At 45.6% G+C, this 144,179-nt stretch overlaps 2 protein-coding genes and 1 long non-coding RNA gene across 5 annotated transcripts; 2 read left to right on the forward strand and 1 right to left on the reverse strand.

The window, feature by feature from the left end:
• Positions 1-3,925: 3,925 nt before the first annotated feature.
• Dnai3 (dynein axonemal intermediate chain 3) lies at positions 3,926-61,275 on the forward strand. The gene is made up of 23 exons (XM_021157846.2): positions 3,926-4,080; positions 8,745-8,831; positions 9,241-9,279; positions 14,441-14,622; positions 16,370-16,474; positions 18,216-18,365; positions 19,508-19,707; positions 22,391-22,507; positions 24,345-24,535; positions 25,252-25,376; positions 28,332-28,421; positions 30,229-30,315; positions 32,126-32,254; positions 33,934-34,007; positions 35,886-36,087; positions 37,021-37,108; positions 43,637-43,797; positions 44,771-44,834; positions 50,777-50,907; positions 54,950-55,154; positions 56,731-56,822; positions 58,979-59,101; positions 60,980-61,275. Exons 2-23 carry the CDS (start codon positions 8,759-8,761, stop codon positions 61,121-61,123), a joined length of 2,772 nt encoding a protein of 923 aa, XP_021013505.1. The 5' UTR covers positions 3,926-4,080; positions 8,745-8,758; the 3' UTR covers positions 61,124-61,275.
• An 18,951-nt stretch (positions 61,276-80,226) lies between these two features.
• On the reverse strand, positions 80,227-113,253 carry Syde2 (synapse defective Rho GTPase homolog 2). 3 transcript variants are annotated; one of them, XM_029475294.2, is made up of 8 exons: positions 112,080-113,221; positions 101,130-101,771; positions 97,874-98,964; positions 94,566-94,692; positions 87,376-87,557; positions 85,813-86,044; positions 82,389-82,443; positions 81,769-81,852 (listed from the first exon to the last, which is right to left on the reverse strand). In XM_029475294.2, exons 1-7 carry the CDS (start codon positions 113,113-113,115, stop codon positions 82,406-82,408), a joined length of 3,348 nt encoding a protein of 1,115 aa, XP_029331154.1. In that variant the 5' UTR covers positions 113,116-113,221; the 3' UTR covers positions 81,769-81,852; positions 82,389-82,405. The 3 variants fall into 3 exon arrangements, with proteins under 3 accessions (XP_021013779.1, XP_029331153.2, XP_029331154.1); XM_021158120.2 differs by lacking the exon at positions 82,389-82,443 and having other exon boundaries at positions 80,227-81,852; positions 101,130-101,768; positions 112,080-113,253; XM_029475293.2 differs by lacking the exon at positions 82,389-82,443 and having other exon boundaries at positions 80,227-81,852; positions 112,080-113,253.
• On the forward strand, positions 113,221-117,238 carry LOC147005430 (uncharacterized). Its single transcript, XR_015046657.1, has 3 exons — positions 113,221-113,856; positions 116,681-116,723; positions 117,074-117,238. It is a non-coding gene; the product is annotated as an uncharacterized LOC147005430 (long non-coding RNA).
• Positions 117,239-144,179: the final 26,941 nt, after the last annotated feature.

The following is a 144,179-nucleotide window of genomic DNA, read 5'->3' on the forward strand; positions in this document are numbered from 1 at the left end:
GATCTGGTGATGGTACACCACTGCTCAATGCCTGCAAACACCGTAGGTCTTTGCACACATCAGCATGCCGTGGCTCTCTTCCTCTCAGCTGTTTCCGAGAGTGTGATGACCTATACAGCACAGTGCGCTCCATTTCCAGATGAAGCTGTTCTTTGCTCCTGGGCTCCCGAGTGGGCCTCTCTGGATGGACACCTGCCATCCATACAGTATAGATCCTGCGCTCAGTGACAGACAGGGCATAAGTCATTCTGAGTCCCCACTGGGCTCAGCTACTCTGCAAAGGCAGTGAGAATGCCTCCGTTTTGGGTTTTTTAGTTTTACTTGTTATAATCACTACACCTAAAAAAAAAAAAAAAAAAAAAAAAAAAAAAGGTCAGGCATGTGGCATGCAAGCAGGCCTCCTCTCTCTCTCTCTCTCTCTCTCTCTCTCTCTCTCTCTCTCTCTCTCTCTCTCTCTGTGTGTGTGTGTGTGTGTGTGTGTGTGTGTGTGTGTGTGTGTGTGTGTGAGAGAGAGAGAGAGAGAGAGAGAGAGAATTGAGGAGGCAGAGATGAGCGGATTCCTGGAGTATTACAGCCAGCCTGTGTAGTCTATTTAGTGAGCTTCAGGCCAGGCTGTCTCAGAAGCCTCTATGATTGGCTTGTGAGGAACATGATCCAAGATTGCCCTCTGACTCTACGCATACACACAGGCATGCACACGTGTATGTGTATGCATGCACACACACATGCACCTCACACACAGGAACTTGCTTGCACACATGGGTGTTTATACATTAGAATCGGCTCTTCCCATCAATAGCTACAGCTTTGCCACAAAGTCGGGCCTCTCTGGCTGATTTCCTCATTGCTGAGAAATGAGGCTGAGAATTCACTGGGGGATGTTCCCCTGTTCCCTCTGGCACAGGCTAAGACAGTTTCCCAGGAACCTAGAAGTGATCTCAGAGCTCAAACAAGGCCCCTCCTCTCCTTCTCCCCTGCCCTCGCTCCTAAGCAAACCTATGGGAAAAATGGTACAGAGCCGTCTATTCACAGCCCTCCATCCCAAGCTCTTTAAAAAAAACAAAATTAGTAAAAATCAACCTTATCTCTGACTTACCAGATTTTCTGCTGTAAACTCAATTTGAAGTTTCTCTGTTATTTCCCATTGTTATTCTGTGACTCACTACCTTGTTCCTTAACTATCAAAACTAAAACTAAGCCTGAATACATTCAGGTTTAAGGCAGATTTAATCCATGAGAGTGCATAGGTGCTCACTAGTCATCCTGACCTGGCCACTACCACCAAAGGTGTCAATCATGAGCATGCAGCATGAAGAAATCACTCAACTTCCCGTTTCTTTCTTTCTTTCTTTTTTTTTTAACTTTCTTGGTATTGTGACTTATGACTCATTCCTTGGGGTGTGTATAAAGGAAAGATGACAGCAAACCCTGTGTCTCAGCCAAGTCACAAGATTATGGTCATCCTGAAATCTAACAGGATTGTGGGGGATTTTTTCAAAGGAAAATATATCATTTGAGGAATACAAAAAAGCCTTTGTTAATTTCTCTTGCTTTTTTATCCGAAATAAGCAATTATATATTTACACATAATGCATATAATATGTACACTGTCTATGATATGTAATATATTATATATTTGTATTTATGTATCTATTATGTATTTAACATACGTATATAATATATATAATGTGTGTGTGTGTGTGTGTGTGTGTGTGTGTGTGTGTGTGTGTGTGTGTGACTGTATCAGGAACAGTGTTGAATGGTATCAATTTAAGCTAATGAGGTATTACCCCAGCCTTAAAGCCGAGAGCAGAGATGCCCTGTAAAGTGACTTCAGAGACACAGTGGGATGGTCAAATGGAAAAGCAAGGGAGACAAATGCTGTGTGCTTGCTTCTGTGGCTTTGCAGAGGCTTATGTGGCTTTGCAGAAGGGATGGCACTTGAGCTGAGCCTGGAGAGATGAAGCCCTTAAGGTCCAGTGAAGGTGGAGAAAAGTACACAGACTGAGGCAGAAAAAGAAGCAATATCTTGGTTTCAAGAGGAAGAGGCATCCTTGGGGAGCCAGCAGGGGCCACTGGGGATAACCTATCTCCTGAGTCAGGATGTTAGGGCTGCAGAAAACCAATGGATGAGCCTGTCATGGCTGCCTATGTTTCATTTTCATTAAGTTTATGTCTATCTTAGTCAACAGTGACTTTTCACATTTTAAAAATCAACATAAACATGAATATATTGTGGAGCAGAAGTCAAACTCTCAAAAAAAAAAAATAACCCTTTGTGAGAATGGATCATAGACCAAGTGCTCATGTGCAGACCAGAGGACTTCAAGGCCTCTGTCTTCGCCTCTCATCTCGCTGTATGAGTAGGGGTTGTGGGAAACTGAGGAAGAAAAAGGTACCTGGCACCTGCCAGCTGCCAGTCTCTCAGGTTGTGTTCAAGGTTTTGCACAACTTTTTATACACAACCCTAACATGTGCAAAAAGAGTGATCTCAGACTTGAACCCCTGATTCAGAACGCTCCATGGTAACATAGAATTAGAGAGAAGAAGGTGGAGCATGCCCAGACACTGTTGTTACTAGCCAGGGGACAGATGAGGCCATCAGAAATAAGGAAAAGGCAGAAGGCAGCTTATAGATGCATTACCAGTGACATATTCAAGGAGGAAAATGGTAAAACTCAGTAATAGGTTGGCTCTGGGCAGGGCAACAGGAATCCGGGGTGGCTCTCAGACTTCTAGTTTTGCCAACAAAAGGACTGGGATGCTACCACCTAGGGGAGGAACCTGAAAGACATATGAAAGATGGGGCTGTGAGATGCCTTAGTGCCTTGCAAGAGTTAGGAACTGTGTTGCAATCCCCAGGACCCATGTAAAGCTGGGTGTGGTAGTGCATATCTGTAATCCCAGTGTTGCTACACATAAAAACAACAGCCAAGTGTAAGGCAAAAACCAATACCAGAGGCTTTCTTCTGACCTCCAAATATACATGGTGGCACTTGCCTAAATAACACACACAAACACACACACACTAACACAGATCCACACACAGAGAGGGGGGAGGAGGAGAAGAAAACAGAGTGGGAGAGAGAAATTTGAAAAGATATCTAAAGACAGTAAGTTAATCTTGGCTCTGTTAAGCTGTGGGACATCCATCCATCCATCCATCCATCCTACAGAGGGAGTTCTACAGCAGTAAGATCCTGTCTTAAACAAAACTCTTTAAATATTGTTGTGGTCAACTGCATTACTTTACTAAATTTTGCTAGATCACAAATTAGCAGTTTTAATTTGTACTTTTAAAGAAAAGACGGAAAGCTGGCGAGATGAGCTTCACTCTAATAATCCCAGAGGGCCCATAGTCGGATGAAAGGATCCTTACAACAAACAACAACCACCAGGCAGCTTTCCCTCGGAGACTTGTAGTTCCGGCTTGACTCAAACTATACAAAATTCTTTGACAAAAAACAAAAAGCAAAACAAAACAAAAAATGTGCCGCAGTAGTCAAGGACGTCCAAGGCAACCTGAATGCAACCTCCATTCCACGCTCCAATTTTACACAGGTCCCTAGATGCATCCTGCTCCCTACAAGAGAGGTCAGGTGGCTGGCCTAGGAGCTGCCCACCCGCACCCCACAAGAACTTCCCTTTGACTAAGGCTGCAGTGGACGCAAGGCAAGGCATGGACCTAAGTCAAGAGGGACCACTGCAAAGAACAGAGACCTAAATCAAACAGAGACCTAGCGCCTTCCTTGCTAGTGGGAAACTGGGCTTCTCTGGGATTACGTTGGGTGACGTCACAACACAACAGCCAATCACTAGCCTTCTATGAGAGACACTGTTGGGGAGCGAATAAGGTATTGGCGAAGGCGTTCTGTCAATCTCAACAGGAGACTGTTTTTTTTTTTTTATCTTAGCAACGGACGCGTCCTAGCAACAACTGCCAGCCCGCTGTTGCTGGAAATTTGAGATTTATTTTCCTGAGCAAGAAGAGTCAGACAGACTCCCACCTCCTACTCTCGAAGGAGCGTTTCTCCCGGGAACTGCCAAGAAGCTGCCTTCTTTTCCCTTTAGTGATTCCAGGTAAGGGTGGTTCAGAACGGGAAAGGAGTCGCGGGAAAACTAAATTTCTCATTACCGTATCAAGGGCGTTTAGAAACTTCCCAGAAAGTGCTAGAGGAGATGGAGTCTATGAAATAAAGAAACACTTTTTTCACTACTTTTGACAAGTTTGCAGCCCGAACCAGTGAGACAAAAACAGCTATGAGAGAGCAGTTAGTTAACGGGAGATCTAAGAATGTCGGGAACCGAGGGCGGGTACTTGGCGCGCAGCGGGAACTCAGTAAGTTACGCATAATTGAATTTAAGGACGACGAGTTTCTGGTTAGTCATCAGCACAGTAGAGAATTAATGTGGACTGAAGCCTATCACGGGGGGCTAGGGGAGGGCTAACCACGAAGATGAACAGAGAACCTAAACTCGTTGAAGGAGGGCTCACGTCTCGTTCGTTCCCCTAGTGATTAGCATATCTAGGACTTAATTTCTGCTCAGAGCGACCTCTCTTCCCCCTTGAAGTACTGTATGCTGAACGCTGAGTGAATCCACAGCAACCCTTCAGGCAGCCTTGTGTTTGAAGTCCTGTGTCATCTCCTCACAGCACCACTGGGGAACAAGACTGATTCAGGCAGACTGAGAAAGCAGACCAGCAGAGAGCAGCATTACCTTCTGATAAATGCTTCTAAAATTGCAAAATCCACTCCTGGGAAGGAAAGGGGTTTAGGGAATTGGCATTCCAAGTGACAGCGCTCTTGCACTGGAAGAGGATGTCTTTGTATAGAGAAAAAACTTGATTATTTTATGCATATATAAATAACAGTATTCATTGTATAAAATATGCAATGGACAGTAATGGTGGAAGCAGTAGTGGGGGGGGGCACACACATGAGCACGACCTCGGTAACTGGGTTACTGCAGCTGTATGAAGCTGGGTGATGTTTACAATGTTGTTGAGTACTTTTGGCCAAAGGAAACTGGGATAGAAAATGGAGAGGGATCAACTGACGAGAAATCATCCAAAAGAGAATCGGATGAGGTCCACCACCGGAATCTATGATTTTTGAAGAGTAGAGTGAAGAATACTCCATCTGAAAAGCTGAGACATCCTTTTATTGCATTATTTCTACTTAAAAAGTAGAAATTTGGACTGATGGGGTGGCTCAGTAGGTAAAGGTGCCTGCCACCAAGCCTAATGGTCTGGGGTTGATACCAAGACCTCACATGGTAGAAGGAGAAAACCAACTCCAGTATGTTGTCCCTTGACCTACACACACAGACACACATACATATATACACAAACATACATACATATACACATAAATAAATAAATAAATAAATAAATGTAACTTTAAAATATTTTAAGTAGAAACTTCAGGGTTGAGGAGATAACTCTGTTGCCTGCTTTGCAACTGTGAGCACCGTCTTAGTTAGGGTTTGACTGCTGCGAGCAGATACCATGACCAAAGCGAGTCTTATAAGGAGAACATTTAATGGAGGCTGGCTTATAGGTTCAGAGGCTCAGTCCATTATCTTCAAGGCAGGGAGGAGCATGGCAGCATTCAGGCAGGCATGGTGCAGGTGGAGCTGAGAGTTCTACACATCTTCTTTCTTTCTTTTTTTTTTTTTTTTTTTTTTTTTTGAGACAAGGTTTCTCTGTGTAGCCCTGGCTGTCCTGGAACTCACCCTGTAGACCAGGCTGGTCTTGAACTCAGAAATCCACCTGCCTCTGCCTCCCAAGTGCTGCAGTTACAGGCGTGCGCCACCACTGCCCCGCCGAGAGTTCTACATCTTTGAATCTGAAGGCTGCTAGTGGAAGACTGACTTCCAGGAAGCCAGGGTCTTAAGCCCACGCCCACAGTGACACACCTACTCCAACAAAGCCACACCTTCCAATATTGCCACTCCTTGTGCCAAGCATATTCAAACCATGACAGTGCCTGAGTTTGATGGCCAAAAGTCAAGTCAAAAAAGTTGTGCGTACACATAGGGCAGTGGTGGCAGGAGTGAGGGATAGAAAGACTGAATAGAAATTTCCCCCAAAAAATGTCAGAAGCATAAAATACTGATCAAAGCATCAATTGTATCTCTGTCGTCCAAGACCATTGTTTTAAGTGGTTCTATTTGCGTGCTGGATAGTTTTATGTCAACTTGGCACAAGCTAGAGACATCAGAGAGGAGGGAGCCTCAGCTGAGAGAATTCTTCCGTAAGATCCAGCTGAAGGGCATTTTCTTAATTAGTGGTTGACGTGGGAGGATTATGATGTAGAAGTGTAAGCCAAATAAGCCCTTTCCTTCCCAACTTGCCTTTGGTCAAGCACCGTGTTTCATCACAGCAATAGAAACCCTAGTTGTGATATCTTTCTAATGAGACAGCAATCTGAGGGACGCTGTGGTGTGGAGGTTGAGAGTATGTCCGCTGCTCCCCAAGCCCCCACATCAGTGACCCCACCTTATAAAGTGAGGGTGAAAAAAAGTGACCATAATAATAACGCGTGACCAAGGCTAAGTTCACAGAAAAGCTGAGGCAGAAATATCTTAAATTCAAAGCCAGTGTTGGTAGGCAAATAGGGAAATACTGCCTCAGGCCAAAAAATTTTTTTTAAAAATAATAAAAAAAATATTCACTGAACTTAAAATGTACATGAAATTCTTCACACTGCCTGGCATAATGAGCAGCTCAGTCAGTAAACAGGTTCTCCAGTGCAGGAGTGAGGATTAAGAAGAAAAAAGACAATTAGACAACATTGTAGCATGACCCCAGCCAGTTCTGAGACTGAGGCAGGTTTATTTTTTCCCAGTCTGCTTTTATGCCATTTTAATTACATGCAAGTATTAAGGGCAGGCAGTACAATGAGGAGCAAGCAAGGCAATTAGCAAAGTCCTGGGATTGCTCCCATGACAGTTGTTTCCAAGAGCTTGTCAGAATGACCAAAATACCTGAGCCCACTTCCTTGTCCAAGCCCAAAATCTGATTCTTGCCTGAAGCCTACTTCTTTTGTTCCACTCTAGGATTAAGATTTCTGCCTGAACTTACTTTCCTGTTCTAGCCTAAAGTTAGATTCTTGCCTGAACTTATCATGCCCTGATGTCAGATTCCTGCCTGAACTTAATTCTTTGTCATGGCCTAATGTCAGATTCCTGCCTACCGGTCCCCCAAAGGCTCTCCACAACATAAACACCTGTGTGATTTATAATTATTATTATTATTTAAACCACACATGTTGGACTTCCCCGGCTCAGCATGAGAAGTGCTTGCTCTGCAAGCCTGACATCCCCAGAGCCCACGTCACGGTGGAAGGATGGAAGGAAAGAAGTGACTCCGAATGTTGTCCTTTGAGATAGCACAGCCACACATACAGCACCCCTCCCCCACTTCATGCATGTACACACATATACAATGATGATAGTAATGTTCTCAATGCATGCAAGAAAGATGAAAAAGTGTAATTAAATGAAATGGAGAGAGAGAGAGAGAGTTATAGGCAAGCACACCCCATGCTTTGGTCAAGATTTTGCAATGAAGGGGACCTAACAATAACAATAACAGTAACAAGACCTGGTGATGTTTCAGTCTGTGTTGATGCTAATTCACTAAAATAAGACAAACACCATCTGTGGAAACTTAATGATGATGTGATTTTTTTATTATTAATATTTTTATTGAACCTTATAGCCAGCCACCTTGTGAGGTAGACTTTATTATCCCCAGAAAAAAAAAAAAAGAAGTAAACAGAAACTAAGGAGATCTGTGGTTTGCCCAGGACCATTCAGCTAAAAGCAGAGACTGTTTTCAAATCCTGGGGCATAGATTCATAAAACCACACATCTCGTACTGTAGCCCAGGCTGGCCTCGGGTGCATGACAATCCTCCTGCTTCAGCCCCCCAAGCGCTCTCATTGTAAGTCTGGCCATTCTACACGACTCTGAAATCACACCTTTGGCCATTTAACAGGGTGAGTCTATAGGGGCATCGTCAGGCAGATGTCCTTGTCCAGCGTTAACATCCTGTCAAAGCACCCTGGGGTTTCACAAATAAGATCTTAATGGTTACACGATCACACGCTAAGAGCTGTATGACTTAAATTATATTCATTTAAAAATTATGTCCAGACGTGCGTGTTGTTGACCCACATGTTAAGATTACATTCAGATGTGTGTGCTGTGGGCTGGTCTCATCCCAAGGACTTTAGGTGCACCTGTGCACACCTGTGAGGAGACAGACAAGGTAGCACCGAGCACCGTCAGAGATCTGGATCCCCGTGAAACAGAGGCGCTGATGATGCTACCCAGCCAACAGCTTTGTCGAAACAGAATCGTACCAATCACGCTGTTGTTCTGTTAAAACCTTTAGTCACGGTACACGAATTCCTGTTGAAAATGGATTGTTAGCCAGGCAGTGGTGGCACATGCCTTTAATCCCAGCACTCTGGAGACAGAGGCAGGTGGATTTCTGAGTTTGAGGCCAGCCTAGTCTACAGAGTGAGTTCCAGGACAGCCAGGGCTACACAGAGAAACCCTGTTTAAAAAAAAAAAGAAAGAAAAGAAAAGAAAAGAGGAAAAAAAAAAAAAAAAGAAAATGAATTGTTGATCTAGTCCAGGCCCAAACCTAGGAAACATTATGTTCACTTAATAGGAATGCTTCATACCTGATAGCAAAACCAAGGATTTACCAATGATTTCTCTTTGTGCAGCCTACATCAGAGCCATGGCACCCAAGCCACCAAAGAGCCCCAAGGGCCAGAAAAAGGGCAAAAAGAAGATGAAGCAACAGTTACTTGGTAGGATTGGTGGTGGCGGTGGTGGTGGTTGCTGTTGTGGCTGTTGCTGTTGTTTCTGCTGTTGTTGTATGTTATATACTGTGTACTGTGGCTTGACCTATCTATCAAGTAAAATGAAACACTTTTGCTTCTATGAAGTCAGCAGCCGCAGTATTAAATGTTCAGAGGCTAGCCTTTCCCCCACATGCTTCACTCCATAGACTAGTGAAATGCCACGGCACCGACATCACCGGAGGTGACTCTGTGAGAGAGACCCCGTTCCCTGCTTTGTAGGTAGCTGGTCACATGGTACTTGAGTTCTCCAGTCCACGTCTCTATTTGTATGCAGATGTTCTGATGTTTTGCAATTTTATAACCAAGTGAAACCACGTGATCCGAAAGGTGAAGCTGATGTTTCTTTGTGTTTTAGTTCCTGAGGAAGAGGAGCCCATGAACATGGAGAGCATGGGTAAGTGGGAACAACGAAGTTGTTTGTTACCTAGAGTCTCACTATGCAGCTCAGATAAACCCCCAAACTCTGGCTCTGCCTGCCTCCACCTCTCCCGAGGGCTTAGATCGCATCCCTACACTTGGCCTGGAATTTTTAAAGTAAAGAATAAAAAGAAAAACTGAAAGCAGAACTTACACTGAGAAATAGATTTAGACAACACAGTCCTTTAAATAAAATCTACTGAGAGCACTCATGGTTGGCAATATGGCTTGTAGATACAGCCCTTTCCAGACAACCTGGCAACCTGAGCTTGATCCCCAGAACCCACCAAAACGTGAAGGGGAGCCTGGAGAGATGACTCGGGGTTTAAGAGCACCAGCTGCTCGTCTAAAAGTCCTGGGTTTGATTCCCAGCATCCCCATGGTGGCTCACGACCATCTGTATTGCCAGTTGCAGAGGGATCTGATGCCCTCTTCTGGCCTCTGAGGGCACCACATGCCCGTGGTACAGTGTGCTGTACATGCAGTCAAGACACCTGAACACATACAATAAAAATAAATAATCTTTAAAAATATTAAAAGTTGTAAAATAACATGGACGGAAAGAACCAATTCACAGTTGTTCTCTGACCTCCAAAGCTTGCTGTGTACGCATACCTACATACATGCATCATACACTGCCGTGTACGCATACCTACACACATGCATCACACACTGCTGTGCACCCACACCCACACACACACATCACACACTGCTGTGCACCCACAGCCACACACATACATCACACATTGCTGTGTACCCCCCCCACACACACATATATCACACACTGCTATGTATACATACATACATACATCATACAATGCTGTGCATTCACACCCACACACATGCATCATACACTGCTGTGCATTTATACACACACATTCATCACACACTGCTGAGCATTCACAGCCACACACATACATCACACACTGCTGTGCATTCACACACAAACATCACACACATACCCAGTAATAATTTTTACCCTATCATGAGAGTATTGAAAGATCTTTTATTGGATGCCTGCAAATTATGACTTCCATCAGAATAGCATCTTTCAAGCTGTAGCTCAAAGGCAGTAGTCATCTGCTACCAGTTCCTTTTCATTGAGCTCATGGCCAACAGTCCTGTAGCTGACACCTGAGTGAAGCCCCAGCCTCCTCCTCTGTCCCTGGACCTTCCTCAATCTCTTGGAAGCAGACTACATGTCACTAAGCTCTAGGCTCAAGTGACTCTCATTGCTGATGTCCACAGCTCATGGCTTAAAAACTAAAGAGCAGCCCTTCTTACTCAGTTTTACCACAGACCCTATGGGTTGGCAGCATCCTTAGGCCTTGCCCCGTTCAATCTTTTATGCTGGACCACGAAGGCTCTGGACTAGAGAAGATGCTTATCCTGTCAGCTGCCTCTTGTTCACCGTGAGCACCACTTGCCTACCCCAGCTACAAAGAGCCTACAATGTTTACTCACTTCTACATAAGGGAATGTTAAGTCCTATTCTTAAATTGCATTTAAAAAATGTCCAATTAGTGAAAATGGACCATTGTTATGAAAAATACCAAGCCAGTAGAATCAGAAACGTGTGTCTGGTGGGAGCAGGAGACACGAAACACAACCTTGAGTCAGGGGATCACCTCAAATTCCAGGGCAACCTGGTTTACAGAGTGAATTCTAGGCCAGCCTGGAATTTCGCAGTTTGAGACCCTGCCTGTTCCAGATTGTATTTGTGTTGCCGTGTTGAAATAACCAGGCACAAAAGCAACACAGGGAGGTGGGGTTCATTTGGCTCACACTTTCAGACTAGTCCTTCAGTGAAGGGGAAGTAAGGGCAGGAACGTCAAACAGCTGCTTCCCCCACACCCACGGCTGCTGGCATTACAAGGGTGTCCCACCATGCCCACCTTTTGAATGGGCGCTGCAGATAGAACTCAGGCCTCAGGTTTGCAAGACCAGAGAGTGATTGACTGAGCCATCTTCGCAGCCCGTGGTTCAAATGTTATAACAAAGGTACCTACTTGAAACATAAGAACAAGAAATTTAGAGTCCCAGTTTTCTTTGACCAGCAAGGAAGTACCAGGTACCAGGTACCAGGGAGCCCCGTTGTGATGGAATTTGCCTAGAGAGGGCCAAGGAATGAAAGGTGGGCTAGCTGCCTGGGGAATCACCAGGTGGAGAAAGAAACGCTGACTTGCCAACATCTGTGCTGAGTGGCCGATGGCTCCCGGTTTTCTTGCTTGAAGTTTTAGAGAGACGTTCCTGTAGTGTAGGCATGGTGCCCTCCCTAGGCACTGGCATCAAGAGCCAACCCAGGGCATCTTCACAAAGCCTTCCAGATAAAAAGTTCGGAGAGAAGAAAGCAGAGAGACAGCAGGCAATGCAGAAAGGGCTGTCACTCTGAAGTGAGGTGTACCACGGCGGTTGGTGGTACCACGGCACAATCGTGGGGGTACTGAGAAACCAGCAGAGAGCCAATACCGCGGAGCTTTGATGGAGCCATGGGAGCAGAGGGAGAAAGGCCTCCTGGGACCGTCTTCTGAGAAGCCCCTGCGCTGTGGCTGGGAGGATGCTTGGGCTGTCTCTTCCTACAGAAGGAGACACGACTTCTAAGGCTTCTTAGATGTGGTAGTGCCATTTCCTTAACTCAAATCCTTCTAGAAAGTTCTCACAGGGTGCTGGGCAGGAAAAAACATCTCAAGGAATGAAACCACCTCAGCCCATCTTGAGAGCCCCAGATGGGGCTGGAGATGGAAGCTCCCCCACCCTTACTTGGCCTAGAGCAGCATCTCTAAAGGCTCCAAAGACAAGGGACTGAGGCCCCGAGCCATCCTGGCTCTCGGAGGAAGATGCCCTCCCAGCGCCTTGGGGTTACGATTCCTTCATTGAAGTCTTGCTTCTGGGGAATGTGCAACCCCGGCAGGGCCCTCCGGCACACGGGCGGCACAGCAGCCCCCATGCCCCCAAATTCTTAGTTGTCTTCAACAAGACCAAAAATCACCACAGAGCATGGTCTTTCATTGGTCAGAGAGGAAGGGGGGGGGGGGAAGAGGCGGAGAGGGAGGGGAGGGGAGATGGTGGGGGAGAGGGAGGGGGACGGAGGGTGTGGGAGTCGATGAGCAACAGAGATGGGAGACAGAAATGGGAGAGAGAGACAGGGGAGATGGGGGAGACAGAAGAGAGGGAGGGAGGAAGAGAGGAAGAGATGGGAGAGAGGGAGATGGAGAGGGAAACGAAGACCAAGGTGGTTATGTCTGCTAGTTATCCATCTATCCATCTATCTCTACCTATCTCTATCTATCCATCTATCTATCTATCCATCTATCTATCTATCTATCCATCTATCTATCTATCCATCTATCTATCTATCCATCTATCTATCTATCTATCATCTATCTATCTATGTACCTACCTATCCACCTACTTCCTTATTTTAGGAATGGAGTTTCGTTTTATTCGTGGTTTGAAGAGTACAGTACATCAGGATAAGAGAGGCGTATGGCAGGAAGATGGGTGGCAGGTCACATGGCATCTGTGGTCAACAAGCAAAGAGAGATGAAGCTAGGGTTTTTTGTTTTTGTTTTCCCTTTTTTTCCTTTATAATCAGTCCAGGACCATTCTATGTAACGGAGGGTGCCACCCACATTCTGGATGGATCTTTGTTCTTCAGTGAGATCTCTCCGAAGACACTCTCACAGACAGACATGCCCAAAGGCGTGTACGCTGGGTGATTCCAAACCCGGTCAAGTCAGCATTGAAGATTCATCACCCTCTGAGGCACGGAGCTGCCTGCCTCTCTTTGTACGCGTGGCAGTGTCGTGGAGGGTGGTCCTTCCTGAGATGCCTCTGCATCCGTGCTCAGGATCTTTCTCAATGGACCTTTTCTAAAACTTTTTTTATTATTATTTTGTGAGTTTTCACATCATGCACCCCGATCCCACTTATCTCCTTGTGCCTTCATACCCACCCTCTGCCCTTGCAACCTCCCCACAAAAGAAAACAAACATTAAAAATAAACAAGAAATAAAAACAGCAAGTCTGTCCGTGGGAGCAGCCGTGTGTCACACAGTATGCTCATTTGCCCAAATTGCTTTACTTGCAAATACTCATTGCAATGAGTCCTTGGTCTGGTTCAAGACCTCTGGCTTCCGTTATGCCGTCAGTCCCGGTTGGTTCCTCACCAGGACTCTTCTCTGACATCCTGTTGTTGCCCTGAGACATGGAGATCCTGCAGCTTTGGAGCTGCAGGACCAGGCCCTTCACATGTCCCTGCAGTTCACAGATGGATTAAATGTCCTGGTGAGCCAACTCAAAGCCCTGGATCGGGGTCTGAGTGGAAGCTGCCAGCTCTCCTGGGACCACACCACCAGGGCCAGTTCTCCCATGTTACCCAGGAGAGGTGTGGTACCAACTCTCCCAAGTGCTGCATCTAGCAGGGAGTGGGGCCAGGTCTCCCACTCTCACATCCTCAGGGCCAGCCCGACTGTCTGTTGCAGGGCACATCTCTCCCACACCTACACCACCCCATGGCTGTTGAGAGGCAGGGCAAGCTCTTTGGAGTGCCACAGCCAGAGGTGGGACAAGTCCTCCCACAACAGATACTGGGCAGGGCCAGCTCAGTGCAGCAACCATACACCAATACGAATACCGCCTCCTGCAGCAACCCAGACCCGGCACTTCCTTCTGACCTTGGGTGGTAACTCGGGGGCTCAGACATCAGAAAGGCCCTAGCTGTGATAGGAACAGGGACTCAGACATGGCCCCTGGTGGCAGCCCAGACTCAGACATCACCACGGCCTCACACAGGCTCCTCACCTCCATTGAGTGTCCAGTCCCACCTCTCTCCCTAGTACACAACCACTCAGCTTTCTTCTGAGGCTCAATTTCTTTGTTTTGTTTTGTTTTTGTTTTCTTGAGACAGGGTTTCTCTGTATAGTCCTGGCTGTTCTGGAACTCACTTTGTAGACTAGGCTGGCCTCGAACTCAGAAATCCACCTGCCTCTGCCTCCCAAGTGCTGGGATTAAAGGTGTGCGCCACCACCGCCCAGCTGAGTCTCAAATTTTTAACCAAGAAAATTATTTAAACAATCAAGCATTTCCTGCTGCTGTAGTTTTAAGTTGTATTTAACATCCAAATTCTACATTCACAGGCCATCCAGAAATTTATCCACTAGTATTAACTACCAAGACCCAGGAAATATTCAACTGTCGAGTAGATGAAGATATGACAGACGAACAAACGTATAAGCTCATCAAAAAGGAAGATATCTTGGCAGACTTGCAAAACCGAGCCGCAGTATCTGACTTCCACCCAGTCAAAAAAATTGTCCGGGTAAATACAAGTGTGCTGTTTGTTCTCAGCCCTAACTCAGGGACTTCCCAGAACACAACGCAAGTTAGGAAGATTTTGCATCAACGCTGTCACCCCTTACCTTCAGACCCTGGGAGTCCAGTGTGAGGACCACACATGAGAAGATCATTCTTACCCTGTTAGAATAGCTATTTAGCTGGGCATGGTGGTACATGGGAGGAAAATCACAAGTCTGAGGCCAAAGTGGGATATTTAACAATTTCAAGGCCGTCCTGAGCTACAATGAACCTGTCTCGAAATCTTTTTTTCATACTACTTTAAATTGCTTAGTTCATTGTGTGGTCCTGTTTTGCCTCCTACCATGTAGATTACACTACCAAACAATACTCACCCTTCCTTAGTGTGTGTGTGTGTGTGTGTGTGTGTGTGCATGTGTTGTGGAGCTCTGTATGTGTGTGTGTGTGTGTGTGTGTGTGTGTGTGTGTGCATGTGTTGTGGAGCTCTGTGTGTGTATGTGTGTGTGTGTGTGCATGCATGTGTTTCGGAGGTGGGTGTGTGTGAGTGCGGGTATCAACCTCAGGCATCTTCCTCAACAGCACTCCACTTTATTTTTCTACGCAAGGTCACTCACTGAACCTGGAATCTATCAATTAGGTCTGACCAGCTAAGAATCCTCCTGTCTTCCCCGACTGCAGCACTGAAATCACAGATCTAGGAATCTGAACTCAGGTCCACACACTTGCACAGTAGACACTGCACCAACCTGTAGTAGAACATGATTACAATCTCAGCCCAGGCGTCCTTGGGTTATTGAGTTCCTAGGAAAATCACCCTCACAGTCTTTATATTTTTAACAGGTCTTAAGCAGCACAATAGCTGGGCAGCTGTCTACCCTCCATGCTGTTAGAACCCACATTCTTATCGATAACCCCAAGTTATTACTTACTATTAACTATGTTCCATCAGGGATGCTCTCAACCCCAGTTGGGCAGCCCACATGGCAGCTCTCTTGGCCCTGATCCCATGGCCGCTTCTCCTTTCTCCTCTCTCCTCTCCTGCGTGTTCTTCCTTTATCTCACTGTGTCTTCCTTGCTCCTTCCTTTCCTCATGGTCCTCCCTCTAACCTAAGTCCACAAAACCTCAACCCCACCTATGTCTCCTCTGCCCAGCTATTGGCTGTTGACATCTTTATTTACCAGTCACAGTTAACTGGGGCCAAGGGGCACCGAGCATCTATATACAGATTCTCTCATGTCTGGGGCAACCAGTTTCGGGGGCTCAAATTAGCGTTAGAATACAAACAGCATCAGGCCAACCAGCTTACACCGATAGAACCATTTCCCTCAAACCTCATGTTTTCCTCTTTCTGTTAAAAATAAAACCATATGGTCATGGGATGGAGAGATGACTGACTGTTCTTCCTAAGGAGGTTCAGTTCCCATCATCCTCAAGGTGACTCACAACCAGCTAACTCCAGTTCCACGGGATCCAGCTTTCTCTTCTGACTGCCACGGAAACAAGACACGCACATGGTGCACACAAATACGTTCAAACAAAACACTTATACCTATAAAAGGAAAAATAATAAGTCTGGTCTTTTAATCATATGGTAAAATGTCCATGGCTCCCTTGTGTTTTTAATTTGGGAGCTGGGTCTAGAAGACGGACTATCGGTGTGTTTACATTGCGGACCGTGTTAATCTGACATTGGCACCTGCTGGAACTGAATGAGCCACTAATCCTCACCCTCTGCTGACGGCCCCTACAGGAGTACCCAGGGGAGGAACTTCTCCTCGTTTACGACAAAGACTTCAAGTATGGACTTAACTTTTACCTCATTGGAACAGAGGAAGGCAAGGAGAACTTTTTAAAGGTAAGTAAATCCGAAGGCCTTGCAGGCTGGTATCTGTGCTCTCCCTAGGCTCTTAGACATGACCCTGCTCTCCGCTCAGCGCAGCTTCTGGATGGTGTGCTCGTCCTGAATCTGTACAAATTATACCTCTGGGTTCTCCCAAATAGAATACACCCACTAACACGTGCATGCACACACGGACACAGACACACACAGACACACGTACATATATACGTGCATACATTGTTTTTCTTTTATCAAATAGCCCTTTATAAACTCAGGGAAAGCGAGCACCATACTTTAACCATTGAACGTGGCTTCTGTATTATTCGCAAAGGCATTCACTAACTGCTGCTTTCCTAACACATGGGGTTTTCTCCTCTGCCGCCTCCATCTTTGTCTTACCTTGTCATCTCCCTGTATCCTGATGTCTGTCTTTTCCATTTTTTTGTTTTGGTTTTGTTTTGTTTTTTGAGACAGGGTTTCTCTGTATAGCCCTGGCTGTCCTGGAACTCACTTTATAGACCAGGCTGGCCTCAAACTCAGAAATCTGCCTGCCTCTGCCTCCTAAGTGCTGGGATTAAAGGCGTGTGCCACCACCGCCCGGAACCTTTTCCATCCTTTCTTCTTCTTCTTCTTCTTCTTCTTCTTCTTCTTCTTCTTCTTCTTCTTCTTCTTCTTCTTCTTCTTCTTCTTCTTCTTCTTCTTCTTCTTCTTCTTCTTCTTCCTTCTTCTTCTTCCTTCTTCTTCTTCCTTCTTCTTCTTCCTTCTTCTTCTTCCTTCTTCTTCTTCCTTCTTCTTCTTCCTTCTTCTTCTTCCTTCTTCTTCTTCCTTCTTCTTCTTCCTTCTTCTTCTTCCTTCTTCTTCTTCCTTCTTCTTCTTCCTTCTTCTTCTTCCTTCTTCTTCTTCCTTCTTCTTCTTCCTTCTTCTTCTTCCTTCTTCTTCCTTCTTCTTCTTTCTTCTTCTTTCTTCTTCTTCTTTCTTCTTCTTCTTTCTTCTTCTTCTTTCTTCTTCTTTCTTCTTCCTCCTTCCTCCTTCCTCCTTCCTCCTTCCTCCTCCCTCCTCCCTCCTCCCTCCTCCCTCCTCCCTCCTCCCTCCTCCCTCCTCCCTCCTCCCTCCTCCCTCCTCCCTCCTCCCTCCTCCCTCCTCCCTCCTCCCTCCTCCCTCCTCCCTCCTCCCTCCTCCCTCCTCCCTCCTCCCTCCTCCCTCCTCCCTCCTCCCTCCTCCCTCCTCCCTCCTCCCTCCTCCCTCCTCCCTCCTCCCTCCTCCCTCCTCCCTCCTCCCTCCTCCCTCCTTCCTCCTTCCTCCTCCTCCTTCCTCCTTCCTCCTCCTCCTCCTCCTCCTCCTCCTCCTCCTCCTTCTTCTTCTTCTTCTTCTTCTTCTTCTTCTTCTTCTTCTTCTTCTTCTTTTCTTCTTCTTCTTCTTCTTCTTCTTCTTCTTCTCCTCCTCCTCCTCCTCCTCCTCCTCTCCTCCTCCTCCTCTCCTCCTCCTCCTCCTCCTCCTCCTCCTCCTCCTCCTCCTCCTCCTCCTCCTCCTCCTCTTCTTCTTCTTCTTCTTCTTCTTCTTCTTCTTCTTCTTCTTCTTCTTCTTCTTCTCCAGTCTCTCCCCCTTTTGGCTCAGTTCACTTCTGAAAGCTTAAGATGACAAGAATGTGAGGAGCACCCCGTGCACCCACATAAAAGCCAAGCTCATTGTGAGAGGCGCACACGGACCGTGTGAGAGAGGCGCCATGTGAGCTAGCCTGCCTTTTGTTCTGCTCTAGCCACCAGAAGTGCCAGAGGAACAAGAAGAACTCAAGGAGTACGTCCAAGAAGACGTGTACGTCTACAATCCTCCTGTCTCCAAGCCATGGGTGTCGCTGGGCAGCGAGAAAGAAATTGAGGAAGAATCTGTCCAAGAATCAGGAAAGCGGGTTAGCAAGTCTTCGTGGTGCTGTCCGATCTTTACCTCTCTCTAACTGGATATTGTTCTTTCCAGAGAGACCCTAGACTTTGCTGTATGGGTCACTGGGAAGTGGGAGGGGGGGTATTGTTGTTGTTTTCTAGTAGAAGAATGGTCTCTTTCTTTGGTAGGCACCATAGATTGAATCTGTTCCCCAAGAAAGAATATCTTAAAGTCTCTTGGCCCCTAGTACCCCAGAGTGTGACTCTCTGGTATGGGGATCATCTTTGCAAGTATAGTTAGCTATCATGAGGTCACAGACAGATTAAGCCCCTCATCTGCTTTTGTTGGTGTCCATGAGAGATTGATTACATGGAGACATAGACACGGACGCCATGAGAAAGGGACCGAGAACAGGACCATTAGCCCTCAAAGCCCTGGGTTCAATCCCCAGCGCCCTTGCTTGCTCAAAGACTGTAGAGACCTGAGACAGAGTTTATCTATGGTCAAGGAACAGCGAAGGTTGCTAGCTTCACCGGGTACTGGGGAGAAGCAAGGTCAAGTTCTCCACTGCCTCTCAGCAGGAATCCTCCAGACAACCTCAGATGTTTCTGCCTCCACAGCTGTAAAACTGGAATCCCTTGTTTTAAGCCACCCCGGGTGAGGTAGCTGGCTGTGGCAACAGTAGGAAATGAACACAGTGGGGTTCCCTCCCCCAAGCAACTCTTGAGGGGGGAGATCATGTGCAAGTGGCTGGGGACAGTGCAGGACAGGAAGGAGAGAAGTCCTCCAAGGGAGGTGCTGGTCAGAGTCTCTAGAAGGAAGGCTTTGTCCTGAGTCCCTCGAGGAGCTCAGAAACGCAGGTTACACTCAGGGTTGTCCCAAAGAGAAGGTGGGCTTCCACATACCTCCTACCTGTCTCCTCCTGGTCCAGATGTAACCCCCTGTCACCTCTTGTCCTTTTTGCCTCTGTCATGGTGAACATAGTGAGGAATAGTGGCTGCAGGCTGTGGGAACAAAGGTCACATGGAACTGGAAAGGGACAGCAAGGGTCCAAGGGGCTCTGAGAGGGCCCGTGCACACCGACACTGTGTGCACACCGACACTGTGTCGCATATTCACTTTTCTCCACTGACTTCATTAGGCTTCTTTTGCTGCTTATGTGCGTTGCAGGTGACCTACATGATTTCTAGAAAACGGAGTGAATTTGGTGCACCGGTGACTTTCAGTGACCAGAATGCCTCTAGCGTAAAAGATGCCTACATTGAGTGTACGTCTTACCCAGAGAAAAATTACACCCTCACACAATTTGAGAAAGATGTCGGCTTGCAAGTCATTGCTGAAGTCAAGGACACAAGCACGCAGACAAAATGGTATGACAGGCAGGCATGCGTCCGATTTGGGAAGACTTGGTTATACCCAGTAATGCTCTTTTTGAAGTCTTGGGGAATAAGACACTATTACCTGCTAAAAACCATGAAGTAGGAAAATGAAAACTGGTATTAATAGTCCTAGTGGTGGCTGACTCCCGCCTGGAATCTTGCTGTTGTCTTCTAGAAACTCTCCTCTTCCTGCTCAAAGATGTGTTTGTTTATGATGGGAGTCTCATTATTTAGCCCAGGCTGGCCTCGAACTTGCCATGTATTTCAAGTTGACCCCCCAGTTGGCAATGTTCCTGCCTCAGCTTCCCAAATGCAGGGACCACAGGCGTGCACCAGTGGTATGGCGGACAGCTTTACACCTCCCGTCAGAATGTCTGGCTTCACTGGCAAGATCTGTACCATCACCTATGAGAAAAACAAGAAACTTCCATCCAGAGACCTTAGAATAGCATCTGAAGTCTTGTTTTCTTTGCAGTGTAGTAGACAGAAAAAGCAGGGAGCCAGCAGGAGATGCAGGCAAATTCTGAAGCAAAGGGGACATGGCAGGATGATGTAAAGAAATAAAAAATAAATAAACCCACAGTGGTGTGTGCTGGAGGGCAGGGCAGAGTGAGCTGTACATGGGAGTGGCCAAGTAGGAAGCAGCTATAATTTTAAACCAGGCAAAATGTGCCCACCATTAATTTGGGTGGTGGTGGTAAATGGAAAAAGTAGGTGAGAAAGATATGTACATACAAGAACGCTGTCATCAAAACTACCGAAACCATAGCACGGCTGCCCTAGCGATCACCTGATGTGATCCAAGGCAATTAATTGTCCAAGTTCTCCTGGACGTAACCAACACTGTGCCACACATCTGACTCCTACTTGCCTTGCTACTTTCATAAAACCACGAACGTCTTTTTTATTTCTGCCTTGAGATCCAAACCCAAGTCTCTTGAGTTTCAGAATCAACATTCCTTCTCACCACTATCCCGTGTGCTACCAGCGATGCCAACATAGGTCGGCAATAAGAACAATGTGTTGTCTATTAAGCATACTCCAAACTCTCTCTACCTTGCTGCCTGATTGCTGTTTAATCCACTTGCAACTCACAGCAGCAATTTACTGATATTTTTCAGTAAATATGGATTAAATGTCCCAGACTCTATTGAGCACACTAAGCATGCTTGGTGCTCTCTTCAAGGCTCTGCACACACTCACACAACACACCCTGACAGTGACTCTGAGATGCTTTAAAGACTTCTATTCACAGACAAGAAAATAGGCTCAGAGAAGTTAAATAATTAGCCAAGGGTCACGTGGCGAGTGAGCCAGGCTTTCAAGCCAGATAACCTGTCCTCAGAGTCCACACTGATAATGATTGGGCCACCCAGCATTTCCTAGCTCAGTGACTTAGGATCCACAGCTCACCCAGTGTGTCAGACTGAGGGAGAAGCTCAGGACAGTGTGACATGCTCACAAAGGAGGCAAGCCAATGAGATAAAAACATGTCTTCATTGACGTGGGTGGCACCGCTGCCCTAATGGAGCAAACCCTAGCTTCCTGTTCTCAGAGCAGGGTCTCCCAATTGATGAGCACTGGTAGCCAAGTAAGTCTCTGCAGTGGGGAGGGTTTTATTGTGCTTTACAGGGAGTGTAACAGACTCTGGACTCTACCGCTAGACTTCAGTAGCATTTGCCAAACATCCCTTGGGGACGTGGAATGGATTGTGCTTGTTTAAATTCACAGACATAGGGCCAGAGATATAGGTGGCTCGGCCGGTGAGGACTCACTGTGGCAGTATGAGGACCTAGATTCCAAACCCCAATGCCCACATAAAAAGCCCTGCCCAGCAGCACCCATGCCGGAAACCCTAATACTCCAGAGGGCAGTGGTAGGAGTGTGACTGAAGCTTACTGGCCAGCCAGCCCAGCTGAAGAACAATGAGCTCCAAACGGAGGGGAAGACACTGTCTCGGGGGAGTACGACACACAAGGGTAGATAGAGCGGGTCACTCAGTATCCTCTCTGCACTCATGTGCACCTACACATACAAGCCTGTACCTGGACACATACTTATACCTCCACATACACCAGAGACAGGCAGACAGGCAGGCAGGCAGGCAGGCAGGCAGAGAAGTTGATTGGATGGAATAAAGGAGAGAGAAAAGAGGGAGAACGGGGTAAATATATGACTATAAATATCAACTTAAAAAGAAAAGCAGTTAAATAAGCTTGACAAATATTAGTTAGGGAGTCTGGGTAAAGAATGTATACAAATTTCTATGTAGTTATATCCTTCTTACAACTTTTCTATATTTTTAAATAATTTCTAAATCAGATTTTACAACCTAAGACCCTTTAAGGCCATTTTTAATGCAAGCGCACTGACCACAGTTCTGGGTTTTGTTAGGATATGATCATTTTGACCATGTTCTCGTCTTAGTTCTTATGATTTTCCACACTGCCTGTTAGCTCCGAGGGCTTTTTATATTATTATTATGTTGGAGAAATGTACATGCAGACTTTGGTAATCAATATTGATTTTATGATAAAGAAAAATACTAAGGTAAAATATTTTGATATTAATATTCCGACACCACTGCCATGGAAATAGACTTCTAAACCGGTGTAACCCATACTTGGTTTGCTCTGATTCAAATTTCGGTATTCAACTTTCTTTTATATATTAGGGCTTTTCCTAAAAATGCTACCACTCAGTATTATCCAAGAGAATTCTCAGAAGAGGAAAAAAGCCTCATCGGAGAATCAAAATCTTTGGTCGACTTTTTCAACAGTGTGTCCACAAGGTAAGGAAACACATGGGAAGAACTTTGAACGCAGTATGTGTAAGACCCCCGAAGCTGGGCCTCCGCTCAAGTCCCAGGATGAGCTGGCCAGCACCCCAGTGACCCGAGAGAAAAACCACACCTGATGCAAACTACAAGAGGTTTTATTATCAGCTAGCTGAGGACGAAGTCCCTCCGCAGTGCAGGGCAGGGGAGTTCGATCCGAGTGGTGACAGTAGGGGGCTTTTAACAGCTAGCTGAGGAATTGGGAGGAGTTGGGAGGAGAGTTGGGAGGAGTTGGGAAGAGTTGGGAGGAGTTGGGAAGAGATGGGAGGAGTTGGGAAGAGATGGGAGGAGTTGGGAAGAGATGGGAGGAGTTGGGAAGAGAGTTCTCTTCCGGGTGTCCTTGGTGGAATTTACACGGCAGGAGTGGGGATTGAGTTCTTTCTGAATTTTTATCTCCCTGTCCTCGGCACAGGAAAGCAAACATCTCTGGTTGTAAAGTATAGAAACAAAAAGGCTTTTTGCTGGCTATAGAGAACAAAGAGCTTCTTTCTGGCTGTAATTTTTAGAGATCAGGGAAAACAAGCTTGGGGAACATCCAGGGGCTTTACCTTCCAGGGAGAAACGCTCTAAGTCGGGGTCCCACATTTGCACGTGCTTATATTTAATACTGGGCTCTTAGGAGCAGATCCGTGTGCAAAGCTTAGTCATGTGACCACAGTCGTCAGTGGGGCTTGAGCATCTGAGTCTGAGATATTCCTCTGCTAAGCCATCACAGGCCTCTCATGGTAGGGCTGTACCAAACACAATGAGGACAACCCAGTGTGCCACGATGCTCTCCTAACTTCAAATTGGCAATTAAAAGCTGGACATTGCTTATCTGAATATTTGAGGGCAGAACACGACAGACTGTAGGTGGGACAAAAGTCTAAACACAATGCTTCACACACACCTCTACACATAGGCTGAGGTAACTTTACACACACGAGGGGCTGACTTTCTTTTTTTTTTTTTTTTTTTTTTTTTTTTTGGTTTTTTCGAGACAGGGTTTCTCTGTGTAGCCTTGGCTGTCCTGGAACTCACTCTGTAGACCAGGCTGGCCTCGAACTCAGAAATCCGCCTGCCTCTGCCTCCCGAGTGCTGGGATTAAAGGCGTGCGCCACCACGCCCGGCACTAGGGGGCTGACTTTCTATAACCTTTCAGGGATGAAGGGACATTTCACTCACGTGACTTAGTTCTGCCTAGAATGCCTAGTTCACCAAGGATAGTGAAGCAGTTGAGTGCTATGAATCAGAGCTGGCCAATCACAGCCTCTTTAACTGTTCTAAGAGAGAGACGCAGGCAAGCATGGCCTGATTGAGGCTTTGAGATCAGCAGGCGCAGGCCCGTGCTCTAACTAGAGGGGATTTCTGTAGTTTCTTCCCTGTTATAAAGGAAAGAGCACACAGACCCAGAAGAAAGAGGAAAATTTATATAGGAACTATAGCAGTATTGGTCAGAGTAAGTGAGAAACCTATAGTAACATTAGCTTTTCTTCCCACTTTAAAAGTCTTTAACATTGTTTGTGTTTTTAAGTCTGTGTAAATGGGATTTCAGACTGGAAGCAAGCACTTTTGAAAGAAGTGAGTTTCTTTTCTCTCAGAATTTTATCTAAAATAAACCAAGTGTGGGGCGTCACTTCCCAAAGAAGATTGTGAGAGAAATTTTTGAGGGATCCACACAGTCGCCAGTTTGGGGGTTATGAGCAGTAGCGGTCCTCGCGTACCCGCATCAACCCGTGGTGACAGCTGCAGTGTCTTTGGATACTAACATCCAGCGTGCCGGATGCTTCTTTTTTTTTTAAACATAAAACAGCGTTGAAGTAGCCCTGCAGCAGAATGAGATCATGAACACGTTCATCGACGACTGGAAGAACCTCGCAGAGGAGGAGAGCACCTTTGGGGACAAGACTGACACCCATCTGAAGGAGTACCAGTCCTTTACAGACCTTCACAACACCATGGAGAAAATGATTACCTGTGTCTCTTGGCACCCGACCATCTACGGTGAGGGGAGGGGCGGGCTCCCTTTCGTGCTTTAGTATCTAAAACTTAAGATGGGGTTGGTGTTAGCTGAACATGTAAGACTTGCTGAGTGCCAGGCCCCTCTCTCCAGCTCTCCACACCTGCTCTCCAGCCCAGGTCAATAAGCAGTGAACAAAGAACCTGCCTTTGCCTGCCGCTCTGGGGAGACGCCCAGAAAGAGCGCAACAGCTCAGGGGACAGCCATGTGTCCAGGCACAGCCAGGGAAAGAGAGGTCCCTACTCCTTCTCCCTTCCAACCCTCCTCACTGGCCTTTCTCTTATTAAAAATACTTCTCGCAGGCTGGAGAGATGGCTCAGTGGTTGAGAGCACATACTTAGACCAGAATTCATACCCAGCATCCACATCGGGTGGCTCACAATTACCTTCAACTCCGTCTCTGGTGGCTATGACATCTCCTACCACCCCCATGGTACCCATACTCATTCTGCAGTTGTGCACACAGCCACACGGACCAACACATGGACACACAATTAAAAATAAAATAAAATCCTGATCTTTTGTTACCAAACCTTCCAAGTACACTGTGCATGCTAACTCAGTAACACATCTCAGCGGGGACATTTTCAGGGCTGAGTGACATACATTTACACATTAGATCTGCGGCCATGACAAGCGCCAGCCGGAGGTCCCTCTGTGGACAGCAGCTGCTGACTGCTTTGCACCTGTGTTCACCCAGGGCTCATAGTCGTGTCTGTGGCCGTGCGCCTCTCCTATGAAGAGAGAGTCCAGAATTCCGGTAGACTGCTGCTGCAGCCATCACTGATCCTCTTCTGGAGTTTCTCTGACCCCATCCACCCTCAGGTAATTGATGGAAGTTGCACCGGATGCCTAACTTTTCCAAATTCCACATTATCATGTCTCTAGAAAAGTGTTAGTGGCAAATTACTACATGGTCCCCTAATGTTGTAAACTCTTAGAAAGCAGGAGTTCCCTGTCTAAAAAAAAAAAAAGAAGAAGAAGAAGAAAGGAAAAGAAAAGAAAGTAGGACTTCTCTTGTCACAGACTGCCATCATTTAATCTGAACGAAGTTAAAGTTTATGCTTGCTTTATGGAAAGTATAGTAGGCTTAATTTTTAAAAATGAAGCTGTTGTGGCAGGGGAGATGTCTCAGGCCATGAAAGCCTGAGGACTTGACTTGAGATCCTCCTCATAAGTCACGTAAAAAGCCGGGCTGGTGGTCACATCCATAACCACAGTGTTTGGGGCAGGAAGCAGGAACATCTCTGGGGCTCAGTGGCCAGTTAGTTCAGGCCAATGAGTGACCTTCAGGTTCATTGAGTCAAAATTAAGGTGGAACAGTAAGTGAAGAAGAAACTGGACCTCTAGCCTCTAGCCTATACATATACATGCATGCAACTGAACATATGTGCACATGTGCATGTGTGCGCATGCACACACACACACAAACACACACACACACCTCTTTAATGGATTGTATTTAGATACTGTGGTATTCAAATGCTCATAGATTTTAATTTTCCTAAGAATTTGCTCAATTCTAAGGATTGCCAGTAGGGGGTGGTAGAGAGTAAAAATGACTGTGCAGGAGAGTATGGAAACCATGATCCCAGAAGGATCCTTCTGGGATCAAAAGAATCTGAGCTAAGTTGTAACTGTGTATTTCACTCTCCAAATCTGAAATAGTTTAACTAAGACCCCCTCACACAAGCATGCACACCTACACACACACACACACACTCACACACACATTCAACACAAACCCCACGTCAAGCCACATACAATGAGACAGGACTGGGTTCGTTTCTTGTTTCCATTTTCTGCTCAGGAACAGTTCTTACTTTGAGATGTTGTTAGTGTCATATTACACTTGTCAGTCATTCCTCTGAGGTCCTTAATTATTGCAGAGCTAAGGAGAGCTCTGCAAGGAGAGCCACCTCCTTTCCTCACTGTGTCTGGTTCAGGACCGTTTTGTCCTAGTGGGTGGAATATGTTTTACTGTAGATGCAGAGATCCACATGGTAGTTCTGTAGCCCTTTACTTTTTTTTAAACCACAAACTATGCCTTTCTCTCCCTCCCCCCTCCCTCTCTCCCTCCCCCTCCGCTCCCCCTCCTTCTCTCCCCAGACAGGGCAATGTCCTGGTGCTTCTGCACAGGAGGGCTTCTCTCCACTCTGCTGGGGAAGTGTGGCCAAAGGCCTAGGCTGTTAGGATGCTAAAGAAAACTTTGTTTACCTCTATTTTTAAAGATAAGCTTTAAAAAGACAAGCATGAGCTACGGAGCTGTCCCTGTGGGCAAAGCAGGTGTGTGAGGGTGAAGAACTGAACCCAGATGCCCTGGAGGCAGAGGCAGGGGACCACGGGGCAAGCTGGGTAACTAAAGATAGCTAAACTAGCTGGATTGGCTGGCTCTGGGTTCACGTGAGAGACCCTGTCTCAAAAGGCAGGCTGGAGAATGATCAACGAAGACACCTGTCATCACCCTCTGACCTGCACACACACACACACATACACACACACACACACACACGTAAATGTACACTTACAAATACACACATACGTGTGTACACACACCACTCACACACATACACATACTTATGAACATTCAAACACATGTACACACACATAAACATAAACATATACAAACACACACTCATACACATACTTATAAATACACACACACACACACTTACAAAGATACACACACCACTCACACATATACACATTCCACACACATATGTTTATACACACACACATATGCACACACAAGAAAGAAGATAATCTTTAAGAGATAATAAAAGTGATCTACGTTTTCTAATCAAAATCATGATAGCTTTAGTATTTTTACTTTCAAAAGTAAAGATCTCTAAAATCCAAAAAGTGGTGTAAACTAAAATAACTCACGAAAGCTCAGTTGAAAAATCCAGCTGGGCCAGGAGGGGTGTTGCACACCTTTAATCCCAGCACTTGGGAGCAAGGGGTAGGTGGATCTCTGAGTTCTCATCCAGCCTGGACTACACAGTCAGTTTGTAGACAGCCTAAAGTACATAGAGGGACCCTTCTCAAAGAAAAGGATAAAAAGCCCAGGGGGAAAACTTTGTCTTGTGGTGCTGTGGGTGGAGAACAGTTGCTGTGTGCCTTGCTTGGTGTAATATTAAAGTGGTAATTCCTTCATGCACAGTTTTCATCTGCTGTATTTCATATTGCTTTAAAACTTGAAATATTAGCTAGGCTGTGGTGGTGCATGCCCTTAATCCCAGCACTCAAGAGGAAGGGGCAGGTGGATCTCTCAGTTCAAGGCTAACCTGATCTACAGAGTGAGTTCCAGGACAGGAAAGGTTACACAGAGAAAACCTGTCTGGAAGAACCTTGAAATATTTACCACCATCACTTCCAGGTTCTCCCATTCAGTGAATTTTCTGTTTGCCTGCCCACTGGATGCCTGAGTAAAAACATAAAGAAGAAAGACAAATACCTCCTCCTCCTCCCTCGGAGCTTATCCTCTGCATTCCTCAGAACACCAACTTCATCGTCTTTTGTTTGACCTAGGATTGCGTGTCCCCAATAATTGTATAATCCTTGGGTGAGTGATGGAAGGACCTAGATTCCAGAGAGAGACACCGAGTCTCATAGGTGGAACCAATGTCTGTGATAAAATTCAACAAAAGGGCCTTCCACCCCAGAGGTCTGACTGAGGGCTGCCTCAGATGTGCGTTGCCTATAGACAGCTACAGAATTAGCCTTCTGCCCATCTCAATATTATTTCATACCTTCTTTTATTTGTGGGGTTGACGTTAGTTGATGCTGGAGAGCCCGGATGACATCTTCTGCTTCGAATTCTGTCCAAGTGACCCCAATATCATCGCCGGAGGCTGCATCAACGGACAGGTACTTAGGAATTATCTTTATATCTTTACTCATGCTGTAAGGCACCTTGATGCTGGTAGCTTTAGAACTTAAGTGTTCAGTGTGGCACAGGGAAGGCATGTTGGCCATATGTTAATCACTATGCCAGAACTTGGGTAGAAAGGTGCATCAGACCTGGGTTTGGAGCTGGAGGGGTTTACAGGATAATTCAGTCGGAATAACCAAAGTCAGTCTACTCTATCTCTTCCATTTACACAACCCAGACCCGCCTGCCTAGGGTGGGGCCTCCCACAGTGGCCATTTTACATCAATTAGCAATCAAAAGAATGCCCATAGACATATGCACAGGCCACTCTGACCTAATCAACTCCTAGGTCCCCCTCTTACCAGATGACTATAGTTAACATCAATCCAACAATAAGCATTAACCAATGTTGCGAGCTGCAAACATCATCACCTCTCATAAGAGACCATTGCTGGGATTTCTTTCCCTGGAGCTATTTATGAGTTATGAAATAATCTAGAATCCAAATAGAAGTTTAGTGGAAAATACACATCATCAAAGTTGGATGTACTTGGTACCACGTCTGCTTGGTTTTTCTTCTAAGATATCTAACTTCTGCCACATTGAGATTCTGCCCTCCAATATTGTTGCATCGGGGAACCCCTAAAGCCGTTCTAATGATCTAAGCTGCAGGTCATTTCGATCCAGTGCGCTTGACTATTGGAAAAAATCACTTAAGGTACAGAACGAAGCCACAGAGGGACCCAGCACGTGCAAAGTTTGATCCCTAGCACTTCGTAAACAGTGTGGCGGTGCACATCTCACTCCTAGCGCTTGGGAGGCAGAGGCACGAGGATCCAGAGTAGCAAGGTCATCCGTGGCACCACAGACGATCCAAGAGCAGCCTGGACTGCCTGAGACCTGGTCCCAGTTAATAAAACAAAATAAAGGTTTCTGGTCTCTCTGCATGTGACTAAAAGAGCTTCCTTAGCTAAGCTTTTTATGGGAGCAGCTTCCGGGTTCATTTCCCCAGAGCAGCAGGAAAATTAGGAAAGCAAATGTCCCCATGGTTTTTGTTCAACAGCTGCTGAGATCCTAATAATGACCCAGAGCCATTTGCTAAGCCAAGAACACCCGAAGTGCCTTTGCCTGTGTAACAAGAATGGTGTGGCTGGTTTAGAGTATTTTGGGAAAGGACATAATAAAATAAAGTCACCCATGGCTCTCCCATATCGGCCTTCGTTAATGTTTTCTTTTCGTTCGGACATGCTGCTTAGCTGCTGACGACTGCCCTGGCTTCCTGTTGTATATTCTACTTTGTTCTTGTTTTTAAAAGAAAGATCCTCTGGTAACATACAAATTCTCAGTCAGGAACTAAGATAATTTGTCTGCCTTTCTTCCCCCATGATTGGATGTCTGTACTTCATTCTTGAGAATCTGGGTAAAGTCTGTTCCTCTCCAGGTCTGAAGCAAGCTGTACCTAGATTCAAAGCGGAACAAAATCTCCCCCAAAGCCTGGGAAGTGCATGATATTTGTCTTGCAGTTAATTGCTCCGGAGTAGCATTTATTAACACAAGCATAAAACAAAGAGTCGGGGATAGGATGGAGAGATGAAAACGTCCTCCCCAACATCCCATCTAACAATGCGCTATAAACTAGGTCAGATTACGCCCTAAGGCAACTACTGTTGGCTACAAGCTAGGGCTGGTTATGCAGTTAATCTTTCTCAGATTGGTACACCATGGTCTCCCTTAAAAAGCAGTCTTTCAGACCCAATTCTCTGAATCCTGAAAGTGCTATGCTGACACCTCTCTCCATCTTAGATAGTCTTGTGGGATATCACGGCACACGCGGACCGCATAGAGAACATCAAGACGGGCGGCCACAGAAGTAAAAAGACCTCTCTCAAGGTTTGCTCTCTAAGAGATTCTCACTCACGTGGATGCTTTCCCCATCCGAGGGTTTCTCAAAAACATGTATAACAGATCCGCCATGTTTTTAAAGACTCCGTGTAGGCAGCACAGGAAATCATTTTCATTTTGCCACCCTTCGCATCAGTTTGTGGGCACATGCTGAGTAACGTTTTATGGAATCACTCACTAAAAACACAACAAGCTTCATTGGCCAGTACAGGAGTTTTCAGGGTTTTATTTGTTGGCTGTGTTTATCATTAAGGGAAATTAAGGAAGCAAATACTATGTATAAAGTGATTCTGTTGAAGGACCCTAGGATGGAAGGATGGAAAGTCAGGGTATCAAGACACTGCCTCCGAGGCCTTGGCTGTGCTACCTGGCCTCTCTAAAAGGAAGTTCCCATGTATAAGATGAAAGAGTAACAGTCCCTTCTGTTGAAAATACGCTACCAATGGGCTGACAGGATGGTTCACTGTGTAAGTGTACCTGCCACCATTCCCAATGACCTGAGTTCGATTCCTGAGGCCCAAACAGTGGAAGGAGAGATCTACCCTCACGAGTTAGCCTTTGACCTCCACACTCAAACACACACATACATACATGTGCACGTGTACAAAATAAATAACAAAAAAATTTAAGTTAAAAAAATTTGTTATGGTTCTGTGAGGCTATAGATCCCAGTAAGAGCACTGGGAAGAGCAGCCAGCATCTAGGTGCGTGTTTCCCCTCCAATATCACATATCCCCTCCAGCCCCAGTCCTCCAGCCTTGCTATCCATAGGTCTCTCCCCAGAGAATGGCAGGATGTATGCATCTCTGTACCCATGGAAACACTCCTTCGTGAACAGTTTGGGTTCATAATCCTTGTGAAATGTTGCATTTAATGAGAGAGAGAGAGAGAGAGAGAGAGAGAGAGAGAGAGAGAGAGAGAGAGAGAGAGAGAGGTCTATGCTAACACCGGCTACTCTTCTGCTCCCTGGCTCACTTGTCACTGCACTGCTGTTTTCTCAGTCATCCATCCCCTAGGGCTAAGCTGTCACAAATCCCCATAACTCAGTAAAATCAAAACTTCAGAGGCTAGTAAATTATCAGTCAAATTGTTTATCAGACTCATCCCACAAAAGTCCTGCGCAATCAACTCAGAGCCAATTGATATTGATACAGGCTGCCCACCTAGTTTGGACAGATTGTCCTATATTATTCCATTGCTCTTCTATGGTATTCATAGCTACCTGTGGTTATTTAAAGTCACGTGAATTGGGTTCAGCTTCTTCCTCCATCTTCTCTCATCCTTCTGTCCTCTGTCTCCTGTCCTGTCTCTCTGAAAAACTTAGCCCCTGCCTATCTTTTTCATTGCCCAGTCACAGACTCTAGGTTTGCATTTCACCTGCCCTTTCCTGTTTATCAACAGCCATCCACAAAATGTAGATATTAAACTACTTTTTAAAAAATATTTATTTATTTTATGTATATGAGTACACTATAGCTGTCTTCAGATATACCAGAAGAGGGCATTAGATCCCATTACAGATGGTTGTGAGCCACCATGTGGTTGCTGGGAATTGAACTCAGGACTTTGGAAGAGCAGTCAGTGCTCTTAACCACTGGGCCATCTCTCCAGCCCAACATTAAACTACTTTGAAAGGGAAAATTGGTAAACCTGTTACTAAATATGTGGTATAGGGAAACACGAATTTGTGTTTTACCTTAACTGATACAACTCTGACTTGTTACATTTTAACTGGAATGGCCAGTAAAGTTGGCCTGTCTGCTCTCTGAAACATAACTTTCTTCTCACCTTTATCCAGCCCATGTTTCTCCTTGAACCAGACAGCAATAAAGAATCGATGTACATCAGACACTGTGCAGTGTCTTCAATTGAAAATGGCCATAGGAAAGTAATCACGGACATACACTGGCTGCCCGACTCATTCGAGGTAAGTTTTGATGGTTGTGTGAGTGCTGGGACTCACACCTGGCTTCTCCAGAAGAGCAGACAGTGCTCTTAGCCACCAAGCCATCTCACCAGCCTGGATTCTGTTAGATTTGTTTGTTTTGTTTTGTGACAGTGTCTCGTGTATCACAGACTGGCTTTGAACTTACTAAGCAGTCAACGATGACCTTGAATCTCTGATTCTCCTGTCTCCGAACTTACTAAGCAGTCAACGATGACCTTGAATCTCTGATTCTCCTGTCTCCGTCTCTCAAGTGTTGGGCTTACAGATGTGGGTACCTTACCCAGTGTATGTGGTGCTGCTGGAGATCACATCCAGGGCTGAGGGCACACTTGGCAAGCGCTGCACTAACTGAGCTACCCTCGGTCCCTGTTTAGTTTACAAAATGTGTTTTTTAAGCTTCTGAAATAGAATTGTGGCTTTAGGAGTTCACTCTAGCTTCATTTCTATTGCTGTGATAAAATGCTTTGACCAGAAGCATCTTAGAGCAAGGGTTTACTTGGGTTACACTTCCAAGTCCATCCCCGAGGGAAGTCGAGGCAGGAGCTTGAAGCGGAAACCATGGAGGAACACTGCTTGCTGGCTCTCTCTCTTAGACCCTTCTCAGGCTCCTGCTTAGCCTACTCTTCTCACACAGCTCAGAATCGCCTACCTAGGGTTGGTTCTCCCACAATGGCTGGGCCCTCAGCCACCAAGTTATAAGGTAATTTCCCACAGATCTGTCCATGGGCCAGTTGGATGTAGGCAATTCCTCAACCAAGGCTTTCTTTGACAGAGATAATCAGGACAGAGTTCTAAATCTTTAACATGCAAAGCCCCGGAGTGCTGAATCTCTAAGATCCTAGGGATGTCCTCGGGAGAGGGAGAGATTCTTAAACTGTCAGATCCAACGGAAGTCAGCATCCAGCACACAACCAACTGACCGTGAAAAACTGAAAGAGACTGCATTTCCAAAACTAGTGAATAATGAGATGATGTATGTCACCTGCATCTTACAAAACAATTAAAAGTAATCTGTGAGTATGCAGAGAAAATTCAGGTCGAGTAAAATGAAAAATCTGAGAATCAACATTTATATGCATCCTAATTAAAACTCTATAAAACTATTTCTGTGAACAAAGAATGGATAAGAATCCCAAGTAGAGCTGTGTTAGATCTTAAAACCCGGATTCCAAACTTCTATGATAGCGTTAAAGAGAGTTTAACAAAACTTCTTAAAAGAAAAAAAAAATTAAAAGAAAATAGCCGTAAGAAAAATTAGTTCTGGAGCTGGTTGAGATGGCTCAGTGCTTAAGAGTGCCAACTGCTCTTCCGAAGGTCCTGAGTTCAAATCCCAGCAACCACATGGTAGCTCACAACCATCCGTAACAAAATCTGATGCCCTCTTCTGGAGTGTCTGAAGACAGCTACAGTGTACTTACATATAATAAATAAATAAATAAATAAATAAATAAATAAATAAATAAATCTTTTAAAAAAAAGAAAAAGAAAAAAAAATTTGTTCTAGCTACTTAGAAGTTACCTTTCTCTGCTAAGAGTCTCTGTGCTTTGAGAGTTTTATATCTGTATTCCTGGTGGGATGCCCATGACTAGGGAAGTCAGAGAGAGCCTGGGAGGAGAACCACTGTTGTTAGCTGACAGAGTTTTCTTTTCTTAAACAGATTAACAGGATGGGGTCCGTCTTTGAGAACCGAAGTGGAATAAATTGTCAGCTTGTCACATGCTCAGCAGACTGGTACGTCTCACTTCCCACACTGCCTAAGATCCATCCCAGGCTGTGTTCTTCTGGCTTCCATGTTCCTAAAACCAACATCTTCTTTCACTCGCCAATAATTATTGAGCAATGAAAGTAATGGGAGGAGAACTGCATAGATTATCGCTGGCATTTACAACAAAACCAGGGTTTGACCTGAAGCAGGCCACGCCCTCATCTGAGCACTCAGAAGGCTGCAGCAGGCCAAGTTCTATGAGGATGAGGCCGCATGATCTACATACATAGCAAGATCCAGGCCAACCAGGGTTACATAGTGAGATCCGGTGTCAAAGGAAAACAAACGAACTTTTTATGGAGAAAAATTTGGAAATGATAAGAAATTGGGAGCTAGAAGTCTCAGCTGATAAAAGCCCTTGGCCACAAAGTCTGATGACCCGAGTTTAATTCCCAGAACCCAGAGTGGAAGGGGAGAGAGCCGACTCTCAAAAGCTGTCCTCTGACTGCCGCACACACACCACAGCATGCCAGCGACCGTGCTCAGACACATCACGCACACAGTAATAATGATGATGACGATGATAGTAAATAAAATACTTTTGGAAAACCAAGAGTTAACTAGGCGTGGCATCAGCACACCACATTAGCCACAGTTACTCAGCTTCCTCATACTCGGAACGCTATGGCATATGCTGTTTCCGTTCAGTTCATCTCACAGATCCGAGGTCGTCACACGTAGCAGGAAGGCCTCTGAGAAGCAGAAGCAAAGAGTGTCTACTTTTCTGATGCGCATCCATACAGAGCGTTGCTATAATACAGCAGCTATGGTGAAGGCTGCCCATTTAGATGCGATCATAGCTGCCTGATGATAGAGTTAACTCAGGACAATGTAGGACGTGCAATCCTAACAAGTATGCGTATCTGGACTTCACAACTTGAAAACGTTGCCCCTAAAAACAGCTTTGTAGCTCATAGTGTAAGCACTCAAAAGCCTGAAGCCTGAGAGTCATGGCTTGAGTTCAGCCTGAGCTGTATGGAGAGTTCTTATTCTTTTTTTTTTTTTTTTTTTTTTTTTAATCTTTGAAGTTGGATGCAGTGGTGCACACCGTTAGCACTTGGAAGCAAAGGCAGGATGATCTGTGTGAGTTTGAGGCTAGCCTGGTCTACATACTGAGTTCCAGGACAGGTAGAGCTGTGTAATGAGACCCTGACTCAAAAATAAACAAACAAAAAGCAAAAAAACAAAAATTCTTTGACCCATGTAGAAATAATGACACCTTGTGCTAGGGGAGTAGACAGGCGCAGGCGCTGTGAGGCCCAGGAGAAGAGGCTGACTACTTTAACAACCACCATTAAAACTAGACATTTTAGATAGATGAACTTATTATATATATATATGAGTCACATCTTAATAAAGCACTTATATTCCTCTTTAAAGTCATCAGGTACAAACTGAATCCCCGTGCATTACCATCAAGACAAAGTAAGTCATCAAACATCCCTAGTAATCCTGGTGTGATTCTCTGTACAATAGGAAGCACCATGCTGGGGGGTGGGGGTGAGCTAGTGTTCTGGCTTCTCTTACAGAGGTCCCAGGTTCAGTTCCCAGCACTCACATGACACAGCTCCCCCTCTGGGAATTCTGGCTCTCAGAAATCTGAGGCTTTCTTGGGGTCTCTCTGGATATTACACTCACATACACAAAGTCACACACAGCCACACACAAATGCAGTTAGTTAAAAATCAAACCTCTGAGAAAGCAGCGCTCAGAAAGGCCTTGCTTCCTAAAAACACTCAGCTCTAGAAACATTAAGACCTCACCATTGTTTCGCATGGTATCCGGACACTGCATCTCTTACTCGATCTTAATTTTAAAGAATAATAACGTGATTTTTCTTTTAGCACGATTTGTTTTTGGGATATCCGACCCCAAAAACCTGTAGTCACATCTGCAGCTGCAGCCTCAGCAGCAACCACAGTCACCAACAACACAAACTCCCAACAACCACCAGTAGAGAAGAAGAAAGAAGAAAACATTGACATTCCCTTTGATGTGCCCTCGACTTTCTTGCACCTAGATCTCTCCTGGAAACCCCTGTCTAGAGTAAGTAACATGGGCTCTGCTCCTCCCTATACACCATACACGTGACATAAATCACACCAACGTACCCGCCCTCCAATTGAAGAATGGCTTGAGTTGACACAGGACCACAAGATCCATGAATTCATTCATTCATTCATTCATTCATTCATTCATCATCCATCCATCAAACTCCTTGACTTCTGGTGACACCCAAACCACAGTGACCTTGGCTGGGATTGATACTTCTTGCGTAAGTGAGCCACAACTTACAAATAGCCCTGTGGTGATTCTTCAGCTTCGTACTGATTTCTTGAAGATTGGCAGCTCCTCGGGTGGGCCCAGAAAGGCTAATTGAGTTGTGAATAGTTGAAGCAAAACAAATGAATACGTAAATGTACCAAAGAATAATTGCATGGCAAGTGGGTAAACAAATATCCAGAAGGAGAAAACTGGGGAGCGGGCATAGGGGAAGAAACCTAAGGGCTGTTTATCATTCTAGCCAGGAATACATGATGCAGGCGCAAGGCCACAATGGTCATTCAGGGTAAAGTATGTCCCTGGTGGGACCTGCAGCCATCCAGTTAAAAGCAAGCTCCCTTCCTGAGCCTTTATCTTTACCTTTAAGAAAAACTTAGGGAAGAAGGCAGGCAGCCCCTTGTTCATTATCTTATGCTGTAACTCATGAAGATGAGTTTTGGAATACAATATAAAACACATAAAGAAAATAGCACTTTGGGGTTGGGAAACATGTCCCCAGGCAGGCTTCCCTTGGTAGCTTGGTTATAGAAATAAGAACTGGGTGTTTTTCATGGGGAAAAACAACTGGGTTAAAGGGGGGGTGGTGGAGTGATACATGGTCGGTTTCTAATGACCTAGAAGCAGAAGGGACAGGCACAAAAAAAAAAAAATCCCAGGATTTTCTAAGAATGTCTTTCTTTTATTTTCTTCCAAAAGTTAAAACTGTCTAAGGGTGATACAAGTTTAGACCACTGTCCAACCAAGCTGAGCCTGGGCGAAGACCCTTTTCTTTGCAAAATACAAGGTAACTAAAGCGTCTTTGTCTATTACAAGGGTGTCTTGGAGCTCTGCTATCCATTTATGTCTAAGGTGAGCTCCCTGCTAGAACTCTCTGGTTCCTAAGAGCGCAATGAAACCTCCACGAAAGTTTGTATCTCTTTAGGAGAGAGACAGCTTGTACTAAAACCATCAGGACACAGATGGCAGGCACATCAGAATCCTGATGCAGCTCTGTAAGCACTGAAAGGGTGTCTCTGTGTGTCTGTTCTGTTTCCTACTTTTATTGGTCTTGAACTCCTAGACTTGAGTAGAACTTCTCCCTCGGTCTCTGAATTAGGTAGTACCATGGGTATATGCCTCCAAGGCAACTTCTATATGTTTTGAAGCCTCATGTCATTGGCTGCGAAGAAAGAGATAGTTTTCTTCAGGTGTATGCCCACTCTTATGTCGACCTTGCCCTAATGAATGGTTCTATAGAATCCTATACATACATGTGGGTAGCGCTACCTGGAATCAGAGTGTAATAAAGAAAAAAAAAAAGGACATAGCATAAGGTTGGGAGGTGCTCAAAGTTGAGGGATGGGCAGTGTGCTGGCTAATTTTATGTCAGTTTGACACAGTTTAGAGTTATCAGAGAAGAGGGAACCACAATTGAGACGATGCCTCCTAAGAGAGAACTATAGGCAAGCCTGGAGGACATTTTTTTTTAAATCAGTGATTGGTTGAGGAGGGTCCAGTCCTTTATGGATAGTGCCACTCCTGGACTGGTGGTCCTGGGTTCTAAGAAAACAGGCTAAGTAAGCCAGTGAGCTGCATCCCTCCATGGCCTCTGTATCATCTCCTGCCTCTCGGATGCTGCCCTGTTTCAGTTATTTCCCTAACTGCTTTAGGTGATGAACCATTATATCCAAGGGTGAATGGGATAAATCCTTTCCTCCCGAGTTGCCTTTGGCTGTGGCATTTTATCCCAGCAACAGTTAACCCTAAAAAAGACAGGTGGACAGGATCGAAATACATTGTATACATGTATGCATATAGGGTTGAACTACATAGTATACATGTAAGACATGTTCAAAGAACATAAATACAATAAAATTTTAAATTAATGAAGCCCACCTAAGGAACGTGTACTGTTCAAAGAATAAGTTTACTGAATGAAGTTTATCTCAGGCATAACATAATACAATATGAAACACAAAGAAACAAATTTCCATAAATTAAAACTTCTAGTTGGCATAGTTTCACAATGCCATGATAAATCAAATGAATGAAAAAAAAAAGAAAAAGAAATTTCATATTTTAAATCTAGTTTGGCTCCATCCGTGTTCCTTTGGAATGTGATTGAAGGGTACATCCAAGCTCTCAAACCCCTCAAAGGAAAGGATTGCTGAGTGTTCAACTGGAGAGCAAAGCACACTAAAAATATACAAAAATTCCCATAAAACTAAGTAATAATTGAAGTATTGTCAGATTCTTGCCTTGCCTCCAAAGATTTCTGTTGTAAAATTTCCAAAGTTTGGTTAAACAAAAGGACATCTAAGAAAAAAAGTGGTTTTTTTTTAATTAAATTTTTAAAAAAATTCTTTTTATTCATTCACTTTATAGCCCACTCAATGCCTCACTCCCAGTCACCCCCTCCCACAATCCTTCCCCCATTCCTCCCTTGCCTTCTCCTCTGAGCCGGTTCTTCCCCCCAACCACCACCACCAGGTATCCCCCCACTGTGGCACTTCAAATCTCTGCAAGGCTAGGCACATCCTCTTCCACTGAGGTGAGACAAGGCAGCACACACACACACACACACACACACACACACACACACACACACACACACACACATTTGTTTTTTAAATGTAGGTAATGCCCAGCTGGAGCAGAAATCTTTAGGCCTGTGCTGGAGAAAAAAGGGGAATCTAGATTTAGGGGCATTTTTAAAACATAGCACGTTTGTTGTCCCTTGGTGTCCAAACAAACATTTTAAAGGAACTACAGAGTCTTCTCCATCACAGGCTCAGATGTGATTCGGGGTCATGACCTCGACTTCAAGAAGCTGTGTACAAGGCTCAATCAGCTAACAAAGCAGGGATACTCCCATCTGTGAGGGGCGCGTTCCAGCGCCTACTATTCCCAGTTCAAACCCCAAAAGCACAGATGTATTTCATAAGCGAGACAAAGCAAGAAGTTAACAGTCCTGTTAATAAAGTGTGGGAATAATAAAGTGTGGGACTGTGTCCTGGAATAAAGGCTCGGTGAGTCACAACTGTGCCCTGGAATAAAGGTTCCGTGAGTCAGTCCCTGAAAGTCCTGGATTGTGCTTCCGGGTTTTCACTCGAGAGTGTTTCCTCGGCCTCTGTTGAGCACGTCCAGACCACCAGCATCCTGCTTTAGGACTCTGGGACCTTTAATAAGTTAAAGGTGGGAGAAGGTTGAAGGAGGGGAGTGCTGTCAGTCGAGCTCAAGTCCTTCGGAAGCCTGTCTGAGTACCAAGGCATCTAAGCGGCTGACAATGGGCAGGTGGCGTGCGCAGCATGGACGCACCGTTCCCTGGACAACCCATACCCTAGCAGCAGCTAAGCAGACAGCACGAGGTCTCACTGCTCTAAGGAGGCTGCCATACAGCCCAAAACTCAGAAGTGCTTCATTTCTAGAATTTTCCATTTGCTGTTTCCTGACCTCAGCTGCAGAAAGTGAAACCACAGATGGCGGAGGCTCCTTCCTGGATTCCAGTCTCCTTGTCCTAGCAACTGCTTAGGGAAAGAAAGATGTGTGGTCCTCTGACTGTTGACTCACACGTGTCTAGTTCTCTTCACTTCCCTTCAGTGGTTGCTTCAAGGATTTTGCAGTTCTGTCTTTAGACACATAAACCCTTCCTTCTCTTTCTTAATTTTTTTTCTTTCATGAACTTAGGGCCTCACACATGCAAGCTGCCCTGTGCAGTCTACATTCAGTCAACACGTATTTCTTAAACTCCCCCCAAAGGTCCTAGGCTCTAAGAACACAGTATTGGAAAAACAGGTCTTGGGACTGGAGAGGTGGCTTAGGCCTCATGAGCACTGACCGCTCCTCTGTAGGATCCCGGTTCCACTCACAGCGCCCGTGTCAGGTGGCTCACAACTCCCTGACTCCAGCTCCAGGGACTCTCCCTCTCTTTTGGATGTGCACATGCTTAAACACACATAATTTATAATCAAAAATATTTTTGAAGATAAGTCTTTTCACAGACCTAATATTCTGGTGGGACAGATAGAAAATACATTTACATGCACTTAAGGAAAAGCCTCTCGTTAAAATAAGCAGCTTATACAACACCCTTATGTTGTCAAACATGAAAACATAGCATCCAAACATTTTCTTTTTGCACAACGTGATTTTATCTATTACTCTTTTTTTAAAGATTTATTTATATGAGTACACTGTCGCTCACTTCAGACACACAAGAAGAGGATGTTACAGATGGTTGTGAGCCACCATGTGGTTGCTGGGAATTGAACTCAGGACCTCTGGAAGAGCAGTTGGTGTTCTTAACCGCTGAGCCATCTCTCCAGCCCCTATGTATTACTCTTAAAGAAAAGCATCTGGGATAAATCAAAATAGAAGGAACAGACATGTTCCCAGCAGAAACACAAGCAGGCCGTACAGAAATTCATGCTGCAGGCAACTCCATGGGTTCAGAAAGATCTGTGGCTTCCGGCCTCCTGTGTGAGTAACCAACCTTCGTAATTTTATTAGACACCACCTGAGGTTTGGACACACCGCCAGCCGAGCACCCATTCTGGCCAGTCTCGGATCTGTTCATTAGAATGCACACATAACTTCCCTAAGACATTTTGTCTATTGATTGGGACATTTGATTGCCTGGATTCCTTGGACCATGGCGAACCTGCCCCATTTTTCTGGTACTCTGTCGCCACCTAGTGACCAAGGACTCCCCCACCGCCACGTCACACACACACACACACACCCCACCCCCCGCATCATTTTAGTATCAAAAATAGTTCATGGTCCCTGGACATAATCTAGTAATCTTTCAAAAGTTCTAAGTGTATTACTTTTTAATTAAAATATTCTTCACATAATATAATCATGGGTTTCCGTGCCCCAGCTCCTCCAAGATATCCCCCACCTCCACACCCACCCAAATCCACACCCTTGCTTTCCTATCTCATTAAAAACAAAAAGCCAACTAGAACAAACCAGACTAGGAAACAAACGAACGAACAGAAAAAAGGTGCTAAAGATGTGTGTGTTGGGGGGGGTGTGTATACAGGCATAGACACACAGAGAAATCCCATAAAAACACAAAATATGAACTCATATAAGAAGGCCTGTAATGTTAAAACAAAAGATACAAAAGGCAAAATGAAACAACACAAAAACAAAAACCCACCTAGACAACGCATAAAAAAAGTCTCCAAAATATCCAATAACACTCTGTTGAAGAAAACTTTATTTTTTTCATTTGTGAGCAGTTGTCAATTGGAAATAGCTTCTGGGTTGGGGATGGGAGCTTGTGTCTGCTTCCCTTCTCCGCACTGGGATCCCATCTGGCTTAGCCCTCTTCAGTCCCTGTGTGTGCTACCACAGTCTCCATGAGTCCTCACGTGTATCAGCCCTGCTGTGTGTAGAAGACCTTGCTTCCTTGGGATTTAATGAGGAATCTCACTCAGAATTGAGTGTTCCACAGCCTCGCACTCTGCACATTGTCCAGTGTGGGTCTTTGTATTTGTTCCCACCTGCTGCAGGAGGAAGCTTCTCTGATGATGACTGAGCAAGCCACTGATCTATGGAGAGAGCGGAATGCCATTAAGAGTGATCTTGTCCCTTTCGCAGAGCAATAGTGTTTGTTTTCTCCCTAGGTCCCTGGCCCATCTAGTCTCGGGTTCTTGGGCAATCAAGCAGTGTCAGACACCGGTTCCATCTCACGAGGTCCACCTTAAATCTAGTCAGATAGTAACAGGTTACTACCACAACATTTGTGCTGCTACCGCACCAGCACAGCATGCAGGCAGAGCATCACTGGTGGACTGGTTTGTAGCTGGGTTGGTGTTTACCTTTCTCCTCTTGTAGCATCCAGAGCATCTTCCAGTACCATAAAATCAGTCAGTAGGGGTGAGGGCTGTAGGTAGACACCAGCTCGACCTCTCCATGAGAAAACTGCATGTATTTTAATGAGGAAGGCTTTAGTCTAATAGCTTTCGAATTCTTTTAGAGCAGCCTTCAGAGACTGCCATATACTTTTTAAGCATAATGATTAAGAGTGGATTCTGGTGTTGATGGTCTGTGTTTTAAAATCTAGTTTATTATTTGACCAAATAAATGATTGTGCCTCTATAATTATGCCTTACCTTATCTCTATCCTGTCTGGGGAAAAGGTGAGAGGATAACAGAGGTAGCATTGTACATATACATTAATAGAGAAATATACATGATTTAATGCCTGGCTTGTAGTAAGTGTTCAATAAAAATTAATTGCAGAAATTACTAACACCAAAGACTGAAGCTGTGTGGTACATAATAAGAGCTTTGAAGTCATTAAATATCCAAGGCTATCCCACTCAAGTCAGAGTAAACACAATAGATAGGAATATTTTTCTCTGATCTCTTCAACTCCATAGCATGAAACGGTTTTATTGAGCCACCAAGATGGTTTGGCAGGTACGTGCTTCTAGCACAAGCCCAAAGACCTGAGCTTGATCCTCGGAATTAATGTGCTTAAAGGAGAGAGAAGACGTTTAAATTCGTTCTCTGATTTCCCTCTTGCTGTGCACATGTGCATGCACATACACACCCACATTTTTAAACACCCCACTATTTTTTGATGCCTGTGCCTTCCTAAGTATTTGTGTGTCTCCTGTCTTCCCCTCTTCAATTTCTCCTTACCCGACTCAAAGAGAACAAATGAGCGGCACATCAGGTTAATATAGGATATGATTCCGTTTTTAAATATGTATTCCTTTTTATGCATATGAGTGTCCTGCTTATGTGTATATATGTGCGCCTCATGTATGCTGAGTGTCCACAGAAGCTGAAAGAAGTCATTGACTTAGCTGGTCCTGGAGTTACAAATGGTGGTTAAGTGCCACGCAGATGCTGGGACCTAAGCCCAGGCGCTATGGAAGAGTAGCAAGTGTTCTTAGGCACAGAGCCACCTCTCCAGTCCCAGGATACGATCCATTGATTACAGAGCCTGTTTTATGTGTAGCCACAGAAAATCCCCTAGGGAGAGAAACCTATCTTTGAAAACCGTGGCGTTAAATATATTTGTCATTTAATTTGCTTTTTTCTCCATTCTCCAAAGCTTAACAATATTTATAAATTGTACATCAGAAAAACTTTGCTCTAAAATAAAATGATATCAAATATTTGGAAGAAAAGTCCTGGTATTTCGACCTTGGCTTTAATGTGTAATATACATTTTGATATAGTTGGTGGTGGTCTGAGAAAGATGAGGGTCACTGCCACATTGGGAAAGGAATGAGTGGAGCAGATGTGCGTGGAAAGCCACAGAAAATACAATGTGTATTTTTAAAGATCTGTCTCCGTCTCTAAACAGGTACGTCGTCCATCCATATTATTCTGAGAGACAAGATATTAAGTCAGATCAAGATGGTGAGGACGTCAGAAATTAACCCCTACCAAAACCTGGAAGCAGGGATAGCCAATATCCTCAAGCCGATAGAGGACTTCTGCACGAAGTTCTTCGTGGGAACAGAGGTAAAAGGGAACTGTCAGGTTTTTAAATTACACTCCCCTGTCGTGTTGTATGACCTCCACTGTCTGCTGTTTGTACGCGTTTTCGTGTTTTAATATGTTCCTTTGTATTTAAGATTTTTAACTTAGATATCTCGTAGACCTCACGTTTGAAAGTTCCTTAACAGGGGCTGAGGTTGTAACCCCGTCAACCCAGGGCTTGCCTAGTGCGCACAGGCCCGGGTCCTACCTCCAACACCACATAAACCAGGTTTGGTGGTACAGGTCTGTAATCTCCGCACTCCGAAGGAAGGTGGAGGGAGGAGGCAGGAGGAAGGGGCACATGATCAAGGTGACCTGAAACAGGTGACCTGACAAGGAGCCTCTATGTTTTTGCTGTGCTTTAAGAGACGCCCGCCCGGTCCACTGCTTCTCTGCCCATGTCACCACTGCTTCGGTCTCTTCCCCATTTGAGTGGCTTTCTCTCTTCTTTTGCTTCACGTCAGATCCTTCTGCCTCCCCCTCCTTAAAATGGCCAAAGGTTTGTGCCAGACTGCGCAATACCTAAGTCTGAGGTGAGGCTGTACTTCCTCTTCCCGACTTTCAAAGGTAAATGCTAGACTGCATCTCCCCTCACCATCTTGTTCCAGGTCTTTATTGAGCCCTGACTTGGCTAAATGCTGAGGGCAAGCCGACCCAAACCTGCTCTCTCCCAAAGCCAGCAGTTACCCGTGCGTGCATGCATGCATGCGGTCTCCGCACTTCCAATGTTACTTCGTGTGTCGCTGTGTGAACACGAAGCAAACTCACTCAAAATCAAAGTCCTCTTGAAATAAAACACAGTAGCAACTTTGAGCCTTTCTTCCCTCCTGTATACTGAATTCTCCTGTCTCTAAACTCACCCGTTGCTTTTGTCTTTAAACCCTCAGTCCCAGGACAGGAACACCAGGCCTCGTGCCTCTGAAATGCATTCATCCAGATCCTGCTCTCTCTCTAGGAAGGTGAGGTGATATACACAGACTGGAAAATGGAGAGGGACTCTGACACCGGACGACTTATGGGTAAGTCTGACAGGTTAACCTGTTATTAGGAGGATCTCCCTTTTGTTTTAAGGTTTATTAGCATATGCTAATTATATGCTAATGATATTCCCTGTGACATTTTAACACACACATAAATGTAAAATGTATTTATCACCTTCAGGCCTCTTTGCTCCCTGCTATCTCCCTCCAGCTCCCACTAATGCCCTCTTCCCCCTCACCTAGTCCTTACTAATTTCTTTATTTAATAGCCACTGGGCTTGCTTGCATGGCTATGGGTTAAGGGTCATTTACAGGCGCCTGGGCTCCTTTGCCAGTGTCTACATCACTGAAGAGATGTCTAAACATCTCTTCATCAGACAGCGACCATTAGCTGTCTATAGATAGTCAGGAAGTGGTAGGGCCTGGTGAACCTCTACCTGACTAAAAATCACCATCTGCCTATAGTTCCTCGGGGCCACCGGGGGCCTCATGGGTCAGGGGACTCTCCCTTGTCCCCAGTACAGAGTATTAACAGGTCTGGCCTTGCCCAGATGTCATGCCAGTAATCACAAGTGCTGTGAGATGGAGTGTGTAATCACAATGTCTGTTGTGCAGACAGCCTTCCGCCTCCCTGCGCCCCTGCCTCCAACCCTCACATCCCTCTGGGGAGTTCCTGAGCCTTGAGGGCATTGCTCTATTTCTTAGATAATGGATGGGTATTCATTGTGGGTGTGTATGCTGCATGGCATACACACTACATAGACACTGTGTAGCAGGGCCATAGTCTCTACTCCTTTGATACACAGTAGCAGACTGGATGCCTTGGCAAGCATGGATTCCTTCTGATCACAAACATTCTCTTGAGGTCCCATCTCCTCTTACAGCCAGCTTTTGAAAGCATTTTCTTGAGCAGGACCATTTTTTTAAAAAGTCATTTATTTTAAATAAATTCCATTCCATTTTTATGCTACGGGCCAGACACTGATGACAATAGGTGAGGGTGAAGCGACCTCTTCTGACCTGTAGGGAAAGGCAAGCAAATGGCAGCATTATGGTTGTAAGCAATCAGAAAAACGATATAGAACTCGAGAGAGGGACTGTCTCTCTTGGGCCATTTTTTTTTTAACCAGCGTTGAGCTAGCTGAGTCCTAAAGGATGGATTGGAAACTCTTTGGATGGGTTGGATGGGGGAAAGCCTTCCTTGTCAAAAGAGCATCAAGGCTGAGCACATCGGAACCCAGAAGAGCAGTTAGCAAGCAGGAAGAGGGAGAACTCAGGGCCAAAGCATACCAGTCTAGAGGTCAGCTGCAGAAGGACACAGCCAGCCATCTGAGTGCAGGTGGCGAAAGGCTGTGACTGTCTCAATGAGAGTTTCAGAAAAGGAGCCTGGCAGGGGAGCGGGGGCTGGGTCAGTGGGGCTGGCTGTTTGTCAGAGGACTCCTAATAGAAGCAAGATGAACAGTCACAGTGGCCTAGTGAGAATGAGTGGGGACTGTCAGGCAGTTATGGTCACAGCACATAGCAGGAAAACATGGGAGACGTGAAGGTGTGTAGACCAGGACTTTATGGCAAATAAGATATGGGTGGAAAGGAGTTGTTTTTCATTCCTTGGCATTCAGCCCATTCCCAACAAGAAGAAGAGCTTTCACTCCAGGGCTGTAAAGACCCTTGAAGCCATCAACCAAGCACTGTGTAACAGGCAACACGGAGCCGGCCTGCCATTCCCACTGAACATTGTTTGCAGGGTGGGAGAATTGGTACACAGCCACACTGGGTTGTAACCGGTGTGCCTTATTCACAGTCTGTGGGCTGCAGATGGTTTCCTTGTGAGCTCCCACCCAGCATCTTTCATAAACACCAGGGATGTTTCCTGAGTGAAGCCAAGGCAGAGGCAGAGGCGGCGGCAGAGGGGCAGAGGGGCAGAGGGGTAGAGAGGCAGAGGGGCAGAGGGGCATAGGGGCAGAGAGAGGAGAGGCAGAGGCTGATGCAGTTACCCGCAGCTTGATCCCCTCCCACCCTCCCACCCACCCTCCCTCCCACCCACCCTCCGGCCTGCTCAACTCTCCTTAAACAGGCAAAAGAGAGAATTCCATCCTCGTAAGAAACAAAACAAAACAAAACAAAACAAAACAAAACAAAACAAAACAAAACCTTCTGAAAGGCAGATTACCCCTAATGGGATGAGTGTGGGGGCGGGGCCAGGGCCAGGGGCAGCCACATCAAATATTTCCACATGACCTAAGAGGCAAGCCAAGAACCGCAGATCTGAATGGCGAAGGTTGACATAACTGTTCCATGTAGTACACCCTTAAACTGTACAACCAGCACACAGCCACACCGGGCACTGTGCCAAGTGCTTCTCACGGATAAACTCATGTTGTCGTAGCAGCCCTGTGGGATGACTGCCTTGGGCATCGGTGGCAGCCTTTGAGCCCAGGCAGTCTGCCGCCAATCTGTGCCTTCTGGTTTATTATAATTTTCTTTTAACAACGCAGCCTGGAGGCTCTGGCACTCCATCTAATAACTTAGGGACAGCCCCATTCATTGTTGACAGTCACGCAGGTCTTCCAAAGGAAAAGATCACCACGCGATGCTATTAAAACAGAACAAAACAAAACAAAACACCAGACCTTCCCATTGGGGATGATGCCACAGCCGACCACACTCTTCTGAGAGGGTTTCCAGCCCCCAGGACAGTCCTGCTTACTGCTCAGAGTGGAGGGGAACTTCCCCAGGGGCAACCCCAGAGAGAGAAACAAAAACATCAGCAAAACAAAGCCACTCCAGTCTGGGAGTGCTTTCTGCCTTGTCAGGAACTTTCTAGACCACTCAAGAAAAGCCTGAGAAATATATGAACTGTGATCTCTTGCTTCCAATCTAAAAGAGCTACCTTTGTTTTGTTTTGTTTAATTTTGTTTGTTTGTATCCGTCTGAGCCTTACTCTATATTATGTGAAACAATGAGCTTTCAGACTGTGCCCTGACCTAAGAGACTCCATCTTACAAGCGGCCTGAGATTGCATCTTGAAGATGAAGGGTGACTTTCACAGCTTGGTGGACACTCTAATGGCATCATCTGTTTGGTATCACATCTGGTCCCACATGGCACAGACAGAGAAATGATTGTTATGGATACTAGAGATGGGACCGCTCTATCAATATACCAGGGTGACTTGGGACAGTGGGGAAATAAAGACCAATAAAACAAGATCAGGGAAACTAGCCCCAAGAACTTATCAGGCCGTCTAGACCTAAGAAAGTCTATAATTCCCTAACCTGGCTCCCATAAAAAAAAGGTGGGCACTTAGCATTCCTTAGACCCTGGCTGCCACAGCCTGGCCAAGGGCCCACAGGCAGAGAACCCCAGCTCTCCCTGGGGCTTTAGCTCAGCTCAGTCTCCTCTGCTGATATGGTTAACCAGAATCCGTGTCTTGTGGGTCCTATTCATCCACCTGGGCGGGCTTCCATCCTTCAGCACCTTCCTTAACCTGCCCTTTTGCCTCTGCAACCTGACTGAAGTATACAGTTCAGCTCTGACCCCGCGGTCTGAATCTATAGGCAGCAAGCCAGAGCATCTTCTCCTGCTTGGTTAGTCAGCTCAGCCCCCTAGACTGCATCCCCCTCAGTCTCTCTGCTTTTCAGAACCTTTGAAGCCTCTGGAACCCCACCTCTTAGCTCTTTGTAGTCATCCTGAAACCAACTGTTAATCTGTTAATATTAAAGAAAGAAAGAAAGAAAGAAAGAAAGAAAGAAAGAAAGAAAGAAAGAAAGAAAGAAAGAAAGAAAGAGAAAAGCTGCTCTCATCTCAAAGGCCATTCCAGAGCTAAATGATCATGTTCTGAAAACACAGACCAAAATTCCATATCCAAGTGTGGTTTTTTAAAAGTCCTTGAAATTTTTATAGTATCAAAGTAAAGAAAGTCATAAATCCAAGCACTTTTGAAATCCATTGTTGGAAACACCAGGGAGGTGTGTCCTGGCCAAGTGAAAGAACCTTTGCGTTGTGTCTCAGATGCTGACACACTTAGCCTTGGGGTTAGAGGAAGCGTGTGATTTGTTAAACCATTGAGGAGTGCCGGGATAGGACCCAGTCCGTCAGTTTAGAAGCAAGGACCTTGAAAGTGAACAATTCCATTTTTGTCCTCGGCCAGGAGCAGGAAATGCCCTTGTTCCCCAGTCCCTGAGGTCCAGGAGAGAACGCTGGTTTCTTATCACTTTCTGAACCAACACCTCTGCCTAGAAGCTACACCTAAGCCTATGACAAAGACACCAGTCCAGACACTCATGCCTTCTTGGGGAATAGGCTTGGGATTAGATTTCTGGATTTTCTTGGTAGGAATGGGTTACATGGGTTTCCCAATTACAGCTCTTCTTCTAAGTGGTTTTAGAGTCCCCACTCTTGAGAGGAGAATGTGACAGAAGCCTCAGAGGTTTTGACGACTGAAGATTGACTCTTTCATAACAGACTATTTCTGCCCCAAAATAGAGCCATAATTTTCTGATCTACTCCAAAGCTGGGAATCAAACCTGGAAGAGCAGCCAATGCACTTAACCATGGAGCCACCTCTCCCACCCGTGTTCAATTGTATCCCGTGTCATATCTATACCACATTGTATTTACCATTCATCCATGGATGCTCCCACCTCTCTTCTGTGGCAACTGATGTTGTGTGAATGTGGATGGACCCAAAGCCTTTCAAAGCCCTACTTTATAATTTCCTTACAAATGTAAAGAGATCTCGTTCTCCTTAATATCCCACCAGCATTTGGGTAGGCGGCAATTCAGCCCTCACATAGCATTAAAGAGGCGAGGTACAGAATAAGTTTGTGGTTGTAGCCTAGAGACACTGCACCTTCGACCCCACCAGCATACACTTCCGTGGCCGTCCCTGGAATCTGGAGTAGAGAATGAACATTCATTCAGGTTATCAGCCAGCCGTGGCAGATGGAAGGAACCCCCCCCCCCCAGCTCTAGTCCTGGTGTGCTCTGTGTGGAGAACAGAGAGGCAGGAAGACCCTGGGGCTGGGGCAGAGGCCCAGGAGAGCTCTGGTCTCATGGTCTGAACTTTACCTTCTCAGCTGCTAAGGAAGTTGCATCAAGCCAGTTGTTCTTCGTCAGAAACCAGGCCGTTCTTAGCACTTCATGTCACGCACTCTGCCTGGCAAAGCTGTTCCCATATCTTGGTTCACAAATATGTCCTGATTATCTATCCCACTACTGGACTTCATTCAAGTCACCACTGTCTCTCCCACTTATAGGACCACAGGAATCCTCACTGGGGTCCCCACCTTGCTTCCCCCTGCCTCCCACCCATTCTCCCCATAACCAGTGAGAGTACCTTTGGAATCATCAGTGGATCTGAACTAGACTCCTAAGAAGACATTGCGCTGTGGGCTTGGTCTGAACTCTTTTCCCTACAGGGCCCTCCATGGTCTGATTCTTCAGGCCCTGGTTCACATCTCACCCCTGTAGCTCCAGCTACCACAAAGACAGAGGCCCTTACTGGTCCTCTTTCCAGACTTCAGGGCATCCTTCTATGTGCACTGCTCCTTAGTACCAGAAACTTCCCAGGCTCAGCTACACTCAGACCTAAATGATTACTCCCCTGACGACTCAGTCTAAGTTAGGAGTGTCCCCTGTCCCTCTTCCTTGTAGTGGCTTTTCTTTGGTCTGCACATAGGTGGGTTTCAATTACTCCCTGAGAGATTTATTTACTGGGTATGTTTCCTTCCCACTAGATTGCCAGCCACTTGAGGGCAAGGCCGTGTCGGGCTTCTAGGTCCCCGTTGTCTAGCCATACACATGAAGACCTTCGCACATATAAACAATCCACAGATATTTGTAACTCCCATGCTGGACTTATAAACAGGTGAATGAAGGAGAACAGGGCATGGCATGGCAGAGGGTCTGAAAAAGTGTCCCCGGGGGCAAGTTTCTATGGCAGATTATGCACCCAAACTGGGCCTTGTCCACTTCCACAGCCAAGAAACCTGTGAGCCTCTACACCGTCCACGATGGGGCTGTCCACACCATCCAGAGGTCGCCTTTCTTCAATGACATCGTCCTCACTGTTGGGGGATGGAACGTGGCTATCTGGAAGGAGGAGGTCATGGTAAGTAGCCGCAGAACGGAGCAGGTGGGTGTGTCCTTGCCGCTGAGAAAGACAACAGGAACACACAGGCTGTTCCCGGATACTGCCTTTGCCTATGGGGCACTTTATAGAGAAGTGAGAACAGATGGTCTGGCTGCAGCTTGTCAGCAGAAGCACTGGAAACCTCTGAAAACACAACCACGTGTCCTTCTTTCCAGGGGGGATGTGAACACAGCAGGGCCCTTGTTCTCTGAAACCCAACCACAGTTTTTCTTGGAAATACTTACTGTGGGCGGTTCATCTGACTTGAACTCCGCTCCTTGAGGTTCAGAAGATGGAGTCTGGTGACTAGACGAAGTCCAGGGGTCGCCCAGCCTGTCCACTTTTCTTCTGCACCAGGAACATGTTGGCAGGTTCACCTCTAGACTGAGGACCCAGGGTTGCAGTAGGACTTGGTCAGGATTAAGACGGGTCCTGCTAGATAGGCGCCAGTCTGCCAAGATAAACAAACAAAAATACTGGAAAACACACACACACACAATTAAATCCAGTGAAGCGGGGGCAGATCTTTTGGGGAGAAAATCTAAATTACTATGCCCCTTCGGTGAGAAATAATGAGAATATGAAGAACCTGGAGGGAGGGAGGGAGGGAGACAGAGGCAGAGAGCATGTGTGGATCACAACTGGGGCGTACATATTCTTTCACCAAACAACAGCCGCCCTCCAGATCCCTAATTTATACAAATAATTTTAAAAAGAAACGTGTGTCAATTGCTTGTACACAGGGTGCCATTGAGTCACGCTGAGAGCTGCTTAAGTCTTCATCAGCAAACTTTCGAACAATATACTCTGTAGGGTTTGTCTTGTTCTTGTTTGTTTACTTTTCCAATAAGGAAGTTTCGTAGTTAGAGCAAAGAAAACCGGCATGATTAGCAGAAGACTTGCAGGACTAAGATCCGGGTTTGCCGATGTCTGAAAGAACTTAAAGCATGGGCACAAAAAGCCTCGGAGGTCATGAAGTGGGGGGAGGGGGAGGGGAGGGAGATGGGGAAGGGAGGGGAAGAGGGAGGGGAGGGCAGGGCAGCCCAGGCCTGGGCAGTCTTCTTGCCTCACAAGAAGTGTCTTTCCTGTGTCTGGGTTGACTTGTGGAAGACAACTGTAATACAGTCAAACTTAAACTTATCCCCAACTAGCTTGCTAATAAATGAGACTCAGACTATGGTTATTTTATTTGGCTTTGACAATTACTGGGAGGTCACCCCTGACCTACTCTTCTCACTGCTGGCCTGGCTGCCTCCCCAGCGGTGTACCCCAGATACTTGCTGTTTCTCCTGGCCATGTGCTCAGGGTCCATCTCCCCTCATGGCTGCTTCCTCTCTCTTCCCGTTCTTCCTCCTCCTCTGGTCTCTCCTCCTCCAACCAGGTCTTTCCAAACCCATCTACCTCTGATCTTTCCAGTAATTGGCTGTAGTCATTTTTTTAAAACAATAGTTTTAAATAAAGGGACAAGGTTTGCAAGATGTGAGAAGTCACCCTTAAGCCCTACCTTTCCTTTGGGTATAGCATTAAGCATTGTAATACATAGCAATAAACCAAACCGACAACGCCACACCTTACTATGTCACTGAGGACATAAGGGACTCTTGGATGTCTGTCATGGGTAAACAGACCTGACAGTGGGAGAAAGCATTTTCTAACCTCTCTTGTCTGTGGTAACTTGCCAAAGTTAGCCAATCATCTCATGGTGGAAGGATTAAAAAGATGTTTATTATAAAGGTGGCCTAGCTAGAGAAAGTATCCAAGGAGCTGAAGGGATCTGCAACCCTATAGGTGGAACAGCAATATGAACTAACCAGTACCCCCAGAGCCCGTATCTCTAGCTGCATATGTAGCAGAAGATGGCCTAGTTGCCATCATTGGGAAGAGAGGCCCTTGGTCTTGCAAACTTTATATACCTCAGTACAGGGGAACGCCAGGGCCAAGAAGTGGGAGTGGGTGGGTAGGGGAGCAGGGCATCGGGGAGGGTATAGGGGACTTTTGGGATAGCATTTGAAATGTATATAAAGAAAATATCTAATAAGAAATTTTTAAAAAGGTGGCCCAAAGTCCCTCTTCCAAACGCATGTACCACCATCTGAGGCTGTCTGTGAAACATTGGCAGGCTCTGCTGCTCATGTCCAGTGTGCAGCTCACTGCTGAGGTTGGCAGCTGCCTTTGTGCCTTTCACATCGCTGTGACAAAACACCTCAGTCATAACGTAGGAGAGGGAGGAGGTGTTCCGGATGAGTGGTGTGTGGTCGTCTGACTCTGTTGGTTCTGATCCCATGCTGAAACAGACCACCATAGAAACAGCAACACGCAGGTGGGGCTCTTCATCTCAAGGTGGACAGGAAGTAGAAGGCACAGGGCCAGCTGTAGCCTTCAATGGCATGACCTCTCCCCTCTAACTGGACCCCAACACTTGAAGTTTCCAGAACATCCCAAAATCATATCACCAGCTGGGAGCCACGAGCGAGCCTGTGGGGGGCTCGAATTCAAACCATGACAGCAGACTTATCGTTTGCTTTTGTAGACACCGGAATTGTTTCCGTGGGCAACAGGTCTCTGGCAGCCAGATAAGGTTGTGAGAAATGGCTTTACACTCTTATGTCTGCTGTCTACAGGTTTGCATAGAGGTAGTAGTCAGCACAGAGGCAGCTGGGTTAACAGGACCATCTGAAGCTACGCTGGAAAAGCAACTAAAACGGGGGGGGGGGGGGGGGAGGAGGGGAGGTGCTTGGTGTGGGCGTGGTTTATTGCTTATAGTAAGTATGTTAATTGGGTTCTCACATGACTCGGGAATTCACCTGTCTGCATGTTAAATGCCGAGGTTCCTGCCCCCAATTGGATCTAATTAGTAAATAAAGTTGCCAGCAGCCAATGCCTGGGCAGAGAGATAGAGGGAGGACTTTATTTCTTTTTTTTTTTTTTGATGTATTAATTTTATTTTATGTATATAAGAACACAGCAATTTTTAGGACCTCTGCTCACTCCAGTCGCCCCCTCGCTCCTCCCAAAGATGTATTTATTATTATTATACGTAACTACATTGTGGCTGTCTCCAGATTGCACCAGAAGAGGGTGTCAGATCCTGTTACAGGTAGTTGTGAGCCACCGTGCAGTTGCTGGGATTTGAACTCAAGACCTTAGGAAGAGCAGTCAGTGCTCTTACCCACTGAGCCATCTCACCAGCCTGAGGCAGGACTTTAGATTTCCAGGGCAAGGGAACCCAGAGAAGAAGAAGGCGGTAGTACCACCCTTGCCGGAGAAGGAGAAAATCCCCGCCTGAGAAGTGTAGGACAGAGAGACAGAGAGACTGTCAACATGTAAGAGGCGGGGATCAGGACCCAGGAGGGCTGCGGGCCTGGATCCAGGGTGGTCAGGATAGTAAGCAATAATTCAGGAATATTGGAAGGGAAAGCATGCTAGATGCACGGAGGGTTGAGTTGGCCCAGCTTAAGGCATATTAAAATAGAAGGCAGTGGTGTGTGTGTGTGTGTGTGTATGAGTGTGTGTGTGTATGAGTGTGTGTGTGTGTGTGTGTGAGAGAGAGAGAGAGAGAGAGAGAGAGAGAGAGTGTGTCCTTTGAGAATCCAGAGCATTTTGGTGGGTGGCGAGCAACTCGCTCGCAGCCACCAGCAGCACAATTTGGGTAGTGGTAATAATGGATGCAACAGTTTCTTATAAAATAACTGATAGAGAAAATAACTTGTCCTATATAAACCCCACAGCACTGCAGGCAAGACGGCGCAGACGTTAAGCTGTTCAGGGCTTATGAAGCACATTTGATCCCCAGAAACTGTGTAAAGCAGTGGGCAGGGGAGAACCAACTCCTCCAGGGAAGGGAGGTCCCTCTCCCTTCCACACAGGGGGGTGGTGACACGTGGAAGTCTCTCTCTGTCTCTGTCTCTCTGTCTCTTATTTAAAAACTAAACACAAAACTCTAAAACAAAGGAAATAAAGACTATGGTCACAGAAAGGAAAAGAGAAAAGATTTCAATGTGTCTTTTGAACTTATGTTTAGACGGGACCGCTCCTTCAAACGTGCTGCGGACCGAAAAGGTACACGGCAGGGCACTGGTCCCTGACGAGGCCTGGAGTGTTCTACATCGGCCGAGAGGACGGATATGTGGATATCTGGGACCTCCTGGAGAAAACTCACGAGCCAGCCCAGTCCCAGAATATCTGCATCACCATGATCACCTACATCAAACCCTGGACCTTCTCCTGTATGTTCACTCTAGCCCGTGGAGCAATGTGTTTGGGTGACCTAGGAATGCTCTGACATTCACCTGGAAAACCTCCTGTGTTTCCCCCCACCCCCTTCCTCCCCTCCTCCTGTCTCCTTTCTCTCCCTCCCTCTCTCTCCTGCTCTCCACTCTAACCTTTGTTTCTCCAACAACATTCTCATCCTTTCCCTTCCACCTTGATTCCCTTCGCGTGCCCCACGTGATCCAGTTCATTAGCCGTGATTCCCCAGACTGCTGGTAAGGTCAGACTGAGGCTGACTTTGAACCACGGGATGAAAGCGTCCATCCCTGACAGAGTGGTTCAAAACCTGTGCTGCTTCGGGGATGTTTCTTTTCCAGGAATATTGAGTTCTGTTTCTTTGCCACATTTTTAAACTATTGTGCACTTCAGTGATCCATGCACAGGCCATACCCACAAACAACCCGCTTCACGGGAACACATTGTTCTCTAGGGTTATGTATCTATATAAGCCTTAGACTCTGAGTTAAATGTGTGCAAATAGCAATATACTACCAAGCAAGCATAAATTAAAGGATGAGTCTACAGAAAACTAATTTATTTCCTTTTTTTTTATTTAGGGTTCACACACCGTTTGGCCCAATTAGTATTTTATTTTATTTTTCTTTTTTCTCTTTTTGGTTTTTTGAGACAGGGTGTCTCTGTGTAGCCCTGGCTGTCCTGGAACTCACTCTGTAGATCAGACTGGCCTCGAACTCAGAAATCCACCTGTCTCTGCCTCCCAAGTGCTGGGATTAAAGGCATGTGCCACCACTGCCCGGTCCAATTAGTATTTTCTGTGTAGCTCCTGTATGTCTGCCTTTACTGGAAGAAGTTTCCTTTTGTTTCCTAAAGTCCATAGATACAAGATTGACTCTTAAAATTTTTCGCAGAAACACCCCACCCAGACACTCGGGCTTCAGGGTCTCTAGAATGTCTGAGTGCGGTTTCCGGCTAGCCGTGAGGCACAACCAAAGTATGTTATCCTATCTTCGGTACAAAAGGCTGACTTTGTACCTGCGGGGTTCTGAGTGTAGGACTCAGCAATTTGAACCAGACCTTCCTGAAAATGAGAGAAGAGAAACATCGGGGAAGTGACAGAGAACAGGCATCCACACACACTCGTGCACTCGCAGGAAAACCGTGGTTGGGGCTGCATTCCTGGAACTCTCCCACGCAGGGGTCCTGCAGCTAGCTCTTGACATGTGTGCTGAGTGTGTGCCCTCTGCTCAGAGCCTGCCCCCACCCCCTGCCCTCTGTCATCCCCTGCCTCTGTCAGTCCATCTCCTTATACAGACATCCGGAGAGCAAGGCGAGGTGGTGGAGGCTGTGGAGACTCAGAGTCTGACTCTCATCTCATCAGCTGGAAAGAATGGCTGGTCCCAGTCCTGAGCATCTGACAGCTTGCCCGGGGCATGGGCGTGGGAATTGCAGCAGGCCTTCCCGGAAACCACAAAAACTAGATGGAGTTTTGTGTCTAACCTCTTGAGATGATTTTTCCCTTTGTTGAGTTCCCCCACGCACACTTTCTTTCTTTCTTTCTTTCCAATCTTTCAGCTAAGCAGCAGTTTATAGCCGTAGCTGACTATTACGGAACACTGCACATCCTAGAAATCCCTTGGACCTTAAGTCACCCTTCCTTGAATGAGGTCAGTTAAGTTGCAACTTTGCAAGTTTAATGTTGCTGGGACGTTTCTTTTTGAAAATGTACACTTGTTGATTTATTGGCGTTGGGGTGGGGTGCATGCCATGGCATACTTGTGGAAGTCAAGGGACAGCTTGCTTGGCTCTCTCCTTCTACCATGTGGGTGCCAGGGATTGAACTCGGGTCATCACACTTGGTTGGCAGCAAAACCCTGACCTGACAAACCACCTTGCCAGCCTTTGGGTTTTTTTTTTGGGGGGGGGGGTTGGTTTTTTTGTTTTTGTTTTGTTTTGGTTTGGTTTTGGTTTGGGTTTTTCGAGACAGGGTTTCTCCGTGTAGCCCTGGCTGTCCTAGAACTCACTTTGTAGACCAGGCTGGCCTCGAACTAAGAAATCCGCCTGCTTCTGCCTCCCAAGTGCTGGGATTAAAGGGGTGCGCCACCATGCCCAGCTGGGAGGCTTTTTAAAAACTAATTAATTAATTAATTTTTTACACTCCATATTTTATTCCCCGCCCTCCACCTCTCCACCCTCCGACCGTTCCACATCCCACACCTCCTCCCCTTGGGGCAGATCTTAAAAGTGTGTTTTAAATGTTGGCACTTCTGTTTTACAAGAGAATGAGAGACTTATTTTAAATAGTATTTTATTTTGGATAATATTTTAAATGTTACACAAAAAAATTTTTATTCATTTTATTTACTTTTTATTTTAAATAATAAAATAGTATGTTTTAATCATATGAATTAGATAGTTTGATGCTAAGGAAAATAACCAAACAGGAGATGGGAAGGAAGTCAAGGGGATGAAGGGCAGACTGGGCGGAGAACTGACATGGGGAGTCGGTATTTTCAACCGATAGCTTTAGCTCAGTTGACATCTACACACACATCATCCTCCCAGCCCCAGCACATTGCCAGCCCCCCATCTGAACCGACAATATTCTGTTCGCCCCAACCTTACCCAGACCACCCAAGCATTCGGAGCAACACCGAGCGAGAATGGGGGTTTAAAGGGACCAAAGAGTAGAAAAACATAAATGTCCATGCCGCTTAAATATACAGACTTATACAGGCTTATACAGACTGCAATCTGCTGCGAGCCCCAGCGCTGGCCCAGCTCCTGCTAGGCATCAGGCGGGCCTGGACTGCCTTCCTTCCCCAGGGGGATCGATAATGGTTTCTCTGCTAATGTCCGTAGGACCCAGGGCCAAGTCCTCTGGGGACCAGAATTCAGCGCCGCCTCTAGTCCCTTTAAAGGGGCTGTAAAGATGGCTCAGCCAGCCAGGCAGTGGTGGTGCATGCCTTTAATCCCAGCACTTGGGAGGCTGAGGCAGGCGGATTTCTGAGTTCGGGGCCAGCCTGGTCTACAGAGTGAGTTCCAGGACAGCCAGGGCTGCACAGAGAAACCCTGTCTCAAACCCCACCCCCTCAAAAAAAAAAAAAAAAAAAAAAAAAAAAAGATGGCTCAGCCATTGAAGACTTTGTTGCCACTCACAAGTCTCCATAAATATCTTTATCTGAGTTTACCATGTTCAGTTGAGGGTATGCAACTTTAGTCTCCAAAATAAGAAGGAAAAAGGGTGGGGAGAACAAATTTCTATATGTCTATTATAAAAAAACGGCAGGGTTTTACAGTTCTCTCCTCCCAGCTATAACTGTTCCTGTCCTAGGGACCTGCAAGTCACAGGGACCTGAATGTAACCACAGAAGCATGGACGACCTTCAAACCACAGTCACCTAAAGCTCTCAAGGGCCCCCCCCGGGGGTGGGGGGGGGCTGTAACTCCCATGGAGGTCTAAGGACCCTTTCACAGGGGCCACCCAAGACGATCAGAAAACACTGATATTTACATTATGATTCATAACAGTAGCAATATTACAGTCGTGAGGTCACAATGAAAATAACCGTATGGTTGGGGGTCAGCACAACGTGAGGAAGAGGATTGGAGGGCTGCAGCGATAGGAAGGCTGAGGACCACTGGCCTGAAGGGTGGGTTGTTTTCTGTCATTATCCTTCCGCTATGGTTAAGAAGGTGGTCGGTGTCATCAGGCGGCTGAGGGAGATGATGTGGAAATCATAGTTGCAGAGCAACGGCCATTGGAACAGGGGGGCGGGCATCCCTATGGGCTGAGCTCACCGTGGGCCCTTGTTTCTGACAGGTATCGAGTGTGAACTATTACTTTGAGAGAGAAGTGAGACACCTGGAATACGTCCAGCAGCGCAAAGAAATCCGTGAGCAAGAAAAGATAGATATGGCCCAGGAACTGGTGAAGAAGAAAGCGGTGAGTGAACTCTCCGGATGAGAGTGGCCATCCTCTCTCTCCCACTTGGTGGCAGTGGCAGTGCCTTGGGGCCCATCCCACGAGAGTCCAGAGTGCTCCCTAGGCTTATGCCTTTCTTCCGGGGGCATCAGAATCCTACAAGACCATGAGTGAGACCCACCTGTTGCGCACACAGTGAGATTCTATCACATTTCTCTCTGCTTCTCATGTGGGGGGTGTGTTCTGGGTAGTAAGAGCGTACACAGCTCACATATGGAGTCCAGGGGGTAATTTACGGGAGTCAGTGTCCTCCTATCAGTAAATCAGGTCATCAGGCTTGGCACCGTAGGCACGGAGCCATCTCACCAGCCCTGATATATAATGAGATTCTGTCCAAGTCCTCTTTCTCTAATTGACTGCATTTCCTAAGTCCTTTAGTATAGATACAGAGACTCACAGATGAATTCTTGCGTTGTGTGGAGTTCTTATGTCTGGCGAGTGATGTATTGAAACTCGCCATACGAAAAAGACCAAACAAAGAGGTTAAAACATGGGCTGAAATCCCACAGATCTGGAGCAAAACTTCCATCTTGGCTGAGCTTTGGTTGTCCCATCTGGAAAATGGGAATACCAACAGCCACCTCTGGCGATTGCTAGAAGGCTTTCCGCTAATGTGATCGTCTGCCATCAAGCAGTTGCTACAGCAACACAGCAGCTGATAGACGTGGGGGAAAGGTGTGAGGGGTGGTGCTGTGACCCTGAGACAGAGAAGTGGGGAACACATCCATCTTACACCCAGCCAGAAGAGAGACATGACGCTCTACAGGCCCCGCTCCCCTCTTTTCAGCCTCTCTCTGTGGGTCAGACCCTCCATCATCCACTGGACTTGGGGACTTTTAGATACTATATAAACTGTTCTCCTCGAGGTCTTATCCGAGTCTCTCAGGTCTGAATTTCTGTTTCTCGTTGGCTTGCCCCACCCCCACCCCACCCCTTTGTCACCACAGTTTCCTAACTGCCCCTACCTGTGGTCCCTTCATAGCCAACAAGCACATGGTGACCTCCAAAGTAAACTTCCAGGTGAGCCCTGTTCTCCATGAGAAGTGCCAACGTGTGGATACTGTGGCATTCTGCGCACTTCACCTATTAATAGATACAAACTGGCACAATCAAAGCACAGGGCTCATTTCAAAAGCCACCATTGGTGGCGACAAAGGATACAGAGATCCCAGTAAATTAACTCTCTGTCTAGTCCCACGGCCGCAAACAGATTGGTTTAGCTTTGCTCTTGTGGACACTTACAAACACTGGTGTAAGTGCACTGACGAGAGACTCTCTACACCAGCAGTTGATCCACCACTGCTACGAGTCTAAGCGCAAAGCAGTTCTGCAAGTCATCGACTGCCCTCCAACCACACAAGGAAGGCAGGACACTGGGGAGACTGCAGGAGGGGTTTGCTTGTTGGTCTATAGCAGTGGTTCTCAACCTGTGAATGGTGATCCCTTTGGGGGGCCATGTAGAACATCCCTTTCACAGGGGCCGCCTAAGACCATCAGAAAACACAGACATTTACATAATGACCTATAACCGTAGCAAAATTATAATTATGAAGTAGCAACCAAAAATCATTTTATTTATTTTTTATGAGGAACTGTATCAAAGAGTCACAGCAACCAGAAGGCTGAGAACCATTGCTATACAGAGACATCGTGAAGAGCATGGTTTTTGCAGTCCCCACTTCTCCAGCACATCAGGCTGCCCCTCCTGTCCATCTGTCCTCTACCCTCACACAAGTCCCTTCTAGGGAGCAGCCACATCAGCCGTTGAAAAACCCCAGCTCCTTCTCCTTCCTTCTTGGTTTCTAAGCTTAGAGAGCTGTCTTGCTTGTCCCCACCTAGAAAATCTATCAAAAGACAAAAGAACAAATGGAGGCCGAGCTGAAGTTGGAATACGAGAGCTATCTGGATCTTGAGAAGTCTGTCCTCTTCACCCTCGGCCTCAGCAAAGTCTCAGAGAGGAAGTCCTACTTGGATTCACATTAGCAAAGACTCGAAGACAGCTCCTGGGGGACCCCGCTGGCCTTCCCTCTCTTTACTGAGTGTGCGTTTTATTTTATGTAAGGTAAGATAGCAAACTGATCATATATAGGTTTATTCGTAAATGCTGACTTTTATGTAACTGGCATTAAAACAATTAAATCCTATCAAATCTATTTCAGTCTCGTGCTGAGCATTATTGAAGTGTATGCAGAATGCGGACATCTCAGTAAGGACATACATTTCCTCTGCCAGTGTCCCACAGCTGCGGACACCGTCTCCTCCCCAGATTGTGGTCATGCAGACAATCCCCCAAACCCAGGCAGAAGCAGAAATCAAACGCTGTTTCTTCCCATCACATTGCTTTTGGTCACCTCTCCAAAAAGGAATGTTTCCCCCAAGCCAGTGCACAGGCGGAAGGGCTGTGTTCTAAACACAATACTCACCAACGAAAACCAGAAGCGTATTTTCAAAAGGATAATATTGGGGCGGGTTCAAAAGGAAAACCTGGGTGGATTTATCCAGGAAAAGAAAATTGATCAACAGTAGAAAAGTGAGTCAGAGACTGAGTAGACAGAGAAACATCTGCTAAGATACAACGTTCGGGGCAATGGCACGTTCTTAGCAGCTACAGAGAACACCTTCTTTACCTGATGAAGGGCATCAAAAATACTGCTTAGCCCAAGGCAGCTTATTAAAAGAATGCACTGAATTTGGGGCTCACAGCTTCGGGGGGGGTAGAGTTCGTGAACATTGCACTGCAGCAGGGAGCAGTAGCTGAGAGTTCACCTCTTGAGACACAACCATGAGATGGCATGGCGCACCTCCTCCCACAAAACCATGCCTCCTAATCCTTCACAAACAGTTCCACCAGCTAGGGACCTAGCTATTCCATCGTTAGAGGCCTGTAGGGGCTATGCTCATTCAAACCACTACACTGGCAAAGAGCTGGGAGCGTTCATTAAGATGTGAAAGGACACTGCACTCATTTAACCAGCACAGGAAAAATCGGTGCAGGAGAACAAGGAGCCACACACGAAACTCCCATCACCCCACCCACACAAGGAGGGTGATTTCAGTTTGTGGGGGGATTAGCAGAAGGGCTAAGCAGGAAGTCGACACAACCCACTTTCTCTGTGAGAAGATTAGGAATGGATTAGAACAGAGAGTCACCTGGACAGAAATCCTCTTAAGAGGTTCAAGAAATCCTCTTAAGAGGTCATGGGTACCTGTTCTAGGTGAAAGATGAGAAGGCCCTGGATGTAGAGGATAGAACTGAGAGGCCCACTAGACGGCAAAGGGAAGACAGAGAACGGAGCCACAGCTCACAGGTCGGGTTAGCAGAGGAAAGGAGACTCTGGAATCAGACTGAGACGGGCGCGCCCCCAGCTGCGTGCTCAGACTGAGACGGGCGCGCCCCCAGCTGCGAGCTCAGACTGAGACGGGCGCGCCCCCAGCTGCGAGCTCAGACTGAGACGGGCGCGCCCCCAGCTGCGAGCTCAGACTGAGACGGGCGCGCCCCCAGCTGCGCGCTCAGACTGAGACGGGCGCGCTCCCTGCTGAGAGCTCAGACTGAGACGGGCGCGCCCCCAGCTGCGTGCTCAGACTGAGACGGGCGCGCTCCCTGCTGCGAGCTCAGACTGAGACGGGCGCGCCCCCAGCTGCGAGCTCAGACTGAGACGGGCGCGCCCCCAGCTGCGAGCTCAGACTGAGACGGGCGCGCCCCCAGCTGCGTGCTCAGACTGAGACGGGCGCGCCCCCAGCTGCGAGCTCAGACTGAGACGGGCGCGCCCCCAGCTGCGTGCTCAGACTGAGACGGGCGCGCTCCCTGCTGCGAGCTCAGACTGAGACGGGCGCGCCCCCAGCTGCGTGCTCAGACTGAGACGGGCGCGCCCCCAGCTGCGAGCTCAGACTGAGACGGGCGCGCCCCCAGCTGCGTGCTCAGACTGAGACGGGCGCGCTCCCTGCTGCGAGCTCAGACTGAGACGGGCGCGCCCCCAGCTGCGAGCTCAGACTGAGACGGGCGCGCTCCCTGCTGCGAGCTCAGACTGAGACGGGCGCGCCCCCAGCTGCGTGCTCTTTGACAGTTACTGAGCACGGTGAGGATATCATCCAGGCTGAAGCTACATATCGGGCAGCATTTGGGGGTTGGAGTTTATTGTTACTTAGGACAGCAAACCCTTAGGCTGGTCTTGAACTCTCAACCATCCTGGCTTGAACTTCATCCAGGGAGCTTGAATTACTCGGTGAGACACGAATCTGAGGCAGATCTGTACCCGTGGAAGGAGAGAGGAAAGGATGGAATAAGATAAGAAGCCCCTCAGCCACCCAGCATCCTCTCAGTTATATATTCTTCCTCCTGTGGACACCACAAAGTCAGCAATGCCACCTCCTTCAGTAGAACAAGTTCTCTCCGAAGCTGTCCAACCCCACGAGCTGACGTCGTTTTCTCTGCCCAGACCCTTCATTTGGCAGGTGACAGACCTGCTGAACCCCAGCAAAGAACTCAGTTGAGCTGAGGCTCAGTCTAGGCAGTGAAACTTTAGGGACAGCCGGTGTGAGTGATATGGATGCACCTTCCCTCCATCCCCACGGCTCTGCATCCCCCCCACCCCCCCGTCCATTCCTCCCGCACCCTCCACCTGTATTTTAGATCAGTTCAAATCTTCTTTTTCTTCCCTCTACTCATTTGTTCCACCTTAGTGTAGTGAAAAGAAAGGGGCTCTAGATCCCAGCAGACTGAACTCAAAGCTCAGCTTCATCTTCTTGGACAAGCTACACTGTCCCCTAATCATTGATCTTTGTTATCTCATGTTAAAGGGTCTCTCTCTCTCTCCCCCCCCCCCTCTCTCTCTCTTAGAATATCACGCACTACCCAACCTAGTCATCCAATATTTGATTATTTAGATTAACTGTAATTATCATTCAGCTTCACAAATTACTTTCTGCTCACCAAGAAATGCGTAATTAAGCCACGATCCATTCAGGCTCACAGATAAGCACATCCTCTCTGTGCATTTTAGATGAAAAAGCAATTAACTGCAGGGGACGGTGGCCATGCCCTCCGCAGGTTTGCAAACCCACCGTAGTAAATAATTAACGGTTCCCTGTGCCCTTCTGCCCCTGAGCACGGGCAGGGGTAGGTGACACTCTACGTTGTTGCTAGGCTGCCACTACCAGGGCAGCTACTAGGTAACTGAGCTGCATCCACACCAGGAAATTGAATCTCAGTGAAGGTCAGATAAAAGACTGTCTCGTGAGTCCACTCCTTGCACGGCCTGTGAGCTGTTGCTGAGGATTACAGTGGACAGAAACCCGCACGCCAGCTAAACCAACCTGGGATGCTCCCTGAGGGCCGATGCAGCTGCTCTTGGATGTCCTATCTGTTCCCATATGGCCTGACACTGACAAATATTATTGCTATGTTTCCTTGCACCACGGTAGTGCACTGGAGTGGGGAGGACAGAGGGAAAAGTGTCCTTCAGCCCCAGCTCAAATGTGGCCATGAACGACTGCCACACTTTTCCCTTCTTGAGGAGAGAGGAGAAAAGTGTAAAATAAGAAGTTTCACACTTTATTCTCAACTAGGCATGACTTTTCTCGGTGTAGAGAGAGGCTATACAATTCTAACCCCGCTACTCTCAAGCCTCGGTGTTGGACAGTGTGTGTGTGTGTGTGTGTGTGTGTGTGTGTGTGTGTGTGTGTGTGTGCATGAGTGCACATACATGCAGTATCTTTGGGTGGGTGTATGTGTTCACATGCAATATCTGTGATGTGTGTGTCTGCATGTGTGCACACATGCAATATCTGTGGTGTGTGGGTGTGCTCACATGCAGTATCTGTGGTATGTGCACGTGTGGTACACAGGAGTGTGCATTTACTCATGTTCACACATGTCGAGTTCCGATTTCTCCTATCACCTCCCACCTTGCTGCCTTGAGGATCTCTCACTGATGAGATGTTGGCCTGCGCTTGTGCTCTCTCTCTCTCTCTCTCTCTCTCTCTCTCTCTCTCTCTCTCTCTCTCTCTCTCTCTCTCTCTTTCTCTCTCTCTCTCTCTCTCTCTCTCTCTCTCTGGACTCTGCTTCCCAATGCAGGGCAGCCTATGCTCACAGCACGCCCAGCTGTTTACATGAACACCAAGGATCCCAGTTCAGGTCTTCATCCCTCTTACTCAGAGAGCATACGCTCTTCCCCACTGGGCCATCACTGCGTGACCATTTCTCTATTAACACATAAGTCCTACCACATGGAATTATGAAGACTCTATAAAATATGAGAAACGACTCTGTACTGCTATAACATGCATATGCGGCCATATCAGCAGCACGGAACTAATTTGAATTCTGTGGTGACCTGACTCTCCAAAGAAAGATTGCTTACAATTGCTATGCTGTCGTTTTTGCTGTTGTGTGATTCCTGGGAGTCAGCATTTATGGGTCTTCCATTCACACGACCAGTGGATGAACAAGCATGTAGCATGTATTCATAGGTAATTGATTTGCTTCAACTGTTACTGGCCCCAAATGTCTGAAACTTAGACAAAGGAGAACAAATCCAACTTCTTGTTACAAAAGAGACAGCTGCTGTGTAAAAGGCAGGATGACTTTTGTATAGTCCTCCCAACTCTGTCATCAAGGGGACGGTGTAAGAATCTCTTGACTGTATTTTAAGTTCTCAGAGTATTAGATTTGTGTTTGTTTATATTTCTCCAACAGGCCATTCTTAGCCAGGCACTAGGAAAAAGCAAACCCCATGGAGACCTATTGGCTCTGAAGAGCATCCAGGAATGCTCCTCAGAAATGGTGTAATGAGACAATCTGAAACAAAGTCTCCATCAACTGGTGCTGGGCAGAGAGGGCAGGGCAGAAACGGGTTGTTTCCCTATATCTGTGTGTCCATGTTTGTTGGCCCCAGGTGTGCTGGAGCTTTGCAACAGAGTTCTAGCCAAAGGGTATGGGTAGAAAAGACAGAATGCCCCTCCAGGTCTGACCTGACAGCCACCCGTCCCCTAAGTCCCCCAACTTTAACTTCTCCAGCCATGCGTTCGAGATGCCATCATTTATAAACAGGGAAACGCTTCTCAACCCTCATCGGACTTTAACAACTGGGAGGTTACCTTTCAGCATATTAAATCACCAAGCATTCTGGGTTCATTTCTTAATGCTGTAGCCTAGTCCACGCTGAGAAACTCAGGTCCGACTCGCAACAGCTCCACCTCGTTAGAGCACGCACAAGCACTAAATCAGGAATTTGACTTAAACCTACATATAGAAAAACAAACAAAAACACTACGAAATCTTAAAAGTCTAAAACGGAAACTTTTTCCAAGCTGAAGTTTACTTGTGGGTGCGCAGGTGGGAAGGGTATTCACCAATCTAAACCAGCTCCAGTCACGCCCCAAGGTCTTCACACCACTTCAGATCCCACGTTTTAAAACTTGCAACACTAAAGCTGACATCACTGAACTAACCTGAATTTTAGGGTGATCTGAATCTCTGAAGTCTGTCACCCCTCACCTAGCCGTGCAGTGGCCTCTGCTTGCCCAGTGAGCTCAGCTGGCTGCTCTGCCACAGCCCTGCTGCTCTGCACACCTGACTCCTTTGGGGATTCTCTCCCCCACTCTGCTCAGCTTTCAGGTTCCCAGGCTAGCTTGTCACCTCTGCTTTAAAAAAGAAAAAATTACTGTTCCTGTCCCATTGGTAAAACTGGGCTAGGCACCGAAGGTGCTGCAAAATGAGCCACTGCCTTGTTGAACACCATGGTATCAACATAGTTCAGAAAAAATCGTAAATATAGTCCTCCTAGAGAGAATAAATAGTGGCCACAAATGTTCAGCGAGCACAAAAGGATGCAACAATGGGCTAGCATTGGAGGTCGGCATCTGAGACAGGAGCACGGCTACTGTGCTGGAGTCACTTAGAAGTTTGGGTGCTAATCACAATGAGCTGAGGTGGCTGAAGCTCACAGTGGTGGCAGAGCAGTGTTCCTGTTCCATGTGCTCTTGGCACTCCCACTCCAAGACTCCACTCTATTTCCCCTACTCTGGAAATTAGACAGGACCTTGTGGTTGTGTTCTTGTTAGACCTAAGTTTGTCCATGGGCCCAAGCACTTTAGGGAGGTATGAGAACACACACACACACACACACACACACACACACACAGAGATGTTCTGGCCCTGGCCCAGATAGTTTCCAGTGGGCAGCATATATAAATCCACACGCTATCTGGTGAAGCTGACTTTGATCTTTCAAACTACCCCAGTGAATCCTATCTCTGACAGATATTCCCACACTTGGACTTATGCCACTGCATTTGAGGATGGTTCACTATATAGCAAAAAATGCCTAGGCAAAAGACCTCACACAGATCTTGTGGGAAATAAAGAAGAAAGAATATAGGTAGAGAGATGGCTCAGCAGTTAAGAGCACTGGCTACTCTTCAATGAGGCCCTGATTTCAGTTCCCAGCAACCACATAATGGCTCACAACCATCTGTAATGGGATCTGATGCCCTCTTCTGGTGTGTCTGAAGACAGCTACAGTGTACTTATATATAATAAATGATATATCTTTAAAATAAGAATATATAAAATTCCTTTGTCTGAAACATAGTGCATTCTCAATAACTGGTAGTTATCTATAATGTACCAATAACTGGAAACCACCTGTCACATGCAGTGTGAATTTATTTCTTCTTTTACTTTGTCTTGGAAAGGAATATAAAGATATATCATGTGCAGTGAATCCCTGCCTTTAATAATACACTCTGAGACAATAAGCTACATATTCAAATAACCACATTATAGAACAGAATAAAATAAATATTGTGCATATGTCTTATATGTTGAGAAAGCTATTTGGGTATCAATAATAGAAATCATTGGAAGAGGGATTACTTTGCCATTTTTTTTATTTGACTGCAGCTTATATAGAAAATATAATTTTTTGCCTTTTCCTCCTTGTTTGATTATTTCTTGCTCACAATATAATATACAGATCTTAAATGCATACTGGATTTAAATCTTACTTATGCATACATCCATAGAACCTGAGGGCTTGACGGGAAACAAATTTTCATTATGGCCCATAGAAGACCTCAGCATTAAATCCTAATGGAGTATTGCAAACTCACTCAGTCTAAAACACTCCAGGTCTGTTCGGCTTTAGAACTCAAGGTCAGATCCTAAGTGAGTCTCGTGGACCCCAAACAAGGTGTCAACAGGACTGATGACCTCTGGAGGTCCTTGCTCTGAGGATGGCTGAAAGCAGCTGGCGAACCCTAGGTCATGGATGAGGCTCTGATGTCTGTCCTTCTTTGCCTGGTCTTTCCTAGCTATAGTCAGACATTCTGCCCCCTTTTCACAGGGATCCATGATCATTTTCAAGGCCCACTAGCGAACACAAGAGAGACTCCCCATCTCAAACTCCTCAGTTGTATCCATCAAATACTTTTTGCCCCAGAAAGTAACATTTTGCAGACTCAGGGGTTGGGGCATCAATGTGTTTAGGACTATTATTTCAGCTTATCCCAAACTCATTTTAAAAATGCTAAAATTGGGGGAAATGCTGAGAAATCTTTTATTTGTTAGCTTATTACATTCTCTGAAAAGCATTAAACAAGAGTTACAGCCGGGTGATGGTGGCGGCGCACGCCTTTAATCCCAGCACTCGGGAGGTAGAGGCAGACAGATTTCTGAGTTCGAGGCCAGCTTGGTCTACAAAGTAAGTTCTGGAACAGCCAGGGCTATACAGAGAAACCCTGTCTCGAAAAAACGAAAAAACAAAAAAACAAAAAAACAAAAAAAAAAAGAGTTACATAAGAGGTTTCCCTCTGGTGGAGGACACCAGTAGAACTCAGCCCACAGAATCATCTAAGCAGGGCTCATGGCGACTCTGAGACTGAAACTCTAACCATGCAGCCTGCATGGGTCTGTGCTAGGTCCTCTGCATATCTGTTATGCTTGTTAGCTTGGTGCTCTTGTGAGACTCCTAACAGTGGGAGTGGGGGTGTCTCTGACTCTCTTGCCTGCTCTTGGGACCCCTTTGTGCCTAGACTTATTATAACGTGTTATACTGTGTTAAGTTGACAGCCTAGGAAGCCTGCTCGTTTCTGAAGGGAAATGGAAGAAGAGCAGATCTGGAGGAGAGGGGAGGTGGAGAGGCCACTGGGAGGAGAAGAGGGAGGGGAAAGTGCAGTCAGGGTGAAACGTATGAGAGGAGGAAAAAAGAAAAGAGGTCTCCCTCTAGATAAATAAAAAGTCACCCTCGAAAAGAATAAGGAAATGACTTGTTTATTTGGGGTTTTTTTGTTTATTTGTTTTTAATATAAAAAATTATTAGCGTTTTATGTGTGTGTTTGATACAGAGTCTCACTGTGCTCGTAAGTTGCTCAGATTAGCTTTGAACTCCTGACAGTCCCTCATGCCTCTTCCTGGTTAGGCTGCTTTATAGACTGAAGGGCGTACTGGAAACGCATTCCTTAGAGATGCCTTCTTGGGAAAAGCAAGGGCAGACAGCACACTCCTGATGGCATGTGCTGCCTCCGTGTGGCTCTCGTCGTCTGTCAGCTTCTGAAGGTCAGGTTTACAGAGCTAAGGGACACATTGGTCTCCAGGGAGCTCAGAAGCATCGTGCTCTTGAACCTGCCGCAAAAACAAGGCGTTGACCTCTTGTCCTAACGAGAGGAGAGGTGGACACTAATGTGTGCAAGAAATTGCCACACCCATCGATGGACGGACAGAAAACACACTCTGAGTATCTGAGGAAATCTCTGTTCCTCACTCATAACGAGCAATGATAAGGAACTGTGTCCTGCCAAGGAGCTCGGAAATCATCAAGGGAAGTCATCACAATCAAAGTTTACTGGGCCCCAGTGGGACAAAACTGGGCTTGTGTTGTGGGAAGGGTCCACATCTCCATAGATGGAAGTCTGAAAGTGCGGCCATCAGAATGTGGGTCATATGTGCTTCTAAAATGGAAAGGACAAGGTGCTTTCACGGAGCCTTTCAGCAGTACTTGTTCAAGGAGCCTGTTCTCTGTCCACCATGTTGGTTCTGGGTACTGAACTCACACCATCAGACAGACTCAATGGGACACACCTTTACCCACTGGGCCATATCCAGTCCTGACCCGATTTTAACAAAGATCAGAACCTAAATAATCTCTATAGCCATCGCTACAGATTGTTTCAAAGTAGTACTTATTTTAACAGGCGATGATGAGTGTTTTGTTTGCATGTATGTCTGTATAGCACATGAATGCCTGTGGCCTGAGGAGGCCAGGAGACTTGGCTCACCAGGAACAAGAGTTACAGTTGGCCGTGAGCTGCCATATGAGTACTAGGAATCAAACCTGGGACCCTTGCAGAAGCAGTGAGGCCCTCTTAAATGAGGAGCCATCTCTCCACCCCTAGAAGGATTTCCTTTACAACTTGAAATCTTTTTATCGTGCCTTCAGTGACGTGAGAAATCTTTACAGATTCCAAGGTTTTCTTCAAGCAGTCTGAGACTTTTCAGCTTTGGGAATTTGGAAGGCTGGGCATGGGAACAGGGTTTATCTGTGTGGCCCTGACTGTCCCAGAACTCACTTTGTAGACCAGGTCTCAAACTCAGAGGTCTATCTGCCTTTGCCTGCTGGGATCAAAGGCATGTGATGTGCCACCACCACCACACGGCTGAGACTTTCGGGTGTTATACTTAGATCTGTGACTCATTTTGAGTTAACTTTTACATGTGATCTGAGGTATGGGTGGGCAGTTCTCAGTTTTTATTTTGTATATAAAGATCATCGTTTTCCCACTGGCCTACCTTTGCTGCCCACCTCAGTCTACTCCTGGATTTAAGGTGTTGACGTGAGTGCTCTACAGCTTTGATTACTGCCTCTTTATATGTCAATTTAAAATCAGCCAGCGCTAGCCTTGAATTGGGTTCTTTTCCAGTTGCTTCAGTTAGTTTAGGCCTTCATATGTAGGTTTAATATATTAAAATACATTTTATGAAAGTCAAAATCATATGCAATTCAGTGACTGACAGTTGAGATAACTAATACAGATGCCAAGAGACCCTACAGCTAAAAGAATCAAGAAAAGCTACACCCTCCTGGACACGGGAACAGGATGTATCTGTGTAGCCCTGGCTGTCCTGGAACTCATTTTAGAGACCAGGTCTCAAAACTCAGAGATCTATGTGCCTTTGCCTGGTGGGATCAAAGGCATGTCCTTAGGAATAGTCTAGAAAAGAATGTGTTTTCTTTTGTTTTTAAAAATAAATAAATAAAAACAAAGTGTAGCTGGGTGTGGTGGGTTGTTAGCAATCCCAGGAGGCAAAGACAGAATTAACATGAGTTTGAGTTCAGTGTGGTTTACACAATGAGACGCTGTCTCAAGTATAAATGTATTATTTTTTAGGTCAGAAAAGTCACACACACACACACACACACACACACACACACACACACACCCTGGGATTTGAATCAGAAAAGAGGCTGTGTTCTTCTAGGTGAGAATTTGGTAAAAGACCAAGTTTTCCCTGAAGGTTAGAAGGAGGAGGAAGTAGGGGAGGGGAAGGGGGCGGCAGCAGAGGCGGTGGTGTTACCCACAAAGGCTACTGGGCATGAGAGGTGAAGGAATGGCTGTGAGCTCTCTGAGCTCGAGGCAGCTAGAATGAGTACAAGGTCACCTGTGTGTCGGAACAAAGTATCTGTCAAGGCAGGCGAGGAAAGGCTCAGCTTTTTGACGTTTGGCAACTGAGCTGGGGTATCTCACAGCGGCAGTTGCTAGTAAGTGCTTGAAACCCCTTTGTTGGTTTCGGCTGGTAACACACAGCTCATTATTTCTGCTTTCTGCACTCCTTGGGGTGGGGGTTTCCCACGTTTCCTTCATCTCGGAGGAAGCAATAGGAGCAGTTGTGAGGAGACAGCTTCCTGAATTTTTCCTGTTTCCTTACAAGGGAGGAAATTCTAAACCTCAAGACAGGAAAGGATTGCTTCTCATTTTGGCTCCCTCCTTTATGAGACCCAAAATCAAAGGCTGAATCCTCTGAGTGATAGGAGGAGTCAGTCAGGCATCTTCTGCACTGTCCCCATAGCCAGCTTGCAGAGCAGATTGTGTTTGTATTTTTAAAGATTCTCTGTATTGCTCTTTATTTATATATCTGAGTATGTGCATGAACATACTCAAAGACCATAAAGTTAGCACTGGGTCCCTGGGAGCTGGAGTTATACGGATCCAGCCTAAGGGATTGCTGCTGCATGTAGTTTTATGTTACTGTCTTTGCTCTAGACCGGCCAAGCTACCAGCCTCCACCCAGCTTCCCTTGAATCCTTTGACAGAACACACACACACAGAGACACACACACACACACAGAGTTTGTTCCTTTACAATTTGACCTCTTGGCACAGTTGCTGGGCACTGGTATCTCCCTCCCAGAAAAGCATGCCCTTACCAGTTTATTATCTCTACCTCTCTACCTGCCCTAAACTTCAGGGGCTAGTCCCACTAGCCCCTGCCAAACATCCCTGGCCACCTGCCTGTAGTAGTAGCCACAGGCCCCAGCTTACCCCGAGACCTCACATGGCTGCTGTGTTCTTCTCTCTCCAAAGATGGCAGAAACTTCTCTTTCCTTCCTCGTGTCTCCTTTTCCTCCTGAGATCTGGAACTTCTGCCTGTACCTTTCACCTAGCAATTGCCCCCCCCCCCCCCCCGGATTTCTTTACTGACAAATTGAGGAGCAGGACCTTAGCATCAGAACTACCCTGCTTCAATTGCTAAAAACTGAACTCAGGCCACCTGAAAGAGCCGCAACCACTGAGCCATGTCTCCAGCCCTCGAGGGGGTAGGGGTTGTTGTTTGTTTTATAGACCCAACAGGCTTTTGCAAGAGTTGGTCTGGACAAGGTGCATTCAATCCTTAAACAGAGAAGGACCTGGTGTTAGCTATGAGCCCAACTCAGAGCAGCTTTGGTTTTCCTGTCCCTCTATTTGTGATAGAGAGAAGGCAGGATTGAGACGTAGAAATATTCTCTCAATTGCTGTGTGTAGATAGCTCAAGATGTAGATCACCATACATATGACAACTCATGGGTTTATTGTTATGTATAGGAAAATTGATGCTTATTGATGACAATTGACACTGGTTTTCTACTCAGAATAAGGTTTACCCTCAATTTTACTTTTAAAAGACATTTTCAAATTTTCAAATTACAGTGTACGTTTGTATGTGTGTAATGTATCCCACAATGTGTGTGTGTGTGTGTGTGTGTGTGTGTGGTAGATCTTACAGGAGCCAGTTCTCCCCCTCCACCATGTATGTCCCAGGGATCAAACTGAGCAACCAAGTGCCTTTATCTGCTGTCTTAGTCAGTGTTCTGTTTCTATGAAGAGAATCCAGGACCACAACAACGTTTAAAGGAAAGCATTTGACTGGGGCTGGCTTACAGTAAACAGGTTTAGTCCATTATTGTCATGGCAGGAAGCATGGTGGTGCACAGGCAGCCATGGTGCAGACCAGCAGCTGAGAGTTCTATGTCTGGATTGGCAGGTAGCAGGAAGAGAGAATGACACTGGGACTGGCTTCAACTTCTGAAGCCTTAAAGCCCACCTGCAGTGACATACTTCCTCCAACAAGGCCACACCTCCTAACACTGCCACTACAATTGGGCTATGGGCCACACCCACCCCAACAAGGCCACACCTCCTAACAGTGCCACTACCAATGGGCCTATGGGGACCATTTTCATTTAAACCACCACAGCTGCTAAACCATCTTGCTGGTCCTTAAAAACATTCCTCAGAGAAAGCCAGTTGTGGTGGTGCATGCCTTTAATCCCAGCACTTGGACGGAAGAGACAGGTAAATCTTTGTGAGTTCGAGGCCAGCCTGGTCTACACAGCGAGCTCCAGGGCAGCAGACGCTACGTAGTGAAATTCTATCCCCAAAGCAAAAATTTAGACAAGGATACAAACATGATCAAAGAGCTACTGGAAACATTTCTTTTTATGCATACTAGTTTTACATATATACTTATATGTATGTACGTATGTATGTATATGCGCACCCAGTACATGCCTATAAAGGCCAGAAGATGGCATTAGACCCCCTGAAACTGGAGTTACAGCCATGAGCCTCCATGTTGGTGCAGGTAAGCAAAGCTGATCTGCAAAAATCAAGTTCTCTCCACCACTGAGCCATCTCTGCAGCCTAAAATGTTTATTCTCCTAGGTGGTAAAGGGTGTTCACCATGCCACATTCAGCTCTATATACAAACTATTGAGGCGGGGAAAGACTCGGCTGCAGCTTCTCCCATGCCTGTTTGCTTGGTTCTGAGCTAAGGCAGCACACAAAGGTGCTATGCAGTTTCTTCCTCCAGTGAAGCATTGCTTCCTGGGGGCTGAGGAAGATTCATACTCAAGAAGCCAAAAATTTACAGGACTCGGAAGTTAGGGAACCGCAAGGCTAACAAGTCTGTAAGCAGGGACCCATTACTGGAGGTAGGAGATGCTTCCCATAGCTGCCTGTGAGTCCTGTAGGGCACTCCCGGGCTGCAGCTTCCAGAATGGCTGCAGTGGGCTCTCTGAAGAGGCAGCTGCCTTTGAGTCTCTCAGGCTCCTTGTACACTCATAAACCTCATAGTTACTGGCTGATCAGACGACGCTTGGCTGGAATCTGTTTTGTTCTGTTGTGGGCACTACCTGGAATGAACAGACATTTGTTCATGTCTCCCCAGGAAAAGCCAGACAAGATCAAATGTAGATTCACAACTTGGACAGGCAGCAGTCTTCGAACTGCTGTTCCTTATCTGCCAGTCTAGACAAGCAGCCTCCCCTTACCTAACAACCCAAACTCGCTTGCAGTGAGTTTGACATGGCCACAGGGGGAGGGCTGGGATGGGGGTAGGGGGAGGGCTAGGCAAGAATGGACACAGACGAGCTGGCAACCTGCACCTGACTTCTTGAACGAAGGTCAAGAACAAAAGGTTGCTGTTCACGATCTGCAGCTGGGGAAAGTCCACAAGGTACAGGTTGCCCTGGTAACATCACACAAAACACCCTGGATGTGAAAGGGGGTTCCCTTCCTCGACTTAACGTGAACTGTACATTTCTAAAGTTGAAATTTTAACCACTCCATGGACGTTTACTTTGATAAGTGGAATTTCCACAGAAGTATGTAGGAATACAGAAGTTACCAAGATTTCACTACGCCCATGTCTCTGTTAGGCAAAAACAGAGGTAAACACAGATGGCTTGAGTGCATATTAAGGCCTTAACAGGCAAGGATGATGATAATCCAAGCCAGAGGCTTAAATACTGGATAAAGAAAATTTAAAATGTCAAATGTACGACCTGTTCCCTGTATGCCCTCTCTGCTACTCTACTAATGGAGGATTTTACTCATAAGCCCCATCACACTTATGAAATGACTTCCTTTTAGTAAAGTAGAAAACAGAATCCTGCATTTCTAGAAAAAAATAAATAAATAAACTATTTGAACTCAAATGAAAGGGGTCCAAATCAAAAGGGTGTGTGTTTTCCTTGCCTTTGTGTAAGAGTCCATTTAAATAAAGTCTCCCTTAGAGGCCCAAAGCAAAGACACATATTTAAGACCAAAAGACACATGGTTTCTCATGCAGGAGTATTTGCTGTGTGTATGTTTGTATACCACGAGGGCACTAATGTTCACAGAGGTCAAAAGAGGGCATCTGGTCCCCTGAGGCTGGAGCTACAGGCAACTCAAGAGCAACAAGTGGATACTTTTTTTTTTTTTCTTTTGGTTTTTTGAGACAGGGTTTCTCTGTATAGCCCTGGCTGTCCTGGAACTCACTCTGTAGTCCAGGCTGGCCTTGAAATCAGAAATCCGCCTGCCTCTGCCTCCCGAGTGCTGGGATTAAAGGCGTGTGCCACCACGCCCGGCTGAGGGGATACTTTTTAATCACATAGAAATTGCAGCTTATGGCCCTTAGTTTTTGTCTTTCCTCTATAAAAAGACAACCATCCTCAAATGTCTTTCCCAGCCATTCTCTTTTTAATAAACAGCTGATTATCTTCTAAGTTATTGCCCCTCTAGGCATATGGTGATGAACTAGGCACACAAGCTTCTTGTTGCTATGAGAATACTGTTTACATCTGAAAGGTAGAGACAGATAAGGTAACTTCAGATAAACACCTTGATGGAGACGAGCCCCGCATCACAGTAGATGTGATGCGACTTATAGTTCTTTAAAATATTTTAACATAGTTAATGTGCATGTGTATGTGTGTGTACCACTGTGCTGCTGTTTTTAACACAATCTTACAGTTTTACCAGTACTCAGGAGCCAGATGCTGGGGGAAAGCCTGCTAGCTCAGAGAGGCAGAGAAAGCACCGTGCTGACCTTCCTCCTCAGTCAACACCCCAAAAGGGAAAGGAAGCCCTCCTTCTCCACAGCACCCCAAAAACCTTTCAAACTCAATGTCTCTCCCTTCTACTCCAGTGTCTCTCTGCCAGTCCTCCTGACTTCCTCTCACTCTCTATGGCTTTCCTGTCTACTGGTTGCTTGCTAACACCTTTGACTGATGGTTGGCTTTATTTAATCATATTGACAATAAACAGAAAGAACGCGGTTGGATTAAAGGTGTGTGCTAGGGCTGAGCCGCACTACAACTAGAAACAGGTTTTTCCAGTAAATAACACAATCTTGGAGTTCACGTTGTGGTCAGATATCCTGCAAGTGTTTGCTCGCGGAAGTCAGAGCAGTTCCTTCCGTTTCACTACATGAATTCTTTGAATCAAACTCAGGTCCTTAGGCTTGGCAGCAAGCACCCTTGCCTGCTGAGCCACCTCCAGCCTGTGACAAACAAAAATGTCCCTCTCCAGATGTTTGAACACTTTATCCCCAGTTGATGGCGCTGTTGGGAAGGCTTAGGAGGTGTGGTCTTACTGGAGAAAGTATGTCACTGTGGGCGGGCTTTAAGGTTTGAAGGCCATGCACTGGTCTCAGTTTGCTCTCTGCTCCTGCATAGAGGGATCAAGACGCAAGCTCTCACCTTGCAGTTCCAACTGTCGTGCCTGCCATGTTCTTGTCATGATGGATCTTATCGCTCTGGAACTGTAAGACCAAATACACCCTTCTATGAGCCATCTTGGTCCTGGCGTTTTATCGCAGCAGTAAAAGAAGTAACAAATGCTTGGAGTGATATTTCCTCAGGAACAGGAATGGCACAAAAGGAACTACCTAAGTAACAGGTGGGTCTCTACGCCTGCCCAGGCGGAAGGGAGGATGGAGAGGTCCTGAAACAAGGGAGGTCCCAGAGTGGACAAGGAGCGATACCCAGGAGATGACATGTTCTATCTTTACCGATCACTTTAGTCTCCACGGATGACAGGGACTTCGGACACAGAGGGACCAGGGGCAGCACTGATTGGAGAAAGCAACACACTGTCCTCAGTCTGGGATCTACCACACCCAGATCTCTGATGGGCGAGTATGGGGGGCGGGGATAAGAAAAGATTAATGTGGGAGCAGCAGGGTAAGACAAAGAACAGTGAAGTGTTGTGGGCATTTGACAGTTCTGCCTGCTCAGCATCTGGCCTTCCCTCGAAGCCAGAAAATTCACCACCATATGCTTTAGGCTGCAGTGTTTCTTGACCTGTGGGTCCCAAGCCCTTTGGGAGTTGCATATCCTGAATATCCAAAATATGATTATAAAGTAGCAATAAAATAATTTTATGGTTGGGGGTCACCACAACATGAGGAACTGTATTAAAGTGTTGACATGTCTAGAAGGGTAAGACCTTCATCTAGAGGAAAGATATGGCTAATTCCTAACTCCTGGAGACTTGCAATACAACTGGTACCTTTGTTGGGGAATCTGTATCAGAAATGATGATGCAGCCGGACGTGGGAGGCAGAGGCAGGCAGATTTCTGAGTTTGAGGCCAGCCTGGTCTACAAAGTGAGTTCCAAGACAGCCAGAGCTATACAGAGAAACCCTGTCTTGAAAAACAAAAAAACAAAAAGAAAGAAATGATGTTGCAGAGCCCTGATGGCCACACCACAGCAGAATCGGGACCAGGAGTGGCCTTGTCAGCCACTGTTGACCAGCCTGTTTCTGCCCCTTCCAGGCTCCCTTAGACTGCCAATTGTTTTTAATATATTTTAAAAACTGAAGCATACCTTAGAAAAATCACAGCTCTCACTGTGCTTCTTGAGAAAGAATCATCTTTGAGACCACCAAGGGCAAGATAGACAAGCCTGTCAGCACCGTCAGTGAGCCCTGCTTCTGAAGTGTGGTTTTTAAGATTTCCTTTCTGCCTGAGCTAGCCAGTTAATTTTTGGCGAAGTTAGCATGTATCCAAGGTTCTCACGTGCAGGGCTCAATCATCAACTATGAACCCAATGGATTTTGCAAACTGGTCAGGAAATGAGGGTCAAAGATCATTTCTCCTTATAGCTGGGGCACAGGTGAACAGGAACCAAATTAGGATTTGTGGGAACTTTTTGAGAAAGGGTTTCACTAAATAGCCCTGGCTGGCCTTGAACTTGCAGTGATGTTCATGCCTTAGGATGGTTAAGTTTGTTTGTTTTTTTTTTTTTTTTTTTTTTGGTTTTTTGAGACAGGGTTTCTCCGTGTAGTCCTGGCTGTCCTGGAACTCACTTTGTAGACCAGGCTGGCCTCGAACTCAGAAATCCGCCTGCCTCTGCCTCCCGAGTGCTGGGATTGAAGGTGTGTGCCACCATGCCTGGCCGTTCGATTTCTTTGATGGCAATTCCCTTCTGCTAGGGCCATACCTCCAAAGCCTGCAAGCAGATTCTTCTGGCTCCTACTTCAAAATATATCCATAATTCTCCTTGTAAGTTAATAAAGCTACACAGGCTTCTCTTGTCTGAGTGACCGTGTCTCCGCCTTCACTGACTACACAACCAGAAACACTACTACCTAATGTGAAATGCCTTCAGTGTTCCTGACTAGTTTCAACATGAGCCTACAAGCCTAATCCAAATGAGGGATGGGGAAGAAATGAAGGCTCTGTGAGAGTCAGAGCGACTCCAAGTTTATCTCTGAAGTATCCTGCTCATCCTTGCTCACACGCAGGACCCTAGGCTCTCGGCAAGCTCTCCGAGATCGCCGTCATTGTACAGAAGATCCAGGAACTGGGTGTGGGTCTGAACACAAAGTCAGTTACAACTTGCTCCAGTCAATGTCGGTTCCGTGGGTAAAGGACTTGCTGCCTAGCATGATGTCCGAATTTGATCCCTAAGACTTCCATACATATGCCAGATGTCACTCACCTCAATACACACACACACACACACACACACACAAATAGACAGTGTAATTTAAAAAAAAAAATATTTTAAAGTAAAGGCACCTAAACTTGGCAATTCTGGAAGTGGCAAAGGCAATTTTACCAAAAAAAAAAAAAAAAAAAAAAAAAGCCTGTAGCTATGACAGAGATTTCCTAAAAAAATATTTATCATACTCAAGGCAACAGAGACTGATCAAGACCCATTCTCATCAAAAATCAAAGTGAGAAAGAATTGCCTTTAAAGTATCTCGGACACCAGAAAATTCCAATTTTGGACAGTTCAATGCTCTCTGTATCTATGGATAACTTCTTCAGGAATATGAAAGTGGCCTGGGTGTGGTGGTGCATACCTTTAGTCTCAGCACTTCAGAGGCAGAGGCAGGCAGATCTCCGAGGTAGAGGCCAGCCTTGTCTACAAAGCTAATTCCAGGACAGCCAGAGCTACACAAAGAAAGTCTGTCAACAACAACAACAACAAGAATATCAATGTGATCTTTAAAATCAATTACGATAGCATGGCACTGTAATAATATTTTAATAAAGCACTTATACCCCTATACTATTTAATATATAATACTTATGTATTATACACGACATAGCAATCAAACAAACAAAAAGCACGGGTACTTTCTCTAGAACACATTTGAAAATACTTTGTTAACTCATGGTGTACACCTGCATCACCTCTGGTTACATTTGTTACACAATGTTTTAAAACATGAAAGTCTCATATAAAAATAGTTATTTTTCTTCATACTAGTGGGCTTTCAAATTACATGGGTGTTATGTGTATTGCATAGAAGTACCTTAATATTTAGAAAAATAGTGAGAAACCGGTTTTTTTTTTAATGGATGTCACACTTTATACTTGGCAATTCATATTCATTTATACTTCTAAAATTACACATTCTGTAAGTATAAAAGTTTTTTTTTTTAATACATTTAAAAAATTTGTAACGTGTAGCATTCTGGCAAGATGACTTCCTTAGAAACATGGGCAATTACTTAAGTCAGCATGTTAAGTATACCTCTATAAATAAATACTTAGAGCATCACAGGAGACAGAGATGCATAGAGCGGATGGAGTCATTTTAAGTCACTAGTGCAGGCATCTGGTCACTTGATCCCTTATGAAGCTGAAAGACTTCAACGTAAAATACAACTTTCCACAGGGAGACTGTGTCTACAAAGCAAAAATAGAAAGGCAATTGCTTCTACTCAAATAGTTCTGGTGCGTTTTTATTCAAGTGGTCTTTATGTAACTTATCTTTTAACTTAAACATTCATTCCCTGAAAAAGACATTTTTAAGCTAATAACTTTGGCCTTATTTTAAAAATATTTGGAATGCTGTAACCAACCCCTTCCCTCATTCTAAAACCTATACGCATAATTAAGTTATAAATATATATTCTCAGAACCATAAAAATATTTAATTTTTATAAGCTTAAATAATTATGAAATGTTAATACAAAATACATTAAAATACCTGTATAATTTTACATTTATAAAATTTTTTCTTATAGCAGCAGCATTCATATTGCAAATGAAATATGACCAAATGACATTGCACAGGGACTCTAACTGCAAATCAGTGCAGCTGCAGTGTCCTCTGCAGAGAACATCCGTCTCCACGGACAGAAGAACATTCTCACCGAAAAGGTTAATAACGTACCCGACCCTTACAAACAACTGCATGTCTCCTCCATACAACTGGCAAGGTTTATTAAAATATCCCCCAAGGTCTGGTTACCTTTATGCCCAGAACAGCTCAGTTCTTAAGTAAAATAACCATATGAATGAATAGTGTTTATAATTGAATGACATGAACTTATTAGGAATTAACTTAAGGTTCCTATATATATATATATATAATATATTATATATATATTTTTTCCCCAGAAAAAGGATTGACATGAAACTTGATGACATCATCACAAATAAAACAAGCCGTCCATCTTAAACACTCATGTTCAGCTTGTTTTTGTTGAGCTCACGTTCCAGATTGCCAATCAAAGTATCAATGCTCTCTTGCAAATCTCTGAGGTTAGCCTTCTGATCCACTGTGGATTCAATGGTCTGTACCGTCAAGTACGTCTGAAACGTGCACCCTCCTGACATGGGGAATTGTTGTGTGGTCATGACTTCCGCTCCGTCCGTTTTGCTATAGTGCCTACTTTCTCCGCCTTCTAAGAGGCCATCATCGCAGTCCAAAGCCTTGACGTTTTCTCTTGCACTTAAAGAGTAGCTCTCCCCACAGCTGCTCCAGTCTCCTGCATAGCGGTTGCTGAGTGGACTGTCTAATCGGGCCTGCCTTGCCCTCAGCACCCCTGATGAATCCGGACCGCTCAGATTTAATACACACGGTCGCTCTTTCTTTCGCCTCAAGTAATTCAGAGAAGACGACTGCTCCAGGCACAAACTGTCTCTGGGTTCTTTGACAGTTAAGCGTTGCACTAGAAATGAACAATACAAGCACTTTAGTGACAGCCAGTGGCCTTAAAAAGACAGAGCAGACAATGAAGCCACTTAATAATCAACTAGCAACATGCACTTAACAGAGACGTGCGTTCTACTGAAAGTATTCCATAGTAATTTTTCTACTCCCACATGTAATTAGGATTAGGCGTACAAGGTAGTACAACATTCAGTGGTGCTACGTTACCCTAAAGAGTAACATTCCCCATCAAACTCCCAACGTTGATTAATTTTCTGTGCAAGTTAATTGCTATCTAGCTCTAATTCTAAGCAAGTAGCTTCTCTCGAATTAAAGACTACAGCAAAAAGCAGGCAAGGCACGGTGTGTAAAGAGCAGGGAACAAGAAGTTACCATGTACGTACATCTAGCATAGGCAAAGGCAGCTAATGTGATCGCTCTAGCTCTGACCTTAGTGGGCTTTTTTTACAGTAGTTAGCAGATGTCAACATTTACCAAGCAGCCCAAATTTCACTTCAATAAAATGCAGGAATCCTAGGCCTGGCTGACAGTTACCTGAGGGTTATACAGCATTAGCTACTAACAGTCTTCATTTTTTGTTTTTTTTGGCCTGGAAATAGCACACATATTTTATTTCCCAATTCTGGTTAGAGATGTAACAATCTCAAATAACATTCTTCATACTTAAACTGTTTTCCTCTGAGACAAGCCACATTCTATCTGCTTGCATTGTCCTGGTCGTACAGAAGGCGACAGGCACAGGGGACTTCGTACAAAACACGGCTTACATTGCTTACTTAGAAGGGAGTATTTGTCTAAGGTTCTGCGTATAAAATAGCCTGTAGAATGCTAAGCCGTAGCTATTTGAAGGTTCTCCACATTAGCTAGCTCCTTCTGCTTGTTTATTCTGTTTGGCTTCCTCTTACAGTTCCCTCACTAAGAGAAGGGGCTTAAGTCAGTGGTGACATCAACATTGCAACTCAGAATGAAGCTTTATTAACAAAAGAACTTAAGAATGATACACACGTCCCAGTTTTCCAGACTTAATATTCCCAACATTTTACAAAGATATTTTACTTACAGCTATATTTCAACTTTTACTTTATTTAAAAATTTCCATTTATTACATTTTTAAGACTTATTTTGTATATATGAGTGTCGTGCCTGCATGTATATGCTGTGTACCAGCTACGTGCCTGGTACCAGGGGAGAACAGAGAGGTCATGTGATCTTGGTCATGTGATCTTATCTTGCTGCTTCCTCGATTTCTTCCCATCATCCTCTATGCTATTCCCATTGGGCCTGAAGGTTTGCGGAGGATAGAATGCACAGCACACCCTAGTCTGAAGGGAAACCTACCTTGCTTTTGCTCAGCCAGGACTCTATTCAAACTCCACTTTTACACGATATCTTCGAAGAATACTCAAGAAACCAATTAAATCATTATTTTACATTAAACTAAGAACTCAATTTCTGAAATATCAATGTCACTATCTTTTTAAACTACGGATACTGGGACATTTTCCTATAAACTTGTAAGGAAAATGGCTGATCTTAGCCATACAGGAGAAGTCCTGGCTTTCCCTATGCTGTGACGGCCTGTTTTCAAGAGAATGAATGGAAACAGACAGCTAAGGCTGCTGAAACTGTGTCAGAGGGTGTTAAGTACTAAGAAACTTAACTTTTCCCTATGTTTCGGGCCAGCAGAATTTTCTTTTAATAGATATCATCTGTGACCTTACAAACGTTACAACCTTGTAAGAAAAGGAAGCCCTGCCCCAAATGTATTCCTCATGGAGAATGTAGACTATCAACAACTTTATTAACACTACAGCTGCATCTGCAAGGGAAAGACTGGCCTCACAAAAGCACCCAGTATTCTTCTCAATAGCAAACCCACTGTGTTCCAAAAGCTCCAAGCACAAAGCCTGTAAAGAGAAGACTGTGAAAGCCTGAAGCTCTCTCCTGTGCGGAGACCCTCGCTCATCCAGCTGTGGTCACTGGCGGCGAGCGCAGGGGGGCAGTACCCTTACCTTCACTAACACGACAGGCTTCAGACTTGGAAGACAGGACTTTACAAACAGAAGTCTCAAAGCAAATAGTCTTCTTGCCCCCACATTTGGGGGCAGGGGGTGGGTGTGAGATCCAAAGTAACATAAAAGCACAATGTGTAGAAAGAGGAAAAGGAAGGAGCGGCGGGCAACCCTTCTTAGCTCTGGAGTGGAGGGAATTCCCTAAAGGAAAGCTAGCTATGCCCCTCTACTGAAGGCCTGGGCTAGCTGACTCCTCGGTGTCACTCCTCAGTTCTCGATGGCCCAGTAGCTGTGTCTTATTTACGTGATGTCTGCCTTCCTGAAAATCCACAGCAGGCAATTTAGAGGGGAAAACTATTGTTTGCTCTCATCCTCTGCCCGCTTCTATCTTTTGTCTAGGGTACTTGCAAGGAAAATAACGGGTTCTAGAGAAAGGTTATTGTTACAGCCAGCAACAAAAGTCTTTGGAAAAACAAACTGATCGTAAGACCGTGGCGTACGTTATCATTAAGATACAGTCAATGAGCTAGAGAGACAGCTCAGAGGTGAGGAGTGCTGTGCTCCTGTGTGCGCCCAGGCTCAATCCCCAGCACCCACGCAGCTGCCGACAACTGTCTGTAGCTTCAAGTACAGAGGCTCTGACACCTTCTTCTGGCTCCCACAGACGTGCACACACGTGAAGCACAGACAGACAAACATGAAAGCAAAACACGCATATAAAATAAATCTTAAATAACTAAAATGTAGCCAACACTGAATCTGTTTACATTTATATCCGTGCATGTAGCACACAGAGGTCGGAGTAGGGCTGGAAGATGTCTCGCTGAGTAACAAGCTTATGGGTCAAGGATAAGGACGGGAGCTCCGTCCCCTGGACGCACGAGGAGGAAGGAGAGAAGCTGTCCTCTGACCTCAAATGCACATTCATATCCACACCCCCCACGCACAAAATAAGTAAATGAAATGTAAAAACCAAATCGTAAAACCTTTTATGGGGTGCGTTTTGCTTGCATGTATGTCTGCACCTTGTTCACACACGGTGCCCCAAGAGCTGAGAAGAGGATTTCAGAGTCCCTGGTACCGGAGTTCTCGACGTTGTGAGCCACATGTGAATTCTGGGAATTGAACCTCTGGAAGGGCAGCTAGTGCTCTAACTGCCTTAGTGCTCTAACTGCCGAGTCACCTTTTCAGCACCACACAAACAAATCCTTAAGACCAAAAGATAATTGCCAGCATGAGCTGAAGTAATTTCAGAGTAACCGTTAGCATAGTAATTCTATAAGGAAGAATGGACGTGGGCTGGAGGTGACTTGGTTACAGAGCACTCGATGCTCTTCCTGGGGAGCCACACCTCTGGTAGCTCACAGCTGCCTCTTTAACTCATGCTGCAGGGAACCCAATGCGACCTTCTGGCCTTCTCAGGCTCCTCTACGCACACACACATCACATAAGTAAAAATAAAATAAATATTAAAAATACAAAAAAGAATAATAGGCTTAAAAAGAAAAAGAATTTTGGTTCAAAACAAATTAAATTAAGGTGAGAAACAGAATAGTATGTGCTAAAAGCTGTGCTGAGCACCCTAGGGACATCTTGGTACTTAATTTTCACACAAAGTCTATAAACTCATGAGATTAAGATGGAGCACAGTAACGTCTACGGTTATAAAGAGTTTCCCAAAGTCAGAGTGCCCTAAGTGGTACAACCAGCAATTTGAGCCAGCTTTTACTAAGCCCAAAATATATACGATGGCTCAAATGTCTACAGTGTTATGAGCAAACACAAAATATAAATAGCAAACAATACAGAGCAGGTCTCAATTCCTTAGTACTGAAAAAGCAAAAAAATCTAGATTTGTTTTCCCAACCATATCTGGACATTTTAATCATTAGCTAATCCAGACATCCCATTGCTGCTAAAAAAATGTACTCCAGAGAATCCTTTACCTGGCCAGAGCTGGAGCAAGTAATGAAGAACCTCGATGTGTTTTTTAAAATCCAAAGCACTGGCAAGCTCTTCAGAATCGGTGAAGACTCTGTTGTTGTGGGTTGAAGTCTCTTGCCTCTGGTTAAGCAACACTGGTCCAAAGCACACAGCCAAATTCTGGCAGGTCATCTTATTCACTTCGTGGTAGGAGGCCACCAGTTTCAGATGATCTAACAACATCTTTAGGGTTGCCTAAGTATGTCCAAACACAATTTAACCCAGTAAGTGGTTAGATGTCTATATCAAACACTTAGTAATATATTCTAAATTCCAACTGGCCTCCCACCAGCTTTCTCCTCCCTCTCTAAAGTGCCAACAGCAGCTGTGGCAATGTGGAGGAGAGGTCAAATACCCATGATCCTCGGGTTTCTCGTGAGGACTGCTACACTAGGTAGCCTGAGGTAGGGCATAGCCACAACTGTGGTGATCCTCTAGGAAAGGATGGATTTCAAAGGCCAACATGTTTCTCCTGTGTTAACTAATAAATATTTTAAGTAGTCAAAATTATGAAAAAAAAAAAAAAACAATAGAATTAAAAAAGAAATTCCCAGCCGGGTGTGGTGGCGCACGCCTTTAATCCCAGCACTCGGGAGGCAGAGGCAGGCGGATTTCTGAGTTCGAGGCCAGCCTGGTCTACAAAGTGAGTTCCAGGACAGCCAGGGCTACACAGAGAAACCCTGTCTCGAAAAACCAAAAAAAAAAAAAAAATCCCAAGCTGGGCACAGAAGGTCAACAAAGGAGGGGCTAATCTGGGAGAGAGGGGACGTGAGGACAGGAACGGGAGGACTGGAATGAGGGGAACTGTGAGGGATGCAATGCATGAAAGAAGATTAAAAGCTAAAACATAAAAAGATAAAGGAAGCTAGCTGAAAAAAATTATTTGTTTTAAGCACCTATGGAAAAAAAATGATTTTCTTTTGAAGTAAAAGTATATTTCATCATCAACTTAAGAAATAAGCTTTATAAATTACATTTAGAATTTGCTTATAATTATAATTCATATTTATAAATTAAATTAAATAATTTCTTTATAAATTATATTAAACAAATGGATGCGAATTTAAAACTGCTCGTCACGGGCTGGAGAGATGGCTTAGTGGATAAGAGTGCTTGCTGCTCTAGAGAAGGCCGGTGGGAACAGGTGGTCCGTTCCTAGCACTGACATCAAGCAGTGCAGCTCAAGATGGCCTGGAATTCCAGCTCCAGGAAATCTGGCGCCCTCCTCTGACTGCTGTGGGCACCAGGCATGCATGTGGTGCACATACATACACTCAGGCACTCATACATCCACATAAAATGAAATTAATCTGTAAAGCAGAACTTAGAAGGCACACTCATGCCTGGGCTAACGATATACACAGAAAAGATAAAACTGATCTCTAAGAGACATTTCAGAAGCAGTAAAGGCAGAGCCAAAGCCCACCTGCCACAAATGTCTGAGTCCTAACCGACTGTGATGATGGGGCTTCCATAGCTAACACACGGGCTGGGTCTCGGGAGAAACGGCTATCGAGCACACTTGCCTTCTCAACGTCCGGCAGGCAATCCAGGAGGTCCACAGTGAGCCTGGAGTCACTGGGCTCGTTCTCACAACCACTCGACGACATTTTCAAAGGACTCTTCGCCATAGCATCCAACACAGCCTCATACAGCTGCTTGGTTATTAGGGGAGAAGGGAGTTCTCTCAAGTAGTCCTTAAGAACCCCTGTGAAATTAGACCAGAGACAGTAGAGATGGGTCTTCCCAGTCCGGTAAGTATAGTGAACTCTTTAGAAATGCAAACATTATGGCAGTCAGCTTTAACACTCTGAAAAATAATATGAACACAAGGGATTCTCGCAAAACACTGGCGATTTATATTCCTGTGAGTTGCTTTAGTAACTAGCTTTGTTTGGAGCATGCTAAAATACAGACATGATTTCCATAGTTCTGTTACGGCGTGATGAAAGCTGTTCTTGATACCTAAGTCCTATGGACCCTGACCCCTGTGTAAAGTCCTGCCCATATTAGTTAAGAAAGGAGGGAATACAAATACTGCCTATAAACCATTAAATTATCCAAATTTTGAACTTCAAAAATTTTAAGGGATACCGAAAAGGAACCATCCGTCCAAAGCCGTTGTAAATCGTAGAGGGACATCATGACTCTCCCCTCTGACGCTGCACATGTATCTTAAACAGATATACTAGGTCAGTAGTCTATGGGGCCACACTGTCATACAAAAGGAGAAGGATCACTCCTCACACCAAGCAAACCAAAACAAAAGTCTCTGGGCGCGCTGTAGAACTCCACTAATCCTAATACATAGGAGGCAGAGGCAGACAGATCTCTGGAGTTTGAGGTCAGCCTGCTCTACAGAGTGAGTTCCAGGAGAGCCAGAGCTGTTACACTTAGAAACCCTGTGTTGGGGGGCTGAGGGAGGGAGGTGAACTAAAGCAAAAGTCAAGAGCAGGAAGCATCAGACTTGTTGCTATATAAGAGAAGAATGAAGAATATTATCTATAGTAAGTTTCTTCCTTGTTTTCTTCTTTAGGTTTTTCTCCGTGTAGCCCTGGCTGTCCCAGAACTCGCTCTGTAGACCAGGCTGGTTTCGAACTCAGAGATCCACCAGCCTCTGCCTCCCAAGTGCTAGGATTAAAGGCGTGCGCCACCACTGCCCGGCTTATAGTAAGTTTCTTAAGAGAAGCTGAAGAATACTATCTATAATAAGTTTATTTTCAAAAACATTTGTGATGGAGCAGAATTGGAGAAGGTAGGACATGACTGTTTGCCAGGTTTTGTTCGGGCTTTACCATCCAAGTGAGTCTTCAGCTATAGCTTGAAATAGGGGACTCAGGAGGAGTTACAGTTGAGCAGGTAGGAAGATTGTTTCCGAGACAGTTTGCTCCAGACAAAACTTGAAGGCTCAGGAAGACATGAGCAACAAGCTGGACCTGAGAATGAGCAACTGAGATGGCTGCTGCCCAGGAGGTGTAAGCCTAGAGATCTGAACTGAAGGTCACCTTCTGTTACACAGCAAATTCCTTGATGGCCTAGTAACAGGGGCCCGGGCTCCTACCCCAAAGTGTATGTGTGTGTGTGAGAGAGAAGAGACAGACAGACAGACAGACAGACATAGTCTCTCTCTCTCTCTCACACACACACACACACACACTCAGGAAGCAATAAGCAGCGTCCAGAGATGACTAGGAAATGAGAGCTCTCTCAAACGTGATGAAGAAAGAGGGACTAAAAGACACCATGTGGGGCTGGAGAGATGGCTTAGCAACCACATGGTGGCTCACAACCACCTGTAATGAGATCTGATGCTGTCAGATCTGATGAGATCTGACAGCTACAGCGGACTTGTACATAATAAATAAATAAATAAATCTTAAAAAAAAAAAAAAAAGAAGAAGAAGACCCCATGTGGTGAGAAACGGTGGTGTTAGGATGAGAAGAAAGACATGGATGCTTCCAGGGAAGACAAGGAAAAGCTGCTTCGAGACAGGCCCTGAGGTACCAAAAATGATGCACAATATTAACTAGGTTAGATAAGAATGGCCATAAATACCGTGGGGAACGGTCTGTTCCAGGCCCTGCATTGAGATCTCCTGACAGGGCCCCTGTATTTATAAACAAATTCTTCTTGCAGAGGGATTTTGTAGCTAGGTATAGGAGACAATGACTTAGAGGCAATGAGAGATAAGGACAAAAAAAAAAGAGAGACTCATCTAAAAAGAAAATCAGCTGTCTTGGCAAGCAGTCATAGGGAACAAAGGCCAGTCACAGAGCTGGTCAGGAGATGAATGGACATGAAAGAACACAACAGAAAGGTCTCCAAGGCCCAGAAGAGAGGGACCGTAATCACCTAGACTTGGAGAAGTCCGCTGGGAAGAAAGCAGAGACTCCTGAGAAAACACAAAGGAGTGGAGCCACTTCAAGATGTTGGGAAGATCGTTTGTATCCAACACCAAGGGAGGCGGGAAGTGGGAAGAATGGAAATGGATACAAACACTAACAGCCTGGCCAAAGCAGAAGCAGAGGGTGCTGCTCCCATCTCACAGGAAGTGAGGAGGCAGGAGCCCACAGGCAAGGCATGAGGAGACCAAGACTAAAGAGACACAGGCGGATAAGGGGTGGAGGACAAAGGAGAGAGGGAGAAAGGAGAGAAGACCAGTGGGGGAGGGAGAGGGAGGGAAGGGAAGGAGGGGAGGGGAGGGGAGGGGAGGGGAGGGGAGGGGAGGGGAGGGGAGGGGAGGGGAGGGGAGGGGAGGGGAGGGGAGGGGAGGAGAGGAGAAGAGAGCAACCCCAACACGTTAGCCCCACTTGAGGGAAACTAAACAGGGGCAAAACTTTACTCAGAAACTAAGTCTTAAAAAAAGCAACTATATCCCATGTTTCTACACCAGAAGATAACATTGTGAAGATAACAATAGACCCTAAATTGATTACAGAATCAATGTAGATCCTACCAAAATCCCAGCTAGGAGCTGGAGGTATAACTCAGTAGTAGTTTACTTAGCGTGCATAAGCCATTAATTTGATCACCATTATCACCAAATAGAAAATAGAATAAAATCCAGCTAGCTTTGTCACAAAAACTTACAAACTGATCCTAAAAATTATATGTAAGAAATCCAAATAGTCCAAAAGTCCTGGAAAGAGAAATGGGAGAAGCTACACCTGCCAATTTCAAATTTTCCTGCTAAGCTTCAGTCATGCGTGTGATACAGGCATCAAGACAGGCAGCCTGACAGACCAGTAATGGGAGCCCACAGTCAGTCAGTGGGGCTGGGGACATGGCTTTGTGGTTACAAGCCTTGTCACTCTTGGAGGCCAGGGTTCAGTTTACCTCACAGCATCTGTAACTGTAGTTCCAGGACTCCATCTCCCTCCTCTGACCTCAGCAGGAACCAAACAAGCACACATGTGCACGCTGCAGATGCGCACATGCACATACATGCATTTTACTGTATGGCAATTATGCCTCAATCAAGCTGTTATGTAAGGCTAACCACAGGCACTGGTCTTCCCAAAGCAGCGTGGGACATTTAGTGGAAGAGGCTGAAATGATGAGCTATGGAGAAGAACACGGTCACAGTGAGGACTTAGGAGAAAGCAGCAAGCAAACACAAGCTAAAGGAGACTCGGTGGGGAAGAGCAACTGGAAAGTAAGAGAAAAAAAAAGCCTCAAGGACAGAAAGAGGTGGATCTGGAATGCAGCAAACGGATTCTGGATGACAAAACCAGGTTAGCTCTCAGGAGTGAGTCACTACAGCAGAGGTGACGTGAAGGTCACTGGGCGCAGAGATGCGCGTGCTCACTTGTAATCCGAGCACTTGGGAGGCTAATATGGGATTGTACATCTGAGGCCAGGCTGAGCTATTTCATGAGTTTCCGTCTCAATAAACAAACCACTTGGGATAACAAAGAACTAAGAGTCTAGTGTTCTGAGCCGGTGGTTTGGATGCTAAAGTCATTTAAAATTATGGAAAATAAAACCAGAAACAAGGTATCAAAGATCTCACTAGATAGACTCCGTACATTAAACTCTGTACCTGCTCTAAAGCAAAACACTGTTTGGACTGCTGCCTTCTGTTCCAGACAAAACAACTAAAACCACATGGACTTCTGAGCATGCGGCATCGCGTGGATGCATCGGCGTGCTCCGTTCGCTCCTTGTGTTTCAGGCTCACTTAGTTCTTATTTTCCACAGTTTATGCACAACTGTGAGTTCATGAGGAGTGAATATGAGACGGCTGTCACTGGCCAATTCCCAAACCCATGGTGCTCCCTTCCTTCCTCCCTCCCTCCCTCCCCCACCCCTGAGGCTCAGTGGCCCTGTGTGTAATTTATCCCAATTCCAATGCTGCTTCTCAGATAAAACATTTCATTGTCTTTTATATTTTTTTTTAATCAAGAAAGAAAGCAGCTTCAAATTCTTTTGAAAATTAGCTTCACTGAAACGGAATAGTGCAAATAACGGGGGCAAGAGCCATGGAGTCTGTGGTGCAGACGCTTCTCCTATTCAGAAAAGAACGCCACAAACCCGACCTTCCATAACCTGTGTTCATGTCCAAGCCCATGTTTAGCCCTTCCTAAACAAAACAGCCAACCCAAATCACAGCTTCCCCTGGGACATAAGCACACGGCATCACTTTATTTCCAGGCTAAGGCTTTGCTGAGACAAAAATTCACTTTTGTTTATACTTTCCAAGAAATAGGTATCTACGAAACTTTCCTTTAATGAATTCTTAGAGTGAATACTCTGCTAATTTTGCAAAGCATGTATTTTCTCTCTCTTTTTTTAAAGTAATAAGCTGCTCCTTACCAAAAACTTAAGTTTCCAAGTTGTTAAAATTTTATGAGGCAGTACAGTGGGACATTGGAGGCAGAGGTAAGAGGGTCTCTGTGAGTTCGAGGCCAGGTTGGTCTACATAGAGTGCGCTCCAGGACAGCCAGAACTACAGAGCGAGACCCTGTCTCAAAAGGAAAAATAGGGGCCGGGTATGGTGGCGCACACCTTTAATCCCAGCACTTGGGAGGCAGGCGGATTTCTGAGTTCGAGGCCAGCCTGGTCTACAGAGTGAGTTCCAGGACAGCCAGAGCTACACAGAGAAACCCTGTCTCAGACAAAAAAAAAAAAAAAAAAAAAAAAAAAGAGAAAAAGAAAAATAGGAAAAGAAAAGAAACCATAAAAATGGAAAAATACCTTGGTTTGATTTCTCTTAGCTTGAGATCAAGTCACATCATTCAAGATGACAGACAGTAAGCCTTCTACATAAGTCACTCAGCACCCTGAGCCCGAACCTCAACTCTTCACAAAGCCACAACCCTGAAAGCAAACGTCACTGTACACTACCTCTTCAGATAAATGTACTTTCCTTAAATCCTTTCCTAAAGTTGATAGTGTATAAGATAAGACAACAAGTTAGGAGAGATAAACAGCGATGCTCTCAGACAGAGAAAATGTTAGACGACATTTTCAGCAAAGAAAGCAAGCCTGCCGAAGTACACTGAGGCAGAGGAATACCACTGAGTACCTATGGATGAAAAGGTTTGCGGTCTGGGGTTCGCTTCTCAATAATAAATCATGGGTTGGAGAGGATCAGAGAGAGGCAGAAGGTAAGTGTGCGCAGGAGCTGATGACTATGAAAGTCAGGTGCGTGGAGTGGATTCTCTCATGGTATATTCTGCTTCTGCACTGGCCTCAGAATGTTAGCAATTAAAAAGACACAGTAAATGGTAAGTAAATATGATGGTTTGTATATGCTTGGCCCAGGAGTGGCACTATTAGGAGGTGTGGCCCTGTTGGACTAGGTATGTCACTGTGGGTGTGGGCTTAAGACTCTCACCCTAGCTGCCTGGAAGTCAGTTTTCCAATAGCAGCCTTCAGAGAAGATGTAGAACTCTCAGCTCTGTCTGCACCATGCCTACCAGGATGCTGTCATGCTTCCCACCATGATGATGGTAGACTGAACCTCTGGACCTGTAAGCCAGCCCCAATTAAATGTTCTCCTTATAAAGATCATGGTGTCTGTTTACAGAAGTAAAACCCTAACTACAACAGTAAGGAATTGGACCGGGCACATTACCTCCCCACAGGCTAATTCAAGTGCCTTTCCCTGTTCTCCTCTCAGAAGCTACCACCACCCCCACCCCCCCACCCCCACACACACACACTGTCTGTAACCTCTGCCAGCTCCAGTTTCCCAGACTTTGTCTCTTTCAAATAACTCCAAGGTTCTGCCTTCTCTGCCTACCTCCAAAGTTTACAGATTGCCAAAGTACTTGTCTTTTTATGCTTTTATGGACAATCCAAAGATTGAATTCTCTATGACAGTTACTCTCAAGCTTCCTTTTTTTTTTTTTCCCAGTGCCTCACGGCTACTAGTACTGTTCTCAATGCTATACGTGGGGCTACAGTTGCCACAGGGACAAATAAGTCTCTTTATGCTGGGAATGGTGGTGCTGACCCATATAACCCCAACACTTGGAAGGCTGAGGCAGGAGGATTGCAAATTTGATGCCAGCTTGAGCTACCTAATGAGATCTTGACTCAGGGAGGAAAGGATCGCCCCAATTCCCACGATAGTTTTTCCTCAGCAGCAGAGAACCAAGTTCCCTTGGATGTGTGTACCCTCAGGACCCCTCACCCAAGATCTCCAGGGTTCCCGACTTTCTCCCTCTCGTCTCTGAAGTCCATCAAGTACAGTTGCCTGATTAACATCCCTCAAAATAGCCTTTAATGACTGCAGTCTGCTACTCAAAACACTCTGCCTAGTAAGTCTAAGTTTTTTTTTTTTTTTTTTTTTTTTTTGGTTTTTCGAGACAGGGTTTCTCTGTATAGCCCTGGCTGTCCTGGAACTCACTTTGTAGACCAGGCTGGCCTTGAACTCAGAAATCCGCCTGCCTCTGCCTCCCGAGTGCTGGGATTAAAGGCGTGCGCCACCAACGCCCGGCTAAGTCTAAGTTTTTTAATCAGTCACCCATCTGCCAGCCAGGCTGCCTCCTGCAGCTGCTTCTCTCCTGAAGACACAGGTCTGCTGATGGCTGCTTAGTAACAGATCTGCATCTTAATTCCTCCCCTCAGAGAATAAACAGTCAGTAGTTTATGAAGGAAAGCAAGACTTCAGAACAAAAGCAAATCAAACGTTATAAACGCTTATCTCCACATTCTTTTCTATAGAATAATGTCCTATAGAACACAAAATAATGCCCATGTTTTTACCTGTTATTACATTTATATCTGGGTACTGGTTTTCACACAGACCAACAGTCTTGCTGTCCTTCTCAAAAGCCTCTCGAAGCTCCTTCTTCACTGCTGCTGAACCACACAGTCGATACAGGCCTACAACCTAGAAACAAGACGCCACGTTACAGAGACGATAATGAATATCATGGCATAATGTAAATCCCATGAACCTGACAATCAAAAATACCCTGCTGTCATCCTAACACCTCAAATGCAGCTTCTGAAATCTCTAATTAATTGATGATATTGTGATAGAAGAAAATAAATCCTATTTTAGATTTTAAAACAAATAAACAAACAGGAAATAAAATAAGTAAAATTAAAAAGGTAAAATAAAGTCTACTGTAAAATTCATACAGGGTTACATACACAGTGCTCACTCCGAACCTACAATGAGCAGACTTGTAAGGTAATGAGCATACTTGAGAGCACTTCTAGTTATTGAGTCTTCGGAAGTTCAACACACAGCCAGGGAGATGAGGCCAACCTGGGGATGTACCCAGAAAACAGAATGATGTCCTGGATACAACCCCAGCAGAGCATAACACCCAGTGATGCCCTGGGTACAACCCCAGCAGAGCATAACACCCAGTGTGGCGGCACGCACGTCTGTAGGCCCAGCTCTTGGGAGGTGGAAGTGGAAGGGTCAGGAATTTAAGATCATCCTGAGCTGCATAGCAAATTCAAAGCCAGCCTGGACTACATGAGAGTGATTTCAGATAGGAGGGAGGGAGGGAAAGAAATAAATTTACAGAGAATAAGGGGTTGTCACCTACACTTTCAAATCAAAAGGGTTATTTAAGGAAGCGGTCACCTTGAGTTGAACAAATAATTACAGAAAATTGTTTCACAATAAAACATGTACAATAATAATAACAAGGCATGAACAACCCTCCAAAACTTGAATTAGGAATCTCTATATAATTTTAAGAGATCTAGAAAATGAGGAAGACCACTGAAATGTCCGGGTTTACTCATGACTGCCTCTCCCCCAGTCACTGAACTACAAGAGCAGAGAGGCTGGTCTGATACAGGACCGCGGCAACAGTCACACGGGCAAATGGTCTCCAAAGTTCTCAGAGATGACTTTCTGTACACCCAAAACACGGTCAGAAACCTGAATCTGCTTCAAAGAATATCCACGCACAATGCTCCCATCGGCAAGGAGGTCAGCGACACATAAGGAAGACCCAGGAACGTGCTAGAAAGACAAGTCTCATTTCCAAAGTCGTGACTGTAGTCCTGAGCCGTTCATACTGAGAACAGCACGTGAGGGCTAGCACACCATCCCAATAAACACACGCTGAGAACCCAGGCAGCTGTACACACGCAGTACATAGACCTGCATGGAGGCAAACACCCACGCACGTAAAATCAAATAATTTCAAAAGAAAATCCAGACGGCTGTCAGATATAAAACCTAGAGGAACCGGTTCTCTGTCAGGGTCCAACCTAGCAAATAGAATCCCTTGACCAAGAGAAACCCACAGAGTACAAAAGTGTGATATTTTAGGCTATGCTACATATATATACACACACACACACAAATATGACAAAGAAAATAAAGCCCTGATATTAAATAGGGTCAAGGAAAATGCTTCCACAGTGAAAGAAACCAATTTTATGATAGCCCTTTTTGTTTAAGGCCATTTAAGTCTTATGCTAAGAAACTAAGCATAAGACTTAGTTTAAAGAAAATCTTTCTTCCTTTTTAAAAAAAAAGGTTTTTTGTTTTTTGTTTTTTTTTAAGATAGGGTTTCTCTGTGTAGCCCTGGCTGTCCTGGAACTCACTCTATAGACCAGGCTGGCCTCGAACTCAGAAATCTGCCTGCCTCTGTGCTCCCTCCCAAGTGCTGGGATTAAAGGCGTGCGCCACCATACCAGGCTTAAATTTTTTTTTAATTTCCTGTGTACTGATGTTTTACTGCATGTCTGTCTGTCTGTCTGTCTGCCTGTGTGACAGTGTCAGGTCCCTAGAACTGGAGTCACAGATAACCGTGAGCTGCCGTGTGGGTGCTGGGAACTGAATGTGGATTCTCTGGAAGAGCAGCCAGTGCTCTTAACCTTTGAGCCATCAGGAAATCTCTCTTAAAAGAAACCTTTCTAAACTTTTATATAAATAGTATCACTGCTAAAAACAAAAGTCTTTATGTATCTGTTTTATGTATCTTTCAGAAAATAAACAATATAACACCGCTTGAGCTCTTTAGTTTAATATGATATTGAAAAGTGTCTATGCAATGATTAACTTTAAAGTCTCCCGAATCTCCCAGCTCTCTACACATGCTAGGGTGGGGTAGAAAAGGAAATGGAGACCCTTAGGAATAAAATGTAGTTGTCTGAAAGTTGGACTGTCACTTAAGCACTTTGCTCCAAAGAGACAACATAGAGACAGATTCGTGTGTCTGAACTGAAGTTCTTTCAGCTTACACATCCTGCTTCTGGGTACCATTTTCAAACTGTGTTACAAATAACAACAAGTTCTCTCTTCTCTAGGCTGCCTTTGCCATCCTGTCTTTGATGAATGGAAGGATGTGTGTGCAGTTGAGAGCACTGGCTGCTCTTCCACAGGGACTTGGTTCAAGTCCTAGCACCCAGATGGCTACTCACCATTGTCTCTAAGTCTAGTTCTGGGGCATCCAACACCCTCTTCAGGCCTCTGCCCCAGGCACACATCATGCAGGCAAAATACTCATATACATAAATAGTAAAAAAAATATATAACAAAACAAAACGTGGACGTGGACACGCGTTCTTATCAGTAGGAGCTCTCTGCATCTGGAGTGCAGCCCCGGAGTAAAGAGCCAAGTGTGATCACACGCCAAGTAGGACTGATGGTAGGGAGTAAGCATGGGACTAAACTCGGATGTGAAGCCAGACCCTGGAATCCACTGTTGAACTGCCCCAGAATTTCAAAGCATGCAGAAATTCCTGTTAAAGAGCTGAGCCTTTCTGTGTCATCAGCTTCTCCTGAGAAGTCACTGTAAAGAAAATCTAGTCCTTTCCAGTCCTAAAGCCCACACACTTCACAACGTAAACTGCAGAACTGTGTAGCATGCTCTCAAATCACAGCAACAAAAGTTAAGACAGGAAACACACTCCAAAATAATGATGGCGGTGAAGGTGGTGGTGGTGGTGGTGGTGATGGTGATGGTGGTGATGATGTAACACAGGGCTGGGAAAACATCTAAATCTTTTCTCCCCACTTAGCCTTACCTTGAATTCCTTTTCCCAAGACCTAACAACCAATCAATAAAGGAGAAAGCAGAGAAACAGTACAATACCTGACAGCCCCTCTTTTCAATCTCCACGATACATTTCTGTATCAGCAGCGGCACCATCAAGCCGACGTTTTCTTTCTCTACAACTTTTTGAATGTCGACTCCGAACATCACCGCTTCTCGGTTCTTATCCAGGCCGTGCAGAGAATTCTCCCACTGTTCCATCAGGGTCACCTTGACGTAAATAAGGCCTCTGGGCTCCAGCTTGACAGCCAGCTGATGCATTTTTGTTACTCTGAATAAAGCAGGCAGGACGACTGTGCCATGACAGCACACACGGTTCCTCCTCGGCGTGGGCTCCCAGCTGAACACCACCAGCTTCAGATGCTGCGCGTTTTCAATCTCTATGTTGAACGTGTGGTCCATGTCTAAGAAGGTCGTCCGACAGGTGAGCAGAGCCGTTCTGGCTTTATTCACTGAGTCTACCTGAATGGCACAAAAGACATCTTTCGAATCTATCCGGGGCGGTTTTAAACCCTCAGCTCCATAGAAGTGCACGCTCATGAGGCCGGATATGTACTGCGAGCACTTGGGTTGATCTGCAAAGCTGTAATGTCTGAAGGCACCGATGTCTAGTTCATTTTTGCTACAACTGCTTGGGACAGTTTCTCTCCCTTTCCCAAATTTGTGCTCCGATCCATGCTTGCTAGATCTAGTTCTCAGTTCGGGTGAGTCTCCGTCGCTGAGGTACCCACCCTTGCAGGAATACTTCGAGCTCCCGAGGGGTTTCTTCTGGTAGCTGTGTCTCGAGGATACGGTGGTATCAAGATGGTAGCGGCTTATCACGTTCCTGGTGGTGTTCCCGGAAGTCAGAGTGGCGGTCTGAGGAATTTCTCGACAGTTCCATTTAGACAAAGGAGGGGTGCTATCCGGACTATTCACATAGTGCAACGTTCCCCTGGCCCCCAGCTTTCGGCTGAATTCTGGCAACCTTTTCATTTTCATAGAAAGTTTCCTCACAGTGCGTGGAGACTTTATTTTATCTGGTAAAGACCAAGTAATGGAGCTGCCTTTCTTCCCAGGGCTGGGGCTTGGAGAAGACGGCTCCATCGCTCTCAGTTCAGTCCTATTTGTAGAGACTATGATCCCGGGACCTTAAAAAGCAGAGAACAGTATTATAAAGAGAAGTGACCGACTTCTGTTCTATCCCCACTGCATAGGCAAACTGGTTCTCACCTGGACTGAGAGGCCCACACACTCAGCGGCTCTCAGCACAGAGACAGATTTGGATAAGAGGATGCGCCCTGCGCCCACCTGCTGTTCTGGAGCCTGAGACGCAGGGCCAGGGCTCCTTGTACAGTTTTCCCTTTGCAGTGAGTGCAGAACCTGAAGTTTTGGGGGAACTAGAAAAGGCTCCATCTCAGTACATTCAACCAGAAACTGAACTCACACAGCACAGTACTGCTTCTGTATTCATACCCTCTAAAGCCAAGTGTTGTTGATTAAAAAAAAAAAAAAAAAAAAAGAAGGAGAAGAAGAAGTTAAAAACCAAATAAGTCTGTAACTTGGGTAGCAAAGAGGCCTTCTTTGTTCTGAAAATCTACTAGGATATTGTATATCCAACTAAACTTCCCAGTGAGCTGGGTCTGCTGAAGCAGTGATGTTTATGCTAACTGCTAAACTCTACCAGTTAAAATTGATGGATCTATCAATTTCATTTTTGAGTTTGTGCATGTTCCCAGTTAAGTTTTCAAATTAACTGAACAAAATAAAAATGTTTTGAAACATAAATTAGGATTTCCTTTTATTTTTTTGTTTTTGTTTTTGTTTTTCAAGACAGGGTTTCTCTGTGTAGCCCTGGCTGTCCTGGAACTCACTCTGTGGACCAGGCTGGCCTCAAACTCAGAAATCTGCCTACCTCTGCCTCCCGAGTGCTGGGATTAAAGGCATGTGCCACCACTGCCTGGCTAGAATTTCCTTAAATTAAAAAAACAAAACAAAAAAAAAATGGTATCATTGCAACTATTTAATATTTAATTTTTCAGGTTTTGTCCGCTCCTTTACATAAAGATCTATTAATATTAAGACCAGAATCTAACCTTGGCAAAACTACTTCAGGGTTAAAATGTGAACACGTTTATTTGTTCATAGATTAAATGACCTTTCTTGAAAGTATTAACAAAAAGTCTCCTTCCATCCATCTCCGTACTGACAATATTGTCTGTACATAGAACGGCGACCATTTTAAATCTGCACCCTGGGCTTTTCTGGTAATCAACTAGTAAGGAATGGAGTGCTTGTGGCGTACAGGACAAAGCATCCCTTGTACTGTCTATCACAAAACAGTCCTTCTGGCTTTCTGACCTAGAACATATATATATATAATATAAAATATAGATATAGATATAAATTTAAATTTATGTGTAATTATTATAACCTAGATAGGCTACCTAGTATATTAAACCGCTCTGAGTTTTCCTAAATTATTAAGGAATTTAATATTCTGTATCTTTTTATAAACTGTGAACAGTTTCTACTGTCACTCATTGTGAACGTGAAGTATTTTATGTGTTAGAGCTTCTTCTGCAGACAAGAGGGAACTTATTACTACAGAAATGTGGGGCTGAGGAGACGGTTTCCTGAGCAATGCCTGCTACGTAAACAGGAGAACCTCAGTTCAAACCGTCAGAACGTAAGTAAAGTCAGGTGTGCTTGTATGGTCTGTAGACGGTGTTCCTGCAGTGAGACGGGAGGTAGAAACAGGTGGCTCATGCAGAAGTGACCCACAAAAGGAGACCCTACCTCAATCAAGACATCCAAGGCTGTCCCTGACCTCATGAGTCCTGTAGCATTCGTGTCCCAACTTACACACAAGAACTAGCGTGTGCGCACACAGGCCCGAGAGTGCAAGATGGCTTTGATTCTTAAAATTCAATAAAATTTAAAAACATAAAATCCGATTTTCATTGAAACGATTATACCAAGCAAATCACAAGACAGCTATGAGAAGCAAGTATAAGATGAAAAATGCTTAAATATACAAAATTATATACCCAGCTATAGGTGTTGGATCCTCTGGGAGTTATAGGTGGTGGCTGTGATTGTGAGCCAACTGATGTGGGTGTTAGGACCCAAACTCAGGTTTCCTGCAGGAGCAGCAAGCTCTCTTAATGCTAAGCCATCTCTTTCCAGGCCTGAGACACCTTCACTTTATAAGGACAGAGTATAAGACACATACAGCACACATCATCTATGCGCAGGGTGAGGAGCTGTCAAAGACCTGAAAAGGAAGACATCTCAGGTGAACAGCCACCTTTACCTGTAGAAGCAGATTTCAACACAGGGCTGTCCTCTGCCGTCGGGCTTTCTTGTGTCCTGTGCCCTAACCTTTGTTTGCAGTGCTGCATAATTTCTATAGAATGCATAGAATCTGCAGAATTAATTCCATTTGACTGTGAGGTCTGCACGTCCCCTCTGTCTTCACTATGAGGCTCCGCCTTCATCAGATCTCTGGCAGACAACATGCTCACAGGAAGCTGCAGGGTGGTGGTGTTTGCCTCCTCAAGACTCAAGACGTGTGCTATGCCCAAGCTGTCATCCTCAGGGATGGGATTATACCATATTTCTCCTTCATCGTCCGCATCATTGTCCTGGCTAAAGGCTGAAGAGCCGTTTCTGGATAACGTAGCAGCATTACACACCGCATGTGTGCAGTGTGGCCTGTGGGATAGCCAATGCTTGGGTGGAGACACAGGAGAGAGGGAGAAATAGCGTCTGTCCTGGCTTCGCTTGCTCTCGTCCAGACTCTGAGACCTCAGGGTGCTCTGATACAGCCAATTGCGCTTCTTTGAAACTGTGATGTTGTTAAGGGGCTGGTGACCTCTAAGCTCGGCGGGACCCCTTACATCTTCAGGTTCTCGTTTCTTCAGTGGAGACCCATAGACATTCTCAAATAAGTCTGCTTCAAAGGACAAAAGAGAGAACACAGAGGAGAGACATGTCACTGCAGACCGGGTATTTAGATGTTTAAAAATAAAAGTGACATTAATTGCCGGGCAGTGGTGGCGCACGCCTGTAATCCGAGCACTTGGGAGGCAGAGGCAGGTGGATTTCTGAGTTCGAGGCCAGCCTGGTCTGCACAGAGAAACCCTGTCTCGAAAAACAAAACAAAACAAAAAAGTGACATTAATCATATTCATAGATCAAAGTCAAACCACAAAAGCTAACTTTTTTCCCACTGAAATTTAATTTCAATTTAGAAATCCAAGTGGCTACATAAGTGTTATGAAACTCTAAGGAAAAAAAATGCAAGCTAGCACTGTCTTTATTGTAAAATACAACGGTGCTCAAGTCTCACCATAATAGTGTGTGTGTGTGTGTGTGTGTGTGTGTGTGTGTGTGTATTATTTTTAGAAAGTTCCTAAAGTACACTTTTAATTGCTATCTCAATAATATCAACTCATGATACAAATATCAAACATAAGTGACATTCTTTTTCTTTCATAAACATTAATTTTTTTGATAATAGCCTTTAAATTTTAACAAAATTTAAAAACTTTAATTAAAGCACAAACCTAAGGAGCAAATAAATACTGAACAGAATCGCCCTCTCCCATGACCCAGTGAAGGCCCAGATACTTACATTTATGTCAATACAGTGTCACAGGGTTAGAAGACCCTTATATTTATTACTCGCAACTAAAGATGTTTATGCTTCCAGAGAGTTCTGCTAATGCCGTGCGTGAGCGAAGCACAAGAGGTCATGTGTGGACATCTGAGACTGTGGCATGTTTTAAAATTATGCCAGTACAGTGTTGTGACACTCTGAATGCACATATGGCTACAGCCAATAAAGCATAGCGGTTTCATAGCAGTGATAACATTTTAAGCTATGATAAGCTTTTTTTTTCTTTTTCTTTTTTCGAGACAGGGTTTCTCTGTGTAGCCCTGGCTGTCCTGGAACTCACTCTGTAGATCAGGCTGCCCTTGAACTCAGAAATCCACCTGCCTCTGTCTCCCAAGTGTTGGGATTAAAGGAGTGCGCCACTACTGCCTGGCTACGATAAGCTTAATAACAAACAAACAAAAAAACTAAATTCATGTATAATCAAGGCTTTCAGTAACCTTTCATCTACTGGGGAAAAAAAAATCCTTTAAAAATGTAAATTTACCATTCTCTTTTTAAATCCTAAACTTGCACCCAATCAAGTAGTGTAATCAATGTAAGCCACTGATCTACTCAGTGAGTGACTACTGTGTGCCAGGCGGGGGAGAGAGAGCAGCAAGGAAGCTCTGAATTCCCTGACCTCTGCAGCAGCGGTTCTCAGCCTTCCTGATGCTACGACCCTTTAGTACAGTTCCTCATGTTGTGGTGACCTCGACCATAAGAATGATTCGTTGCTACTCGGTGACTATACTTTTGCTTCTGTGTTGAATGATAATGTAAATATCTGTGTTTTCCAATGGTCTTAGGCGACCCCGTGAAAGGGTCAGCTGGCTCCTGTGACCCCCTTTGATTATAAGAGGTGTTCAAAACCAAGCTAGCACTCTTACCCTGTCACCCACTAACAAAAGACACCGTATTTTACCTTAGAAGGCACTGACAATATGTTTGGAATAGACTGAAAACTAAACTTCTACTCAGAACAGCCGGGGAGCTTGTCTGGACCAGCCACTGGGAAATGGAAGAGACTGCTTTCCAGCATTGACTCACATCTTGCAGAAGCCTGGGAAGCAAGGACCATCTCTCCAGCATCCAGGACTGCACATGCAAACCTGCATCTCTGCAGCATCCAGGACTACACATGCAAACCTGCATCTCTGCAGCATCCAGGACTGCACATGCAAACCTGCATCTCTGCAGCATCCAGGACTGCACATGCAAACCTGCATCTCTGCAGCATCCAGGACTGCACACGCAAACCTGCATCTCTGCAGCATCCAGGACTGCACATGCAAACCTGCATCTCTGCAGCATCCAGGACTGCACATGCAAACCTGCATCTCTGCAGCATACAGGACTGCACATGCAAACCTGCATCTCTCCAGCATCCAGGACTGCACATGCAAACCTGCATCTCTCCAGCATCCAGGACTACACATGCAAACCTGCATCTCTGCAGCATCTGGGACTACACATGCAAGCCTGCATCTCTGCAGCATCCAGGACTGCACATGCAAACCTGCATCTCTGCAGCATCCGGGACTGCACATGCAAACCTGCATCTCTGCAGCATCCAGGACTGCACATGCAAACCTGCATCTCTGCAGCATACAGGACTACACATGCAAACCTGCATCTCTGCAGCATACAGGACTACACATGCAAACCTGGCACATACTCATCACCCTGAAGTAATTTCTCTTTCAACATGTTTAGTTGATGAAAACTTGATTGCTGAGCATCTTTCTTTGGGGCTGGGGAGATAGTTCAGTTGTTAAGATTACTTAATGCTCTTGCAGAAGAGCCAACATGGGTCCCCAGCACCCACATCAAGAAGCCTACAGCCCCTGTAGCTCCAGCCCCAGGGGCTCGGATTCCTTTCAGCTTCCACTATACTCACAGGGACCCAGACCCAGACACATAACTGAAAACTCAGCCAGGCCTGGTGACTCACAACTTCATCCCAGCAGAGGCAGAGGCAGGCAAATCTCTGAGTTCAAGTCCAGACAGGTCTACAGAGTGAGTTCCAGGACAGCCAGGGCTATACAGAGAAACTCTCTCTTAAGAAAACAAAAAATTAAATAAAAAGAAAATCTATATTTAAAAAAAAAATCTTTCTTCAGTTCCCTCTCCTTCCCATCCAAAGATAACAAGCACAGGGCCAGGAGTCACTGGGGCTTTGGGCTCCCGGGGATCACATGTTCCCGCCCAGAACAGCCAAAGCCAGATCTGCTTCATGAGTCAGTCCACAGCGCTTCTTATGTAACAGCATAACAGACCTGTGAGGGACACTGTTACACACAGTTCTGACACAATTACAAAGTCGAAGCCAGAAGTCACATCTTGTTTGTCTTCTCAGAGCTCCTTAACAACGCCCAAACATGTATCCAGTTGGATACACTGTTTTGTGTGCTATCACTGTTTTTCACATCATACATAGTCTACACTGTGCCTGATAGGCACCTGCATGTACTTACTACATTCCAAGGATCTGCAATAAGAAAAATAAAGCGTTTAGCATCCTGTATCTAAGCAAGTCAATGTGTCAGATGAAAACATAATACTAAAAGGAGTAATTACACTGTGAGACACCGACTGGTTTTATTCCTGTGTGTGCAGGGTATGAAAGCATGTGAACATGTGTGTGCATCCATGTAGAAGCAGAGGATGGCAGCAGGGTCCCCTGGAACTGGAGTTATGGAAGGTTGTGAGCCACCATGGGAGCACTGAGAACCAAACTCAGGCCCTCCACAACAACTCTCCCGCCCTCCACCTGCTTTACTGAGATAGGATCCCTCACTGAACCTGGAAGGCCCAGTGCCATCTTCCCTCCCTTCCCTTCCATGCTAAAAGGTACCACCTAATTCAGCTGCCCAGATTCCGGAGTTAGATTTTGCTTCATAAGTACACAAGAAGATGCAAGTAACAAAAATTAAAGTATACAAAGTTGCAGGGCAAAAAGCACTCCCTCGCAACTATACAGGCTAATTGGTATAACCTAAAGGTTCTAATGAAAGTGATTTGACTTTGAAAGTCTGTATGATAATTGCAACAGTGGATACAGAGAAAAGCAGGCTGCAGAGTGAGAGGTCTGCATGATAATTGCAACAATGGGCCGGGTGTGGTGGCGCACACCTTTAATCCCAGCAGTTGGGAGGCAGAGGCAGGCGGAGAGTTCGAGGCCAACCTGGTCTACAAAGTGAGTTCCAGGTCAGCCAGGGCTACACAGAGAAACCCTGTCTCGAAACCAAAAAAAAAAAAAAAACAAAAAACAATGGATACAGAGAAAAGCAGGCTGCAGAGTGAGAGGTAAACTACTTGAGCCAATTTTATTTTCTCAGTAACTATTTCATAACAAAGCCAGCTACCTTAGGATTACTGAACATTTAGCTGTTCAGTAATTAACCCCTATTTCAAAATATCAGCAGACTAAGCAGTTGTGCATCTCAACATTAACTGAAAATGTCCAGCATCCATGGGCATCTTTTCATTATTTTAAAATCTCTACTGAAGAGAGTGGTGTCCATCCTCTTTTAAAAAGAAAGAAAGAAAGAAAGAAAGAAAGAAAGAAAGAAAGAAAGAAAGAAAGCAAGCAAGCAAGCTGGGCCGTGGTGGCGCATGCCTTTAATCCCAGCACTTGGGAGGCAGAGGCAGGCGGATTTCTGAGTTCGAGGCCAGCCTGGTCTACAGAGTGAGTTCCAGGACAGCCAGGGCTACACAGAGAAACCCTGTCTCGAAAAACCAAAAACCAAAAAAAAAAAAAAAAAAGAAAAGAAAAATATATTCTTATAAGCATCAGATACTGAAGCCTATGCTTAGGTTTTGTTTAAGAAAATCGAACCTCTGTGTGCATTCCCCAGATAAATCTGAAAGGAAGTAGAGGGTAAGGAAAAGTACTTTTTCTTTCTCTCCTCTTGTGACAGGCAATAAAAACCCTCAAGCACACTATATGCTTGCTCACTTTTGAGACTAAAAAAAAGTAGAAAGGAATACCTTGAGATCATTTTCAGTCCTACAAAAGTAACAGGCGGCGATTGGCACAGAAGAGGAAATGTGTACGCGGCTGTAGTGCTCGCTAGCTCAGCCTCAAAGTTCCCCCAGGCCTTACTCCTCAGTTTTCAATGTGCTCACACCAGCAGCATCCTAATGACGAGGGGCAAGGTGGCATCCTCACGAAGCCTGCCAAGCGCCTACACAGAATCCAACTATGTTCCTGTTCTCCCAGTAGCCCAAGGAAAGAAGCCACAAGTGGTTGAGAAACTGTCCAAGGTGAAGGAAGTAGTAAAAATCTGTCCAGAAACCCAAGTACTGTTAACCACCGTTCCTATCCACTCCCCTCTCTGGCAGATTCCAACATCACCAGTGTTGATTGGTAGGAAATGGGATCGATTAAGACTACCGTTAGCGGGCTAGAGAGGCGGCTCAACAGTTAAGAGCACCAGCTGCTCTTCCAGAGGTCCTGAGTTCAATTCCCAGCAACCACATGGTAGCTCACAACCATCTGTAATGAGATCTGATGCCTTCTTCTGGTGTGTCTGAAGCTACAGTGTACTCATATATATATTAAAAGAGAGAGAGAGAGAGAGAGAGAGAGAGAGAGAGACTAGTGCAAGCACTATCTATACAAGATTGAAACAGAGAATGCTCTGTGCTTTGCCTTGACTGGGGTCAGTTTAAGTATCAAGTATTAAGTAAGGAAGTCTTTCCTAAACAGAGGGTCAGGAGAACTTCAGGTCCTTACTAAAGTGTGGCCTTCCAAACAGCATCTGATCTCCTGAAAGCCTGTGAAGATGCAGACTCCCAGGGTCCTGCCCAACCTTCTAAATCTGCACTTTAAGGAGGTTTTCCAGGAACCCATATGCACATGGTTTGAAAAGCATCCTTCTCCAACAGTGAAGAACACTTCTTCCCCAAGGGCCTGAAAACAGCCCAAGACGTTCTCAAAGGACAAACGGACACCACCTCTTGGACTGCGGATCTCTGATCCAGAAGCACAGACCTTCCAAACCAACACAACACGACTTTCTGCTGATTTTGTAATTCTCAAAGTTTTCCAGCCACCAGCAACTCCAATGTTCCGTGGCACTCTTCCAAAACAACAAAACAAAAAAAGCTGCACTTGCTTCCAAAGGCCGGAAGGCCAAACTGTCTCAGCACAGGATTTAAAGCCAGAAGACTGTCAGAAACCGTTCACGAAGGTTGGAGGTGCTGGCAGAGCAGGGCCTCCCCCACCCCCAGTCAAAAAAAAAAAAAAAAAACGATAATGAAACCAGAGTTTCAAATGCTTCGAAAAAGATACAGACAGGAATCTGTATCGCCCTATCAACCTCACTTAAGATGGTTGAGCGTTTAAAAGGACGCTCAGCTCTTCTAAAGGACCCAGGTTCTATTCCCAGCCCCCTACATGGCAGCTAACAACCATCTCTAACTGTGTGGGCCGGGCATGCTGGTGGCACACACATAAAATAAGAGAGAGAGAGAGAGAGAGAGAGAGAGAGAAAGGGAGAATATGGGAAAGGGGGAGAGGGGTGGAGGCGGGGCCTAATGGAGGCACAAGCCTTTAACCCCAGCACTCAGGAGGCGGGCAGACCTGGGTAAGCTCCAGGACTATGTAGAGAAACTCTATCTCCAAAACCCAAACCAACAAACAAAAAAAGATCATACAAGCTGGGATCTGGGAATGTGGCTTCAGTGGATACAGTGCTTGCCCAGTGTACATAAAGCCCTGGGCTTGACCCCTTGCACCCCACGGTCATGCACAGGTCTATAGTTCAAGACCAGCACTGGCTACAAAAACAACAACAACAAATTCATGCCATCTAATTAATGCCACCTTAAAATTTTTAGGTAAATCATTGACAGTTAACTATACTAAATGTCTTCTTTCACAGAAGCAGGAGTGGAGTCAAAGAGACTAAAGTACACTTTTCACACAATGAACAGCCAACAGAGACCAATTGGTGCTCCAAAATACATTTCTAAAAAAATCACGTGCTAATTAGGACTTTTCAAATAAAGACTTATAATGAAGTACAGCTGGCAAATGAACTGCGGCCCCTTCATCATCCTAAGGCTTGCAGAAACTTGACAATATTTACCATGTGTAATGACTTAGGATTTCTTAAATAATTGTCTCAATTAGAACAAATTGGCCAATCTGTGAATGCTGCAACACACGTCAATCCATCAGGCTGCAGGCCCTCTAACGCCATCTACTATCTCTTTATTCAGGTGAAATAGAATTAGAACCTATTGTTTAATGTGTAATGTCTGTAAATCATATAAAATCATATTTTAGTTGGAACTTGGATTTCTCCCCACATCACAAGTGTAATGGTTCTTGGTGGGAGCCGGGAATCAAAACTGAAAACCACTGTTGTTTGCATTTGTCATGATTGTCTCCACACATTTTTAAAATGCTCAGATGAGGTGTCTCCATGCCATCACATATCTACCATGGATTCTGATTTGTACTTTTATTTGTAAAGAAACTATCCATAGGAATATATAGAGAAAATGTGATGTAAGATACTTACCATCTTTTGTACAACTAAAAACATGCTGCTCAAAAGAGACTATACTTTTTCAAAAAAAAAAAAAAAAAGCTGTAATTTTTCCACTTTATTCTCTTTTGTGTGTTGAGGGAGCAGAGTGGACCTGACCCAAACCCAGGTCTTGACCCTGCAAAGCATAGACTCTTAACTAAGACCAGACTTAACCTCCAGGTTCCTCTGCTGCTGAACGACAGCGGCCTCGTCTCGGGTGGAGACCGGAGAGGAGTAAACTGGGCTACAGGAACCCAACGAAAGGACTCAAAAAGGACTGCATCAACTTTAGATAAGGATGCACAGCAAGGCCAGAGAGATGGCTCAGCGGTAGAGCACGTGTCCTTGCAAAGGACCTAGGTTCGATTCCCAGCACCCACAAGAAGGCTCACAGCAGTCTCTTATTTCAGTTGCAGAGGAATTGATACCCTCCAACGGTACCAGGCAGGCATGTACTGCACATAAATATGTGCGAGCATGTGGTGCATATACATACATGCCCACACAACACCCACACACATAAGATAAATCTTAAAAATATTTTAGTTAAAGCCGGGCGTGGTAGTGCATGACTTTAATCCCAGCACTCGGGAGGCAGAGGCAGACGGATTTCTGAGTTCGAGGCCAGCCTGGTCTACAAAGTGAGTTCCAGGACAGCCAGGGCTATACAGAGAAACCCTGTCTCGAAAAACCAAAAAAAAAAAAAAAATTAGTTGAAAAAAATGAAATAAATTTAATTATCATTAAATTCTTTAATAATAATAACAATAACAAAGCCTATGCTATGAATTCCCCTTGAAGGAAGCCCTCTAAACTGTGTTTTATTAAAGTCCACCCATCTCGTCAGGCCAAGCCATTTAATGAATTAGTTGGATCAAGCCTCTGGAGAATTCAGAGTCTCTTTGACCTTATATGGAGGTGCCTGAGTCAAGAGAACTGAGTTTGAATCCACAGGACAGTCTGGGTCTGTGCAACAGCAAGAAACCTTGGTCAGACTCCTTAACCTCCCTCCAGGTTCCTCTGCTGCTGAATGACAGCGGCCTCTTGTTGGGTGGAGACGGGAGAGGAGTAAAACCTGTGGAAGAATCCAGAACAGTCCAGGACCCGCACACCGAGAGCTGGCGTAACTATGCACATCCTGAGATACCTAAATGCTATCCTGTCATGCTCGGATGCTGAGGAGTTAATGTGTGATCGGAAAGGAAGCCAGGAGGGCCAGGCTTGGGGAGGGGACTGCAGCAGCTTCAGGGTAGATGTCTCATAAAAGGCTGCGGCAGTGGTTGCAATATGTGGTTTTCATTTCTTTTTCAGTTATTAACACTTCCAGATTTAAAGTCAAATGGAAGGAGCAACAAATTCATCCTATGAAGAAAAATATTTAACTCCCGGAATATCTGCACGATCACTAAAGTAATTCGATGGTGAATGTTTTTACATAGTTTTGTTATCAGTGAAATTTAGCATTCAGAGTTAAAGGAACTTAAAGGCTGTGAATGTAAGACTTTTTATTACAAGTACTTTAGATCTGGGGGAAATTATTTAGTAGTAGTAGTAGTAGTAGATTTTGATGTGAGCTTGGAAAAGTGCATCTCTCTTCACAAAGACTTGTCTACTATCTCTTTATTCCGGTGAAATAGAATTAGAACCTATTGTTTAATGTGTAATGTCTATAAATCATATAAAATCATATTTTAGTTGGAACTTGGATTTCTCCTCACATTTGTGTGTATGATTTCAAGTTATTGTGCAGTAATTCAGAGAGACATGTGATCTATTTTTTTTTTCTTTTTTTAAAAAACAGGGTCTTACTCTGTAGGCCACACTGGTCTTGAACTTACAGAGATGCACCTGCCTCTGCCTCCAGAGTGCTGGGATGAAAGGCCTGGGCCACCACAGCTGGGCTGGGTCTGTATTCTTCCAGGAAACCCTCAAATTCTTCCAGCACTTAACTATTTTTAAAACTCCTCACTGAAAGTTTCTGTCTTTAAGGGGGTGTCAAGACTCCACATGGTTTTGATTCACCAGAGAATTTTGATATTTACAACAAAATTCAGAGATTTCTAAAACTGGACCCTCAGTGAGAATTTAAAAACATGAACATAGGAAACCAAAGATCTTGCATACTATATAAGGACAACCAGACTTAAAAAAATTTTTTTTCTACTATAAATAGTGTTTTCTAAGTTTTCAAGTGGCCTTAGGTGCTTGCACTTGGCCCTGAGTGACATTTACTTTCTTTACAAACCAGTATCATAGGTGTTCTACAAGAGAACGAAATCCTAGCTTTGGAGTGAGTGAGTGAGTGAGTGTGTGTGTGTGTGTGTGTGTGTGTGTGCGCGCGCGCGCGCTCACGTGAATGTCTAAGCTCAAGTATGTGCGGTGCCTGGGTGAAAAGAAAAACAGCCTAATAAGTAAAATGACAGTTTATGAAGCCTATAAAATTCTACCTTGGATCGAATTCTGACTCACAAACTTCCCAAGTCTTTGAGTTTGCCTAGAGCTACAGAAAAAAATAAAAAATAAATAAAATAGTGCCCCCCCTCCTCCCGCATCAAAACCTACATTAAAAGCACATAAAGGACTTAAAACCTTCATTCACTGTTGTCCTAAGGGAGGGAGCACGCTGACTCGTGGAGAAGAGAAAAACAAAAATATCCGAAAAGGGAAAGAAGGAAAAAGCAGGAAGCAGGAGAGAGGGAGGAGGGGAAGGGAGGGGGCGCAGAGACCACAAGATTTAATGCATGACATTAGCAGCGACCCGCAGAAGCCCACTCGGGAAACAGTACACCAGTGGTTCTCAACCTGAGGGTCTCGACCCCCGTGGTGACTGAACTAATTTTTCACTGGGGTCGCCTAAGACCATTGGAAAACACAGATATTTGCATGACGTCTCATAACAGTGGCAAAATTACAGTTATGAAGTAGCAACGAACATAATTTTATGGTCCGGGGCACCAAACATGAGAAACTAGATTCAAGGGTCACAGCATCAGAAAGGCTGAAAACCACCACACTAGAGGCTCAGGGCTCTGCTTAGCATATTGACTGCAAAGTGTCCTACCTGTCAGTGTGATTCTTTGGTCCGTTGTCACCGAGAGGACGTGGTTTTCATGCACTTTCCAACTGCCCAAATTTGGAGAGGTTGTCTGCGCTCCGGGAACTTTGGGTGCTGTCCCGCGATCGCGACCCTTCATCCCCAGGGACAGCAGACGTCCTTTGTACATCCACTTCTGCAGTTTCTTGACAGTCACCGCAGGTGGCTTGAGGAGGGGAAGATCCTCCGGATGGTCCTCTTGGCTGTTGGATATCACAGAGGTCCCCACAGGATCCTTAAAGGGTCGTCCCGAGGACCCGCTGGGGTCATGGCAGATGGGAGGCAGGAGAGCGGCGGACGTAGCAGCCCTGTGGCTGCCCGGGATCCAGCTGTCCATCCCACCTCCACGTGGCTGGGGCTCGTCCCTGTCCCGGTGCGTACCGCACCTGATGCAGCTGTCGCTCGCCCACCGCTGGAGCAGAGGCGGCCGCCGGCTCACGCGGAGGCTCTCGAGACTTCTGCAACTGGACAGTTGCATCCGAGGACTGGAAGGCCGTCCCTCTCTCGACTCCGTCGGAGGCGACCGGGGCGGGGACACCTGCTGCGGAGGGCGGTCGCCGCCTCGGAGGCTGCAGGCTGGGCGCACGGCTGCGCCGCGGGGGAGAGGCGGCTGCTGGCCCTGAGCCCGGGCTCCCCCGGGTCCGCCCCGCCGCGTGCCCGAGTCAGGGGGCAGGTCGTGCATGGCCTGGATCAGCAGATAATAGGCCTCTCGCAACTGGGTCTGCAGCCTGCCCGTCTCCAGGCGGCCGCCCTCCATCCCCGGGGAGGAGCCGGGCGCTCGGGAAGGCGAGGCCCGCAGCGCATCCGCCCCCTCGGGCGCGCAGCCCGCCGGCAGGTTCTCGTAGTAGTCGGCGCCCTCGTCCTCCCCGTCGTCGTCGCCGCTGCCCTCCGCGCCTGGGGAGGCGCGAGCAAGCGCGCGGCCCAGAGCGGCGGCCTCCTGCGCCCCGCGAGACCATAGCACCCGCGCGCCCGGCTGCTCGGTCCCCCACGCGGGCCGCTCCATACCGGGGCCCGCGAGCTCGTGGGGTGGCGAGCGTCCCTCGGAGAGCCAGGCCGCCACGGAGTCCGCGTGCAGCCCGAGCGCCCCGGGAGCGTGCCGCTCTCTGAACCGGCCGAGCGTCCTCCGCAGGGGCTCCGCCATGAGCGCCGCCCTCAGCAGCCCGGCTCGCCCGGGGCGCGGGGCGGGCTCCGAGTCCCGCGCGGGCGGAGGCGGCGGCTCTCCATGACCACGGCCGGTCCTCGCCAGCTCCTCACATACTTGGCATAACTCGGCAGCGGCGGGTCGACGGAGGGGGGCGCGGGCGCCGCAGCGCGCATGCCCCGGAACTAGAGCCGCGACGGGGCGCGCGGGCCAACACGCGGCGTTCCCGAGGTGGGCGCTCCGGGGGCGGGGCCTGCGCGGCTGCCGAGAGGGAAAGGTGGAGCGGGTCGGGCTGCCACCCCGCCAACCGCCCCGGCCCCTCCCCGCTGCCCCCTGCGCGAGGCGGGGCTCCGGTGCAGCAAGTCCTAGCTTGAGAGTAACAAAGACTGTTTGGACCGACCAAGTGCGAATGCAGGTGTATCTCACAGGAGCGTTGTCCCCAAGATGTTCTGATCGGTTCCCTGCTCGCCGGAACTGTTGGAAAGGAATTTGCGGGGCTGGAGAGGTCGCTCGGCTATAAGGATCGCTGGCTGCTCTGGTGTAGGACTCCAGTGTCAGGGGTTCCGATGCCCTCTTCTGGCCTCGCTGGCACCCGGCATGCGTGTAGGTAAAACGACCATGCACGTAAAAATAAACAATAAAAAAGGAATCTAGCAAATTCTATTCATTAAGGAATTTTAAAAAGTCCTTTATGTCCTAGATCACTTCGGTTCCCTCTTTTTCAAATCTGTTTCTCCATCTGTAAAAATGATACCTGCTCATCCAACGTTAATCCCTAGATCAAACAAAACTTGTTAAATGGAACCACAGATAAGAGCCCCGGGTACAACTACCAAACTAAAAGCGCTAGTTTACAGCTTTTAAATGTAAAAATGGTAACTGAAATTCAGTGTTGAGAAACAGCTGGGTCGAAATGGAGAAAGGGTGGAATTTGGAAATACCTACTCTCAAAACCAAACCCTGCCTGGCCTGGCAGTGATCGATAAGAATCAGTGTTGCCATCATCTCTGATTTCAGCTATACTTTTTGGTTGTTATGCATTGGGAATGACCTTTGAGCCGCTCATACCACACAAACATCTAGCACATGCTTGCACTTAGTAGGTACTCAAGTCCTCCAAAAGTGGTAATTGAGTGAATGGTCCTTACTTATTCCAGTATGGTCCTCCATGTAAGCCCGGCTGCTTTCTGTGCCTAAAGGCTCCATCCTCTCAGCTCACTCGGATCTGTGCAGTTTGTTAGCGCCTGGCTCTCTGCCTTTGGAGTCATCCCCCTGTATCTGTATGTGTGTAATCTTCCCTGTGCTAGGCTTGGTGTGGTGGTATTCTTGCTTGTGGAAGGAGGAGGCTTAAGATGGAGGCAGTTGGAGGACACCCTGAGGCCCTCTCTCAAAAAGCTAAACAAAGGAACAAAGAAACTGACAGGAGTGCCCGGCAGGTGAAGGCAAAGCTTTCAAGCCTAAAGATTTGAGTCAATTGTATCAAGATCCACACCCTGGAGGTGGGGAGCCATTGCTTTGTGACCTGAGACACTTTGTGACACTCCAAAACACAGGAATGCAGAGGGGAGGCTGAAGGACTACCTACCCATCCTCCTCTTCACCATGGAGTCAGCTCCCACGCGGACTAGGTCTCAGGTTCTACCAAACTTCAAGAGTCCTTATCACTACACAGCACACATTCAAAACAGGTATAACCCCCCCCCCCGCACACCACACATAGACCACACACACAGAAACACATACACACATATACCACACACACACACCACATACACCACACACATACACACGTATACCACACACACACCACACACGTATGCATATACACACAAACACATATATACCACACACACACACACACACCATGCACAACACAAGTAAGTACACCACACAAACGCACCACACATATACACATGCTACACATATACCATGCATATACACCACACACATGTATGAACACACAAATCTTTATCATATATTTGTTGGAACAGATGTTTCAGGTTTTTTTGTTTTACATAATTCGTATGCATGTTCTGTCTCTCTTATTAAAAAAAAAATTCAAAATTGACCCACTTCCTAAGGACAGAAACTATAATCCCCTGTTGTGTTGGGGTAAACCCAGCATCCTAAACACTACATGAGGAAGCTTCTTAATTGACAGCAGTGTGATAGACAACAAGTAGCTTCGGTTTCCAGGCTGTTGCTCAACTCTCCACCTGACCATAGTGTTCTCGTGCTGTTTTTAAAACTCTTTCGTAACACACTGAAAACTTCGAGACATAATCTCAACGCTTAATCTGAAACGTTACACTACGATGTTCAGACCTTAATACCTACTGTGCTAGGATATTTTTATTGCAGGAACCCAAGGCTATTTCATGAATAGTCAAGGCATAAAAATATTCCACAGTGAAATATTCCCACAGGAAATGACTGATAGCAAAGCTGCCAATAATGGGTTCTATAAACACAATTTGATCGCTATCTCAGAGGTTGTTTTCCTTCCAACTAAATTGCACAATCTTTTTATTCTTTGTAGTTAACAGAGTTTAAAATGCCATAAGCTTCGCACACACACACAGGCACAGGCACAGACACACACACAGAGGCACACACACACAGACACACACACACACACACACACATCTATATATTGGACTCTGTCCTTGGTTCAACTTGCTAAATTATTCAAGAGTCATGAAATTTACTGGCCAATGTAATATGCTGTACATTGCTTTAGGCATTGCTAAGAACCAAGCTCAGTATAGCATCTCACAGTGAAACTTAACCCTGCTTAAAATTGAGGATGGGAGCCGGGCGTGGTGGCGCACACCTTTAATCCCAGCACTCGGGAGGCAGAGGCAGGCGGATTTCTGAGTTCGAGGCCAGCCTGGTCTACAAAGTGAGCTCCAGGACAGCCAGAGCTATACAGAGAAACCCTGTCTCGAAAAACAAAAAAACAAAAAACAAAAAACAAAAAACAAAAAAAAAATTGAGGATGGGAAGAGGGCTGGGGCTATGGCTCAGTTCACAGAGCGCTTTGAGTGGGCACAAAGCTCGGGATTCTATCCCAACCCCCCTCCCCACACCCCACACAGGCTGGGTGTAGTGACCCACACCTGTAATCTCAGCGTGTGGAAAGTACAGGCAGGAAGATGGGAAGTTCAGGTCACCCTGAGAAGGTTTGAGAACTTTAACTCACAATTTTAACTCTATTTGGGGGTCACAGAAATTAAATCTAATTTAATGTTAAATATGCAAGCCCTAGTTTTCTATATGTGTGTTGTATGTCACTAAAAGGTTTGTAAACATGCCATTCTCAGACATAGCCACAGAACTGTCATGATCTCCAGCAACAGTCACTGCAACAAGGTGACGACTTCAACTGTTCAACTATCTCCGATTCCTTTTCTTTCTAATCTTGCAGATTCCTAAGGACATTAGGGGGTGGCCAAGACATCTTCCAGTGTGTATCCTTGTTTCTCAGAGGCTTAGCAGTCACCTTGGTGCCTCATGAATTGACAACTACTGCATTGGCACTGTCACCAGAGATTTAACAACCATGGGATAGTCTGGCTCCAAGCAGGCTGGGGTGGCAGTAACTCTGACTGGGAGGAGTGAACAAACTGATAGGCTGAGCATGGGGCTCATTTAACAGTCATGGAAGGGACTGTAGCTAAGAGCATTTTGGTCACTTTGTAGACACTCTGATGTGTTTGTGTCTCCCTGGTTCTCAGTCTTTCAGGGAAAGTCTTAGGGAAACGGACAGCAAGTTTAGCCCTGGAATGTTTGCAGTTCTCTTCCTAAACTGCCTCACCAGAATGCCTGTGGTGCAGACCTGTCGGGTTTACCACCAGCTCCTTCAAGTCTGAGTAAAGTAACTTGAGCCTACAGCTGACCCACTGAACTGACCCCAGAAGGCGTGTTCTCCATCCAGAGGTTCTTGATTAACATCTAGCCTTGTGCAACATTCCTATGCCCCCTCCCCCCCCCCGTTTCCTGTAAAGTGATGCAAGGAAGACTATGGCTGCTCGTGTTTTCTAACATTCAGAAACATTTAATGTTTTAGAATACATCAACACTTCATATCCCCTAATCTTATATGATCTATATTATCACTTGTTCAAGTTCACCACAATGAGATGGAAAGACGTCCCCGTCCCTACTCCCGGCATCTGATTGCAAAGCCACTATACCCCTGTGGCATTTTCTAGAACAGAAATAGATACTAGACATTCTTCCTGAGATAGTGTTTGCACTTACGTGACCATTCCTTGCTATGAATTAATAGATCACCTTTCAGAAAACAGTTTAATGTTTTATGAGTTTGCGGGAAATGCAACTGAACCTTTGAATCGTTCTTAAAGCAACCTTTATCAGGGCCATTAGACCTACAGGCCTCATTCTCATTTATCTGTGAATTTATTTGCCAAGAAATCAAAACACACAAAACAAAACAAACAAACAAACAAACCAACCAACCACAGAATAGAATTTCATCCTGAAAAATGGAGTCTGCTTTTAAGAGTAGGACAATGCAGTTTAGTATGTTGCAGTAGTCACTGTTGTGATTGTTTTTGTAGCCAAATACCCAAAGAAAAGAGACCTGAGGGAGGAGGGATTTCACTGGCTCACAGTTTGAGGGTTCCAGTCCATAGCAAGGGATAAAGCATAGGTCAGCAGCACAAGGCTCCTTGTTCACATTTCAAACCAAAGCAGAGGGAGATGAAACTCAACTCACCTCTTCCTTTTTCCTCTCTTATTCCACCCAATCCCAGAGCACATGGGATGCTGCCACCAAATGCAAGTTAAGTCTTCCCACCTAAATTAATCTTCTTTTAAACGCCCTCACCAGCGCAACCAGAGGGTACCCCGAGATCTCCTAGGTGATTCTAAAACCAATCCAATGGACAAAGGATATCAACCGTCACAGGTTTGTTTTGTTTTGTTTTGTTTTAGTTCGCTTTACTTAGTTTTGAAATAGAGTCTCATGTATCTATAAGGCTGGCTTCCAGCTTCTCATATAGTCAAAGATGGCCTTAAACCTTGATCCTTCTGCCTCTGAAGGTTAGGGCTAAGTCTAAGTGCTAAGATCCTGAGTATATCTGACAGTTCACCTGGATTAGCACACTGATCTTAATTTTGTTTTATTTTATTTTATTTCATTTCATTTCATTGTGTTTTCTGTTGTGTTGTTGTTATTTGTTATATTTTGTGGGTTTGGTTGGTTGGTTAGTTGGTTGATTTGTTTGTTTGGTTGAGACACAGTCTCATTACATAGTCCTGGAATGAGCGCTGGGGTTAAAGGCATGAACCACCACACCTGGCCACATGCTCTTTTAAAGATTCACTTTCAGTAATCTGCATGTAATGTGTGCATGACTGTCAGGAGTGTGGACTGCCAGCTGTTACCATGGAGAACAGATGAGGGAGTAGGTGTCCTGGAGCTGCGGCTACAGGTGGTTATGAGTGACCTGGTATGGGTGCTGAGAGCCAAACCTTGGATGAGCAACAGGCACTCTGTGCTGCTCTATCACTCATCTCTCTGGCCTCTAGCACAGTATTTCAGACGCAAAATATTTGTGACCCTATGATCTAGGATTTCAGGTAAGTCCTCTTCTCCATTTTGTTTGAAGAGTAGCTTGCTCTGCAGCTCAGACTGGACTAGAACTCACCACTCACTGTGTAGCCCAGGTTGGACTAGAACTCACCGTGTAGCCCAGGCTGTCTTTAAACTTGGGACAGTCCTGTCCCAGCCTCTGGAGCCTGAGAGCAGGTGTGAGCCGCCATGTCCAAGTCAGATGAGATTGTTTTAAATTATCCCTTCATCATATAGCAGTGAACATTGAAATACTGAAGAGGTCATATGAGGTCAAAGATTTTCTTCAAAATGATGAAAAAGAAGAGGAATGTAGGGGAATATAAATAGGCGTTGAGTTCAATCTGGGTGAAAGGTACATGGAGGCTTCATTGTTACAGAATTTTCATTTCTGGATGTTTGAAACTTGAATATATATCATGGATTATATTTTTTGGTTCTATGTATTTATGTGTCATATATATACATATATATATATATATGTATATATATATACATATATATTTCAATTTTAGCAGGAAGCAATCATTTATGATAGGCCCTAGCAGCTGTTTAAAGTCACAGAAGTTTGAAGTCAGGCAAATGTAGAGAGGGCAAGAGAATACTCAGAATCAGTTTCCAAAGCCAGAATCCCAGAGCAGACCTGAAGTGGCAAAAGGAAATATTGGCAATGAGATGGAATGCAATCCAATCCTGCCCTGACCGGCTGCTTGCTACCAAACCTCTGATCACGGAAAGGATGCACCTGTGCCAATTCTACACCAGTATCCTGTCTTTCTAAAAACCTACATCACTTCTAATGCATGGCTTCCAGGTATGTCCAGTCTTTTCATACTGGCATACAATGTGCTCAGCCACAAAGTTCAGGTTAGAAAACTGCACAGTCAAGTTACCAAAAATAACTGAAAAACAATCTCAGTGTTTTCAAAAATTAGAAAAGAAAAATATTGAAGAAGGAAAAAAAAAAAAACCAGCATCAAAAACTTTAAGCGGGGTGTCCCTGTGTAGCCCAAGCTGGTTTTAAACTCATGGAGACCTGCCTCTTGCATACCAGAACTAAAGGCTAGAGTCCCCGTCAGGATGAAATCCTGAGTAGGTTTAGGGCTGCCTGCTATCCTGAATTTACAGCTGTCCTGGTCACATGCTGCCCCACTGCTTGCTTTTGGGAAAGGTCCAGCTTCATTCCAGCATCGACCTCATTATTTTGTCTCTTGCATTTCTAGCTATCTCGGGATTCCATTATTTACATAAAGATACAGCTAATACCCAGGCCTACCATTCTTTTCTTTTTTTCTTCTTCTTCTTTTCCTTCCTCCCGTTCTGTTTTCTTCCTTTTTAATACAAGATCTCACTTTGTAGATATGACTGTCACAGAGATCCTCCTGCCTCTGCCTTTCAACCAAATGCTGAGATTAAAGGCATGCACCACCACTCCTCACCCCCAAATTCTTGAATCCAGTGTCAGAGCCTCACCTTAGCCCTTGTTACAAGCAGCTAGCCAACCACACCTCCACACACCATTTCCTGACCCTCTGAGGGCAGTCACTCTTGATCCACACCTAGCCCATTCCTGTCTTCCTGCTTCCCCCGGGGCAAAAGGCATATCCCTTGTGCATATCCCGACTCTCCCTTTCCTATTGCCTTGGTCACTTGGTGAAACCTCAACCCTGGTTCAAATGACTGGTTCTTCATTCCTTACGTTGGCACCAAAGGTACATCAACACTGCCACACAACAGCACCAAAGACCCAAATCCTTCTGCTCTCTGGTGTACCGCAGCTCCCTGATAGACGTCCCCATCCCTACCAGCCTTCCAGTCAGCTGTGACTTTTCTCCCTGTTACCTGTGTGTTAGTCAGTGTTCTATTGCCGTGAAGAGACACTATGACTGTAGCCACTCTTACACAGGAAAGCATTTAATTGGGGCCTGGCTTACAGTTCAGAGGTTTAATCCATTGACATCATGGTAGAGAGCATAGCAGCACACAGGCAGACATGGTGCTGGAGGAGTAGCTGAGAGTTCTACATCTGGATCTGCAGGCAGGCAGCAGGAAGAGAGAGAACTGGGTCTGGTTTGAGCGTTTGAAGCCTCGAAGCCCCCACCCTAGTGACACCCTTCCAACAAGGCCACACTCCCTAATCCTTCTCAAGTACTGCCACTCCCTAGTGACTAAGCATTCAAATGTATAAGTGAGGTGGGGGTGGGGGTTGGGGGATGGGGGTGGCATTTTTATTCAAACTACCATATTTTGGGAATATAGAATGAGGAGAAAACTTCCTCATTTTTCCTTTTTAATCTACCAACCTCATTTCCATATTCCTAAAGCCACTGAGTTCTCTGTCCCCACTACCATAGAAGAGTGAGCCAGCCTCAAGCGGCCTAACTACCTGTCTTCTCACTGGGCTTTCAACTCTGTGTATATATATATAAGTGCAAGAGGCTGCTCAAAATGGAATCTGTCAATTACTAAATAATTTAAATCTGGATTGACAAATTAGATCAGCAGTAAGCCTTTTCTGACCCCCACAGCCTCTCACCCCATCACCGGCACACACTCGGCGGCAATTAGAGAAAGCGTCTTTTATGCCTTGCTACAGTCAGATGCTTTAGGAAGAACAAAACAAAGCAAAACAAAAACAAAAACAATGGAAGAACTTCACCTAGGCTTATGAGCAAAAAGTTATTGGCCGAAAGAATCTTTAAATCTTTTTACATTCTTTCCATGTAGGGCTGTTAAGGGGGAAGGAGCTATATATTACATAGTTTAAAAAAAAATTAAGTCTCTGTCTGGGGGAAGATATTTCCTTTAATTTTTTTCCTGGTTATAATTATAAGATTATTATTATAAAGAAGCATATGTGAATAAATGTCCTTTTTTGTTTAATTTTTAAGTTATACTTATTTTACTTATTGTGTGTGTCACAGCGCATGTGAGCATGAAAAGGTACATACATCTTGGTCAGAGGACAGGGCAGCTTGCACACATGTAGATCAGAGGACAGCTTGCACACATGTAGATCAGAGGACAGCTTGCACACTTGTTGATCAGAGGACAGCTTGCAGGAGTTGGTTCTCTTCTTCCACCATTTGGGTGTTGGCAATTGAACTCAGGTCACCAGACCTGGTGTCTAAGTTAGTTTCTATCGCTGTGAAGAGACACCATGACCATGGCAACTCTTATAAAGGAAAACATTTATAATTGGGACTGGCTTCCAGTTTCAGAGGTTTGGACCATGGTCATCATGCAGCATGGTGCTGGAGTACATCCAGTTACCTGGCAACAGCAAGATAGCCCAGCCCACTATGAAAGGATCCGCTTGCCTCCTCCTCTCTCTGACCTCTTAGTCTCTTGCTCCCTTGATGCCCCTCTCTCTGCCTTCCCTTCTCCTCTCTTTCCATGTGGCCATGGCTGCCCTCTACTTCTCTACACGTATCCCTCTCTCTGCCTTTCTACAATAAATGCCTTAAAACCATGGACTGTCTCGACTCATTGGATCCACCGTGCTGGAGCAGTGGAGCAGGTTTCCGTCTAAACTCCCGCAGGGAAGCCTCCCTGTGCTCCAGTCACAGCTGTCACCAACCCAAGCCACCCATCGCTGAGCAAGCCGCCTGAGCTAGCCCCAGACTCTCTCTCTTCTCCCTGCGGTAACCTGCCAGAGCTCTCTTCCTACCCTTTGCCCTTCGGCCCACCTTCAACCCCCCGCACCCCCCCTCCGCGGGCCAGAGTCTACCCGAGGGTCCCCACTTTGTTTTCAGCTCTTCTGCCGACATGCAGCGGCATCTGGGATGTCCAAGAGTGAGAACCTGTCCTCCCTGGCTTCCGTGCGGTTCCGGGACCCCAGAACTGGTTCTTCCATGATGCCCAGTGGCATTTGTGGTGCCGGAGAGTTGGAGTCCAACTCTGGCAGTTCCCTGGGGACCCCAGACTGCCCCTGGAGCAGGATCCTGCGACTTCCCGCAGTCCAATGCCTGCCCTGCAGTTCTGTGGGATTGTGCGTGCTGTCAAACTCCCCATGTCCCCCTCCACCTCAGCCCTAACCCTGAGTGGATGCGGGACCCCATTTTTTACCCCACAGAGTAGGTGTGGCCTTGTTGGAGTAGGTTTGTCACTGTGGGTGTGGGCTTTAAGCCCCTCAGCCTAGCTGCCTGGAAGTCAATATTCTGCTAGCAGCCTTCAAAAGAAAATGTAGAACTCTGAGCTCCTCCTGCACCAAGCCTGCCTGGATGCTACCATGTTCCTGCCTTGATAATGGACTGAACCTCTGAACCTGTAAGCCAGCCCCAGTTAATATTGTTCTTATAAGAGTTGCCTTGGATTGCTCCTCAGTCTTTTGGCTAAGATCAAGTGAAGAGTTGCCTTGGTCATGGTATCTATTCACAGCAGTAAAACCCTAACTAAGACAGTTACTAATCACAAGACAAGGCAGTCATCCCCATGGAGTTTGTTTCCTGCTGAAATCACGTGTTACTCTTTGAACCCACAGAGCTTGCCGCTGTAGCTGTACTTTTCTACCCAGCTTCAAGCTCTGGACACCAGACTCAAGTTATATATCTGTTCCAAAATACACCTTCTTGCCAGGTTTACTATCCAGTTCATCCAAGAATGAAATTCCTTCATACATTAGTAATAAATCCAAGGTGAAGCTTGGGGCCATCTATTTTGTCTTCATTTTAGACATCACATCTGCAGACTCATCATGGTTCCCCATGATGTTCCTAGAGATGCAAACCACTTCCAGGCCTTGTCTCATTTGACGTGCTATCACATTCCACATTCTGGTTTTTCAGTAGAAACTCCAATCCTATGTATTCAACAAATGACTTCTGAATTAAGGACCTAGATTCATTGAGGTCGCTGACACCCACTCCAAAGGTCACAGCCCTTAGGAGAAGTCAGTAATTACTATAAAAGGGGTGGGGGTGGGGTCGAATTTGTCCAAAGATGACTTGATCTTGCATTTCTGTCATAGGGTTCCAAACTGAGTTTCATCTTGGATGAGACATTGCTCTACCAATACAGACACAGATCCAAGACTGCCTAGGAAAGGAGACAGTGACTTCGTAAGCCCAAGGAGTGGAAACCTACCGAGGCCACCCATCATCCTTGTCTTATGTTCTCTGCTATCATCCTCTGGCTGAGGAACTGCGGCTTACATCCTTTCTTAAAAACAGAAAAAAAAAAGATTTCATTTATTTCTTTATTTTTAAACTTTATGAGAGCGAGTATCTGGCCTGTAGGTACGTATATGTACCACAATGCACTGCAGTGCCCTCAGAGTCCAGAAGAAGGTTTTGAGTCTCTTGAAACTGGAGTTACAGATGGTCATGAGCTGCAGTGTGGGTGCTGGGACCCGAACCCATGTCCTCTGGAGGAGTATCCAAGTGCTTTCAACAACTGAGCCCTCCAACCCCCAAAGATATGATTGTTAATTACATGTATATTTGTGTTTGTCTATAGTTATGTGCACAGGTGTACAGTGCCCATGGAGGGCAGAAAAGAGTGTGGGATGCTCTGGAGTTATAGTTACAGGAAGTTGTGAGCTGTGGATGTGGGTGCTGAGAACCCAGCTCAGGCTCTCTGCAAGAGCAGCACACACACTCTTAAGCCCTGATCCATCTTTCCAGTCACCGAATTCTAAAGGTTGCTGTATAGGCAAATGTGGAGCAGGTCAACCAGATATACAAGCTAATTGATCTTTTTTTTTTTAATCTCTAATTTTTCAGGAACGAATGAATAGATGTTGTTTTTAGAATTTATTTATTTATTTATTTATTTATTTATTTATTTATTTTTGGTTTTTCTTCGACAGGGTTTCTCTATATAGCCCTGGCTGTCCTGGAACTCACTTTGTAGACCAGGTTGGCCTCGAACTCAGAAATCCACCTGCCTCTGCCTCCCAAGTGCTGGGATCAAAGGCGTGCGCCACCACACCCTGCTTGGTTTTTCAAGACAGGGTTTCTCTGTATAGCCCTGGCTGTCCTGGAACTCACTTTGTAGACCAGGCTGGCCTCGAACTCAGAAATCTGCCTGCCTCTGCCTCCCAAGTGCTGGGATTAAAGGTGAGCGCCACCACACCCGGCAGAATTTTTTTTTTAAAAGCTAAATATCTAAATATTATAATTTTAAATACGTCTGTCAGCATTTTGACCCTAGGTTAATGTGATGGTTTGTATATCCTTGGACCAGGGAGTGGCACCATCTGAAGGTGTGGCCTTGTTGGAATAGGTGTGACCTGGTTGGAATGGGTGTGTCACTGTGGGTGTGGGTATAAGATCCTCACCCTAGTTGCCTTGAAGTCAGTCTTCCACTAGCAGCCTTTGGATGAAGATGTAGAACTTTCAGCTCTGCCTGCGCCATGACAGCCTGGATGCTGCCATGCTCCCACCTTGGTGATAATGGACTGAACCTCTGAACCTGTAAGCCAGCCCCAATTAAATGTTTTTTTATAAGACTTGCCTTGGTCATGGTGTCTGTTCACAGCAGTAAAGCCCTAACTAAGACAGTTAATATGTATGATAATGGCCAAATGTCCTTTCCTTGTCTTGTTTTTCCATCATGACAGTCTTGGTCTGAGCATGAAGCCGTGTAGGCATGGAAGGCTATGAACAGTGAAGTGTCTTAACTTTATCTCCAAGCCACACCCAAAAGCTTCAGAGGAAAAATTAGTGAAACAAAGGAGACCATCACCACTGTCACGTGAGGCAGCTGAGAGCCACAGAGCACAGCTTGCAGGCGATGCTTAGATGGGCCTGAGGCAGAGCCTGCCTCAGTTTCCCAACCTGAGCAGGGAGGTGCACACCAGTTATCACAACAACCGAGAGACTGAGGCAGGAGGCTCCTCAAGCCTGGACCGCAAAAAGACCTTATCTCAAAAATGAACCAACAGCATAGATTCCCTTCCACACACACCCTCCCACCCCCTCACTTCTAAAATTCCATCACGTTTCCAAGCCATCGTCTTATCTGATGGTAAAGGTGAGATCTTAAGGCAAAGATAACTTAGACAGGTAGAAAAGCAAAACCAAGCGAAAAAGGCAAACACCTCCTGCCACCACCCCGACACACTTACCAGCCTAATTACCAAAGTACATTCTTCCCATGAGCAGTTGCTGCTGGGAAAACACGTTCTTAAATGCTTCAACAATATCATTAGCAGTATTAAAATAATAGTCTGGTAATGAAGAATAATTACCTCAGAACATAGTGTTTTATTGTTAGTGTATTTTATCTAATATGTATCTTTTTTTAAAAAAATTATAATTTAGTGACCCAATAGGAATGCCATTTCTATCAGGAACTCCTGGGAGGGGGAAGGGAAATGTTTTACTTTAAATGGAAAAGGCATTCACTAATCTGAAACCATTTTTTTTTTTTTTTTACTATGCACACCAGTCGGCAACCTCATAATTACATGCCCAGAGAGTGTTCAAATAGTGGGATCACGGCTCCTAACAAAGTTCAATGCCGAAGTCAAGACTGCCTAGAGGCACGAGAAGGTTTATGTCTCTGTTTACCCCAGGAGTAAGTTAAATGGATGCGTGTTTAATACATGAATCACAGCTATATTTAGTTTGCATGCTACACAGACAGGGAGAAAACAGGAGAAATCTTTACGATAAAATGTAGTAATGAAAACTGAACGTACACCCACAGGTCTGGATCCATGCCCCAGAATGTAGTCATGACAAGTTCAGTATGAAATAATAAACTGGGGTTTGCAGTGTTCTGGATATCTCTCAGTTATGAAGCCTCGCTGGTATGCACAAAAACCCCGTGTGAATACTCTACAAAGAACAACAGCTGGATTGCAGGAGTCTGGAGCCTTTCAGTGTCTCTTGACCTGACTATAATGCAACCTCAAACTGCAACTGGGCACTGGCACCCCCCAAGGGGAAAGCCACTACACTAGTTACTTTGCTTGTTACTGTCACAAGATATGCCACAGAATTAGCTTGAGGAAGGAGGGGTTTATTTGGGCTCATGGTTTAAGGAGTCAGTCCATCATGGCAGCAGGAGGAAGAGGAGGTGACTGCTCACATGGCATCCCCAGCCAGGAGAGAGAAAATAATACTGGCGTTGGGACTCATTGTCCCTGGTCCCTAGACCATGGAATGGCACCTCCCACATTTAGGGTCTTTTTACCCTGGTAACACAATTTAACTCTTCCACAGATCTGTTCTAGAGTTTGTCTCCTCCTCTGTACTTACAGTCTTTGCCAACTGGGTGGTCAATACATCATGGCTTCCAAGGAAGCCCCTTGAGGACTCTCTTACAGAGCTGGGTGTGAAGCAAAGAGAAAGTGCAGAAATCCCCAGGGCTTCTCTCAGTTACCTTGTGTTCCACCTTCCAAACCAGCTAGTGATGATAGTGACAGAGACCACCAGGGGAACCAACAGGAAGAAATACCAAGAGGATGGGACAAGCAGACACTGCTTATTTTTCTCTCTTCTCTCGCTGCTTTGTTCTGAATGCAGACAGTTACAGATGTGTACAGCACAGCTCCATAATTAATGGCTTCTCATGGTAGCAAGGGGAATGTAGGGACATGAAAAGTACTGGAGAGGCCGGGGTTCACCACTGAGCTATGCACAACTAGATCTGAGTCTAATCAGCAAATACTCTACCGCTCGTATCTCACACTGATCACTGGGTCACTCATACACAGGACAGATGGAATAATGCCACAAGGGTTTACACGGTTGAACAGCTGTGAGAACCACAGCCCACAGTTGATGGGTTGAAATTTTTGAACATAACAAAACTAGGTTAGTTGCTAAGGGTGGTATCTTAGGGTTTTACTGTTGTGAACAGATACCATGACCAAAGCAACTCTTATAAGAACAACATTTAATTGGGGCTGGCTCACAGGTTCAGAGGTTCAGTCCATTATCATTAAGGCAGGAGCATGGCAGCATCCAGGCAGGCATGGTGCAGGAGGAGCTGAGAGTTCTACATCTCCATCTGAAGGCTGCTAGCAGACTATTGATTTCCAAGCCGCTAGGGTGAGGGTCTTAAAGCCCACACCCACAGTGACACACCTACTCCAAGGTCACACCTCCAATTAGTGCCACTCCCTGGGCTAAACATATTTAAGCCATTTTTAGGTGGAGAGATGGGTCAACAGTTAAATAGCACTTGTTCTTGCAAAGGACCTGAATTCAGTCCCCAGCACCCACATGGTGGCTTAGAATCTTCTATAACTCCAGATCCCTGGTTCTAGGGGATTTGATGGCCTCTTCTGACCTCCCCAGGATTCACATGACAATTACAGAACCTTGGAGGCATACAACGAGGAATGGGGGACCAGGGCATGGCATAGACCTTTAATCCCAGCACTTGGGAAGCAGAAGCAGTCAGATCTCTGTGAGTTAGAGGCCAAGCCGGGTCTAAAGAGCTGGTTCCAAGATAGTAAGGCTATATGAAGAAATCTTGTCTCAAAAAGAAAGGGGTGGGGGTCTTACTGTTAGTGGATCTCTAGACCCAGGAGGTTCACTATCAGGCAGGGTCTGCTACCTGGCAGAAGGGGAAGCAGTTGCCTACAGCATGCCTGATGAGGCCCATGTTATTTCTGGCCACGTTCCAGTGGGCTAAGGAAACCATAGGATCTTGGCTGAGCAAACACTCTCAACTTTTTCTAGTTCTTTGTTTTGGATTCACACCCAGTTCCTTTGGGCCACGCTGTGACTCTACGTTCCTCGGACTCCGCTCTTCACAATTGTTACCCCCAGTATTCCAGCCCCTTAGATGGTGGCTGTCCGACTTCCCTTCAGGATCCGCAGCTCAGAAGTGTCCTCACCCTCTTGTTTCAAACTGAACACACAGACCTTGACAGAGTTCCTCTGTACCAGTAGGCAGTGTAACCAGTCGTTTGGTTCTCTTCCAACACTGTGAAGGAAAAACTAACATCTTTAGAAAATCAACTCTGCAACGAGTACTAAATCCTTTATCCTCTTCCTTATCCTTATAGTTCTGAGAAACAGGGCTTACACTTCCCTCTTTACAGAGGAGAAGCCTAAAGAGCAGGAAGAGGAGGAAACTCACCCAGGATCTCAAAATTGGTAAGTGACTGCTAGAGTTAGCAAAAACTACAACTGGTTTCTTTTATCTTTTCTTTTCTTTTTTTCTCTTTCTTTTCTTTCTTTCCTTCCTTCCTTTTTTATTTTGCTTCTCTGTTTGCTTGCTTGTTTGTTTGTTTGTTTGCTGTTTTTCCTTTTTGAGACAGGGCTCCTCTCTGTGTAGCCCTGGCTGCCCTGGAACTCACTCTGTCGACCAGGCTGACCCAGAACTCAGACATCCAACGGCCTCTATCTACCTTGCAAGCATGGGGAACAAAGGTGCGTACCACTATACCCAACCACAACTGGTTTCTAGGCTGAGATTTCCCTTTCTTTCTATCCTGTCCCTCTCCAAACAGCTGACTCCCCCCCCCCCCCCGGCTCCCCCCCTCCCCCCCGCTAGCCACAGGCTTTCTCCTTTAGTGGATCTTGGTACCAGTCTGCTGTCTTTGGGGCATCTAAACAGGTTAGTTCATGGTCTTAGGGGAAATGACCATTGAGAAGTCAGATTCTGATGAAAAGGACTTGGGGTAGGAAGCAGCAGCAAAATGCTGGCTGGGAAGAGGAGAGACAGGAGGGAGGGGGAGGGGAGAGGAGAGCGGGGATCCATATGATCAAAACAACATGTACAAAGACAACATGTACAGAGGAATAGCTCAGGAACAGCAAGCTGTCTGCTTCAACTACACTGTGAAGTCAACAGCTGGGTCAGAGGACGACAGAGAAGAGGAAGATCTGAGACAGGGCTGTGGGTGACAAGCAGAGTGAGCGTTTTCCCCATAATGGAACTCACAATGAAGTAAGTAGCAATTGCTGCCAAGCCCCGGCAAGGCTGAAGAGAAAGAAGCAGCACGGGCTGCATTCCCTCGCGCTATGTTAACCATAGAGTGTGCCAAACTATAAGCTCATTCTGCACGCAAACATTCCAACGCTGCTCCTGGAGAAACAGAGGACTCAAGCACATGCGGGAATAAGGTCAGCTATAGGCCAAGACAGGCACACAAGAGGAATTAGGAAGATGTCTTAGCCAGCGAGCCGACTAAGCAGCCCAGACAGAACCTCCCTCTGGGAAATGTGGAGCAGATACTGATCCATAGAGCAGTGAGGTGATTAAGTCAGGGTCAAGTCAGAACAAATATAATTAATGGGCACATGTGGCTTTTGATTTTCCACGTCCACTGTCGACATCCAGGAGTCACCTTACAAACCACAGGAACGTGATCCTTTATTGAGCATTCCCCCAGGACGGATCCATCAGGGCCCCAGGTCAAACTCAGGAGCTGGTCAAGATCCTACAGGGCTTTTTAAGCCTTGAAATCCATAAACATCTGCGCCACACTAGTCCACCGATCAGGATTTAGGGAACACGTCTTAGTCGTGTACTTATCCTTCTCCCATTGGTTGGGGTATTCAACTGTGGCAGGGGACTTGCCTTGTCTAACATTCATATCTCAACTTGCCAACCAGGATGTCAGTTACCCACCTATATGTGTCTTCCTGCCAAGAAGGGTGACAGTTTCCAGGGAGGTGTTAGGACGTTAAATGCAAGTCTTATTCTAAATAGGTACAGGGCTCTCTCTTATGTTGAGGTCCATCCCAGGGGTGGCTTATAAAACCAAAAATCATCAAAGCTCATACAAAGGAATAGGAAGTGCTGCCTGGTGATTGGTTGAGGCCCCAAGTTCATTGTGACTAACTCTACAAAGCAGTTCTAATCGACTTCTACTGCAATCGGTTTTCAAGAACACCAACGCACAGAACAGGATATGCCACCAGCTAGATCATGAGGAAGTCTCCTAGTAACAGCAGAAGAGAAAGTTTCCTCATACCATTAGTAAGAGCACAGAATGGCTGGCTACACGGGCAACAGCTACCTAGGCCTTGACATGCAGAGAGCAGAAAGGGAATGGCATGCTTTGTGGTCCTCGCAGTTGCTCCCTTGGCTCCTGTAATCAATCCTTGGGACGATCGATCGGTTCCTTCTGCTTAGTCTCACTGGCACACTAGCGTTCCAAAGCTTTGAAAGTTGGGGGTCATCATTTAATTTTTGACTAGTGTCATACTTTTGGCTCAAAAGGCTGCTTGATTTAGTTATGGGGTTCAGTACAAGTTTCTAAAGGTGAGGGTCTCTCCTGAATGCCAACAAATTCATCACAATTGGATGTCTTTTTTGGGGGGTGAGGGGGAGTGAGTGATTCAAGACTGATTTCTCTGTGTGGCCCTGGCCATCCTAGAATCTGTAGACTCAGAGATTTGCCTGCTCTGCCTCCTTCGTGCTGGGATTAAAGGGGAGCGAGCAGATATCCCGGTGGTCTTAAGAATTGGCAATAGGAGGGCTGGTGAGATGGCTCAGTGGGTAAGAGCACCCGACTGCTCTTCCGAAGGTCCAGAGTTCAATTCCCAGCAACCACATGGTGGCTCACAACCATCTGTAACAAGATCTGGCGCCCTCTTCTGGAGTGTCTGAAGACAGCTACAGTGTACTTACATATAATAAATAAATAAATCTTAAAAAAAAAAAAAGAATTGGCAATAGGAGAAGATGCTCTGAGTCCTACTGCAACTTGTTAAACCAGAGCTGGTTGATGTCCATGGGAGGCCTCCTCTTTTCTGAGGAGAAAGGGAGGATGTGAGGATGGGGAGGGGAGATGGGAGGTAGGGTCTGGGAGGAGAGAGGAGGGAGGGGAAGACGTGATCCGGAAATAGATTTAAAATTTTATTTGTTTATTTATTTAAACATTTATTTATTTATTTATTTATTTATTTATTTATTTATTTATTTATTTATTTAAACAGGAAAAAAAAAGTAGTGATTCCCCATGGTGAATGTCTCTACCCTCCACACCCAGCTGACCCTCCCCACCTCGGGTCTTTTAGAGTCTTAGTGTTTACAGAGTACATTCTGAATTCCTGAGCTCAGCCTAGGAGCCCGCAGAATGCGACTGCTCCCGTCTTTTCCTCCTTTACTGCTTCAATCTGTTCTGGCTGCCATTAAAAACAAAAACAAAAACTCACACCGGTGAGTTCCAGGACAGCCAGGGCTATACAGAGAAACCCTGTCTCGAAAAACCAAAAAAAAAACAAAACAAAACAAAACAAAAAAAAAAAAAAAAACTCACACCGGGTGGCTTACAAACAACCGTTCTCCAGGCTAGGAGGTCAAAGATCAAGGTAGCAGTAGGTCTGAGGTCGGGAGAGGGACTGCGTTCTCATTCACACTCAGTATTTCCTTCCTGGGTCCGCACGTGGTAGAAGGGGTCAAGAGCCACTCGTGGGCTTCGTTTATTTTAAACTACTTTCTTTTTTTTCTTTTTTTTCTTTTTTTTTTGGTTTTTCGAGACAGGGTTTCTCTGTGTAGCCCTGGCTGTCCTGGCACTCACTTTGTAGACCAGGCTGGCCTCGAACTCAGAAATCCGCCTGCCTCTGCCTCCCAAGTGCTGGGATTAAAGGCGTGCGCCACCACGCCCGGCTTTAAACTACTTTCTAATTACATTTTTATTTTGTGTGGATGTGGAGGACAGAGTAAAGGACAACTCCGTGGAGTTAATTCTTTCCTTCTACCATGTGGGTTCCAGGGGTTGAACTCAAGGCTGTTAGGCTTAGCAGCAAGCGCCTTTACTCACTCAGCCATGTAGCCAGCCTTTGGACCTCTTTTCATAAACACTCGGGATTCCATCCAAAAGTCTCACTTCCTGATACCAACCCACTGAGGGCTAGGATTTCTACACAGGAACAGGGAAGGGGTGGAGGAGGGGCGGCCCTGTGACACTCAGATCCTAACTTCTCCCTGAGGCATCCTTTCCTTCTCCTAGAGGTTAGCTTGAGCATGCCTGTGGGTGGGGGGGTCCTTAGCTGAGGTGAGAGACCTGCCCACCCAGAGCAGCACCATTTCCTGGCCGGGTTCTGGACCACTGGAGCGGAGAAAGCTGAGTAAAGGCTTACGCGTGCACTGCCTTCTGCTTCCTGAGATGCGGCCTGAGCAGCTGCTTCAGTCTCCTGCTGCCTTGACTGCCTGGCCACAAGGCCTGGAGCCTTGAACTGAGCCCTGTGAACCCTTCATCCTGAAGTCTCTTTTCCCAGAGGTTTGTTTTGTTTTTTTGGTTTTTTTGGTTTTCGAGACAGGGTTTCTCTGTGTAGTCCTGGCTGTCCTGGAACTCACTTTGTAGTCCAGGCTGGCCTTGAACTCAGAAATCCGCCTGTCTCTGCCTCCCAAATGCTAGGATTAAAGGCGTGCGCCACCACCTCCTGGCCTTCCCAGAGTATTTTATCACAGAAACAGGGAAAGAAGTCAAGACACCCTCCAGCCATGCTCCTTACCTTTCTCCCTCTTCTGGGAGCCTGCCAGAGCGTTTCCTGCTCCTCGCCTTGAAAGGGACTTCAGGGCTAGTTCTTGTTCCTCCTTCAGGATGCGTCTCTAATGCCATTGTAGTGACTCAAAGACTGATCACAGCGAGTATGATAAACGATAATGTTCTTTTGTTTTGTTATTGATAAATTTACTGTCTGTCCGTCCCATTAATATGTGAATATATTTGAACTGAAACTTGAAAACAGGCAAGGTACTTATGGTTGTGCTCTCTCTATATATATATTGTATATATATATGTTTATATATATGTTTGTTTTTTTTTCTATTCTCAGGGACTGACAAATAGTCAATAATAACCGAAGAATGAATGAATGAATGAATGAATGAATGAATACAAGAGGAGACAAAGGGCTTTGGTTTAAAAACAAATATACAAAGACTAAGTAAGACATGAGGAAAAAAATTATGAAGCCACAAAAACCAAGCTGGCAGTAATAGGAACGTTTTTAAACCTCAGGGCTATTGTTCTAGAATGAGCAGGGCATCGATTGCTTTGTTCATTTGTTATTAAGATTCTAACAGGTTTTTTTTTCCCCTCAATCTGAAACCCAGACAATACCTGTTAATGCTGTTCATTTCGAGAGTTAGTAATAAGAAAATTATAGCTGGGCAATGATGGCCCCCGTGAGAGGAAGAGGCAGGAGAATCTCTAAGTTTAAGGCCAGCCTGATCCACAGAGTGAGCTCCCGGACACAGAGAAACCAAACAACAGGGGGCTCAGTGGTTCAGAGCACTGGCTGCTCTTGCGAAGGTCCCTGAGTTCCATTCCCAGCAACCGCATGGCGGCTCACACCCATCTGTAATGGGATCCGATGCCCTCTTCTGGTGTGTCTGAAGACAGCTACAGTGAACTCATATACATAAATAAATAATTTAAAGAAAGAAAAAACAAACAAACAACAACAAAAGCCCCCCTCCCAAAGAATAAATAATTATATAAAGTTCTTTCAACTTGACTGTGTGCCACTAAATCAATATCCTTAAAAAGCTAGTCACCTAGCCGGGCGTGGTGGCGCACGCCTTTAATCCCAGCACTCAGGAGGCAGAGGCAGGCGGATTTCTGAGTTCGAGGCCAGCCTGGTCTACAGAGTGAGTTCCAGGACAGCTAGGGCTATACAGAGAAACCCTGTCTCGAAAAACCAAAAAAAAAAAAAAAAAAAAAAAAAAGCTAGTCACTTCCTAGGATGCAGAAGGTGGAGGCAGAAAATCAGGATATTCTTCCTCTGCTACATATCAAGTTCAAAGCTAGCCTAGGTTATATGAGCTCCTGCCCACCCCCCAAAAAGCCAAAACAACCTTTTTGTTTTTGTTTTTTTTTGAGACAGGGTTTCTCTGTATAGCTCTGGCTGTCCTGGAACTCACTTTGTAGACCAGGCTGGCCTCGAACTCAGAAATCCGCCTGCCTCTGCCACGCCCGGCTCAACCTTTTTGTTTTTAAATTGGCATATGTAACTAGATGCATCACACTTGGAAAGCTGAGACAGGAGGACCACTATGAGTTACAGTCTAGGTCATAGAGTAAGATATTGTCTCAAAAAGCAATCATCAAAATCAAACAAAACATACCCCTAAACAGTTGTTAATTATCAACTACACAGTGGACCTAGTTCTATTGAAGCACACATATGCCACCATGTACATAAATGCTAAATATGTTTGTAGGAACAGTCATTGTTCAGGTCCTCTTGGCTTTGTGCAGTGCTAACATCAGTACATGAACTGAACTGCATCTAAGGAAAGGGGTATTTTAAGAGTCCGTATCATTCAGGATAACAACCTGAACGTTGCTAGTGCTGGGTAAAATCAGCTGTCACTTGCTCACTTTCAGGAGGGGACAAACACTCTTCCCACAAGGACTTTGTCACCAGAAAGTACTAAGTATAGGTGACATTTAAAATAGCTATGTGATTTGATATAAAAAAAAAAATGTCCCAATCTTTCTTCTAATACCGTTTACCCCAAGCATAATGCTAAATGCCCTCCATGGTAAGAATTTATACTTAAATATCCCTTTCAACTTTCTAGCCAATTTTCCTTGATCTTGGCTATATAAAGTGGGTAATGCTTGCCTAGGAATTTATTCTATAATGGCAAATGTCAAAGATGATGCCAACTTTATGACTTATTTTTTCCTTTTCAATTTTGCAGACTGAGAACAATTCTCTAGGGCTGAAGAGATGGCTCAGCAGCTAAAAGCACTGACTGCTTTTCCAGAGGTCCTGAGTTCAATTCCCAGCAACCACATGGTGTCTCACAACCATCTGTAATGGGATCTGATGCCCTCTTCTGGTGTGTCTGAAGACAGCTACAGTGTACTCACATACATAAAATAAATAAATCTTTTTTTTTTTTAAGACAGAAAAAGAAAACCATTCTCTACACTATCAAGAACAAACTGAAACCTGAAATCTGTGTTTTGATACCAGAATTAAAAACATCAATTACCATAGGCAGAGAAGGGAGGGGTCGGTCCTCTCAAAGGAATAAAACCCAACCCTCTAAGCCCAGACAGAGTGCCTGAGTCCAGACAGAAGGTCACTGGCCTCTGATGAGGGCTCTTCTTAGTTTGTTATTGTAGGGCAGCTCTCAGGAGCTGGTGCTATAGGAAAGGCCTTGTTCTGTAGTAAGGACACATGCTCCACTATGTTCATAGCAGCCTTATTTATAATAGCCCGAAGCTGGAAAGAACCCAGATGTCCCTCAACAGAGGAATGGATACAGAAAATGTGGTACATTTACACAATGGAGTACTACTCAGCTATTAAAAAGAATGAATTCATGAAATTCTTAGGCAAATGGATAGAACTAGAAAATACCATCCTGAGTGAGGTAACCCAATCACAAAAGAACACACATAGTATGCCCTCACTGATAAGTGGATATTAGCTCCAAAGCTCCAAATACCCAAGATACAATTCACAGACCACATGAAGCTCAAGAAGAAGGAAGACCAAAGTGTGGGTGCTTGGGTCCTTCTTAGAAGGAGAACAAAATACTCACAGGAGCAAATATGGAGATAAAGTGTAGAGCAGAGACTGAAGGAAAGGCCATTCAGAGACTGTCCCACCTGGGAATTTATCCCATATACAATTACCAAATGTAGACACTATTGTGGATGCCAAGAAGTGCATACTGAAAGGAGCCTGAGATATCTGTCTCCTGAGAGGCCCTGCCAGAGCCTTACAAATGCAGAGGTTGATGCTCACAGCCAATCATTAGACTGAGTCCCCAATAGAGGAGTCAGAGAAAGGACTGAAGGAGTTGAAGGGGTTTGCAACCCCATAGGAAGAACAACAATATCAACCAACCAGACACCCCCCACTCCACCCCCCCCCCCAGAGCTCCCAGGGGACTAAGCCAAGGAGTACACATGGCTCCAGCTGCATATGTAGCAGAGGATGGCCTTGTCATGCATCAATGAGAGGAGAGGTCCTTAGTCTATGAAGACTCAATAGATGCCCCAGTGTAGGGGAACTGAGGGCTGGGAGGTGGGAGTAGGTAGGTGTGTGGAGGAACACCCGCATAGAAGCAGGTGGAGGGGGAATGGGAGAGGAAATTTCTGGAGTGGGGGGGCGGGGAGTGTGGACCAGGAAAGGGGATAACATTTGAAATGTAAATAAAGAAAATTTCCAAGAAAAAAAGAAAACTGTTTTCTCTTTAAAAAAAAAAAGGTCTTGTTCCTATTGGTTGCTATAAATAAAGTGAATCATTAGATCATGTCTTGAAAGGGTTTTATAGAAATACCAGGCATAGCTTCCAGTGCGGCGATTTATACAAGCAACTCCTAATATGAGCCTTGGGAGCAATGCTAAGCCACGAAATAAAGGGCATTACTACTGCTGCTCAGGCATACTTGGGTGACAGATTAGACTGTTCAGGCACCTCCTTACAGGTCAAAGCCTGCAGGCCGGGAAAGGAGAGAGCTAGGAGTTCCTCCTGGCCCACAGCGCTCCGGCAGGCAGCTGTGTAATCCCACTGAACCTGTCTGGCAGCTTGGCAGGAGCGGCTGGTGCTGGCAGATAAGACCCTCTTGGGAAGCCTGATAGCTCCTGTCAATAAGGAAACTGCAGAGGGCCACTGGAATTTTCCAAGCCATGAAATGGAAAAAAAAAAAAAAATCTCTGTTTGAAAATGTGCAGATAACCAATCATGACAGAGAGCTTTGGAAAATAACTTTTATTAAAGAAAGATGTACCGCAATTCTTTGCTTTCTAGTAGTCGATCCTATGATTTACAGATTTACATATGCAAATCCCTCTTCTTATCCGGCTTGGAAGCAGCTATTGTTTGCTGACCGGTTGCGTCACCAGAGACTGAAGGTCTCTGCAGCCTTCAATGCAGTTTGGACAGTGTGGCTAAGCACGGCTAATATTTCACAATTCGGGAGTTGTTGCAGATCCCATTTTTGAAGTCCCATGGATGTTCTTCCCTCTTGATTTGGACTAGGTCAGAGAGCAAATGACTGCAACCCACAGCCCACGAGGAAATGAGGCAGGCAGCTGGCTAGAGCTGTGGTTCTCAGTCTGTGGGTTGCGAGCCCGCTGGGGTCGCGAACGACCCTTTCACAGGGATCGCCTATCAGATATCCTGCATATCAGATATCTACGTTATGCTTCATAACACTAGTACATTTACAGTTATGAATTAGCAACAAAATAATTTTATGGTTGGGGGGTCACCACAACATGAGGAACTGTGCTGAATGGCTGTAGCGTTAGGGAGGTCGAGAGCCACTGGTCTAGAAGAACGGGAGCTGCGGGGTACTCTTGGAAGCCCAGATGTTGGGGCTGACTGATCATCCATAGCTCCTTAGCACACTCTCCCCCAGGGACGAGCGAGGCGTCCCTCAAAGTGCTGCTGAGTCTAGACTTTCCAAGACTCCTGGCCACCGGGAAAGAGGTAAGTTGATGCATACTAAACACCTAAGGAAGGGTGCCTTAGAACCTCGAACAGAAAACGAGTGCAAAGACTGCGTGGGTAGATAGTGTTGGCAGGGCTGGAGTGAGGGAGCCCAGGGGAGTAAGGAAGAGGAACCCGGGCAGGCACCGCTTGCTGGTCTGTTGAAAACAGGGGCCTGTCTCGGTGTCTTCAGTCTATCGGGGTTTATTCCATTTCTGCTTACACCTGTGACTGTCCTTGGCTGATAGCACCGCTTCAGTGTAAAGCGGAGTCGTTCGCAGTTATTTAGCGTCTTCAATAGTCAGGGCTTCAACTTGGTTAAAAGAAGTGAATGAACTCAAGAGAAAAATCCCCAGCGCGGAGGACACAGCTCAGTTTTACGTGCCTCGGTAGCGATGGAGCATTTAGAAAGCTTGCGTTCCATTCCCCGGCAGTACAGAAAGCCAGGCCGGGAGGTGCATGCCTGTAATTCCAACACTTGGAGGTCAAGAGGAAGGCAGCAAAGAGTTACAGTTCATCCTCGGCTGCACCGGGAGTCAGAGGAAGGCCTGGGATAGGAGACCAGTGTCTCAACAAACAATGCTCTGAAGCCTCAGGCCCTCTCTTTAGAAACTGAGGCAGGAGGATTGCCGAAAATTGGTAGCAACTTCCAAGCCAGTCTGGGCTACTGAGTGAAACTTTGTCTTAAAAAAGGCAAAATCTGAAACAAATAAAGTAACATAACAGAATTCACAGGTGTGAAGATGTTGTGTTTTATAAGAAGATTAAGAAGAAGGGGTATTTGGTAAAAGGCTCCGTATGGTGTTGGGGGAAGGGGGTGCCTTGGCGGGCCTATGCTGAGGCGTCCCTTCCCCCTGGGATACCATAGTATAGAACAGAATTTATTTAGGGCATGGAGAGGGGAGGAGAGGGAACGGGGTACAGAGAGAGAGAGAGAGAGAGAGAGAGAGAGAGAGAGAGAGAGAGAGAGAGAGATCGGCTATGAGGTACGTGGAGAGACGATGGAAATGGGGAGGGGAGAAGGTAAGGAAGCAAGAGAGCAACAGTGAGGTTGTGACAAGCAGCCCCTTTTATATGAGTCAGGCACACCTGGCTGTTGCCAGGTAACTGTGGGCAGGGCTTAGACGAAATGCAATCAGATGCCGAATGCTAGTTCTGCAAGCGTGAGGATCTGGCTTTGAATCCTAAGCACCCACGTACTGAAAAACCAACACCAAATCACACCAAAACAGGGAACAGTGATGTGTTTGTCAGTAGCCCCAGCATTGAGGCGTAGAGACACAAATCTCGAGAATTCCCTGGTCAGCCAGCCTCGCAGAAAAGGCACACACGTACTATTCAGTGGGAGACCCCGTCTCAGGTAAGAAGGTAGACAGCAACAGAGGAAGGCCAAGCAAGCAAGTTATCGCCTTCTGGTCTCTGTGTCCACACTTAGGTGTTTTGTTTTGTTTTGTTTCCAGGCAAAGATTTACTTGTTTTTAACTTTTTAAAATGATTTGTTTACTTTTATTTGTATGAGTATTTTGCTTGCATATATGTTTGGGCACCGTGTACATACGTGTCTACAGATGGTTGCGAGCCACCATGTGGGTTCCAGAACCTGAACATAGGTCTCTGTAAGAACAGCAAGGGTGCCGGGCGTGGTGGCGCACGCCTTTAATCCCAGCACTCGGGAGGCAGAGGCAGGTGGATTTCTGAGTTCGAGGCCAGCCTGGTCTACAACGTGAGTGCCAGGACAGCCAGGGCTACACAGAGAAACCCTGTCTCGAAAAACCAAAAAAAAAAAAAGAACAGCAAGGGCCCTTAACCTCCGAGCCATCTCTCCAGCCCCGAAGTTATTTACTGATTTATTTTTAGGATGGAAAACTGCAATTTTAAAAAATCCACTTAGACATTCTTTTTTTTTATACTAAAAGAATAAAGATTTTTATTAAGCATTGTAAGTTGCATTCAATAGCCTCTGGATAAGCCACACCACAATCCATCAACAGTCAATCAGACCCAACAGCATTTCATGCTTCACAATCCATGAGTTAGGGCGGAACTCCCCTCAACTCACAGTAAGATCCTACTTAGCTCCTGCGGGCAGGGGCTGGGAAGTTACACCTCATTTCTGATCACTAATGAGATGAAGAGCATCGGAAGCTATGAACCGGTAGGAAGTGATTCTCATTCAAAGCACATTGTTTGGCAACAGTAACAAAACATCAAAATGATTGAAGTCTACCTGCTTCTCCTAAATTCCTGATGAGAAACTTCTCAAGAACAAGCAATTTGGGCTGGTGAGATGGCTCAGTGGGTAAGAGCACCCGACTGCTCTTCTGAAGGTCCAGAGTTCAAATCCCAGCAACCACATGGTGGCTCACAACCATCCGTAATGAGATCTGGCGCCCTCTTCTGGAGTGTCTGAAGACAGCTACAGTGTACTTACATATAATAAATAAATAAATCTAAAAAAAAAAAAAAAAGAAAGAACAAGCAGTTTGTTTCCTGCCACAGACCACTTAGACATTCTTATTGCTTTAAATCATTTTTAAATACATTAGAATATTATTCAACATTATCTAAGCATTTTCATGACACTTCAAGTTTCTTCTTAACTTATTATCTAATTTAAGTAGAAGTGGTTTGGTTTCAGATGGGGGGGCGGGGAGACAAATGACTGGGGTCCATATTTTACATACCAAAGCAGACCCAGCCTCCAGGTTCTCCCAGAATCCCTCAGTCCAACTGAGTATACCCTGCCCCTAACCTTGAACTTTCCAGCCCAGGAGCTGGACTGCCCTTCCCCCAGATGCTCTTCCCTATATAATCCAGACATTTTGGTCTCTATTCTCTCTCTGAGTACACACCCTTTCTCTCTTTCTCTCCCCCCCCCCCCCCCGTGGTGACTAACTTGGCCTTGGTCCTTGGGGCCAGTGAACTCGCCTGAGAGCAGCTTCCCAATAAACCTGCCTTTAGCCGGGCTGTGGTGGCACACGCCTTTAATCCCAGCACTCAGGAGGCAGAGGCAGGCGGATTTCTGAGTGAATCCAGGCCAGCCTGGTCTATAGAGTGAGTTCCAGGACAGCCAGGGCTACACAGAGAAACCCTGTCTTGAAAAAAACAAAAAAACAAACAAACAAAAAAACCTGCCTTTAATATAATCCAATCTGATTTGACTTTTCACCCGCAGCGAAGAATTAACTTATCAGAAGTTAATTGAAATTTTTCATTTTTTTTACTCATGATGAAAATTGCCTGAATATATAAATTACACACTTAAAAAAAAGATTTCTTTATTTGATATATGTGAGTACATTGTTGCTGTCTTCAGACACACCAGAAGAGGGCAACTGACTCAATTACAGATGGTTGTGAGCCACCATGTGATTGCTGGGAATTGAACTCAGGACCTCTGGAAGAGCAGTCAGTGCTCTTAATTGCTGAGCCATCTCTCCAGCCCCCAGTTACACATTTAAAACAAACAAACAAACAAACAAACAAAAATCAGCCAGTGCTACACAGAGAAACCTTGAAACCCTATCTCACCTCTACCCCTATGCCCCACAAAAAAAAAAAAAAAAGAAAGATAAAATTTTAATTAGGTAGTGGTGGGGGTGCATACCTTAAATCCCAACACTTGGGAGGCAGAGGCAGGTGGATCTCTGAGTTCTCCAGGCCAGCCTTTGGGGGAGGGGGAGGGGAGTTCAGGGCAGCAGGGGTGGCCTTGGGACTCATATGTAACGGGCCAGACTGAAGACAGAGCAATGTTGAAGCTCACTGGGCTTTCTTTGTTTTGGGTCCGCTCAGTCTGGACACTTAGCACTGTGGATCAGTCTTCACTGCTCAGTTAAACCTCTCTGGAAATGCCATCAAAGACCATGCAGAGGTGTGTCCCCGACGCGACTCTACACCCAGTCCAGCTGACAATGAAGACTGGCTGTCATGCACAGTGGAAGGAGCATCTTCCTTTGGGTTACTTAGTGGCATATGGGGAGTAGGCCCTCCTTAAGAGACAAATTAAAGTGTAGCATTGTACACAGATGAACTTAATGTGCGTGCTAGCATCTGGGGCATTTACACACTACGTAGCTAAAACATCTGGGCTGAGTCCAGGCAGAGCAGATGCTGTCTGCCAACCACTGATACAAGGCTATTGTGCAGGCTGTGAGGATGGCAGTCCTGCCTCGGAGCTATTTCTGGCTTTTCTATTCTGTTTCAATGGCTTATTTGTCTATTCCCATGCCAAGATCATGTTGTTCTAATTCACAGGCCTTTGGAGTATTTTAGTATCTGAGACTATTTGTGTGTGTGTGTGTATTTCTTTTTCTTCGCTATTCTCATATATTTATTCTTGCACTTGAACTTTAAGTCCTGTTTATGTAGCTCTAAAATGTTATGTTGCCTTTGTATAGACAATAAAGTTATATGAGTTTTGAATGATGTTACAAAAACAGTTTCTCTTTTACTACATAGCTTTCCATTCTCCCTCAGCAATAAAAGTTTCAACCACGTATATAGCTCCTCAAATAGATTCTAGAAATGTTAGTGCAATTTCTGGGTCCTTCCTGAAGTAAAGCCATGGGGCATTGTTGTCCAGCTGCCCCTTCAGAGCTGCAGCTCTCCTGCCTTCAGCTCTTAGTTCTCAGTATCGACATGCTTCAAGGATTTCTTTCTTTCTTTCTTTCTTTCTTTCTTTCTTTCTTTCTTTCTTTCTTTCCTTCTTTCTTTCTTTCTTTCTTTCTTTCTTTTGTTTTTATTTTTGTTTTTCAAGTTAGGGTTTCTCTGTGAAGCCCTGACTGTCCTGGAACTCACTCTGTAGACCAGGCTGGCCTAAAACTCAAAAATCTGCTTGCCTCTGCCTCCCAAGTGCTGGGATTAAAGGTGTGCATCACCACTGCCTGTTTGAGGATTGCTTTCTACTGGGAGCCAGTTACAGCCAAGGACTTCCTGGTCCAGTTTCTGGGTTTGTGTGTAACATGGGTGGGTGGGTGGGTGGGTGTTTGCATGTATCTGTGTGCATTCTGTGGAAACTGGAGGTTGGCATCAAGTATCTCCTTTAATCACTGCAAAACATGTGTTTTGAAGACAGGGTCTCTAGACCTGTCATTCACTCTGGTTGGACAACATGTCCCCTGCATCCTCCTGTCTCTACCTCTCACCAGTGTGGTTATGGGTGCTGTGATTTGCTGAAGGATATTTGATCTCACAGTGACCCCTGAAATTGTGTTACTGAAGAGGTCAGCTCAGAGCCGCTGGAAAATTCCACCAGGTACCCCTCCCCTCCTGGAAGAGACAGGTCAGACAGCACATAGGCCTGATGGAAGAGGCTAATTAAGCCCCTACTACCTCATTCCCTAAAGACCAATCAGTTTAAAGGGTGCACTGTTCCGCCAATCATATTGTGCCTAGCTGCTGATGCTCTATTCCACCTCTGGAAACTATAAAAACTCACCTAATGGGCCACCCAAGGTGTCTGCCTCTCCTTTGGGTGCAGGATGACCCACCATGCTGGAACAATAAATTCTTCTTACTTTTTGCATCAATCCCGGCTCTGTGTTGTTCTCTGGGTGGGGGGAAGGAAGGAGCACGGGGATGGGTGGTGCTGGTAAGCTAAGGCTCACCAGAGTCTTACATTACTTACTGGAAAAAAACTGTTTCTAGTTGTGGTATGGCTCAGCCCTAGCAGACACCTTTAATTCAGGAGCTTCCTGTAAACAGGATTAAATAAAGTCAACCATAGATGGAGCAAGCAGCCAGTTGACAGGGAGTGAACATAGGAAAAAAAAAAAAAAACATAGAGAGTAAGAGGAAGTCAGGAGGAAGGACAGAGAGATACACAGGAAGTAGAAGGGAGGGACATTTAGTTTGAAGGATTTTTGAGATAACGTAGAGAAAGAGAGCTTCCTTTTCCTTTTGGGACGTCAGCTGAGGAGAAATATGAACTGGGCTCTTTCTCTGCCCCTCTGAGCTAGCAGGCTTTTGTTGGTAAAATTGAATGATTGAGATTGTTTTTATTTTT

This window comes from Mus caroli, unplaced genomic scaffold (genome assembly GCF_978045245.1).
Source record: "Mus caroli unplaced genomic scaffold, Mus_caroli_1 scaffold_3, whole genome shotgun sequence".
In the NCBI taxonomy this organism is placed as follows: domain Eukaryota; kingdom Metazoa; phylum Chordata; class Mammalia; order Rodentia; family Muridae; genus Mus; species Mus caroli.

Coding starts and splice junctions, on each gene's coding strand:
- Dnai3 (XM_021157846.2), top strand. CDS start 8,759: ATGGCACCCAAGCCACCAAAGAGCCCCAAGGGCCAGAAAAAGGGCAAA. Junction 9,280..14,440: donor CATGAACATGGAGAGCATGG/GTAAGTGGGAAC, acceptor CTACATTCACAG/GCCATCCAGAAATTTATCCA. Junction 44,835..50,776: donor TGACACCGGACGACTTATGG/GTAAGTCTGACA, acceptor CCACTTCCACAG/CCAAGAAACCTGTGAGCCTC.
- Syde2 (XM_029475293.2), bottom strand. CDS start 113,253: ATGGCGGAGCCCCTGCGGAGGACGCTCGGCCGGTTCAGAGAGCGGCAC. Junction 101,772..112,079: donor CCAAAGAATCACACTGACAG/GTAGGACACTTT, acceptor TGTCCTTTGAAG/CAGACTTATTTGAGAATGTC. Junction 87,558..94,565: donor AGATATAAATGTAATAACAG/GTAAAAACATGG, acceptor CTAATTTCACAG/GGGTTCTTAAGGACTACTTG.